The following is a 121896-nucleotide window of genomic DNA, read 5'->3' on the forward strand; positions in this document are numbered from 1 at the left end:
AAAAGCTAACATCTAACTAGCTGACACATTTCAGAAGCTTTCATCCTAAAGGTACCTGGGGATAACCCTGGTGAATTTATTAAGCATGTCAGACACTTAATAAGGAATCCCTGAATATTTAGAGCATTGCATTAGAAAAGTAATACTATTTTCTGCATCAAACTAGAACCAGCTCTTTGCAGAAAAGCACAGGAAGCACTCACAGATTTTAAGACCCAGCAATGAGTCCATTACAGACCCACTGACAAAGGCATTGCTTCATACCATGTGTGACACATCTACTACAAAGAACAAAATTCCTGTCTCAGACCTTACACATCACTGAGTAAACCAAAAAAAAGAAAAGGAAGTCTTCTCCTTTGCCAAGAATGAGAAGAAATGTTAAAGACAGCCATACTACTGACTCTGGCAGAAAATACTCTTTGAAGAAGCGTGGTGACTCCACTCTACTCTAACAACTAATGAAAACATTAGCAAAGGCCACTGAAGGCACAATATCATACTGTTAAATTCTAGGACAAAAATCAATTAAAGCTAAAATCTTCAACACTTGAGAGATGTTATCAGCTCCACAAAAAATCCACTGAAATATTCATGATTATCTGGCGAGGCATAATTCATAAAAGTACTTCAAAATCTTGCAAACTTCAGTGGCAGCCAGGCAATTGGTGTATGCTGCCTTGGTCAGAAACTGTCTCCTGAGTTATTTGCCTTCAAAAGCATTTCACAAAAGTGTCTGATGACAGTACGGAAGAATGCAAGCTACCTGCAAGGATAATTCATAGAAACAATAGCCAAGGGCCTGAAGGAGCCCAGTTTTCTTGCTAAAATGTTTCAGGCAAGCTTTTGCAAAACATCTTTCAGTTTTAGAATATATCTACCATACAGATTCTGTTTTTCAGAGATCCCATTCCTGCATTCCTTGCAAACCCAAAAACACCCGCTGACATCACTGGGCAATGCATTGGCATCAGGAATACAGGACAAAGCCAACAGAGGTTGTGGGTAGCCAAAACTGTGCTGGAAACAGTTCATCCTGGTTTGGTAAAATCAACTTTTGAAATCACAGCTGGTTCAAAAATTCCTGGGGTGACCTTCCTGGGGTCCTAGCAGACCCCGCTCCCTTCCATGCTCAGTGCAGATGACAGCTCTTCTCAGCTCCTCAACCCTCACAAGCTTGGACCCAGAAATCCCTTTACCTACACTTAGGGAAGCAGTTATTCCTGCTTCCTGGCCCAGCCCCATTCCCTTACTCCCTGGCCCCACTCCCGGAACCAATTCATATGCAATGGGCTATGCATCCTGCTGGTGAAGAAGGACTAGGAGGGACTGTCTCAAAAAGATTTAAAATCTTATTAATGAATACAATATGAACTTCAAAGTCCTACTGGGGAGCCCTATTTGTGTAATGGCAAGAAAGAAAAACAAATGTATCCTGAATCCTGACACTACTAAAGGCAGTGGAGAGAAACACCCAGGGAACCAAGATTTCAATCAACAATTGATTTGAGACTTATTCTTGTAGTGGATGGAAGGAATCTGCCTGAGAGAAGCATAGAAAAGAAAACTCTGGATGGAAAGAAAACAGAGATCACAAAGGCAAAGTGCAAGGGTTGAGAAAAAGCCAGAGTGAATTATAACAAAAGCAGCTAAAACAAACTAACAAAACCATGTTAGTTAAAATGGAAAAAATAGCTTTGTTGGTATTAGCTTAATAGGCTTCCTGTAAAGAGTCAATGGACCCTTAATTTTCTGTTATTAGTGCTGTGCTTAAAGAACCTTATTCATCTTTTTACAACCCAGACATAGGACCACCATACAACCCCGGGCATATAAAGAGCAGGGACACGGCAGATTTCGGACTAACTCTGCTCTCAAACTGGCGAACTAGTTTTGGCCACTAGCTTGCAGGGGAGGGAGCAAATCCAGCCCTTGGCATGAAAATGTCTTATTCAGGTAATCAGGGTCAGTTGCTCCCATGCAGCTGTCAGAATCTTTGGGAGGTTAACCACCTCTCTTGTCCTGAGCATGTTATGATCAACTACATTTCTGAAAAAACCCAATTCTTGGATTTAACAGGTCTCATCCAGCTAATTACTGCTGAAGATTGTTGATGTGTGACCTGTGATGAAACCTGAGGAAAACACAGACTCTCAAACACAAAACTCTGTTGAGAAAATCCCTTTAATGCAGGGGGATCACTCTAAAGCAAAAGTCCTTTTCCTTTTGTATATTAGAAAAGAGTTGGCAGATCAGTATTATATTGTAAACTTGATTTCTCCCTACCCTGCACAGCACTGCACCAGTCTGTCAACTATAGCACACTCTTACCCCGTGAAGCAGGAAGATAGAAACATGATTATTATTTTCTTTACTTTTCAGGCAATGATAGTACACAGGGAGAAAGAAGAAGAAGACAGGTCAATGTCAGTATCGCTAAGAGCTTTAAAAAGATCAGTTACAGTTCTGAGTATTTTTTCTGCAAAACCGCCACCGAAATACAAGGACCAATTCTTGGTAATACAAGCTGTTTCCCCAGACAGCGTATCACTGGTACAAACTCTGTCAGACTTCCTGCCAGTCTCCTCAGATTTTGGATGATGTTCAGAGATTGAACCCTCTGGATTACAAATATTCATAGGAAGAAATCCCATTTTGCAGTTTTCCTCCTATTTGCCTTCTCTGCAATTAAATGTCTTCTGCTACTTAGTCTCTTCTCTACCTCCAGCAGAACATTCGTTTTCGTGCTTCAGTAGAACCAGTGTTCAGAGGTTCCAAAGAAAGAAGTTAAGACTCTAAAACCTCTCAAAATTTCTCTATTGTACTGTTTGATGGACAAGGAAAACAAGTTTTGACACTACGGGTGTTTTTCATTATGATGGGAAGAAAAGACCTGAAACTATATTTCCCAACAGGCATGACAAATTGATTTTGATGGTGCAGAAGACTGTCATTAGCTGGCCATGACATTATTGTACTCATGTCATAATAATCATTATTACAAGTGGATCAAAAATAAATCACCTAAAAATTAACTAAATAAAAAAACCTTCACATTTCAAAAGCCAAATCAAAATCAGCAGAGGTAATACCATATTCTAGCAGCCTTGCTTTCTATGAATACATTTTATGCTTAATATTCTATTTCCATATTTATTTTTACTTAGTTGCTATATTCACTTGCAACTGAAGAACAGGAAATAATCCTTCAAGCCTTCTTAAAGTCTAAAACCAATTGTGCAGCTTTGCTTTTAACCATATATTTGGCTTTGGAGAAAGAAAAAAATCAAAATACCAGAGTGTTTTCTTCAATTTTTTCATTAATTTCACAGAATTTCTAAAGAAATGCAAGGCACATACCAAAACTTTAAATAACAAAGTTCCATCTTGGGATCTGGAAGAGTCTGCAGTTAGTATTCACTGCAATTAGAATTCTTCATTGTGCAGTGGAATCTGTGTTCAATGGCTCGGTTAGAAAGCATTTTTTACATGGACTCAGGCAAAATTTTCATTAAGTATTTGATAGTCAGAGGAAAATGTTTTTTGAATTAAGCAATAGATATAAAATTTCACAACCTTCTTTGACAGCAGATGAAATTCACCTTGTGCATCCTTGACCAAATCTGAAGTAAATGGGTTGATACCAATGGAATGAAACTGATGTCAAAACACTTGGGGCAGTCCTACCTCTTTTGAAATTAGTTGCAAAACTCCCAGTGACTTCAGATCCATCCCATACATGTAGCTCACAGGCACAGTGCTGCTCTTGGTTGGCCTACTAACCTTTGTGACTCTACACATGCTACGCTTCCCCTTCCAGTCTCTGAGGAAAACCCTCTGTCTGTTGAAGGTTCCTGGCCTAAGGTATCTTTTTCTTTGTTTACTGTCTGGCTGCATAGATGTCTGGCAGAAATTTCAAAGTACAGTAGCTCAAAAATATGCTCTGTGCATATGTGCATAAAGCCTGTAGTGGATTGCATCACACATCCTGCATCTGAAACTAAAAACCTTTACCTGGTTCTCCCTGCTATTTGTGGTTTACGAAGCAGGTAATAAAATGCAGCTGTATCAGTAACACACCTCAGTAGTTTAACATCATTGATTAAAGCGGATTTATTACAGAATTACCTCAAGTAAATGAGTTCATTATATTTTTCTTCATGTGTGCAAGAAAAAAATCCAAAATACTCTGAGTTCAGCACTGTTCACCTAATCCAGTTTCAATCTGTGCCAACATTCACAGTACATACAAGAAATTCTATACTGTACAGTTACTGAATTACATTTCTTACAGTTTTGCAAAGCTTGGCACAGTCAAATGCTCCAAAAAAATTCAAAAGCACATTAAAAAAGTACCAACTTAGTATCAACAAGTCCCTCAGATCAATAAGAAAACTGTTCTCTGAGCTTCCAAGGAGGTTGCTTAACGTGGATTGCACTGAACTTGCTGAGGTCAAGAATTTAAGCAATACTTATTTTACATAACCTAGTGATACAGAATCAGAATTAAACTGCCCAAATGAATGAAGGCAGCAATGGGAAAACAGCAAGTTAGATTCTAGCCCACCCTTTATATATCCTTTTATATATATGGCATAAATATATAATTTTATATCTATGTCCAGCTTCAGCGAAGCATTGTAATCGCTCCTGCCACTACTGTCCTGAATTCCTGGGACAGAGTTAATTTTCTTCCTGGTAGCTGGTGCAGTGATGTTTAGGTTCAGTATGAGAATTATGCTGGTAACACAGATGGTTTAGCTGTTGCTGATCAGTGGCCACCTGAATTCAAGGACTTTTCAGTTTCTCATGCTCTGCCAGTGAGGAGATGCACAAGAAGCTGGGAAGGGCATGGCCAGGACAGATGAAGCAAACTGGTCAAAGGGACATTCTATAGCATAGAAGGCTATGCCCAGTATATAAAGCAGGAGAGCTGGCCAGGAAGGGCTGGGCACTGGTCAGCAGGTGGTGAGCAACTGTATTGTGCATCACTTGTTTCTTTTGGATTTTATTCCCCCTCCCTCTCGATTTCATCACCATCAACATTATTATTATTATATTATTTTACTCTTTTTTTCAGTTATTAAAGTGTTCTCTCCAATTTCTCCATCCCACCAGAGTGAGGGGGCAAGTAATGAGGGGGAAGGTTATGAGGGAAAAGTCAGGTCCATGATACTTACTTGCCAGCTGGGATTAAACCACAAAACAACCCCAAAAGCCACAACAACCACAAATTTATTTTTCATTAAATATGAAAAAAAACCCTATTCATATTTAATTGTTGATTTTTTACTGCCGTCTACTATTGCTTACCTACCAGCCTTTCTAAAAAGGCTGATGCAGCTATGGCACAACAGCAGTACTGGAGTCACAGCAAATCCTAAATTGTGATAGACTGTTGGTACAGGTGTCTCTTCTCAGACCTTGAACTTCTCACACATCATGGATCTTGTCAATTTAGACACAGGGAGAGGCGAGTTCCAGCCTTTTTATTCCAGGAAAAACAGGACAAACAGAGAAAGTACATGGTCCTGGGAGGATTAACCAACTCCTCCTTTACTCTGGACAGTATGTGCTGGCCCAACAAGAAAAATCCGACCAACAAGACTGAAATCTGGCTTTTACCCACTCCCAGTGAAAGCAAAACTATTATGCAGTCTAAATAGATGAATACATTTCTTTCAAGTCAATTAACATCCTTGATTTTAAAGCATTACCACATCATAAGTTGTTATTACTGTTACTCAAAGAAAAGCAAAAATCTGGTAACTTTTAGAGAATAGCTGGGGTTGGGAGAGACCTCTAGAGATCATCTAGTCCATCCCTGCTGCTAAAGGACCTATGGCAGGTCCAGGCAAATTTTCCATACCTCCAGAGAAGGAGACTCCACAGCTGCTCTGGGCAGCCTATTTCAGTGGCCTGTCACCCACACAGCAAAGAAGCTTTCCTCATATTTAGATGGAACTCCCCTGGTTTCAGTTTTTGCCAGTTGTCTCTTGTCCTGCCACTGGGCATCAGTGAAAAGTCTGGCCCCATCCTCTTGGCATCCACACTTAGATATTTGTATGCACTCAGGTCCCCTCATCTCTTGTCAAGGCTGAACAGGCCCAGCTCCCTCAGCCTTTCCTCAGAGATGCTCCAGAGTCCACTCGTCATCATTATTGCCCTCTGCTGGACCCATGCCAGTAGTTCCTTGTATTTTTTGAATAGAGCCCAGAACTGGGCACAGCATTCCAGATGTGCCTCACCAGGACCGAGCAGAGGGGCAGGATCACCTCACTTGACCTGCTTGCAATGCTCTCCCTAATGCACCCCAGGAGACCATTGGCCTTCTTGGCCCACAGGGCACTGCTGGCTCATGGCCCTTGTGGTCCACCAGGACCCCCAGGTCCTTCCCCTCAGAGCTGCTTTCCAGCTGGACTCTGTGCTGCTGATCACAAAACTCTGAGCTCTGACATGCATTCAGTTCTCAGTCTACCCAACTGCCCACTCATTCAACCCACACTTCCTGATCTTGTCCATGAGGATGTCAGGCAAAACAGTGTTAAAAACTTTGCTGAAGTCAAGGTAGACAACATCCACCACTTTCGTCTCATCTACCCAGCCACGTAGTCCATCCTAGAAGCCTATCAGATTGGTCAAGATTTCCCCTAGGTGAATCCATGCTGACTATACCTGACAACTTTCTTCACTCCCACATGCTTAGAGATGACATTTAGAATGAGTTGTTCCATCCCCCCTCCAGAGATGGAGGTGAGGCTGACTGACCTTTAGTTTCCTGGATCCTCTTTCTTGCCGTTTTTGAAGACTGGAGTGATATTGGCTTTCTTCCAGTCCTCGCATGTTTCTCCTGTGCTCCATGACCTTGGAGAGTGGCCTGATCTCAGGCACCTCTTCTATTCTCCATCACCATGGAGAGTGCCTTAGCAATAACATCTGGCAGCTCCCTCAGCACTGGTGGGTGCATCCCATTGGGGTCCTGGGATTTGCAGGTGTCACTTTGCCTAAATGATCTCTAACCTGATCCTGCTCAACCAAGGGAAAGCTTTCCTTGCTCCAGACTTTTCTCTTGCCTCCATGGTCTGGGATTCCTGAGAGCTGGCCTCAGCAGCAAAGACTGAAGCAAACAAGACATTCAGTAACTCCACATACTCTGTATCCTTCATCAGCACAGCACCCACTCCATTCAGCAGCAGGTCCACATTTTCCCTAGTATTCCTTTTTCTACTGATGCACTTGAAGAACTCCTCCTTGTTGTCCTTGACACCCCTTGCCAAATTTGATTCCAAATGGACCTTTCCATAATCCCTACTACACATCCGAAGTTGGAGAGAAACACAGTACATGTTTGTGAGTGGACATGCATGGATTTCCACAGGTAAAAGGGTTAAGGATGCTATGTTTCCCATATTTCTTGATCAGCTGATCCTAGAGAGGAGCTCTAAAGCCTGCAGTCCAATTCTGGCTTCAAAACATTGCCAGTATGCCCTCACTGCTTGGCAAGATACAGCAAAATTGTGTTAACAGTTTCTTTCAAGAATACATGTTAGTAAGTGCCAAATGACAGTTGTAATGACCCTGATGCATTTCTCTCCTTAGGGCTTTTTTGTTTAGAAGCTGGTTGCCGCCCACGAAGAAAAAGATCATTCTTTGTCATGAACTCTCCCATCACCCAGAGCTTTCTCCACTGCCACCAGCACTATACCTAGTAAAGAGAGTAAAGTAAGAAAACACCCCCTATTTAACAAAGAGCTACTCCCCCCTGGGATTATAAACACCAGAGTATGCATTAAAGACCTGCTAAAATTCAAGGAGTCTTTCCATCAATTTTAACAGGCTCTTGGTCAGGTCTTGAGAGTCTATTTTTATGAAATCACTCATTTCTTCCCTTGTTTATGTAAAGAACCTTTTTTAAAATCCATGTAGAAAGACTCTACTTGGACCTGTATCAGGGCAATGGTTTAATCATAAGTTAAATTAAGAAGTGTCACTGTCTGCAGCCAAAAGAAAGAAGCTAAGTCTGACACGGCACCTGTGCACTGCTTCTCTGGCTCAGCATTGACCTTGGTTGACAGGAACATGTGCCTGAAAAATGCACCCAAGGGGAAACTCATCACAACATGAACAATCACAGTAGAATGATAAACACCCACACTGCACAAGAAAGCTGCCAAACCCTCACAGCAGCCAGGACTCCAAGTGCATCTGGAAGGAGGTGTACCAAAAGAATATGTGTGTAGGCACACATATGTGTTTGCACACAATCTCTTGCCCCACTTTGTGCCTAGAGCACGATGTTTCATTATGTAATAAAATGCAGGCATAAAAATACCTTTCTGCTCCCTTATGACAGAGACAACTAAAATTACCGAGTTCCCCACATGCAATCACAACAGAAGGTTATGATGTCCTGCAGTGATTTAATCATACCGATCCATTCACATACATTTTTCTCCTTAACAAGATAACTGATGTATTTAGCTTTGAGCAGCTTAGCATTCCTTTTAATAATTTATGATTACATGCTCCCACAAGATCATCAAAGCTGTGAGAAAGCCATAAAAACACATTCAGTAAGAAATTAGTCTGTGTTTCCTCTTAACTAATGGAAGAAACAATGGTTTTAAATGTTGCATGGATGATTTTCTTGCACATGTGGTCTTACGCAAGATCCCTGCTGTAAAAGTCTAAGGTTGGCAAGCATCAAGGATGAACTGAAGAGCCAAAAGAGTCTCTATGGGCTCAAATCTGTTCACCCACACAGGTAATTGCACAAGCAGAACTCAATGCATTCATGCAAAGATCACTTAAACCATGAAAGATCAGGTGCATTCAGTGTTCACATTGTCAGAATAAGCCTTTCTTAAAGTGAAATGCAGAAATGACCTGCCATGCCAATGAAGACTGAAAACAATTCTTGCTTTCTTCTATCATCTTTCATCTAAAATATTTGCCATCTCCTGCCACATGCAGCTATCCACAGACCAAGAGTAATGAGGGAAATAAAAGAAGTTGAAGGTGCTTAGTTTTTCAGCATGAGAAGTATATTTGTAGCAACCCAAGCAAGAACACAAGAAATCCATTTCTTCTGATCTGTATGTCAATCACAGGAGATCTGTATCACTCTTGTAAGAAGGAGGATTGGAAAAGAGTTGCACCTCTGGTGAAATGTATGGATATTCAGGGCTAAAGCATAGGTGTAATTGCAATCTGCCTGTAAGAATGTCTGATAAACTTCAATTTGGAATGCCAAATCTGACACCTTTTAGGTAGCTTTCACATTGCAAATGCCAACTCTGCTTAAGATGTGTGAAATCCTTGATGTGGCTAGAAAAAGCTGTAGATCAGCTCAAGCAGCAGATCCTGCAGGGTGCTGAGCCACTAAAGTCCCTTCACAAATCACTGGTGGAGTGCATTCTTCCTGCTCCTGCCCACATGTGTGCATTGCAGCATTTAGTCATGTAAATATGGGGAGAAACAGTGCATGATCTTGTTTTTGTTTCAAAGACTGACTGTGCCTGCAGCCTTGCCAGAGCCAGATGCTGTAACTCTGCATAGTTGCTATTCTGCAAGATGGGCCAGAATCTTCCAGTCGCTGGGTGTGGTGGGTGCGAGGTCGCCTCATTAGCATTGTTTGAAGCTGCGTGGGTAGTTTCCATTGTGGTCTAGCAGCCATGCAGGACACACCCAAAGGAGCTGGGTATACTGCATGCAGGAATTAGCCCACGCTAAATTCCAACTTCCACAGCTGGATTGCTACCCCCACTCCAGCAAGTTAGTTGAAAGCCCAGTAGGTACATCTCCAGAGAGAAGAGATGGGTGAAGTATTGAAACAGGAGGCCCTTCTTTTTGCATCCTGCAGCACTTGAGATAAAGGTGAGTTTAGCAGAAGGAGACAGATCTGTTCAAGAGAATGTCCCTAAGAGAAAAAACATCAAGCTTTCATGGTTTCAGTCACCTAAGCTGGAAATTCTGGAAACCCTGAGCGTAAAAGGGTACAGCGTAAAAGAAGTACTTCCTACTAAGGGTACAGAAAACATGGAAATCCCAGTATTTTCCAGACTTTCTGATTGCTGAACAGTAAGAACAGATTGCCAGCTGGGAGCTTGGAAGCCCTGCAACAGACTTCCAGTCAGCCCACAGAGCAGGGCTGCCAGAGCACCACTGATAGTGTGTACTCTGCAACTACTCTGCAGAGCTGATAGTCAGAGTCACCTGTCAAATGCCATTTTAACTGAGAAACTGCAGGAACCAGAGAGCATATTGATTTCAGAAATAAAGTGTTTGTTCTTTCCAGCAGGAAATTATCACAAAATTTCTGGTTGGCAGAAAAATTTCTTTTCACTTCCCAGATCAATTTTGATTGATCTGGGAAGTGAAAAGAAACCCAAAAACCCAAAATCAATTTTGATTGATCTGGGAAGTGAAAAGAAACCCAAAAACTTCTCCTCCTCCCCCCCTCAAAAAAAAAAAAAAAGAAAACAAGAGTCCCATGAACCAGAATTTCTCTTCTTCTTCTTCAGCCAATTTAAATATTTAAATCAGTAAGAAGTAAAAGGGAGAAAAGGAGAGAGGAGTACTGTTAACCAGTATAAAACTTCTCAAGACCTTTAAATTGCCAGACTTGTTTTCCTGTAGTCAGAGATGTTAATACCAGAAGGAACAACAGCAATTTCTTATCTCCACCTTTACATGAGCTGAAGGCTCTACAAGTTACCACACGCCAGCTGAATCAAGCAGTCTTTGTACATCCTCAGCCCTTAAGTAGCACAAGACAATGTGGTTTAACATAACCATTTTTGTTACTGGCTAAACCAAGTTTCATTGCCTTAAATATACCCAGTCTAAATATATAAACACCTCTATTTTACCTATAGAATATCTCAAGTTAGGGACTGACCTCTCATTAACCTGCAGCAATTAAAAAAAAAAAAAAAAATATATATATATATATATATGAAAAGAAGCATAATTGATTTGCAGCACCATTACTTGGCTGTGGTACTACAGCACCATTAGGAGCACCACATGAGAGCAAGGCTCCCAACACCCTTATTTAAGGTCTCTTCCCAGGCCATTCTGTGATTCTACAATTCCCTTACACAATAAGCAGGAGCAACAGATGTTCTCTATCAGTTACTGATTAACTGAGCTAATTAACTAATAATTAATTAATTACTGGTTCTATTTACCCAACTGTTTCAGATCAAACTTATGTCTGAGTCTTACGAGAAATCTCTCCCAATCACAAAATGTACTACAGATCACTATTTGAGCACATCACTCTTTTTTATATAAGGATGTGCTGTTATGCCCAGTTTATAGATTCAAAGGGGAACCATATCAAGTTCTCTAAAAGCCATGCAGGAAATCTGTGGTGTAGCAAAGCCTCAAATCCAACAGAATTCTACATCCCTTTTACACACTGATATCTCCTCAATGATCTCTCCTTTGAGACTGCAGTCTGTCTCAGTTTACCAAGTTAGTTGTCAGGAGACCTAGCTTATGATCATTGAAAATAATAAGATTGCTCCTATTGCTATCAACTGGAGCTTTGCAACTAATTTTAACAGGAAGAGGCTCGTTGAATTCAGAAATCTAGAACTACCACAATGCTTCCCTTATATTGCAAACAGAGCAGTAGATTTGTTAACAGTTAGAGGGAATATGTATATACATATGTATGTAATAATGGAAATATGTAAATTCAGAATATGTATGCTGTTGTAACAACATCAGACTTAAGTTTTACTTCGTAGCCAGAAACAACCTGCAGACCCATGAAACATCCTGCATCTGACTTTTCCCTTATTTACTTTCTCAAAGGCCTCTGTTAACTTATCTCTCAGTCCATAACATTCCTAGTCTGTAGAGATTTCAAACTGCTACCATTAAAAGGTAACTGCAATGATTTAAAAGGAAAAAATAGCCTACATCTACGGAAATTATTCTATTATTTTACCTTAAAATAGAAATGGGGGGAAAAGGCACATTTCAACACTGAGGTCAATATACAAGAGTCCTAGCTCACCCTCACCATTTGACAGGACTGTCAAATGTAAGGATCAAATATCCCATGGTTTGCTGTGATTAAGGACATGCTCATTTCCCAGCATTTGCTGCAGTTCTGGCAAGTCGTGAGACAGCAGACTTTAAATCTGTAACATGACTGATAGAAGTGTTGTTTTTAAAGGTTGAAAATGTTTTAGCACTAAATATTAAGTCACTCAGAGATTAGAATATGTATGGGATCAATTTTTCACCACATTTCATCAGACTTTTATGCTGTGAAAAATAGTGGGGTTACTCTGGCATAAAACCAATGCAATGGAATGGAGATTCATACCTGTGGTCACTAACATGGCCCAGTTGTATATACAAAAGGATATGGGGGAAAAATATTAAGAGAAGGTGTCAGAGCCCAAACATGTTCTAAAATTACTTTCCAGTGCAACACTAAGTAAAATCAACATTGTTTTTTGATAAACACTTTGGTAGCATTTGTTGGAGAGTCTACAAGTCTCACTTTCCACTCATCATTGGTACTGCAGAATTTGTGTCCCTATCAATTACAGAAAGTTGCCCCATCTTGCCACCAAGATGCAGGTGAGCCTGCAGTAGGACAAACTGTGTAACACAGAGGTCACATGCCATGCAAAGTTACAGATGGAAGTAGATTCCAGCAAAAAGCCTGACAGCATTCTAGCTGTTAGGCTATGCTGTCTCCATTTCAATTCTCTCTCAGACTATTTCTTACTGAATCCAAGACTACCTTTTGAGTTTTGCCCTTGGTTTATGCTCTCATAATAATTACACTCATTTAATGTCAGAGAACATTCATGAAGGCCACGAGAAGATCAGCCAAGCAGTACAGAAGAAATTTCTGCATTAGACAAAGCTGTGAGACACAAATCATGGAAGATGGTAGTCTGGAGAAAAATGGCTTGGCAAGTTGAAATGAAGGCCCTAAAGTCATAGAATTATAGAATCATTTGGGTTGGGACAACCTTAAAGCTCACAGCCTTCAGTTAGAAAATTCATTTAAATCAACCAAAAACGAGAAGGTCCACATTGCTCTTTGCTCCTATGGGTTTGTTTTCTCCAGTTTAGATCAGCTCTGCCTTTGAGCTCTTTCTGCCAAACTCTTGACAAGTTTAATTTTGAAAACTGACAACAACAAGGAAGCTTTTAACCGTTTTTATATTAATCTACTTCAACTCATTTTTATCTAGCTAGAGGCAGGGTTTAATCAATTACAGGTTCTTTCTCTAAAGAAGGCCTCAGCTCAACTTAACCACAGTTTACACTGTGGCCTACATTACTAAATTCCAATGGCATTTAACTTTTCAAGGTCTTTCTTTACAGTGGTAACAGTGAGTTTTACATGATACACAGTCAAGGGTTTAGGAAATGCCAGATGGTTACTCCTGAAAGGATTTACTGATGGACTACGCCACCACTAATGGAAAACTGAAGAGCACACTTAGCCAGAACATTGTCAGACATCAGGATTTCTCACTACTCATCACACACACACAAACAAAAAAAAAACCCTTTCATGCTTACTGGGAAGCTCCTGGAAGAGCCCAGTTCTGCATTCCCTGCAAACCCCCAAATTCCCTTGGATTTCACTAACAATTTTGAGTTGCACAAGCATAATTCCCTCTCCAACAAGTAACTTCTGCCAGAGCCACAAAAGGCATGACTCTACTACAACTGTTAGCCAGAAGATTTAGCCTTCTTGAGCTCAAATTGTCAAGCTATTCTCTAGCTCTGGTAGTTCCAGGTTCAATTCCTGGTAATGATTAGGCCAACAGTTACTTCACAGGGAACCCAGAAACCATCTCTAAGTACTTCAAAAATTCTTAATATAGAGGAACACCTTTAGTTTTATTTTAGTAGGCATAAATGTATACCAACATGCTCTCTCAATATATGATTGGGGGAAAAAAAGCATTGAAAACTGATTTGTAAGAGGAGATGGAGATGAATAATAAATGCTTATATAACACAAAACGGCACATAATATTATAAATCATTAACTGCAATACAAACCAGATGTTGCTGTGTCTGTAACAACCCCACAAATTTCTACTTGTCTGCTACCTCTGGGGTTTTTCTTTTACATATACACGTGCATGTTAAAACTTGCAATTTCCATGGCAAAGACGAATCAAGGAGCTTTTATGTCTGAGCTTATGAGGTTTAATAATTTTCTAAATTTGCCTAGCATAAAACACATAACAGCTTCAAGCAGATGACTCAAAAAATCATATTATATTATCTGTGTATGTATTTACAGTTTATGTTTAGGAGGAAAAACACATTCAGCAAGAGAATGACATCTTTTCAGGGATTTAAACAAAACACACCAAAAAACCAGAGTGGAATTTAGGCTTACAAGCAGGAAGATATACAGCAATAATTGCATAACAGCCTTCCTGATTTTTTGCACTGGCTCAAGGAAGCTCACTGTATAAGCACACACTCTTTGGTACACTGTAGCTAAACACAGAAACTGCTTAAAATCCCAACTCTGGAAAAACTTCTGAAAAAACTTAATTTGAAATTCTGCTGCAGTCAGTGGGACATGCTTATCCATATTTATATGCTTGGCAGCTGAAGACCCAAAAGATCTACAGCAGGTTCCTCTTTCCCCTTGCACATTGAGGTCCTTTCAAACCCCACCAACCATTTACAGAGCTCCAGCTCTCAGCTGAATAAAATGCTTACCATAATCTGGAGAGCACAGTCTAGACAACTCTCATCCTGAGAACATATTTGCTACCATAGGGTACCAAAGTTGTCAAAAAATTGTAAAGAAGTAGAGAATTTCCTTCCCTTTGGAAAGAGTGAAGTCTGCTGCATGTTTTAACTCAGGCTCACCCTAACAATTGCTTTTTCCTTCACAAAATGCATTAAAGGCCTAATATCATACTCCATTCCTATAGTGATCAAATTCTACAGACACATAAATTATCAAATATCAGCATGCAAATTCTTACAATCCTTGTTGTCGGGAGCAGTAAAAGCCTATATGTTTATATGTTTAATCAAGATAAAAATTATTATCCAAAGCAATAGGATGACTTGACTTCTGTCTTCATAGAGAAGAAAATGCAAGTTCCTTTTCTTTTTTGCAGAAAAAATAACATTTACTGATGATATACAAATGTTAAGAAAGAAAAGTATGAACAAACAAAAGCTGTTTCATCAAATTCTCTGACAGACACAAAAAGGAAATGCCAAGATGCTTTACATTTATAAGATCCACTTTATGACAAGTAGTTAACCCTTTTAAAATCACAGAATCATATAATGGGTTAGGTTGAAATAAGCCCTAAAAAATATCCAGTTCCAACCCCCAGCCATGGGCAGGGACACCTACCACTAGACCAGGGTGCTCAGGACCCTATCCAACCTGGCCTTGAACGCTTCCAGGGATGAGGCACCCACAGCTTCCTTGAGCAACCAGTGTGTCACTATCCTCACAGGGAAGAAATTGTTCCCAATATCTAATCTAAACCTGCCCCCTATCAGTTTAAAGCCGTTACCCCTTGTCCTATCACTCCATGCCCTTGTAAAAATACCCTCTTTTCAATCTCTTTAGGTACTGAAGGTATCTAAAAGTACCTCAAGATCTTTCTTTTTTTCAAGGCATGAGTGATGCTGAAAACCATGAGACTGACTTAACTCATTTCCCTGCATAGTACAATTTGCTTATTCTACATGGGAAGTTCCCCTTTTTTTTTTAGTCGACTTCAAAGTTTATTTTAGTGCAAGATTCTCCTCAGATACAGCAATGTGACCACCTGACCTAAGCTGGAGTGTGGTAATACACATCCATACTGCCCTTCCTCCTGCAGCATCTTTTACAATGTGTGCTCTTCACATGCCAAACACTCTTTCACCGATAAATTCTTTATTGGGAAATTAGGTAAACTGACTAACTATGTGTACCAATTAAGGGTAAAACTGATAAAAACTGGCTAGAGGAACACACAAGCAGGGGTTTATAATAAGAGAGAGGAAGCCTGCTGGAGATGAAAGAGCAGGGGTAAAGATAAAAATGGTCTCTGAAAATTAGAGCAATTTAATTTCTGTCTGTATATACCATGTATTTGCACTTCACCATGATAATAACAGGACCCACTAAGAAACAGTATCATTGTATGAGGAGAGATACCAACAGTTTTGTACAGGACTCTGCAGGGAAAACTTGTTCAGGAAAGGTCTTCCCCAAGAATCCTACCAGAACCTGCAAGCAGTTTGTAGCTTGCTCCCTGGCAGAGCTCAGACACTCACAAATTGAGATGACAGCTGGGCATGGTTTTATGGAGCCTAGCAAGGCCCACACAGCGCAGTTGGGTGCCTGCATCCCTCTGCAGACCTATCTGCTAGAATTTTACTCAAGTTTACACAGGCCATCTGTGTAACAGCCCAAGTGACGATGCTGGTGCACCGCCACCCACCGCGCCAGTGACTGAGCAGCAACGCCGTCTCGCTCTCTCCAACCACCTCCTGCCACAGATCTCCCCACTACAGCCACTGACTGGGAAACAAAAATCCATGCAGGGCCATTTCTCATGGAAAGCAGAGTTAAACACCGTGGGCACCAATCTGTAAGGCACTGAGGGTCTGAGAGGCAGATGCCCCAGCAGGGACAGATCTGGTACTGGTTAGAGAGCCATAGCCTGGAGTACATTTTGAACAGCTTACATATTGCACAGTTCCTTAGCTACTCCACACTGTGCTTCTGTACACTGCACTATAAAATCTCCCAGTGCAGTAGGTGGGCTGGCTATTTTTAAAGTGCTTTGGATGAGTTTAGGCTGATTATTATGCCTCTTTGATTCTCCTCCTTTTTGCAAAACAGACTGAGTTTTGACTCAGAAATAAATACGTCTGGCAAAAGAAAACAAAGTCAGGCTTTATGTAAAATTTACACTGAACATAAACCTAAGTCTAAGTACAAGGCAAATCATTTTGATAAGTGGTTAATAAGTTAATAAAGATACTATTCATCAACCTACTGGAGTTGAACATTATAGTGATTTATAATTCTCTGGAATGTTTTTTACTGGTGTATTTATAACTGCTTACACCACATGGTTCTCACATGGCTAACCAGCTCTGCAGGATCTGTTTGTTATTTAAGAAAAGCATATTAATGAAATCTTAACATAAAGTGAGTGACCAGAAAATATAGTGACAGATATTATACTTTATAATCCATACATGAACTAAAAAAATTACCAGATCATTCTTTAAATAACTGTTAACATATTGAGCCAACAACAGTAATTCATACATATTAAATAAACAAGAAAGTAAAGGTTACAATGGAATACTGTTCTATTGCTGTAAAAGTGGAACCTAGTGAGCTCCAAAGCTCACAAGATGCTGCTGAATCCATTCTCAGGTTGAAGAGTTTGAAGCTCAGCCTCAGGAAGTGCTTTAATTCAAATTTAATTTAATAACAAAATGTCTTATTAATTCTTCCTGGCAGGTTAGAGGAGGCTGTTGTATGCACTATCTGTGTCCTTTGCCATGCAGCTGGCAGCAATGCTGGACTTTCCTAGGGCTCTGCAGGAGCACCTCAGGAAGACCTCACCACTTCTCACTACAGCAGGCACTCAGGGATCAGACTGCACTCCCAGTTGCTGCAACAGAAGGGTTATGAACTCTTGCACTTCCACAAGTCCATTCAAACAGACATTCAGTGCCAGTAGTCTTGCACAAAAGCTTGTTTGCAGATTCAGAAAATGAACAGAAAAATAATGCAGTTGCTCTCATGTCAAAATTTAACTGGACTCTAAATATTTTAGGATCCAAGGTCCTAAAATTCACATCCAAATATAGATGTAGACACATAAGGAATAAGGTAATTTCAATACAAAGATAATTCCTAGAACATTGCTTGAGCTTTATTGACTGGTTAGAAAGACAAACTAAACAGCCAGCTTATCCTGGAAAGAATGAGACCTTTTTTCCAAATGACTGTGATCTGTTTATTGGGACACAAGACAGGACCCAGCATATCTAAACTGCATGCACCCTCTGGGTCTGAACTTTGGTTACCTTCCTCCTTGTCTCTATTCTTTTGAGATCTAGCACTAGCTGTATTAATACTTTTCCCTAGTTTCATCTAGGTGGCTTAACTTTGAACTGGAGCAGAGCAGAGGAGACTTGTTTGCACAGCAGCCCCCAACCTTCAACCGTACGGCAACAATTAACAGCAATTTCTGTCACCACCTCTTTGCACTGAATAGATATCTCTGAGCAAACAGACCCTTGCACAGTAGCCCCAGGAGCCTGAGAGGCTGCAGAATCATCAGTAAGAAAACCCACAGTCCAGAGTCTGACATGAGCTGGGTAGACTAACTAAAGTTACATCACAAGCTCAAATGAAGTTGAACAAAGTGCAGCTACAGGCAACACCTCTGTTCTGTTTCCAGATCAAATAATAAGTTGTTTGTGTGTTTGAACACTTCAGTTTGTTTGTTTGCTTGCTTGTTTGTTTTGCATCTCTTTCTGAGACCCTCTTTGTCTGACCTGAGTGTACTCCCAAGAGTTCTATCTGGACCAGTATATTTCTCACTGCAAGTGCTATATCAGCAGCTTAGCACATTGGAGAGCTTCTTTCTAAATTCAAAATTGCCCTTGTACTTGGAGGCGTATAGAATGTACTTGAGAGCATCACAGGCATATCAGTTTTCTCTCCGTGTAGCCAAGGATGACGTTGCAGGGTACCATCTAAACCATCCCACTTGCAATGTAAATAGTCCAGCACTGCTTGCCTTCTATGCACATTGTGGACATCCCTATGACATGCAGTGACTTCAAACCTTTCTGCTGGTAAAGATGAAATGCTCACCCACAATCCTATGGCTATATGGGATCACACCCAGTCAAAACCTGGTGTTTCTGCAGCACAAACAGACCCTGTGTGCTTATAAAGCTTGGAGCATTTTGATATAGTTCTGCATCATTTTGCAAAGTTGTAAAGTCCTCCAGGACCACATAAAGCCTCTGGAGAAATGGGGGAAAAGGCAGGAATGGGAGGTAAAAAAATTAAGAAATTACTAGCAGTAGTCTGTGAACTTCATGAACCTATTACAGAAACCCCAGACACAAAATGCAGTTTAGGGCTAAATTCCAGCACCCATTACTCACCCTACTTTTGAAACATGAGTAAGTCATGTGTGGAATAAGATACTGCTCTGTATGAGACATCCGTGGTTCAGTATAACCTGGACCACACTGCATGAGGGATTCTCTGTCCCAAAAGCAAAGAAGCAAATTGAGTGAAAAAGAAAGTAAAAAATATGACAGTGTGAAAGTTCCAGGTAAACAATATCAGAAGAAAAAAATATGAGTTATATATATATACCCTGAACTCTGATTTCAGAGTAGATACAGATGTTGTTGTCAAGCATTTGCCATGGGGTAGATGATTTTGTTGGACCTTCTGGAGGGAGAAGGGAGAAAGAGTGGTCAGATATTTTTTATCATCTTTAAAATTACTGGAATTTATTTCCAACTTTGTTCCAGCTGCAGCTTATTTTTTTTTCCAAGATTCTAAGCATACCCTACCCGATGTGTGGGCTCGGCAGGCTTTAGAAATGCAAAAGAAACAAATTAGGGAATTGTCTCTTGCTTTTTCATTCTGTCTTTACTTTCTCAATCTTTCACCATTTCACACAGATTCCAAGCTGTATCCCCACTGAGAAATGCAGGGCATGTTAAATAAGGAGTAGTTTGATCACATAACAAACTCTGAACACAGCTGTCTCCACAGTCAGTGGTCTGGTCTCCTCCTCTCCCATCCCATCACCAGTCATTCCACTGCAAGCCCCACATTTCCTATCTTCCTTCTGTGCCCTCCAAACTCTCTCTTCTTCCCTTTTCCTCTTTCACTTGCTTCTCTGCCTCCTGTATACACAAGGACCCACCTCCACACTATCATACTCAGTCTCTCAATTAAAAAGGTGACATTTTGTATAAAAATAAAAAACTCAGAAATTGTGAGCAATGACAAAGGAGGTAAGACTTCAAGAATAATGCACCAAGGAAGCAAAAATGTCTCTATTGGGCCAGTGTAATCTCTCTGTCATGGCCTAATGACAAAAAAAAAAAAAAAAAACAAACTGAAAATGCTGTTTGGAGCCTAACCTGATAAGTTCCCAAAATTCCCAGTTAGTTGTTTGGGAATTTCCTGTGTGGCACCCAAACTACCATGTTTCATATCCATACATAAATTTCCTCAATTAATTTTTCAATGCCCTCTCATTTTGTATTTGAGAGTAATAGTAATTAATTGCTGCTTGAATCTTTTCACAGAACTAATTCACAGTGCTTCCATTAGCACCTTGTATGACTGCTGAAATACCACATCCAATCCATACAACCATAAAGTTTTGTTTCACATCCAGTCAGTACTCACAAGCTGGTATTATCTTCCACAATAAAGCCAAAACAGCTATCATTATATCAGGTCTATTTTCTAGCTTCAAGCAAGTGTATAAGGGCAGCTTTGGAAAATATTCTCAGAGTACCTTTTGCAGTTCATTACTCTGTAGTGCCAATGGTAATGTAGTGCAAATTAACTTGTATGTTTTTGGATGTAAGCCTGACAGTGAATGTCAACCACAGCCCAGACTATACACATTCACAAATCATTGTAATACATATAATAATGCTTTGTTAAGTACAAGTCTTAAAAGAGGGTTAATGTTGCCTTAAGTAGATCAGATGAACAAGGTAGTCACTGTAGCAGTTTTAGCCTACTTCTTAAGAGTTACTAGACAGCATGTGATGTATCTATATGCAGAACAGTGCTTGTATTTGGAAACGTGATTTTCAAGAAATTTCAAGTTTTGTTTTTCTAGAATTTGTGTCATTTCTGCAGCTGCATATCATAGGGTTTTCAAAATGGGTTGACTCAGACACACCCAAGTATTCTTGTAGGGGTCTGTTATTTACAAGCCATTCTGTTAAAATGGCAGTTATGATTTGGCTATACTCATTACTTTGTTTTCATTGTCTTCACATACTTTCATGTGTCTTTGTCTTGATACTGCTAGGCTTCCTAGCAACATGGAGAAACTTAAGATTTGCTCCTTCAAAGAACTCATGGCCCCAACCCAAAGAGTCCCACTGACCACAGTGAATTTTAAGGTTAAACAGACAGAACACCTTCAAGAGCAACAGCAAATTCTAAATCTGAATTAGAGGGATAATAAAGTCTATCCTTGCAATTTTCTGCAACAACAAACCTTCACAGTGGCTGAAATCGTGACCTCACTAACACTGACTAACCGTCTCTGGAAGAATTCACTAATATGGTTCCACTGGTACATGCACCTTACAAGTTAATTCACTTCTGCTTTTATTTGTAATTTGAGAGCCAGATGCCTAGAAAATTACCAGAATGTTTACTCCTTAAAAACAAGTATTAAAGACAGATATGAGGGATGGAGAATCCTGAATATATAAACTCAAAAGCTTAAGCAGTCAATTCCAATTTTTCATATATCTGACACAATTTTCTTAATTGTTGCAGCACAATTTACTAACAAGGCATTTGTCTTCTTCATTTATTTTCTTTCCCTTTTTTTCCTTTAAATTCACAGCTGCAAATCAATGCAAACTCATTCAGCGATTACCCAGGAGAAAACTTCTATTTTGTAAAGTGAACATTGTGCTTTCAGAACCTCTCATTTTTAACAATGTTACACCCTTGGGCCTTTCTGTCTTCCAATTCCTAGCTTGAAAGCTTGCATTCTCACTAGCTGTCCCTTTTTAAGTATGCTTTTGTAAAACTGCACTGAAGTGAAAAAATGTTCATGAAGAACTTTGGTTTATTATTTTAAATAGCAAAACCTGCTATTTAAAATACCTGCCTCAATCCAGGTATCTTATCGATTTTTTTTTTTTTTTTTTTTTTTTTTTTACATTTTGGCCAAAAATATCAATCAAATAAAGTAATTCTCAGTTTCCTATGTTACAGCCAACAAACTGATTATATTATTACTGGATAACATCACCTCTCTGGAATTAGGCTGCTAGCTGAGGTTTTATTATAGTAGTGAATTCACACTGCCATGGTTAGCAATGTCAGCATTTCAATTAAAATAGTCTCTTCCTCCTCCTCCTCCTCCTTTGCCTATCTTTTCTCAAAGGGCTGAAATTTGGACTTAAAAATGAACTTAAGGTAGAAGGACTGACAGCATAATCCATGTCACTAAATCCGTGGCTTATCATTTTAGCACATTTCTGACAAGTAGCTTTAGAGTATTTTTAAGTAAAGGCCCGACTTCATGCCTTCATCCTCTATCCAAAACTTGAGCGTGTACGCAGAGTATGTAACACTCATTACCATTACCTTTGTGGCTTGAGCTTCTTAATAAATGAGCTTTTAATAATCCCCTCATTTCAGGGAGCCACTGCTTTTAAAACTGTGCATCTAGCAGACAGCTTGGACTGAAAGACTTGTGTTTCTACAGCTTCGCTTCAAAATTCTGTTTCAAAACAGGGATGTCATGCACGAAGCATGTTTCTCAAAAGCACTGCTGGTGCTGCGGCACGCAGTGCAAAGGATCTGAAAGCACTCCACCTGAGAGCTCTGAGAAAAGGTGCGAGACCCGCTGCAGGCTCGCCATGAGGACATCCTCCATACGCTTTTGCTGGGACGTGCCAGGAGGGCTCCATGGAAACCGCAGGCAGCTAAAACCCAGCTGCGTGTTTGCCGAACAGGGCAGAGCACAGCGGTGATGACACCGACGCTGCCCGTCACTCGGACTCCGAGTCCCTGTCCCCGTGTGCGCCCCGCGTCCCCTCCCCGCCCCGCGTTAAGGTTCTGTGTTTGCCTTTGTCCGTGTGCGGGCGGGCGGCTGTCCCCTGGGCACACGCCGGGCACACCTCGGGGACAGCGCGGGGCCACGGCCGGGGCTGCGCTCGGGGCCACGGCCGGGGGTCGGCCCGGGCCCGGCCCGCCCGCCCGCACAAGCCCTGGCGCCGAGGGACCGGCCACCCCCTCCCGGCCCCGACGGTCACTTACGGTGGGGGCGGGTGCCGCCGGGAGCGCTGCCGGCCGCGGGGACGGACCCCGGCCCGCCTCCGACAGGGGTGCCGGCCGGGAGGGGGGCGGCCTCCCGTTCGGTGTCGGAAGGGTGAATATTTGCCGGAAACCCGGGCGTTTATTCCACTTGGCAGAAGCGCAGGGGGTCGGGGAGGGGGCAGGGGTGCGGCGGGTGGCACGCGGTGCCTGGGGAAGGGGGCGAAGAGCGGGGCCCGAAGTGCCCGCTCGCCGCTCCACTGTCGGATCCGCTACCCGGCGGCTGCCGCCGTGAGTCACCCCCGGCCGAGGCAGCGTCAGCCTCGCCGCGGCGTTGGCAGCCAGACGAGCCGCGGCGCGGAGCCGCCGCTGTCCTCGGATGAACCCGGCGGGGCTGCCAGCGCCAGCCGAGTGCGCGCAAGGCGAGAGCCGAGGCTGTGCCGGCGCGGCGGCGTGCGACACCCCTGCGGCGGGGATGGCGGAGACGGGGCGGGGGGCGGGAGCGGGGGGGGGCAGCCCCTCGGCGGCCGGGCCGGAAAGGTAAGCGTGGGACAGGGAAGGTGCGGCGGGGGCACGGTCACGCAAAGGGCACGGTGCGGGGGGGAGGCGCTGCCCCCAGGGCCGCGCGTCCCCGAGGATGCGGCTGTGGCGGCCCAGGGCTAGAGGAGGAGGCGGAGGGGGGCGTGGGGGGCGAAAGCCCCTCCGCTCCAGGCACGGGTCAGATGGCTTCCGACAGCGGGGATGCTCGTCGGTGCGAACGGCAAACCGCACACGGGCCCTGTCCTGTTGAAAAAAGAAAAAAACAGCATCCTCTGCCCCGCGGCGCAAAGATCCGGCTCCTCTTGGGCGAAAGGTGCCTCGTTGCCCAACAGCCTTATCTCCCTTCTCCTGGCCGCGGGGAGCGGCAGGAAATCGGGGCAGCTGCCAGCAGCTGCTGGCGATGTCTCGAAAGCCGCAAGCAGGGTCACGGCCGCTGCCGCGCTCCCACCGCCGTGTCCCGAGGTGGCGTAACCCGGGGAGGGGGGTTCATGGGCTTATCCATAGCCTCTTCCTTTGCTCCCACCTGTCATCTTTAGTTTTTCTTCATTTCTTTGCTGTCCGCCCACCCCATCCCCTACAGCTGGAGTGACCGAGTCCCTAAGGACAAGGCAGGTTGCCCACGCGAAAGCACGGAGAGTTTGAACCCCGGGAGGACATCTTCTGCCCTCTGCCCCTGCCCCGGGCGTTCCCAGCGCCGCTTTCCGCGGGGCTTTCGACGAGCCCTGGGCACCGGACTGGGCTCTGCCGGGGGCGGTGAGGCACCGCGTTACCCCCGAGGAGCCGAGCTGGGAGGTAGGATGAGCCGGGGAAAAGCTCGACATCAGGGAGACGAGAGCCGGGAAAAAGGCTTTTAAGGAAATTCTCCCTCGGTGATGTGAGGTCGGGTGGGAGGGACGGAGCCCCCTCTTGGCTCCGGGAGGGAGAGACCTATCCGCACACGCAGATCAGGTCATCGCAGTGCAGCAGGTGCTTCCGAACCCCTTCACTTCTTCCCCCCGCTCCGTCTCTGAGAACAGCGCGGGAGGGAGCCCAGAGACACCACCTTAATAGCCGTCATAATTAAAAACAACAACAACAACAACAACAAAAACCCCCTTCTGCCTGGCCTTAATGATCCTTTACACACATTCCCCAGCCGCTCCCTCCCCCGTCCCCCCAGTGAAGGGCACTGATTATTCGCACTCCTCTGTTTGCCGAGAGCGCAGCCTGATGAAAGGACTTTATCCTCGAGTGACTCCATCGCTTGCTCCTCCTCCTCTCCCCAGCCTCGCTTCCCTCTCAGCCCTAATTGGGCTCTTGCTAATATGATTAAAGCCCAGTTAAATGTTTCTTGATAAATCTTGTCAAGAGAGGATCCCCCTCCGTCCCCTCCCCTCTCTGTCGGTTGTCAGAAGCCCGGTTATAGACAGGACATGCCCGGCTCCTGCTGTTCATACGCTGGTGGGAAGTTGGCATTTCACAATTGTTCCTTTAACAGGGTTGTTTTGGAGCCGGTCCTGGGGATTGTTCCTCTTTAGGCCGGGCTTGCTGATAAGAACCGCCCGTGGCTTTTATGTAACACGTTAGGATTTGGTCCTGGTCCCAAAATCGCACGGTTTCTTTAGCCTTTTATTTCATACCCACCCTCCCCCTCCTGCTCTCGCTGCTCTTAGTAGCCTGTTCCCGGAAAGGCTCTTGCTCGATGTGAGCCGGCCAGGCGCGATCGCCCGTGTAAAAGCCGCGCAGGTCCCAGCGGAGCTGCGCGGGGGCGGAAGGTGCGCACCGGGGCCGCTCCCGCCCCCGCTTCCCGGGAAAAGCCCGTTTTCTTCGGCTCCTCTGTCCGCGCTCGGAGCCCTCGGGCGAGGCTCTCCCTTTGCTGCCCCTCGTTGTGTGGGGCGCCCCGATCCCCCGCAGGTTTTGCGGCAGCACCACGGCAGCGGGCGCGCTCTGCCCTTCACCTGCGTCTGTTTCCTTGTGGTTTCACTACAATTGTACTCGGGGGTTAAACCCTATCCCGCCCCCGTTATCCCTAGGGGAATGTGGTTGAATTCGTAGGAATTAGGAACCAGCAGTCGGCGTTGGAGGGTGAGGGTGGTCCCCTGGGCGCCGGGCCCCCTGCGGCCAGCCGCGGGCTGGCAGCGCTGCGCCTGTGCTGGCGGTGCCGGCCGGCTCCCCCACAGTTCGGGGGGGCTCCTTGGTGGGCCTGTTGGCTCGTTTCCACTTTGGTGTTCGGTTTTCTTTGGGGTTTCAGAGGTCCGGCAGGGTCTTTTCGAGGGTGTTTGGTGGCTGCTTCTTCAGCTTTACTGGGTTTGGAGGCTGCGGGGGCTGTAGCTGTCGAAGGGGGATGGGGACGGGCTGCTTGCTCCCCTGTCGAGCCGTGCAGCCACGGCCTGGAAGCTCTTCGATCCGCGGCTGGAGGTGGCATTTCCCGATGGCTCACCCGGCCCTGGCTCCAGCAGCAGCCCGTGCCCCCCGTGCCGGCAGAGCCGCTGCCTCACCGCGTTTCCACGGGGGGCACACACTGCCTTCACCGGTGGCAAGCAGGGACAGGGGTGGCCGAGGGACACGGACCGCTGCCTCTGTTCCACACCCGGCGAAGTGCTCCCGAATCCCTCCCGCTCGCCACCGTTCCAGCCCCACAGGCTGCTCCTCTTCGTGCCCGAGGCTCTTCCTGGGGACAGGCGGCGGCGCTGCCCCGTCCGCCCTCGGGGCCGCCGCTGCGGGGACGGGCCTGCGGGAGGCAGCGGAGGAGAAAGGTCAAAACCAAAAAACGAAAAATCACCCCCAGCCCTGGGGAGCGCAACTCCAACAAAGGCGCTTGTTCCCTGGGCAGGGGAAAACCCGAGCCAAGGGGCAGAACAGCGATGTCCGTCCCCGCCGAGCCCCGCTGCCTCCTGCGGGCGGCGGAGCCCGGGGCCGCGGGGCCGAGCCCGGCGGGGCGGGCGGGGGGCGCGGGGCCGAACCCGGGCGGGGACCTGCGTCCCGCCGAGGCTTCTCCTCCTTGCTTCGACCCCGCGGAGCGTCGGCCCGCCTCAGGCGAAGTTTCAGCCGCGGTTTGAGGATGGTTCCCTCTCCCTGCTCGTTCCTTCCCTTCTCCCCTGTGTGTTCCCCCACCGGGGGGGTCTGGGCTAGTGCGAGACCACAAGAGCTGCGGCCCCTTTGGCCCGGGACTGTGGATTTACCCGAGAAGAGTCCTAAATAAGCAGCTGTTTGTGCTCTAGCTGGAACGCTGGAGGCTTTCTAAGAATGGCGCTTTTCTTACACGAGGGTTGGGGTTTTTTAATTTAATTTTATTTTTATTGGTACATCGAACCAGCCTACAGCATTGCTGGCATCTTTCCACCAGGTGTCTGGGGCTTAGAGAAAAATTCAAATGAATCTGAAAATTGTGAGACAGTTTCCCTCCCCTTCTCCCAAATAAAATATAAGAATTGGTACAAACTGTCCAGGAAGGGATTCAAGATGGAAAAAGAAAAGCACCTTCACTCCACCAGAGTGGTGAGGACCCAGAAAGGCCTTCCGCAGTCAGGAAGGAATCAAAGCACCTGGAAGATGGAATTTGACTGGTTTGAGAAACAGCTTCTGAGATGTGGTTACCACCCACAGCAAGGAACTTGACCCCATAATCCAAAATATCCCTTTTAATACTCTTCCTAAAAAATAATAATTTGCCTTTCTATACACAAAAAAAAAAAAAATTCAAGTACATTGCACACATAAAACTACTCTGCTCCACAGCATTCTTGTAGGTACGAGTCCCTATTCCCATTCTACAGAGGATTTGCTGGTTTGCTCCAGGGGTCACACTTGGAGCTGGGGGCACTTGCTGGGTCCTGAGACCCCGAGCTCCCACCACCACCCAGCACTGCTCTGCTCACTGAATCCCCCCTGAAACTGATGCTGTTATATCTGCAAATATAGGGGGCTGCTTTGCAAGACCCAGTAAACATCAATTCTGGATGTTGTTTTAAATCAAGTATATGGTATGAGGAAACAGACATGCAACTGGGGGGATTAGGTTTTAAACTCTCCGTGTTTGACTGTTATCATTATTTACTTAAACACCACTTAGTCTTAATAAGTAGTCCTTGTTATTTTTAGAAGAACCTAGCTGAACTGACTGAAAGATTTTCTACTCACCTGACTTACAAAACAACCGTTTTCTGTCTGAATAAACTGAGAGGACTGACTGATGCTCATGCTTTCGATGTAGACAGCAAAAGCTAGACTCAAATCTACTTGCTTTTCTTATGCAAATCTTCTCACTGGATTAGAAGGGAAAGTAAACAGCAGTCCAAACTTAAGATCTTTTTTCTTTTTAGAGGCAGCCTGTTGTATAAATCTGAAATAGAAACTGTTTTCATTTCAAGATCAAATAGAAGCTATCTAGTGAAGCTGACAAACAGGGCAGTATAATCTGTTTGCATTTTTGTGAAAAGGATAGCTCTGGTTTGGTTTCAAGGCAAGGAACTTTTAAATAATATTTAACGAAATAATTGACCTTGATGTTTAAACTACAACTTCCTTCATGTCATTAAGCTCACTGGTTTTTAAAAAAAATGTTCAGTATCTGAACTCTGGCGTTCATTCTGCTAATCTCATAATAACATTTGTTTCTTGTGGAATTTTGTTTGATGAACTCATGGTGAAAGAGAAGAGAAAGAGTTCAGAACAACATGAGCTTTACAGCTCATTTATACTTTTTCTCTCTGAAAAAAATAGCAAAAACACCCTTATGCAGAATGACTTTTCAGGAACAATTTCTCAGATGGATGGATCAAGAAGAAACTTTCTACAGCTGAACCATAAGCCTTGGGACAAACCGTTCTTTTAACATGTATTCTGACTTTTAAAAAGTATTCCAGTCCTTGACTACAAAAAAATGATTTTGTGGAGTTTGTCCTCGTGATAACTAGGCTCTGAGTCTGCTTTTGAAATGTGAGAGAAATGTAACTAACTCCATAAAGTGTGTCTATCACATAAAGCTTTAAGGACAGCCTAATTCACACTATATCCTGCTCTTTGTTCAACTGACAGATTTTCAACTGCAGAAAGAGGCATATATCTGGGGACTGCTATTATCTAAGCTAAATATGTACATTTTGGATCAGTTCTATTTTATTTGAATACTCACAGTTTCTGTTTGGGGATCTTAAGCATGAAAGGATTGCAGTGATGTGCATTTTATTAACTATCCATCATTCTTTGTAGATGCACAAAGGTGCATAAACATACACATTTACTAGTCTCTCTGCTCTGCAAGAGTTCAGAAAATTACATGCAAAATTATTTCGAATAAAAGCAAACAAGGAACCAAACAACATACACATTACCATACAAGAAAACAGGGAAACAAACAAGGTGGGGAGAAATTACAGCAATAAATGAACAGAGTTTAACTTAATTTTTATTTGTTTGTAAATGAAAAATACCACGACAGAAGTGGATTTTTTTTTTTCCAGTCATGTGATCCTTGAATTGCAAAACACTGATATCTACCAAAACACTGTTTTGTACCCTGCACATTGTGTACTCACTCATAGATGAAAGCTCTTCCTTTTTCCCTGTTGGCACACATTTTTTTCTCTCCAATGAGTACCTACTTCCAGAAGAAGTATGACAAATCAGGTTGCTTTACTCCCGACAAAGGACACGTAGTTAACATTTCCACTGATAAACAATATTTGAATTCCCACCCCAGGGTACAAACAGTCAGCTCAATAATGTTTTAAGACCTGGTATCTACAGAGCATGGTGGTGTTACACAACTGGAGATGTGATGTTATCTGGCAATCTGAGCAGGGTCACACTGGTCATGGGACCATACAAATTCTGTGTCAGTCATCGTGTTGATGCAGGTTTTCTCAACTTCACACAAGTGTTATTCAGTACAAGCAAGAGTAAATGGTCAGAGCCATCTCCCATCTCATCACTGTCCTCTATGTCTGCCTCCCCTGTGGCATACTTGGCATAGGACATCCCTCAGAGCATGCCATGGCAGTCCCTCAGGTTCCTGTCCCCAAGTGACTAACTGGTGTGTGGGACACAGGGCAGCACCCACGTCACACCAATGATGCGTTTGCAGGAGGTACAGCCAAGGGGCACTTTCTGTTACCCCCTTAATACAATCCCCCATTGTGACTCAACACTAGCAAGGGAAGGGAGGAGGCACCCCCTGTCCTGTGGGGTTATCATGCTGTTCCCCTCCACAGGTTGCCTCTGTGCCTGCCAAGTTATATTTCTACTTATTTCTACTTATGCAGCTGCTGCTCTTCACTTTTACATAGAATGAGAATGTGGCACCTGGGCATGGCAGTTCTTGACCTGATAGACTCCAGATGCTGCAACAGAGTAGTAGCTGTCATTAAGCTGTAGTTACTTGCAGAAGCTACTGACTCTACTTTTTTTTTTTTTTTTTTAATATTATGAGCTTCAAAGAAAATAGTACAGTAGCTCTTCCCAGTGAATTGGGTGCTGTGCCAGCCACAAGTCACATCAGACCTATAGCCTGTGTGTTTTGGGGTATGCAGTCAGCATCTAAGCTGATACATCTTTTCCCAACAACCAAACTTAGCTTGCAACACACAGGCAGAGACAGAAGATGGCATTTCTGTCATACAGGGCATACATGCTCTTTCCATCTTCTGCTCCTCTGTTGATGATTTGTGAGGAACCAACCTGGCATACTGCCTCAGCCCAGGGAGTGAACTTCCTCTCCTCAGCACAGGCGTTAAGCAGGCAGCTGTGGAAAACCAAACTTCTCTGTGAGACTGAATGCACTGTTCTTCCATATTCTCCTGAGAATGTTTTACCTTGAGATTGTGCTAGACTGTGTGAATTCTCAGCCCAATATTTATATCAACATCCCCCACTCTTGATTAGGAAACCAGAAACAGTGACTGTGTCCTAAATTTCATCAGTCTCTGGTTATTTTGCTTTAGTCTTCTATCCTAAAAATGTTTATCAGGCATGGTTGTTCTTTGTATCCTCTGCTGAACTGGTATAGAACATTTCTGCACACTGCAAAAGAAGCAATGAATATTTCCCCCTGTGCTAAATTCAGTGGTTCTTATGGAAATCATGTCAGTCAACTTGCAAAGAGCTTCAGGGTCTGTAGGTAACATGAGCTTAAACAACACCTGCCTGGATACATCTCCTTACCTTTTCCTCCAGACATACCTGTGGGTCTGTCAGAGAACCCTGGGGAAGCTGTAGCCACGATGAAGGTGCTAAGGGTGTGAATCCAGAGGATTAAGACTGCTAGCCACTGCATCATGTCCCTGCTGCCTGCGCCTTACTAAAGCACTAAAGTCTTGTGACTGGCATGTCCTCCACTTCACTGGGTTACATGACACATGCCAGAAAATGTGTCAACCCACTCCCCATCTCTTCAGCATTATTAGCCTGGGGAGGGAAACACAGCCAAAGAACACGCACACAACTTTGACAGGTTCTGCCTAATCCACCCACATAATGACATTTCTTATGCTAAGTGCCAGAGCGGTGTAGGGAGGCCACTGTCTGTACCAGCTGCTGGCAAGTCAAAGTTAGTTTCATGGTTATGTTTAAGATATAGCCTGATGTTACGTTAAGAAGTCTTTGTCTCCTGTGGTGCAGTGCTCAGAGAATGACATCAAAAGCCTTCCTAATTCACCCCCTGGGTCATCTGATTATAGGCATGGCACAGAGCCATGCTGCCCCAGGAGCCCATGAGTCAGGGTGACATCCATGACTATCCTCTTAGTCCGTGGAAGGAAGTAACGTGCCCTGAGCATGAAACAACCAGGAGTAGATTACATCCTTCCTTGTGTCAGCTTAGCCCTGCTGGCTGTTGGGGCAGGCACTGGGGAGGCAAGAGCAGCCTGTGATTCCCCAGCCTTGCTCCTCCCCACCCTTACCTCAGGGAAGCTGTTTCTCCCGTGCTGGGACACGCCATGCAGGCAAACCACACAAGAGGGTTTTGCTCAGCCAGGCAAGGAAGAGGACGCTCAGACTCTCTTCTCCAGTGTGGTGCAGGGTTACATCACACAGTGAAACATCCATCCCTCCTCCAACAGGCCAGGCATATCTGATCATGAGGGTGTTGTGTGTTCTCCATCCCCTGGCATTTATTCTTGTAATTAGTCTATCTGTTTCTGATTTATTTATTTTCAGGCAGTCTTCTGCACCCTTGCTCCCTCACTTGGGCATATGGGGCAAACCACAGACTTGCCCTTAAACTACACAGAAAAATAAAATCAGAAACAGACTAACCACAAGAATCAATAGCAAGGGACAGAAAGCACATGATTGGATAGTGGAGCTTCCTTCAGAGATCCATCTGCCTTGAAATGTGATGTAACTAGGCTCACATACCACATCTGCAAAAGGGGGTAACAGATTCATCTTCATAACCTGACTGGCAGGGTGAAACCATGCTGGTTCAGAGAAGCCAAGGCATGTTTAAAAATCACTTCTAAGGAAGAAAAAGAAGTCCATTTTGTGTTCACAGAGCTAAAGCAATCACTTTCAAGTCTGACGTGATTCCTGTTAGTGTTATTGTTGCTTCCTAGAATTTAGGCTTGAATTTGGCAGAAGTCGAGAAGCCAAGGCATACACAGAACCCTTTGTGAGAATCAGTGTGTCTGGGTGCATGGGCCAATTCTTTTCTGAATAAACACCAGTCCCTGGGCTGCTGGGTGAAGTGTCGATATAAGATGGCAGTCAGACAGGTAGGCTCATACCCATAAGGTAAGGCTATTTAGGGATGCAAGTCACCTTTTTTCCCTACAAATAAACACAAATAGACAATGAACCACACCTCCCAATGCTAAAAAAATATTTTTGTTACCTTCCATACTGTTCCTTGCTTGTCTCCCAAAAGTAGCATCATTGCCTGGGAGAGGGTATCAAGACATTAATCAAAAATAGATGAGCAGTACAAAAAATGAAGGACAAGCAGACAAGTATAAATATCTTCCTGCATATCCAGAATACAGAAGCTGTCTGAAAACCTTGTGATTAGAGCAAATACACTCAATCCAGCCATACAGATAGTGTGCCCTGCTGTCATTCCTATACTGAGCATCTCATTGGATACCCTGTGATTCTGCAGCCCTCCATCAGGTGAATGATGTGAAGTCATTGTTCATGAGATAGATCAGACAGTACAGAAACCCTCCAGACAGAAACCTCTGCTTGTTTCTAGCTAGGAAGAATAAATCTTTTCTTTTGGGATCCGCAGAAATACAGATGCAAAAGCAGGACGTGGGTAAATGAGAGAAGATAAGGTATTGCTCCTGCAAGCAGAACATCCTGTCTTCAAAATGGGTGAGTACTTCCAAACTTTCCAAATATTTCATTGCCCTCCAAGTAGATCATAGATCTGACACTCTTTCCTTTCTAGATACTTTCCAGCATTCTAAGCCATAATAGAGGCAGGTAGAAAGCTGAATTTTGAAAAAAAAAAAAAAAAAGGGATAAAAAAAATAAATGGGGGGAAAAAAACTTGGGGATGCCCTGATTTCCATAGCCAGCCTTCTGGACACTGCCACAGAATTTTGTACATCTCCATGAAGATGTGGCTGATTCTGGTTGATCATTAGCAGAACTTGAGGCAGCTGTATAAACAGCAGATTTCTACACCTACAGGTCTTCATTCATTTCCTCCAGTGAGGTTTTTAATTTGACTGGCAGCTAGCCTATCTGTGCAGCTGATAAGAGAAGGAAAAAATCACCCTCCAGTGCTTGCATCGCCACTGCCTTTCCTCTGGTTCTCATCACAGAAGTGTACAAAGAATTAAAGAGCTCTCAATACATTTGTAACCAAATATTTACCCTAAGTGAGGTAGATTATATTTGCTTATTGTACCCATTGCCATGCTGGCACGTGTTCAAGACTGCCTAATTCCTTGGAGTGCTATGGAATAGTTTTAAAACCCTTTGTTTATAGCAAACTGTTTGGCAATGAGTGCACATTCAGTGTTGTCCAGGGTATAGTAGCTCCAGAGCTCACACGCCTGGTGTTTGGGCACTTGGCGTTGTCTCACTTCACAAACAGAGCACTGGGGACAGTTCTAGGATGCAGCCAATTTACCTTAGTCTCTTGCAGGGTTATTAAAAGTATTCTGAAATTCTCTCAGGCATTTCATGAAGAGAAAAGATAATTAAACCATGTTCAGATGAAACGTTCTTCAAGGAAATACAACTTCATCTTAATCAGCTTGCTTTTTTGAGAGCATACTCATTTTGACAACATTTTTAATGGAGACAAATTAAAATATTATTTACAGTAAATTATATTTAAATTATTGCTTTCCATAAAGTGAAAACATATAAGTAGTTCCTTGTTTTGTTTAATCTTGTTTTGAACTTTATATAGCATTCATATATTTAACATTCTCCTACTAAATTGAATATTTTAATGTCATTATAACTTTCGGGTTTTCTGGTGTGAGAATGATTTGACACTTACAGAACACTTCCACCATGCCAAATATATTCTCTTGGAATTCTCAGTCCCTGAAAACTTCACCACCTTCACTTTTTCCCCAAGTGTTGGAATTTCCCATAGGATGGAAATTCTGTTTACTGACCAGCTCTGCTAAAATGTCTTTCTCTATCAAAAAAAAAGGGGGGGAGGGTGTCACAAATACACAACCGTAAACTTGTCAGGATGCATTTCTTATTGTTGGCTCATATGTTGCCCTCTTTTGGTAGCTTTTGTATTGTACTGCACATAAAATATTTAACAACTGCTGCAGCAACTCAATATCCAAAGGGGACTGAGAGCTGAATGTTAAAAATAAGCAAATGTATGAAGAGAGCAGCAGGTTGTGAGTTTGGCACATAAAGATCTTATAGAGACATCCTGTTGGGAGAGGCAAAGCACTAAGGTATTAATAAAGCAGTACAGCATGAAACTGGACTGTAAAGGTTAGTGAGAAAGAGGAAAAAGGAGAAAGATATGTAGATACTCACTCATGTGAATAATTTAACCCTATATCCTGACTTCAATCCTCTGATGAGAAACCTGACTTTGAAAAATTTGTTCGATCAAGACTTCTAAAAGGAAGCTCTGCCCTAATCATCACTCATTGGGTCTTTCCCTGTTACTTATTTCATAATCTATGCAAGGGTTTTATTAAATTCTTGTGGCTATTGACTAGTAAAGCCCAGAAAAGTGCCTCCTAATTTTCCAGGACTAAATCCCTACCAAAGTCAACACTTTCTTCACTAATTTATTTCTGAATGATGAAATTAAATCTGCAGTGATTTGCTAATACTAGCTATAAAATCATGTGATAGTTACAGTATTATAAGCCTAGAATCATTATTTAAGCAAAACACTGAAGTGTTAATTTTTTCCAGAAGAGAGTTTTTTCCCCTACTATTTCTGACTAAATTTTATAAAAAGCCCCTTCTCAGTCTGTGCTAATGATTAAGAGTCTAAAGAGATGGGTATTCACCTCCTCTTGACTTTGCAAAAGAGCTGAGTGCTAACACCCCCAAAATACCATTCTTAGAGAACAAACTGCTCTCTACTTCAGATAATTCTCAGTTATAAGCACAATAAATGGTTACACATGAGAGATATTCCCACCGTATCTGTGATTCCAGTTCAGCATTCCACAGCCCTATTCTTTAAAGATTAATTTTCTTTGGTTTGAATACCAGCATCAGGAATTCAGCCTCACAGTAACTGTTTTATGAACAGTCACAGAGATCATTTCAGAGTTCAGAAGGGAACTCTTCCTCCCACCTTGAATTGTGAAGGCTCTGTGGTAACTAGAGGAATTCTTGGGATAGGGAAGAACACTGAGCCTTCCAATGTAAAGACATACATTCTCTAGTGCTTCACTCAAACCTAACCTAAACCCCCAACAATATGAACTCCTCTTGAAAGACCATTTGACAGCCTTCCGATTTTCACCTTAAAAAAATACACACGAAGGGCATGATTTAGGTGCCATCCTCTCTCTCTTGTATAATGTTGGCTGGTTTTAAGATTTCACAGACCTTTGTTCCATATCTTGTGGCAATAAATGACTGCTTGGTGATTTTGATGCAGCCAGTATTCACCTTTTGGTGGCCAAGGGCTCACAGATTTTGATCGTTTCCTCCCAGATCTAACCAAGCTCCTTCCTGCTCCAGGCTGATGAAGTGCTTTAACATGTGCACTGTTTAACCTGATATGTAGTTCCTTTGTTAAAGCCACCAAGCAGGGCTGTAAAGGGAGTTGTAAATCTGCAGCACGGCTCATACACTTTAAGTTAAGTTTATGCTTAATGAGATGTTTGGTTTGAGCCTGAGTCTTTCCCCCAAGTGTTTTTTCCAGCCTTTGAATCGTTGTGGGATTTCTTCCAAGTCCTTCCAGTCAGTCAGTGGCTGGCAATATTGAACACAGAGTTGAATGTAATAGCACAGATCTTTTACACAGGCACTCTTACCTCCCTGCTTCATGGTACATATCTGTATGTGCACAGCTTTTATAACTGTGCAAATACATACCTCTCTCCCATCTGGTCTTCTCCTCACTGTACCTTGAAACTCTGTCAGAAATACTGATGGCCAGGACACGTACATTGCAATAAATAGTGGTGTTTGTTTTCCTCTTTTTTTTTCTTTTAAATTCTGAATTGTTTGGGTGATTTTGTGCTTAGCTTTCTAGTATCTCCCATTCCTTTGATATCATTATCTGCTTTCTTCTGTTTACATTCTTTCCTGGTTTAGTATCATCACCACATTTCACTATTTTGCTGTTTACCTCTACTTTGAGATTATCATACAGTTACTAAATAGAACAATGTCTGTCAAAAGTCCCTGACATGACCTATAGGACATTTCCACAAGCTACAACAATTGATCATTGCTCTTTGTTTACATTCTTTCTCCCATTTCAGTCTACACAGCAGTGTTCTCCGCCAAAACAATTGAAGTTCTTTCTCTCAACACGAATACCTGAAACTGTGTCAAATGACACATTCAGTGCTCCACACAGCACTCAGCCCCATTCCCAGCAGGCTGTGTATCTCTCAGTTCACTCACTGAGCATACTGCCTTGCTTGCTGAGTGCCAACTTGGAGCATCCTGGCCACAGCCTACAGCCTTGGTCCCCAAATCTGTACTATATAGAATTTATATGTTGCATACTAACATGAAAGGCATATTTAATATGTTTTACTTTTTGCAAGACCATACTACTTGCTGTTCCTGATACTATGTGCCTCAGTGTTTCCTTGGGATTAGTTGAACAACTTAGCTGTAAGAAACAAAAAGAAATTGGTCTAAAATATTAAAGTTATTAAATATCTAAAATATTAAAGACATTGTCCTTGATTTATGGCCTTTGAGGTCAGAAATGTCCATTAACTGTCCTGTCTAACATTTTCTGTCACAGACATTACCCAATTCCCTATATATGGAGCCCAAAATTTCTGCTTGGCTGACATGTGTTTTCCAGAAAGGGATTCAATTTTGACATGTACACAATTGCTTTCTTGGGCTGTTTGTTTCAGCAGTTCATCACACTTACTGCTACAAATCCAAGCCTCAACGCTCGCTTAAATTTACTTGGCTTATATTTCCACCCACTGATTCTTGTAATATATTCATCTGATGCAAGACACTTTTTTCTTGTTGTGAAGGTAATTATACACTGTAATCCAGTCATCTCATTTTGGTAAGGGAAACAAAACGTACTTTCCAATCTGCAAGCAGTTCTTGTACTTTTTCTCCCACCCTTTTTCAGATTTCTAGCACCCACTGTGCTGCAACACACCCCAGCCACATAAGTCAACTCATACATCCCTGCTAACTTGTTCAAAGAGGATGTTATTCCTCTTGCACACCATCAGATCGAGCCCTGTGTCCAATTGCTTCCCTGCAGTGATACCATGGACTCTTCAAGCACCACCCTTTGGATATGATTTCTATTGCATCAATACAGACACTATTTGTGCATGATATAAGATTCTTTTCTGCAGAGGGTCCTGCTTACCGAATTTGGGCTGCTCCATCTTCACAATTTATTTATCATTCCACCAATTTTAATTTCCTCCCTAATTTACTAAGCATTGTTTAAATAAGGATGTACTTGTCTCTCAACCATTAAGGGCACTACTGGGGCCCGCCAAGAGTAACACCCATTTCTGCAAAGTGACTCCAGAGCTTTCCTTCAGAGCTGACAGCTGCTTTTTGACACCTATCAGTTAGTCAGTTCTTAATCCCCTCAGCAGTCACTCAATACCTGTTGTACAATACTCATTTGTATTAAATGTTTAGGCAGAGAAGGCAAACAAGTGTATTTGAATGCTGAAAAAATGGACTAAGAACTTAAATCCTGGAAAGTGTTAAAAAGCCTAATCCCGACTGGTGCCTAAACACTTACAAGCACACCCGACTGGTGCCTAAACACTTACAAGCACACAGACTTATGTGACTCATTGTAGGTCCACAGTTATGAAACCTCATGCTTTGTATATTTTTCTGTTGATATTAATTTCTCTTATCTGTGAAAGAAAAACTTAGACTGTTGGATAGATCACACATTGCCTTTTGTAGTCACACACACAGAGCTTCCCTTTTGTTTCTCTGCATCTTCACAGGTAACTATTCTTTTTCAAAAATAATTGGCAATGTCAGTGTAAATCTTTCAGATAGTATTTCTAATATTATTGAGTTCAGATCATGCAGCTTTGGTGACTTTCATCCATATATTCAAGTATTCCCTCATCTGTTTCTATCAATAGGATTTATTTATTTGTGTCACAGTGTTTCTTTCTTGTTAATTGCTTCAAGTTATTTTATGTAATTAAAGACAGATGGTAAAGCAAAGTTCAGTATCTCATCCATTTGTTAATCGGTGGCTTATGCAGCTCTATAAATGTAGCAGGGATGTTATGATTTTGGTGTTTTGTGTGCTGTGCTTTAAATTAAATACTGGGACCAATTCCGAGTTACACTGAAGCCAATGACAAAAGCTGCCATTGACCAGGATCTCACAGTGGGAGACCATGGATGAGGAAAGCTGTGAGCCAGCTCAGTGTGGTGTTTACGCTTTACAGAGGCACACAGCTCACTCCCTCCTACACCCAGGTCTCACCAAGGACCTTTGCATCAACAGCTTCCACAATGTGTCAGGGGCAAAGGGAGCAGCAGGTCAGGACATTGATGAAGAGGTTTATGGAAATCCATCACTGGTTTCAGCATTCTTTCAGTTTATTCTATTTTGGGGAAATTATATTTTTTTCATATGCAAGGGAGCAAAACATCTGTTTTCATTAAGGACATCTTGTTCTTCAGATCAGAGGAAATAACCAGAAAAGGAATAACAAACAAAAGTCTCCAGAGGAAAAGAAGCCTGCCACGTGCTCCCTTGGGCAGCCATCTTGAACTGATCCAGAGCGTTGGCAGCCTGGGAGCAGCCCATCAGATCCCAGATCCCAGCACAGATCCCTCACTCCCACACAGTCCATGCATCACTCACTGCACACCCAACATGTTCATGGGCTTATTTTACCCCAGCTATCTCCTATCTGCAGATCAATCTGGAGAGTACTCTCCTCGCCCTGCAGGCTCTAGCAGACTGTGTTATTTTGATGCCCTTATCCTTCCTCTTTCATAAAGAAAAGGTTCATGGCATTCTTTCTGGCTTGCCTGTCTGTCCTCCATGCTCCCACACTGAGCAAGTACCCTCTGTACAGGCACCAGCAATGGCTTTCTGACCAACTTACTTGCTCCCATCTTTCAGTCCAACAAGCAATTTGGCTTTATCTGTTTTGACTCAGTACAAGCCTGCTCCTATTGTTTCCCACATTCTTGCATTTCCACCACAGTATGTGACTGACAGAAAAGCAATTCCTCAATTAGACTACAAGGGGTGTGCTGGAAATCACAAGTCAGCCTAAGGATTTATGTGCTAGACCAAATTATCGTAACTGACACAACACTTCCAGCAAGTGAGTGTGGAAATACCAGAATCTCCCCCATCCCCTCACCACCACCACCACCCACTCCCCCCCACCCCCACTCCCCCTTTCTTCTTTGGGAAAGGCAAATTAGAGAGAATAAGGATTCCTCATCGCTACTGTGAGTCATGCTCACATTGAGCACATGGCTGGTGAGGTCAGTGGCAAGGGTTATTGGGCTTCAACTACAGAAAAAATGGATTTTTCTAAAAGGCGTCACAGTCAGAGCAACATGAAAGAAGAGGAATACAGAAGCCACCAAGGCCCCTAAATCACAGGTGAAAGGCAATCACAGTTGGACTCACGTTTCTCAAAAGAATGAGCAGAGACAGGTGGCATAGGATACTGTGCCCTTTTATTCACCTAATCTTTTGGCCCTTAACATAGACTTTTATTTCCTCACCATGGATGTTCACCAAAGCAAAAAATTAACCTATTTTACTCAGCCTAAGATAGAATTTTAAAAAATGTTAGCACCACTTATTCTGGGGAACAAGCAGTGAGGCATATTTGAAAATAACTGAGTAATTTCTGCCAAGCAGGTGTCATGCCTAAACCCTATTTAAAATTCAGACATTGAACTTTAAGCACATGCTTAGGTCCTGATAAGAGACAATGCAATTTAAGCAAAGTGGAATTCAGCGTGTGCTTGGCTAAGTGCTTGAGTCAGGTCCCAACCACTGAAGGATTACTGGCACCAGCAGTCCAGCCATGGATTGTAGGGTGGCACTTAAACTGCTGAATCTGCTATAACAAGTGGGTTTTTTTTCCTTTTACTCATTTTTACTTCTTTTTTTGTGTGTGTTCCTGTAAAACAGGTTTCACCCTTCAGGAAACCATCTGTATTTGGCACCTATTTGGCACATTTTTGCCTATTGTAAAAGAATGACAGTTGAAAATTCCAAGCTGCTTTAACTATAGAGAAAAAAATCTTCTAATGTTGATGCTGAAACAGAACTTAAAGTATTATAGGTTGATAGGTTTTTTTTTCTTTCATTTTTTATTGTTAAATGCTAAAGCATCAGGCAAATACACTTTACAGTCTATTGCATCGGGCTCTTTTTCAGTAGGTTGGCTCCTGCCAACAGCAGGTTCAGAACTGCCAGTTCTAATTAAAAACTTTATTTTAAAGATACATTTCACAGTTTATTCATGGCATCCTGAGAAATTTAAATTGCTGGATTGAGCAAATGGATACAGTTTCTTTTCTATTGATTCCCAAGTAATGGCTTTAATTAATAGTTTCAGCAATTCACAATTGATGTACTGTGGCTGTTGAAATCAATTTCTTCTTTTATACGAGTCACCTGGAATGAATTCCCCTAGTTTTGCCTATTTCTTTGCACAGGATTTATCTAAATTTTATTTACTTTTTAATTTTGCATTGCATCAGTCTAAAAATGGCCAAAGATTATTCTGGCCTCAAGAATTTCAGTGACAAATCCTTTTAGTAGTCCCAGGTGTAACAAACAGATAATTGCCATCATGAACTCTGTATAAGCATTGTGTATAGCATTGTGAAATCTCTGATTTATAAGCATATTGCATGGCAAAAGCTATTTTGATAACCCATGCTTTTCCCTGCTATGTCCAGCTCTCTAGTTGCAGAAAAATATGAGTGAAACAGTTTCTGCCTTCTAGATTTGGTGGGAAAATAGCGCCTTCAAGAGCTGAACACCAGATCTAGAAATGCCACACCTATGGGTGGCTAAATTTTACTGTGGCTTATTTCTCTGCCTTAGGTGGCAGAGAAATAACTTGAATAGCATATGATGGAGTTAAAAAGGAGAAAAATATAGCCTAGGCTTTTGATTCACTATGTTTTTATAATTGTTAACCAAATGCACAGCATATATTCTACTTCAATGACTGCCACTTTTAATCTTGTATCCTTTATGAGCTTTTCAGATTAAATACATGGATTGCAATGTTCTATTAGGTGATTAAATAATATATCATACCTTTATTTTATTATTTGGTGATCATTAGCTGCTGTAGAGCATATTACCAGCAGCAAGTCCTCCAAATAACTTGTACTACCAGTATCACATCAGAAAAAATCATTACAATTCACAAGCACCCTGTCTGCATTCTCACAATTATATAAATACACCTCAGTTGCTTAGTGAAGTCAGATGTTTGCATTTACCAACAGGTTTTATCAGGACATAGGCCAGAGATTCCTTAAGAGTTTCAGACTACAGGCAGCATCTTCCTAAGTTTTCTCATTAAGACTCACCCCTGCTTTCTGATCATACAGAAACCTTCTGGTTTTGGTGGCTGAATAACAGCCCTGAGGCAAGCACAACTGTTAGCATTTGAAAGTGCTAGCTAGGAAATATTTAATGCGTTTTTAGCTACTTTTAGCACCATTAAACTGTTGGGGGAAAAAAAACAAATCACAAACAAACAAACAAAAAAAAAACAGTCAATACTATCTGATGAGCCAGCTCTTCTACAGACAGTCCTCAGGTCTTTGGTGGTCTGCAGACCACAGTTTCAAATCCACTGGAGTGTTTGAAATCTCACTCTTAGAGCAGCTGAAAGCTCTTAGCACCTGTGTGTTTCTTTTTGCAGTAAGAGCTGGATCTGGCTTCAAATGCAGGATAAACAAAGACGTATAATTTTGACTTAAGAGACATTTAACTAAACCACCAATATATTCTCTTAATTCAAAGCAGGAATAGGATGAACATCTCCAAATCCAAAGAATGTATTATATCATCAACCCCTTATTTTTAAGTGGTTCCAAATCATCAGAAAGATTGTGTAAGAGCAGCTGATTCCCAATATAGATATCCTTTTCTTGGGCACCAAGTCATGCCAAGACGCTGGCTGAAATTTTACAAGCGTCTCAGATTGTACTTTAAATAATAGTTATTAGTCATAAGGATTGGCTACCTTTCTTTTCTTTGAAAAGAAGCTATAAATGTATCATCATTTATTCATTTCTGAAATCATCATATTGTTCTCCAAAAGAGTTGAGTTAAATTTACAAAATTTAGAAACATATGTTGTGGGACGTGTTTAGGATGTTTCTACTCCTAAACTCAAGTTTAAAACTATGCATCCCATCCCAGTTGTGAATTCTATGAGAAGTATGTTCAGTCAGAAGTACAAACATTTCTGCAAATTTCTGAAGGTGGGATTTCCTCCTTATTTAAGTAAAACATTTTCTTCTTGAATAAAAATAATCTGATAATTACTTTTATTCTTGCATTGGTGTACCAGTTCCAAGGCCCAGTCATTAACTAGGACTCCAAGTTAATAAGTGCTGTATGAACAGGGAGAAAGCAAATTTTCCCTGCCCCAAAGGGTTTGTAATGTAAACTCCTAATTTAAAATTCATTAATTTTACACATCACCTTACATAACAATCACAATGCCATAAAGGAGTGAACACATGCTAGTAATTAAAGCCATGGCAGTCTCATCCCATTGTATGAAAAATAGCTCTATCATAATGGTTCTGAGTTTGTGCCAGACTAGCAGCTAATCATGGGAGAAAGATGATCTAACACTTACAGAACATGAAAATAGAAATGAAACGTTCTGGTTCCAGCCTATTTTCTCTAGACTTGCTGGGTGATCTTGTGCGTGCTACTTGAGCTTTCCGCCCCTCAATTTACCCATGTGCAGAACAGCAATAACAGTATTTATCTGACTCAGAAATGTTTTGTAAGAATAAATTCATAAATCATTAAGTCTCTTACGCACTCTCAACATGCTTTCTACACAGCACCCATTATAGACACTCGAGAAGCACACATGAACTACTGGTTTTAGTTGCAAAATGCCCCTAAAAAGTAGAGTTCAGGGGATGCATGGCAGGAGAATATAGATCCATCATGGTCAAAACCTTTCTACTCCTGTGCTATTTACATTTCACCTGTAATATGCAATAAGGATAAAGTCAATCAAATTCATTTTGTCACTTCTTGATTTACAACATGTTAACAAATATATGTTCAGAAACTCAGATCAAGATTTTCTACATAAAACTTCTGGAGAAACTTCTTTGATTCTTAATCTGTATACTGTTTTCATATCAAACGCTTTAGAAATTGAAAAGGTCACAGTAATACCTTACAAGGAGAAAAATTCTGGTAAATGCTACTTTGGATAACTCTTCATCTTAAAAGAATGCAGGGATATTGCTCAGTAGTCATAGCATCACTGTGCTTGTACCTAGCAGGAAATGCCAATACTAGATCATCAAGGTCAGTAGTCCCATTCATTGACAAAACCATTCATTATATGAGAATGAATGAAGTGTCTTGAAAGTTAGCAGTCTCAGACTCTCTGTGCAGATTTCACAGTTCAGGACAGAGCCACTCTATCAGTGGAATACTTTCAGCATGTAATCGTCTGTAAAGTCACGTCCCAATAGAGATAATGAGGTCCCATTCATTATTTGCCAAAGAAGTGCAGCAATTTAAGCCTGACTCTCTTCTGCTGTAAAATTAAGTGTTTGAAATTTGGACCTGATCCTACCTTCACTGAAGTCAATGATAAGGCACCACCTGATTTCAAGGGAGCAGCAGCAGATTTTTTGTAATGCAGAGATCACATTAAATTCACTCTACCCTTCTCTCACAGAGTGAAAAGCAGGTCATGGGTCTGATGTTTGCAGCAATAATGAGGAGGCTTTAGAAACTAAATGGGATGTAGCTGATTATTTTAGCACAAATTGAACTGAAGTACTAATGACTTACCAAGCATTATTCTTATCTGTTGCACAATCAGCACATGATGATGTCCAGAAATAGTATAATATCATACTTTGTTCAGCAAAAGGCTCAAGGGCTGATTCACTCTCTATGACATAAATCGGGAGGCAACCTCACTAAAGTAATTGAATTACATAAGACTAAAATTAGTGACAGGAGAGTTAGACCTGAAAAGGACCTCTCCAAGCAGTGAAAGAGAAGGTACCACCTGCCCCCAGCACTGTCCATCTGAGCCAAGGACCACCCCAGCCTGCTGTGCTTGTGAAGGGCTGAACCCCAGCAGGGACTGCAGCAGCCCTTCTGCCACAGTCTGTGGTACCTTTGCTTGGGGAAAAAAATTGTTTGAGACCAGAGAAAAAGTGACTTGATGGGGCCACCCCAAAGGAAGCCACAGGGAAGATCAGATACTTGGATTTTACTGTGACACCAACTTGTTTCAGTCAGACCCAGGCCAAAGAACAGGGCTGCTCTGAGCCAGTTTGCCTGGCCAAAGAGCTGGCACACAGATTGCAGTGAATATCCTGGAGATGTGCTCTCTTTTTGACACTTGTCCTAGCTCCCTGACAAGCATAGCTGGCCCCAGCAGAGAGGCATTAGCTGCTTCTGACATTGGCTCCTAATTTCCATATTCAGTGCAAGATATTAATTTTTCTCCAGTTTTAATGCAGTTTACTCACATATGTTATTCAACTCTCAGTGCAAATGCAAATTTCTTGGTCCAAGTATTCAGCTCCACTTCTTCTTAGCCATGTCACATTCTCCACTACAGCACAGTGATGTGCTCTGAGCACTGCCCTGCCATGTCCCCTTTATTGCTCACCAAGATCCTGCCCCCAACTGCAGGGTGCTACCACAAGTACCTGAATTGTCCAGTGGAGATTATAGCCACTCATAACATCCTGCTGTGAGTAGCAGCAGGACACACAGTAAGGCTACAGGTGGCCATACAAGATCCCATTTGCCAGTAAGTCAGAGAGCATTTTTCTAACACCAAGAACCAAAAACCAACCTTTGAGCAGAACTTTGAGGCTGACAGAGCCATGCCCTTCCCTATTGAATGAGTGTTTCTACATTCTGAAGTCAGAGAGACACTGACAGTATCACCAAGCAGCCCCTTCCATCTTTTTACACAAGCCCAGCATCATGTTCTAGCAAGAGAGCCACAGTATTTCCAAAGCAGTAGCATGTTCATCAGGAGACCCTTAACTTATTCTTCCCCTTATGCACAGCAAACATTTGTACTTCTACAGCTATGAGCATCCTCTTTTATGTACAAAAAGCTAAAATTAAGATTAGTAGTTCCTGTGCAGAAAATCAGCATCGATTATAATGAACAATTCTGGCTTGTAAAGTTAAGGGGTCTTTTATATAATGAATAAACTGTTCACCAGCATTATGTCTTTAAACAGTATTTGAGCTATTGTAGAACTATCTGCAAGTCAGCATCTTACATGGCTCAGAGAAATTAACTAAATTGAAGACTTAAACTAAATCAATGCTCAGCAGAACTGTAGCCTTATTTTTGGATGCCAAGCCACACTACAGAAAACTTTGTTAGAAAGCAAAGAGAATGTTACAGAACATGTGTGTGTGTAAAGGAAAACATTATTCACAGCTAAAGTTACCCATGAAATACAAAGGCAGAAGATCAGGAAATCTGAAAATCTTATGTGTGCTTTAGGAACAATAAACTTTCTATAATGCCTTACACTTGAGAAGTTTTAATTAGATCACAATAATTAAGTCTGTCTGATAACATCACTGTGATATACGTCTTCATTTACAAATGGGTAAACTGAGACTGAAAGTGGTCCTTTGTGCCAATTTGTGCCTTACCCAATCAATCAAAGAACAAAACAGCACAGAACTACTGATGTCCTGGCTTCCACTTCACTGGTCAAACTTTTACCAGATCACATCTCATGCCAACAGGACCTCATGCTAACAACCTCTTTGTATTTGAGAGTGGGACCCAGAGTTTTCAACTCCATTATTGCAGTAACACTTCATCACTTGTATTCCTGTCTATTAGTTTAGCATATACAACTGTTTTTACAGCCAAACAAAACAAGTTTACGAATTCACATATTTTTATTTTAATTATTAATTACATTGTTTTCCAAGAACCTCATTTAAAATACCATTGAAAGTCTTTTTCTCATTTGTCAAAAGCCCAGTAAATTTATTCCCCTTTTATGTGGTACTGGATTATTTACTCTTCATTTTCTACATGAAACAAGCCCTGACTAGTTACTAGATGGCAGACATGTCATGTCCAAATCCCAGAAACCTGCTTACTTTACTTCATAGGTCTTTTGAGGGTTTGGCTGTTTTCCTGATCTTGCATATGTGAGCTCCATCTTTCTGAGAATGCATCAGCCAGCCTGCCTGAGCTAGTCACAGGCAGGATTAGTAAAACCAGGCATCTGCAGATCTTAGGCTACCAAAAATGAATACCAGTGTTGTATTCTAGGGGCTTTCATTTGGTGTAGGACTGTGGGCCTTGGCAGGGTGAGTTGGGATACTCCCTCACGATAACTTATCTGCAGGAAGAGGAGTGCCAGGGTTTATAGGATTCAGCAGCAGCGTGGCTAATGAGGACAGAGCAGCCTGACCCGTGGAAGTGTTGAGCAACCACAACTCCCATTTACTTCAGCACTTTTGTAGATCAGATCCCCAAGGTTATTTGCTTTTTGGAATAAGCCACTTGTGGTCTGCATCAGCCTTTTCTCTTGGCAATGGTGGCCCACACCATTTGTTGTTGGCTTTGGTCAGCCGCGACCAGCATGGCTCCTGATCACAGACCATGTGACGCAGTTATTTTTAGCATATCAAATTCGCAAAGAGACTAAATGCCCAGTTTTTGCAAAGTTGTTGAAAAGACAGTTTCGTCTTGTTCAAAGCATTTCTGTCTCCAGGTCCAGCAAACTGCTGCTTTTGACAAACTACAAGTCACCATCTTGCTACTGAGCAGACTGTGCCTGGGAGAAAAGAATCAATTAGATAATAAAAGTGTCAGAGGATTTGCTTATTTTATCACTTCGTTTATCCTTTCAGTGTTATTGTTCTGTCAAGAAACCAAAACATGAAGAACTACATCACAATTACTCTTTGCTTTGACTCACACAGACCAAGAAAGATGGGTCAGTGAGGGCTGTCACGAGCTGCACCCATTACCACTGCTGTCCTTTGGAAGGAGCCTTTGTTCATTTTTCCTCACTTCTGGCTACTCATGAGGAAGGGCCAGTAAGGAGGGAATCTTCTTTAGTGAGCTTCTGCATTGTTTTCTCTTCTGTATTAGTAAGAAAGAAAAGAAACTAAGCAACAATATAGAATTTTGACTTACAGAATGCTATGTGGTTTTTTCCCACAGATTTTACTACCTCCCTCCATCACTGCCATTGATTTATCTGTTTCACTGTGTGAAAAGCTCATCCTCTACTAGGCTGAATAGCTGAGTACTGCACAATTCATACCCTCTCCCAAAGAGCTTATTTTCAGGGTTTTCATAAGGAGAGGAAAATAACCTGACAACCTGACTAACACAGCTGTAAATTGATTGATAAAAAAAAAGAGTTTTCTAAAAAAACTTCCTGAAACATTGCAATGAGTTCAAGCTTTTCTACAACAAACGAGACACAAAGGGGTCTATGCAACCAAATTCAATTGTATTGCAAATTACCTACCTACCTGAGTAGAGATCCCTCCTTTGTCTGATTGAGAATATAGATATAGGCATGGGACTGCCACATGACTACGTTATTGCAGAGTTCATCTGCCTCTTTCCATCCCCCTTTCCCCATTTTCTGCCAATCTGTACTTCCTCCCTACTGTCAAATGCTCCCCTGGTCTACCTCTAAAAATGTAGCCCTTAAAATATCCTAACAAGCTCTATGGACCTGTACAGCAACAAGGAAGATTTGGCTATCAGAGGGCTATTTGTCACACATACTGAACTTAGCTCAGAGCCTCATTAGATACACATATGGAGCTTCAAGGGTATTTGTTTGGGATGGGCTGTGAACTTAACCAAAGGTAACTCCCATTCACTGGCAGATGGAGGAGGTGGTGCCAGTAACATTACTGGGTTCAGAAATACAACACAGCTTGTCATAACATGTTGCTCTGGCAACATCTGTTAACAGCCCACAGAGCTATGTAGCACTTAAGCCAGATATAGCCATAATGTAGTCTTTTGCACTGAGCTGCAGCTATTTGTACCTTTCCCAGACAGCAACATGTATTATTTGCTCCTGGCCTCAGAAAACCCCACCATCTCTTTCAGGGTTTATTTTTATTTTTCTGGGATTAGGCTACAATGCCGTGGCAAGTACATCTCAGTAACAGCCTTTTTGGAGATGTGAAACTCAGAATTACACCAAATTCCTTCAGGCACTCCTGACAACACTCAGCTAGAAGCAGAGTTTGGTCCAGACAGCATTGCTCCTCAATCAATGGAGCTAATTTCTTACAGGAACTCCTCCCAGCTTCACCAGCATCACTCCAGATCCTTTACAACATAACATCCACTCCCATGTACTCTATTCAGCAATGGGGAAGCTAGTCTGGCACCACCAGGAAAGATTACAGAAATAAACATTTTTGCTTTTGAGTTTATATTTATGACCATTTTGATGTGTTAAAGCTGCAAATGGACCAATGTAGTCTCCTACAAGCCATGAGGTCATATCAACACAAATTCTCTATGACAAATGTAGTCTATAAAGAAGGATAGGTGATAGGGAAGGAGACAAGGACTTCTGCTTTCTTGTGCACCATCAGGATTTTATCACAAATCACAATTTTTTTATACTTTTAGAATTTTGCATGTTCAATGCATGAAAAGGATGACAATTTGCAGAGTGATAATTACTTGAGAATATTTCTGTTGTGATAAGGGAGCCCTTCAGGGTGGCTACAGAGACAAAAGTCAAAAGAGGTTAATGCATGCCACAGCTGTGCTATACCCTTCCTCTGGGTCTAGTAAGTCTGGTGGGTTTTTCCACTGAAACAGCAAGGGATTTTCCTATCAGAAGGCAGCTGGTATCAGCAGATCTCCCAGCTTATCTAGATGTCGCATCTCTTCCAATTTAAATGCTACATCAGTGGTTATTAAGCCTGCGTTGCAAAGAAATAAAACTAAGGAAAACATTCTGGAGGGTGCTCTGGATTCCATTAAAGGATTGAATTTCTCACTATGTTACACTTTTTCCATATGGCTGAAACATGGAGCTGAATACATTCATATACTGCTAGTGGTATAATCCCAGATGGTGACAAATGACCTCATTTCAACAGCAACGTATAGATCTTTACGACACCAATGCTCAGCCATGCTCTTGGGATATTCTCTCCAAACAATGAATGACTGGCAGATAGCATAATGTTTAACTTCTGCCTTCACTTTTGCACACACTTTATGGCTAACGCTGCAGAGCTGCTCGTTCATTAAGTACTCAGCCTTGTAACAGCGTTCAGATGACACGAGATATTCCCTGAGCTGCCAGCCAAGGACCTCCTTTGGCCCACGAAGGTCAACTGTGGTGCAGGCAGTGTGTCACTGTGTGTGTGTAAAGATATGCTCTGGCAGGGTAGAAGTGAGCTGATAACGTCTTACCCCTGCTTGGGCCCTTCAGCTGCCTCTTGGGGAAGCGTGAAAGGCTGCCAAGCTCAAGATGTGCTGCATCCTGCAATTTGGCTTTCCAGAGAAGAACAACCCCTCCCCCCAAACTCACCCACGCAGTTCTTTACCCCAAGAAGAGGTCATCACACAAAAAGTAGATAGGAGAGAAAAAGACTGCACACTTGACTGTAACTGCAAAAGAGAGAAGTCTGGAGTCCTCTTGAGATGTTGTGTAAATGGAAAGCAATCTGGGCTGTCTCCATTTTTTACAGAAAGACCTCTGTGCTTTTGTGGACTTCATGGCCTGCCAGATGGAGACGGCTCCAAGTAACACTGAGATCTTATTGCTGCAGAAAACCAAGGAGAGCTATAACCCCAAGTACTGCAGGTGTAGGAGGGAGTACTTGCTCGGATGATGATTCATGTCAGCATCTGAATAAATAAGGTCAGACAGCCAGAGATTATTCCAGTGAAGGGGAGTTGATTTGTTTGGGGGGCAGAAAGGAGGGGCTGTTTGTTTGTTTCATATCATTATACTGTAACCCTGGCCTACTCTGACTAGGTTTTGGTTTTTTTTCCCAAGATTTAGTACTCATTTATTTTAATTAAGACCTCCATTCAGCAGAATATATAACTGGGTGCAGCCTACCTGAACTGGAATAGCTGTATCAAAAGCATAAATCCTAATGTTAGCATCCACTATGTAGTCAGCATAAAGTGGCATTTATAAACATATCTGCAATCTGTTTTAAGGAAGATGTCTCCACTACAGACCATAAAAAATAAAAAATCACTTGCCTCAAAGGGGTGAAAAAGGATTAATTAGTTAGTGCTTGTGTAGCACTGTGGAGATACAAATCATGGGACTGTGTTATTGGTAAGCAAAAGATGCCAACAGGAAGCAGCATTGTTAAAGACACGAGGACTAACAATGGTTTTGTTCTCGCATTTGTAAATGATTCGTCGGCTATTGAAAGGTGTTGGCCTTTCAGCCTAGGAAACTGAAATCCTCTTTCTTCAACCAAAAGAGCCTTCATGGGCTGTGCATAGTTTCTCACACTCCCTCACTAGTGTTCCTCACTCTTAGCTTATAGATGCTAGACAGTAGCCCATTCTCCATAGTCCTTTTATTGCTTGGCCTCTGCCTCAGCTGCCAAGAGGGGTGCCATTTAGACTCATTGTTATGGTAGCTTTTATGATCTAGACATGGTGTCTAGGATCAGAGACTTCCTAGCAATTTTGCATATGCTGCTGCACTGCCGTCAGAAGAGAAGAACTCCTAGTAGCCAAAAATGTGGGCAGAATTCAAAGCAATGACCTACAGATGAAAGGCACCCCATCTGGGCCAGTTAAGCCATCCAGCCCCCGAATGCCAGCTCTTCACTGAATGAAACTGTATTGTGATGTGATGCTCAGAAGGGAAAAAAAAAAAAAAGAAAAAAGAAGCAGTTTTAAAATATCTGTGGATAACGGCTGTCTAGAGCTAGGGCTACAGACATTCAAACCTTGCTTACATAATATTTCTATCACGCACCATCCTCCCACCCAACTCTCCACATCATGCCAAGGTGCTGGAGGGAGGTCTTGTTCTTATTTATGCGGCATGAATACAAAATCAGAGAGGGTGGCAGAAACTTTCCACAGAAAGGTATGGTGCCTTGGCATGCTGAGTAAAATAGTAGAGCAGGAACAGCTTGTAAATGAGGGGGGAGGAGAAGGATTAAAGAAATTGAAATAACGGTATTCAAGTATTTCCTCTAAAAAACAGGATGACTGCAGTCCCTTAAACCCAAAAACTCATGGAGAAAAATACAGAGCAAAGCATCTTTTCTCCCTATATTTGTTAAATTGCTCACTTAGACAAGGAAAATCTTTTTTTATCCCGTTGTCCTCAGCTTCTTTTTCACCCCGTTGTCCTCAGCTCCTTTTTCACCCCGTTGTCCTCAGCTCCTGACACACATATGACCTCTGTCCCCCTTCCTTGCAAACATAGGCCAGATGAGGAAGGTGGTTTTGTCACCTGGAGTTAATTTATTCCAGTCTCTGCTGTGCTGTGCTGCTGTGCTGGGGTGGAACCTTTTCAGATGTCGGGATGACAGGAGAAAGAAAAACGAAGCAGCAGAGTATGTGTGGCGGGTGGCCGAGTCATCCTATCACCACGTATTTGTGTAGTTTCTTTTAGTGCCATCCAATCTTTCCTTCTGTCCCTAAATGGCCTGTGTTGAAAATGTCCCTGCTTACAGTTGCTCAACTGGAATGAGGACAAATTGTTTGCAGTGGCCCCCTTCCAAATGCTTGTGCTGTAACTTTTGTCTTGACTAGTCTCTGGAGATATCTCTAGAGTGAATTTCCTATGACTCGTTTGTGCTACCCCTAAGTCATGTCAGATTTTCTTCCTCTAGTCTTTCAACTTTGCAGCAGAAATCTTATTTAAAACACCCCCTTCACAGAAAAAGCCAGAGCAGGCAGAGGCTTAATGCTGTTATGTCACAAGTTCCCCAGTGAATTAAAAGCAAGGGGGTTGGGTCCCAAGGGTGCCCGAGGTTACAGAGGGGTTCTACAGGGCAAGGAGACCCACAGACACAAAGGAGATGACCACACCAAGCAGCTCTGAGTTATTAAGTCCCAGTGGTGTTAGGGACTGCATTGCCTTCCACACTAAGATATTGGCCACTTTTGTAAGTAGGAATGCCTGGCCCCTTGGCCCTCCAGACCACTTTAGCTCAGCACTGAAGGGGTGGTGAAGGTACTCTTCCCCCTCACACTCACATGTGAATTAGTCCAGGATGACACAGCATCAAAAAAAAGTGGGTTAGCAAAGCCTGAAGAACTAAGCCAAGAAAGGAAGGGTTTATAGTTCCAAAAACCATTTGATGGAGTTTTGCACGTAGACTCATTAATAGATGTTACAGAGTTACAGAAGAAAAAGTTCATTCCTCCCCTGTTAGATGCATGACCTGTTAGACATGTATGTGTATATATCTATAATATTTTCCAAAGATAACTGATTTCAAAGGCTATTGTCTGCTTAAATATTAGTTTTTCATCAAATGTGCAGTCTGCTTTTAGAAAATAAATACAGAATTAATGGTATGAAGTGGTCTCCTTCAACACTACTAGGACAGAAAACCAGGCCGGCATAAGGCATCTTCCCTGTCTCTTTACATGCTTTGCAGAAAATTATCTGAGCATCCTCAGAGTGAGGGAGAGTGAAGCCAGGAGATGACACTGCCATGGTTCCTCACAGAGCCCCTGGGCATACAAGGGCCATGATGGGGAGCAAATTGCAGGACCATCAACCCTTCCTGCCTCTTGGCTGGAAGTAACCAGCCATCACACAGACCCATGGCTGGTTCCCCAGGGGGGCTTTTGCCTGCTTAGATTTCCCAGGGTTCCCAAGTCACCAGACAGCCCCTATCAAAGCACCTCAGCACCTTTTGCTTTGTGTCACAGGAAATAGGAGTGTGGGAAAAAAAAGAACAATGGGGTTTAGTGAAGGCATCCCATGGTTCCAGTCATGGGATTGTTCATGTTGCACATTGGGTGGTGCATCACATTGCAATCACATCTCCTGCTCTTTGACCATTTTCTGGTCTCGTGACTCAGCAGAGAGGTTATCTCTTCTGCAGACATATCCCTGTATCTCTGAGATAATATTACCAGCTAGAAGTGGACAGAGCACAGCCAGCCAAGGCATTCCAGACACTAGAGGTTGCTCAGTGTTATGAGGCTTAGCAAACACAAGGATTTTGTACGACTTTGCCATTATTCTTGGGATTTAAAATCTTTGTCACTAGCTATCTTTTATTCATTTTTTTTCTTTTTCTTTTTTTTTTTTCCTTTTTTCTTTTTTAACACAACCAATGTCATACTGGGCCTCTGCCTCCCAGTTAGCCAGCCAAACGATTGCTTGCATTGCACCAGGATCTCACAAACACTATGACTACTTTGTTTTTCATTAGCACTAAAAAGGAAAAATAAACAAGCTGGGCTCATGGTTTATAATTGCATATGTAATTACCGTTTTAAGACCACTCTTTGCAATACAAATTAGCTCACTGCCCTTTGTATCATCTCTGCAGTGCCTCTCAGAGCAAATGTAAGCCACCCCTGTTTTTGTCCATCATGCAGCCAGATTCCAGTCTTGGATGTGCTGAAAACAGCGTGATGTACCTCTAAAAATTATCTGCTCTGCTTGCAAACACAGTGACCAGTATTTGGAGCTATGCCTTGACATTCGCTATGTAGTTGGAAGAAGAACCTGTCCAGGCCAATCTTTGGGTCCAATCCAGCTGGCAAACATTTTATAGCGCAGCAAATTTTTGTAGAGTTACTCCTGGTTTGCTTTGTTTTCAACATCTCAACAGATCCATGGGAAGAGATCTGCTGATACCACAAAGGCAGTCTCCACTTGGCTTGATTGGTTTCTTCCATATAAGTTGTAGGGAAGATGAGGAGCATATTGTCAATAAAACACAGACATTATTTACAGTTCAACTTCTAAAAGATGCCATAAAGTAGTGAATAGCAATGAATAAGTCCAAAGCCATTCTACTCTGTTTTGGTTACTACTTTATGCTCCCAGAGCTCATATGTTCAAAGGGACAAAGCAGAGACGCCCAGAGGAGAGGAAGTCTCATTCTAAAAAAACATAAAAAGAAATGCATGGCCACAGATCAGGGGATAATTTTATGTCTCACATGTTTTCTGACCCTATAAAGAGCAGCTTTAAATTGTTGCTCTCCTTCTTGATTTTAGAAGAGGCTGAAGCAGACACCGTAGTTTACAAAATAACAGGTGGGCATGAATCCTGAAAAAGTAGATCCATAACAAAATCTTGGTCACTGAGGCCAGAAGGACCCTACCCTTCTGTCTGTGGCAGGATTGATCTAATTATTCTATAACTGTTCCTGCAGATGGGTGTCTGGCCTCGAATAACTCCAACGACAGTGATTGTCCAACGGCTCTTGGCAGCTTGTCCAACTGCCGAACAGTTCTTCTTCAGTTTTGCCTAATATTTAACCTAAAACTTCCCTTCTGCTTCAGCCAATTATTATTTGTCCCATCTTTGTTGACTAATGAGAATAATTGATCCTTGTCCTCTTTATAACATTCCTTTATGTCTCCCGTTATTATGTTCCCCACACTCTACTTTTGCCTTTTGGCTAAAGGTGCCAAGTTATCTTAACCTTTCCTCTTAGATCTGAATGCCAGACTTCTTACCATCTTTCTTCCACTCTAAATTCTTCAATTTGTCCACATTTTTTCATACAGAATTGAATGCAGTTTCTCCAGTTATGCTTTAACCAGTGCCAAGCAGAGCGCAATAATTACTTCAGTAACCTTACTGACCCCATCTAATAACAAAGGCAAAATGCAGCATGTAATTAAAATCTAAAAAAATAACTATTTTTAAAAGCTAATTGCCTTAACAATCAGAACATTCTAAAGCTCAGAGAACACACACTAAAGAATTTAAAGGTTATTGTTCATTCAAAAAACATCTTTTTCAATTATATTCCCAATATTATATTTTGAGCTACATTCAGTTTTACTCCTATTAGGAATGGTCTGCACTGCATCTCCCGCACTCCCTTACCATCTTTTTATTTCCTGCAGATTTAACTCCTAGAAGCTCCATGGTGTCCTGTCTATAGTAGGGGTGTTCACTAAGGATTTCCCACTGTTATTAGACCTTCTCCAGCTCCACCAGTATGGCACAGCAGAGAACTCCCACTCATGCTTTTGATCTTTTAGGCTATTACCATGTCTTCCAGCTTCACTAATGTCAGTGGAGCAGAGCCAACAGTGAGGCATTTTTAGAAAGCTTCCTTTACAAGGACAAAATATTCATCTCCTTTGCCAAGTCCATGGTGCCCTACCTTGAATCCCCTTCTCTCTATGGTCTGGCTGCTGTTCTTTTAAAGGGCCTTCTGTCCTCTTTACATCATCAGCACCATACATGTCCATCACAGTCTGTAACTGCATGTACTCCTGCCTTTCAATGGGCACCTCTTCAGGAACAGAAATCCTTGTTACAACCAACACAAATGATTCAACATTATTATCAGTCTGCTGACAACAGTCATTCTTGGAAAATGGTTATATGAATTTCTAGAATCCCTGAAAATAAACAAATTTGGCTCCATTAACAGGAATGGCAAATTCAGACTGCAAACTCACTTGACTGAGCCAATGCATTTAATTAAATTGTTTTGCTATTATACTGATAAGCAGAGATATGACTGTTGTTAGTAGACGTAATAGTTTCTATTCTTGTTGCCTCATAGCACCTTAATTAAATTACAATTGTTCTGTTGGAAAACATGTCTGTGAACACCTCCAGAGAGACAACATGGGAAAATATTCCTAACAGTATAAAAATCAGGAGTGCAATACTGCATGGTAGATAGGACAAAAAGGGCTGAGATTGCAATAGGGAAGATTCAGATTTGACTTAAGAAAAACCTGACTGTTAATCATTGGAACATATCACCTTGGCATTGGAATAGATCATCTTGATTTTCCTGTCCTGTGTTGTCTTCTAGCACAAGTTAAATGAACAGCTGACAGGAATGACCTAGGCATAATTGGTCCTACATTTTACACACAGATGATTGAGGTTCTTTTGAGGATCTTTTCACCTCTGTTTTTCTATGGTTGTATTTCACTTTAAATTTCTAAAAAATGAAGTAAACTTCTGATCTCATTTACACACATCTGAGCCTCTCATATTCTATAAAATCTGTACATTTACAAATGAGGTCAGAATTTGGCTTCCAATAATAACACATTGTAATATGCCAGCAATTCCTCCGTAACATGGAAAAGAGCAAAGAACCTTGTTGTATAGGTCCCTAAACCAGTACATACAAGGCAAAATAATCACTGCTTTTTATGGCCAGACCTCATCCAAGCACTTGTGTAAGACCCTCTCATATAGCTATGTAAAGTAACACATGCACACATTTCCACCTGGAGAAGAGATAGCTTTGGAGGTCTGAATAAAATCAAACAGAAATACCACCTGCAAATGTATAGTGTACAACCAGGCATTGGTTGGAGTCCAGGCAAACAAGAGCCTAAAAGACTTATGTTTGCAAACTTATGTTTGCATGGTTCTTTGGTATTTAGGTATTTTCTTCCTTCTTTGTTTATAACAGTGTTCTGGATAGAGATTAAATTTAGCAGCTCGGTATTTGGTTTTTTTCCACTTACCTTGAAATAAGATTTGTACACATTTTTGTAGCAAGATTAAAAACTGCCAGGTGGTCTTTTAAACAATCCTCAGTGCTTTCAAAGGAGTTGTTCATGGCCTCTTACACACAAGTACGTCCCTGGACCCACATCAGGAACTGATCCCATCCCATACAAATAAAGCTTTACGCTCTTTGTCCAGCAGAAAAAGCACTCCTTAAAACATGCCAGGACACAAAATCCCCATTGTATTCCACTAGAAAATTCTACAATAAGACTCCATTTAAAGCCTATTTAGGTTGGTTAAAGGCTTGCCATCAACTCAGTGAGGTTTGGGCCAGGCTCTTAGCACAGGGGTCTTAAGGACAGGAAAGCCTCCCTATACACTATAGGTCTTAGGGAAATCACTGAGGTCAGCAGAGGCTGATGGACTTCAGCAGGCCACTGAGGTCAGCAGATGCTCAGTGGCAAAAGAATTTTGTGCTGATCCAAAGCTACCAGAGATATAAGAAGGTGGGAAGACTGAAGAGAGTGAGTCCTCCCTACATGTCATTCACCTGCAGGCTGCTAGGTCTGCAGCGGCTGGAAAAGCCAACCAGAAATGTTCTTTGGAAGTGATTAAAGAAGTCAGCACTCCCACATTGTGTAGAAATGACTGGTTTTTATTTTTTAAATAAATTTAAGATTCCATCCCCTAATTCACACAAAAGCTAACAAAATAAGGTGTTTTTTTAATGATGTACATATCAATATTATAAAAATAAGTAAATATTTTCCTTGGCAAGAAAATATCAAATACCTCATCCTTGTAACATGCTAGTTTTGTATTTACACAGGGTAAAGTGTCCCACATTACCATAATATGTTAGTAGCATGAAAATTTTTTATCTGCCATATCTTAAACAAAGCTTGAGTTACTGTCTGCAGTGCCCTTAAGCTAAATGTCATAGTCTTCACAAGATTGAAGCAAAACACAGAGAGCAGTGAGCAGTAACCACATTAAGGTTTAATGCTTATAAACACAGAAGGTTTAACACTTGGCAAGCCAAAATTCCCCTATGACCTGAAGACATGCAGATCATGACCTGAGAATTAAGTGCTGCGTTAAGCAGTCAAGCTGTCTCCCTAAAGAAAAGACAAAAATAGCCAAAGACTAGCTGAGCCATTGGGTTGGCATATGTCAGGTGAGACCAGGCCCAAATCAGAGCTGACCTGTAGCCATGTGGGCCAAGCCTGACCTAGCCCAGCCTTTCTAGCCAGGGCTTCCTAAGAAGAAGGATTTTCAGAGGTGCTCAACACCCATTGTCCCCACTGACCATAGGGAAGAGGAGCACTTAAACTGTCATGCAACCAGTCTCAACAAAAAAGCTTCTGGTATTAGCTGGAGGGAGAGAGACAAAGTGAAATTACTTTCCCCTGTGTTTTCCTAACCATGAAGATGCCCCCTTGCTTGCTCTGTCTCCCTTCAAGGGCTTCTCCTAAAAGCAAGTGCCACAGTCTTGGAAAGCTTGGGGATAGAGGGGGAAAGAGAAGGAAGCAGGGAAAGTAAAACGTGAAACAAAGGTTTTGAACTTCATGCTTAAAGATACATAGGTCAACCTTTGTTTTAAAAAAAAGAAAAAAGGAAGAAAATGTCTGCAAGGCAGAGAAGTTGATTTAGAAGGATGAAGGTCAGCAGAGCAACAAACATCAGAGATAAAGAGGAGGAATGCAGCAACAATAGGGGAGTGTTAAACAGCTGCCATGGGGGGCTTAAAAGGGATGTTCAGCATGCTCAAAACACTCTAATTTTGCCATAGTAGATCTGCTTGTGCCAAATTCCCACACAGAAAAAAATCAGGGACATAAGACTGACCTTGGTATCATGGTTTTACTTCTCTTACTTTCTTCACCACAAGCTGTGTTTAGCTTGTAAATACATGAGTGTTCTATTCTCAAGTATTTATTGCATTCCTTACAAGATATTTTTGAGGGCTGATCAATATGAAGCTTATCCATGAAGTTACTATATAATTCCTACAGGACTAGAATTGGACATTCTCTGCTTGTTGGTAAATTGCCAAATGCTGTTACAAGTAACACTCAATTGTAATAAACTTTTATTTAGGGTCCTAAGGTGCTCATTACAGAGAGATGCATATATATATGTGTGTGTCTGTGTGTGTCTGTGTGTGTGTGTGTATGTTAAATTAGGCAATAAAAGAATCCCATGCTGCATAAGACCTAATCAAAAGACAGAATTTCCAATCTGGAGGGAATCTTGCTATTTCGACTTTCATTTCCATCCCTAAACAGGTCAAGAAATCAAAACATCAATTAAATTAATTGGTGGAGCACAGATAGTAGAATAATTTAGGTTTGAAAATGTCTGTAGACAAAATGCTGTTTCTTCCAATTGAAAATATAATTGTCCCAGGCTGAAAAGTCCTGGAAAATGATTCTCTTCTCACATGGCTAAAAATCAAGGCTATTCTGCTAGAAATCCACGAAGTTACGTTGGTGGAAACCTTCACATGGGTAATAAAAAATACACAGAATTACAAGCATTTGATAAAGCCAAGTGCTTTGGAAAGCTTTACGCTTTCAAGCTTCAGGGCATAAAGTAACCTAGGAATCAGGAGGAAATTTAATGGCTTATCCCCATGGCTGTGATAGTGGAGGCCAGGCAGTCACACTGCCTCACCAGGACTGTGGGGAGCACGTCTGCTCAGCAGAAATACAGGAGCGTCCATATTCTCTTCTGTTTAGCAAATGCTGGGATTGTGGCACACACTGGACACGGGCTAGTGAATAGGACTTGTGAATGGCAGAGTCCAAACTGTCTGCTGGGCTTCACAGGCAGCTGAGAGACAACAGGAGGAGGCAGCAGCTGGCCTTGCAGTGGGAAATACTGGCTGTCAGAAGCAGCCAGGCAAGATCTGGCAATGCACTCCCAAAGAAAGTGGAGACAAGCTGTCTGCCCAGCTCTCTGAATGCAGAAGTTTTGGACCTGTGAGCAAAGAAACTCTCTTCAGACATTTGACTCCTCTCCAGAGTTCAGGAAATTAGAATTTAGATATATTCATTGTGAGGGATACAAGGTGTCACGCCATTCTGCTCCCAAGTGCTCCTTTTACTGAAGACAGCTCAAAACTACTCTTCTTGTTTGGGCCTTTCCTGTTGTTTATTTTTGGGGGTTTTTTTAATGAGATTCTTTCAAAACACCATAGCCCTCAGGCCGCAAGGTTATCCTTAGCCATCCGCTTAATTTTTTCTGAAAAGCCTGGTACCAACCCTTGTTGAAAAGTGCCCCTTTGGGGGAAAAATACATGGATATTCCCACACAAAGCTCCTTCTGCAGGGGACCAGGAGACAGTTCAAGCTCTGGACAAAGCAGACGTCTTATCTCTATCACCACAGAGTCAATACCAGCAAAATTGCCAGCTTCTGATGTAAAAAGCAGACATTGAAGAAGAGTGCTACTGCCATGTCTTCTAAGAGTGAGGACCAGAGTGTAACATTTGCACCACCAGCTCTGAAGATGGTCCCTGTGTCTGGAGCAGCAAAATTACAGTGATGGGAAGCTGTGATTCCAAGTCTAGCGTACAATAAATATATTAAATGCCATAAAGTTCAGAGCTGAGCATTCAAATTCAGGATGTTCATTTGTCCCAAATCTAGTCACTTGAACATCTGAACATGACTACAGCTGCTTCTTGTAGAGGATTGTTAGAAAAGAGAGAAGAGCCTCTCTTTGATGGAGTACCTCATCTGCAGGCACTCATTGGTTGTTCATCATTTTTTAAAAGTTGAAATCACCATCTGGTTGTGTGTAATATGGTAGTGCTCTAAGGATTATACTACAAGGTAAAAGAAAAGACTTAAGGAAATTAATTTCCCAATTTTAAATTTGAGACTTTTAGAGGCATTCAAAGGAGTTAAAACCCAATTGCAAAAGAAGAAAAATTGGCTTTTTCAGAGAAACTATTATCACAGCCCAAAAAAGAATGCAGAATGCACTGAAGCAAGAGTTTTATACATAACTTCAGAACTAAGCTGAAAAAACAGGTTGATTTGTCCCCAGCTATTTATATTTAGTTGGGGGTAAATCACTTCAAAGACAAATTCAGTTACCACCTGAGTGAGAGAATGCAAAGGAAGGATCAGTCAAAAATCTTTCTGTATAGAGACCTGCATTGTTCATTCCTGACTCCAACCTCGCAACCCTACTCCATTCTACAGTCCTGTCTAGCCTCCACAGTTATTTCGTAAAGTCAACACAATGGAAGTGCAACAAAACCAAAATTCAAGTCATTGAACCCTCACACAAAATATGGACAGATTTTTCCACATAATTTTACCAAAATTTTTCAAATCTCAGGCTGGGGCATTGGCCATCAGATCATTTCTGCTGCCCAGAATAGGAAAGAGCATCCATTTCAGAATTACTGAGAATGCTGGAAAATCTGAAATTTATGAAATAACTTGTGATCAGGGCAAAAAGGAAAAAAAAAGTCTAACTTCAGAAATCAGCTGGATGGATCCAAAACTCAAGGCAAAATTCAAGACAACTTTATTTACTGGAGAAAAAAAGGAAAGCCTGATCTAATCTCTCACCCAAAATCCAACCACAGTGTCTGGACTCAACAGGGTCAGGTTATTTTCCCATAGTATCAAAACCACAACTAGAAATAGTCAAAAGAAGCAACTGTCAAAAGAAGCCACTCGTTTCATTAAGTTTCCAGTACAGCTCTGATCAAAGTGACAGTTACACTTCAACAAAGTCTTTTGATCTTGTTGATGCTCAGATGAATGGAATCATCACGTCTTCAGAGCCGTGCCCAATGAGAACATAAATTCTGACTGCTCATTGCTGAAAAGATGGCTTGCTATTTTTATCCTGGTTGTTTTTTGCTTTAAGAAAAAAGTTGAATTTTCTCTGTCAAAATCAACAGAAGAGTTATTTAAAGGTATGGCAAGGTACACATTCACTTAATGGAGTACATACAAGAGTCTTTACAATAACTTGATGTTCCAGAAGTGGACTCAATACTACACAGCAAAGTCAATCATGCTGGTAGATACATTAAGGTAAAAATGCAAAACTGATTCAGAGGAGGATTTCAAGAAATAAAAAAATCCCACCAAAAACACAAGGGAAGAGAAAATACAAGGTGTGCATGGAGCAAATGGAGATAACATCAGAGAAAGAATGCAACACAAACCAGCTAATGGGTTAGGAAAAATCACAATTAGTCTTGCAGTTTTGCATGCTGAAGTCTCTCAGCCTGCAGTTCCTGAGCCATGATGTACAAACGACCACTGGCCAACACATCTTTGGTGGCAGCCTGCTGTCAACTTAGCATTATCTTTCTTGTCCCAGATGTTACCTCACACTGAAAATGCTGTTAATGTGTGTCAGACGGAACCAAGCCTGTGCTATCATTGCTACAGAGGCATTTACAGAACTGCACATGAGAAATTAATCAGATCAAAGGGCAGAAAGTAAAAATTTATCTCTCCCCTCTCTTCATATGGAGATATAGAGCATTGCATGTTAAAAAATTGAAAGATTCTTGTGTCCGTTCAAAAATTTGCGCCAGAAAGTTTGAGAGATCAGCTGTAGACCAAACAATGGCTAATACATCAGTCAATACAGCATTTAAAAAGAGTTCACAAAGGAAAAAAGTAATTTTGATTCCTGACTTAGAGAAATTCCTGGCAAAGGAAGTAACTATGCTCAACCCCCAAATAACCAAACACCCATCCACTGCATGTGGAAATTATTCTGCCATCATTTTACTACTCCAGCAGAGGTGGTGCATGGCCTTTCAAAGTTTTGGCTCTTTTCAAAGGCTGTTATTTTAAACATTTTAGTACTGGGAACTGCATGGAGATGGCAATTATGGAATTAGAGTGCAGTGTGGAGAATGTCACTTTGAAATCATTAAGCTCAGTTAATTTCCTTTTCAAGCGCAATAGAAAGCAGATGGAGCAGGGAGGGCCAACATGCCACAGAACTCCCCAGGCCTTGGCCAGCACTCTCTTCCTCAGGTCTTACAGAGGGGTCACCAAATCCTCGTGGAGTTATTATTCTTTAGGAGCACCACATGCTAGAACTCTGCCAGGATCCTGGTCTTTGGAGCAAGTTGCCTCAATCCTAGGTTTGTGTTCAGCATCAAATATTAGACCTAAATTGCTAACAAGGTCAACAGGGACACAAGGCTCACACCAGAAGAGCAGTGCAGGGGAGCCAGAGAGAGGCCAGGGGAGCAGAGCAGGAAGATTAAGTGCTATGGAAAAGAGAGGCCTTGCTAGAGGGAAAGAGGCCTCCAAAGAGTTGTCCAATATGAAGGAAAGGCTGTTACCAAAAGAAAGCATTGCCATATGCAGCAAGAGCTGGACAAGAAATTTTAATCTTGACTTGCAGCAAAGATACACTGAGGTCAGGAGAGCAATAATAAATGAAGTGCAAGGTGCAAGGGGAGTGAAGCTTTGAAGCCTCAGTGTGTAATTGATGCTGCATCACTGGAGGTGGCAGGGAGGAGTTAGAGGAATTTCTCTCAGGGACAATCTAGTTAAGTGTGATCTTTCCTCAGAGCAAGGGGATGACTTCCAGGGATACTGTCCTGCACAACATCTCTTGGATAACTTAATAAAGTCTGTTATGGCTTATTCTTTGTGTTTCTTATGCAGAGAAAGAGGGATTCCCCAGAGGAGAATAATGTACAATATGAGAAACAGATTGAAGTGCTGGAGTTGCAGTAGAGTCTAACAGAGACTTAGGAAGTCCAAATCCATTCCCTGTTAATGTAACAGCACAGATATTCCTCTCTCAGAGTCAATAATGCAGAGAGCTCAAGCCTCACTGGTCAGGGTTACTTCCACCAAGCAGAAACCAGAGTGAGCCCCAGCCTCTGAACCACCTCATGCACAGCTCCAGTTTGAGCCACGCACCACACTCATCCCCTGTGCTGGGTGTTCCACAGCACAGCAAGCACATTAAAGGTGGGTTGTGCTCCAAGGTTTCTGGTATCCCTTGTCCTACATGCAGGCAGCAGCAGCATCACCACTGCTTCCCCTTGCTTCACCTCTACCAAACAAGTTGCTTGTGCTCATCCATACAGCTCTTGCTACTATTTCCCACCTATCACAAGATCTGCCTTCTTAAAAACAGTGCATGGTGTCAGTTGGGCAGACTTGGTGAGGTGGACCTCCAAGGCATAGACAAGACTGATGCCAAAGATAAGGGCAGCTACTCCAGAGTGATGGCAGACATGGGACACAGTGATATCCTCTCTTCATGCTCACAGGAGGTGTCCATTCTCCCTGGAAGGGTTTGTGCTGTGCATCTAGAATTACCCTTGAGGGAGGCAACACTTCTATATTCATCAGAACAACTTCCTGCAGTTCTCCTTCTAGAAACCTGTAGTGAAAGAGAAAACTTTTGCAGTTGCCTTAGAGAGTTTTGCCATTCTAAGTTCTCACCAATATTACAAGTCATGGGTGCAATTGTGGTAGAGGTCTGTGAGATTAGCTTGTTGGTCTGCTTGTGCAATGTGTCCACTGAAAATACAGAAGGCTGGTAAAGGTTCTTACCCTATGTGCACTCTCCAGATACCCAAACAAACTAATAAAACTCCTTAGTATCCTCCAGAAATACCTCAGCAAAGAGATTTCCTCTCTTCCCCTTTCTGAGTCTTAAACAGAAGGCTCAGAGATAACTGGCAACTTCACCAGACACCTGCAAAAGAGAAGCTATTTGAAACACTGCTCTGTGCCATGGGAGCTAAGGTTTTCATCCTACTTCAGATATTGGCAAGAGAACACTTTTCAACACCTAGGCAAACTCTACTGACAATCTCCTACAGAGATTCAGGCCCTGTATCAATACAAGTATGGGTCTGGCTGCCTGCGAGCTCCCAGCAGAGCATGTGATCAGCTACTTGACCTCAACATGACAAATCTGGGGCGACAGGCTGGACAGGTCATTGCAGCCTCTTGCATAACCCATTCCAGGCCACCAGTAAGCCACCCATAAGCCAGGTCACCAAGAAATCGTTCTGGCAGTGTCTGTTTTTTGCTCCTCTGTCTTTCCTCCCCACATGCCCTTCAGAGGCAGTGTCCCTTTCCCTGTCCTGTAGCACAGCACGTACAGAGGTTTCTTTCTTCTGTTCCAGCTACCAGGAGCTTCAGTCTCTGTTCAGACCAGAGAGGTAGCCCTAAGGCTACCAAAAACTCATATGTCTCAAGATTCCTAAGCCAACACTATGGCTATTGCTCCCTCATTTCTTTTCTGCCTACTCTCTCCTCCTTTGAAGTGTGTCTCATGTTCTCCCTCTCCTTTTTTAACTGTCACTATAAAGAGACCTGATGACCCACCACTCTGCAGAGAGGTCCAACTCACAGCAGGCTGTGGGTGTCTCTCCAGCTTGAGGCAGTTGCACACCAGCTACATCAAAACCATAGAATCATAGAACTGCTTAGGTTGGAAAAGAGCTTTTAGATCATTGAGTCCCACCATTCATGCAGCACTGCCAAGTCCATGGTTAAACCACGTCCCTGAGTGCTACATCTACATGTCTTCTAAATACCTCCAAATGTGGCGACTCAACCACACCCCTGGGCACCCCCTCCAAATGCCTAACAATGTTTTTGTTGAACAAAGCTTCCTAATATCCATTCTAAATCTCCCCTGGCATAACTTGAGGCCATTTCCTCTCATCCTGTTGCTTACTTAAGACAAAGAGACTGACTGATCTCACCACATCTCCTTTCAGGCAGTTAGCTGTAAAGAGCAATAAGGTCTCTCCAAGCCTCCTTTTCTCCAGGCTAAATACCCCCAGCTCCCTCAAATGTTCCTCACAGGACTTGTGCTCCAGACCCTTCATCAGGTCCCTTGCCTTTCTCTGGACATGCTCCAGCCCCTCAATGTCCTTCTTGAAGTGAGGGGCCCAGAAGTGGACACAGGACACAAGGTGTGGTCTCACCAGTGCCAGTGCAGATGATCACTTACCTGGTCCTGCTGGCCACACTATTCCTGATACAAGCCAGGATGCCTCTGACCTTCTTGGCCACCTGGGCACACTCTGGCTCATGTTCAGCTGGTGTCAACAAGCACCATCAGGTCCTTTATCATTGGGAAGCATGCTGCCTGGAGTGGTGGGGACGCTAGTAACAGCATGGCAGTATCACCATGGTGTCAGTGAGAGCTGTCAGCCTTCCTTCTAGGAGCACACTTCCAGCGCTGTGTCTTCCTTCTCATCTGGCATTAAGAGGTCTCCACCTGCATGTCTCCTTGCCTCAGGCCCACATCTTTACTGGTCTTAGGTATTTTTTCTACAGGCAAAAATCCTGGTGAGAAGTCTCCTTACTTGTGGGCACACACCTGTTTACTTTAAGTCATTGTTAAAAGTTTCAGGGTGGCCAGGGCAGCAACCCTTCCACAGAGGGAAGGTGCCTCATTGCTCTGGGACTGCAGCAGTGCTAACCACAGCCCCAAGATCCCAGACATGCTCCATGCAATGCCAGAGCACAAAACTCTGCAGAAACCTGACCATGGAGTAAGAAGGTTGCCAGGGTGTGACTGGATGGGAATGGCTGGCAGAGGGAGAGAGGGGAAGGTGTCTCCCAGAAAGCTGGGGCTGCAAAGGTATGAGCTGAGGGACAAGACTGCTGGGCAGGGAGTAGATGCATTGGGCTAAAATCATCTCAGTCAAATAAGCTCCTCTCTGTTTGTGATGGTAGCTTATTCCCATCTCTCCTGCCTCTCAAAGGGCTGGAGCACATGGGAGAACATGTACTGTCTCACACATCACTTTGAGCAGCCACTGGGAATAATCTGTGTTGGGTGCAAGAAGACAAACTAGGTATTTCCTTCCTCACTGTGCTTCTGAAGAGGTTTCAAGAGACAATGCTCCTTCTGGATTTTGTTTTAAGGGAATCAGTTCATTCAACAGGGAGTCCAAAAGCAATTTAACTAAAGAACATATGGCTTAAGCTGTCAGTATAGTTTCACCCTCCCTCTACTGCCTCATCAAAATTAACATAACCTTCTTGATGAGGAGGAATGGCTAAATCTTTAAAAAGAGGCAAGAAGGTGCTTGAACTCAAAGGGAAATATTAAAAATCTTTATTCAAGCACATTAATATGTATTAAGATACACGGACAATAATTGCATGGTGTTTACACCAAGTTATTTAAACAGGAACAGAGTGCTTGGCACATTAACATATAGAACAATACTGCTCTGGTAGTTCAAATTATAATAAGACCTAATAGGATTTCCCTATTCCTAATTCTGCTGAATCCAAGTAAGACTGATTTAAAAATTGTAAATGTGCAGGAGGTGGCTTCCAAGACAACAAAAGGCATTTCTGTGCTCTGAAAAACAAGCTTTGAGGATGTGACAACACATGAAAAATTCCTTCACCTGCACCTCTGTCAGGAGAAGCTGGGTGAGCTGAGGCTGCCCTAGCGGCAACTCTGTCACACCTTGCTTCATTTCCATATGCATTGCGCTCCTGTGGCTTTCTTGGCGGCTTGCTCCCGGCTGGTGCCGCAGCCCAGCGCCGCAGCACACCCAGAGCGAGTTCCTGGGCTGAAGAACGGGCGGAGAAGGGGCAGCGCTGCCGGGAGGCGCCGGAGCAGCGTCCCTGCCCGGGCTGCACTCAGCAGGCTGCGGAGCTTGAGGCGGGCATGCGGGCAGGACAGAGGGGAACGGGCACGTGAAAAGGAAGGAAGAAGTAAGGAAATAACTCAGCCAGCACAGACACAGCTCAGCTAAGTCTCCTGAAAGTTCCTCAGAAAATTAGAAAACCGGCAAGATGAGCGCATATGCTGTGCGTGTGTGAAGGGCGCGCACGCACAGGTGCACCTGCGGGGAGGGCTCAAGTGTGTGAGCGCTTGTCTGAACAGCAACAACCTCCTGGTTCCATTTGGCTACCACATCAAAAATAAAAGAGGTGCTGGAATATATACAGGGACCAGCATAACAGAATGGATCTGCACAGGCAGCAGCCACTCTGTGTTTAAAGAAGATGGAGAGGGATGCAAGTTTAGAAACATAACAGACAGCAGCACTGAACAGTTTTCAGTGAAATCCACGCTCATGTAAAATTCCAGCATCTTGGACTAAACACCTTTGTTAGAAGTGATTGAATCCCCAACAGCTGCGGCAAAATGCCTTCATTTGCAAGTGTTACTGGTGGATAAGCAAAATTATCTTGTTATCACTGCTATTTTTAGCAGCACCCATAACACTAGCTGCTTTCCAAACAGATTTCTCTCCAGTGAGCTTGCTACAACTGTTGTGTGCACGTGGAAGTTAAATTATTTTCTTCTGTAGTAAAAGTTGCTCACCGTGGGTTTCAAAGTTCAAAAAGCACCATGGTGGGTAAAACTGAAGTTAAACAACCCAAAGACTATAATTTCATGAGGGATATAAGAGCAATTCTCTCCCTGCAATCACCATTTATCCTCTGGACAATAAGATTTTTAATGTTGAAAAGCATGTTTGATTTTAAATTCATACTTAAATTTGTAAGAAAACACTGTGGTACTCTATGTTTGAACTAACAATTTTATTTTCTTTTATCACTGCTACAATTTTTGTGGACAATATAATCATGAAATACTTCTGTGAATAAAAAGTAATAAGTGAAAGCTTAGAGATTTAGAGAATAATATTTCAGGAATTTTGCCTCAAATAACCAGGTCTTTTTTTTTTTTTAATGCACTTGTATGCATGAGTAAAAACAGTGGTGTTCTGTCAAATAAAAAAACATCTTTCTCATTAGGACTGTGTTTATCACGCTTTCAAATGCTCTGCAAACCAATGCCCCTATTTGTCACTGTAATTCAATATAATAAAAGCTGTCAAAACTGCTCACTTTGCTCGCTAGAGACAAATTTGCTGAAGTTTTGCAGCATGAGCCAAATAACACAGCACCAGATCCTCCAGCTTTTATTTCACTTTGCTCTAGGCACTATTCATACTGGTTTCTGTGCAATTTTTGCTCAAGTAAGGGCTGAAAGTTTCAGGGAACATGAGACTTTTTTAGAAATAAACAGCACAGAAATCCCATTTACAAAGAACATTGAGTGACTGGAATGGTGCTGCTTGTGAGCTTTATCTCTGAAATGGCAAGCTTATTTCCTTCAGATTGTTGCAAAATACAGACTAACTACATCCTTGATGAAATTCTCTCAAGGTCCATGAGGTCACTCTCAGGATTAAACACTGCCTGACCTTTTTTATACAGAGTCCAGAAGTACTGTATTTTGGTGCCTACTAGCCTTCCAGAGATGTTAGTCTGTTCCACTAAAAACAAAGATTATAGATCTCTTCTCTCGTGGGAAGAGGTTTGATGAAGCAACTCTCAGTTATTACCTTGTCCAGAGTCTCAAGGAACCACACTGTGTCCTTCTGGCAATAGACAAAACAGACAAAGTTATCACTCAAGGACAGCCTTGAGTAATGGCTACATTTCCCATGGTTTTAAAAAACATGTTTTGATGCATTAAATAAAGAAAACACATGAAGAGCTATGTGTTGGGAATAGGTAGATTGGCAGGTCATGAGAAAAGTAGCCGGGACAGTGGTTAGGGCAGAAGATTAGAGTCAGCTGCTCTTTTTAGTCCTCACCACATTACTGACTTGTCCTGAGATATGGAGAAGACTTTTATGGTAAAATCTCTATACTAGAGTCCTTCGTCTCACTCTTTTGAACTGCCTTTCTGCATCTGTGCAGACCACAGCAGTTTAACATGTCAAAACACTTTCACAGGCTCAGATAAAAGCTGCGAAATATTAACAGCTGTACTGGCCAGTCAATGCATTTTTATCTCTTTTTGAGCATGTGCCCAAAGACCATTTGATGAAGATGTGTTCTACACCTGTAAAGAAATAGATTTCCACTTAGACACGGGGGGCCTAGTAAGACCAGAGAACATGAAAAGCAAGATGAAATCTACTGATGACTACAGCTCCTCTGACAGAATCCTTTATTGCAGCTGCATGGACAGACCCCTCCCTGAGTTTTTACTCCAGCCATTATTCCTAACTTGGCATCCAGAAGTCAGCCTTGGCTTCCAACCTAAAAAAAAAAAAGGGAGATAGGCTAACACACACTAGCCTCAGTTAAGCATTCAGGGTATTGTGCATGTGATAAAGGATTGGATAAAACAGTGGCAAAAGTCTGCTATCTTCCAAGGCTCAGGAAAATAAACCACAAAGACAATTCAACAAAGTCCTCTTTGTTCCTGAATAGCACCAACAAAATCAAAGGAATCTGGTGGAAGGGAGAAGGCAAGAAAGAGGTCTGCTGCAGGGAGCAAGTACAGACAGAATCGCTCTTTGCCGGCTCCTCTGACAGAGCAAGTGCATGATTATCACATGAGCCTCACAAAGACTGGAATTAAAGGGGCTGACTCAGCTGTCACATCGCTTAAGCTGCACTGAGGTCAAAGGAGTCTGGACTAACCGGGGTCAGCAACACACAGCCTGGGAAGTAGGGGTCTCTTTTTCAAAGCAACAATTGCTTAGGTTGATAAAAATAGATACCTAGAGCCCATGGTGGCTTACAAAGCTGTCCCTTTATATCAGATTCCCACAAAGTGCTGTATATAATCAATAGCGCTCTGAAAAGAACAGAACCACAATGAAGGCAGTCAGGTGGTCACTAGAAACAAGTGTAAAGGGCAATACACACAAGGGAAGTCACCATCTGTGCTAACCCCTTAAAACCAAGGGAAAAAATAATAAGTCTGAACTACTGGCACACAAGTATGATAGAATCCAAATGCAAACAGGTGTCAATGGCGTGACAGTAGGGGAGTCTGTTATTTGCAGGTCGCCACATGTCTTCTGTATATTATTTCATGAATCATGTCCCCAACAGAGACTTCTCTTTGCTGATTTCCAGTGATGCCAGGACTACTGATAAATGTCTCTGTGCTAAAAATAGTATCTATTCTCTCCCATGCCCTCTGTCCCCTTTCAGCCTCCACTTCATATGAATCAGCTCCAAGAGAGGGGCACTGACCTCATCTCACCAGGAATATCAAACATCTCCACAGCTTTGATGAACCTTTTGATGAGAGTGGAAAAAGGAGAAATGTACACATCAGCTGTGTAATCATGTGCTGGATGAGTCTGTATGCATCCTAAGGTTTGTGTTTAAAAGCAAAACCGATACACATCTCCTTTGGTATGCAAGCACAGAAAAGCACCCTTTGTTTTTGTGTGGTTTTGCGGGGGGGTTTTCTGGAGCCTTCAATAGTACTTGGATGGGGTCCACAAAAAAATCTGCTAATTTTGTCATAGACGTAGAATATATCATCTGTGCCATTATCATCACTTTCCAGATAAAATCAAGATCAGGATATTAGTGGGCTTGTTGCTCCACAACATGGATTAAATAATTGTTTCTGCCCAACAAACTCATATTGACCATTGAATCAGGATTTTCTATTGTGACACTATTTGTGGCAACATACCAGATTTTTATTATAATTTTTATAAATACAATCTGTGTCCCCCTCATTCCTCAAGCCATAGGACTGGGGCATGCTGGTAAAAAACTAGATCTGCTGTGACAGTGATAGAGTGAACAGAGACAGGTTTTCAAGCATCATTCTTTCTGGACAGGGAACTTGCAAAAAAAAATCCTGAGGGCAAGACAAAGCAAAGAGGGCAACCTGCATGACTGCTGGGGCATCTTCACATATGTGCTCAGGCTGATTGTGCAGATGAACCTGAGAAACCAAGTCCTTGGGTAAGCTCAGTTATCCTTTACAACCTGACTGTTAATGGCTATGTGTTTACCTGTCCTTGAGGAAAGAGCCTCTATCGTGGCTTATCAAGCACAGAGGAATTCCTGGTGTCCTCAGGAAAGTCTGGGACAAAAGTTAAGCTGATAATTCCAATACACTATTTGTGCCTAATCATTTGACTGAGTTTAAACTGGAAATCCTGTTCTATGTCCAGTGCTGTAACAGCAGAAAACTGCAGGTCTTTTTCATGTCTGTTCTTTTAATCCAATTGTACTGCATATTTTCTGTTCTGTTGCAAAGCTTTAGGCACTGCTGGTGCTGTGCCCCCTAGGTCAGGATCACCTTGCAGAAGGAGATGCCAATGCCTGTTGTTAAGGGGTTTGTGTGTGTGTTGAGGCCAGGTGAAGGACAATTGTCTCCACTGATGCTACCTCAGAGGATCCTGGACAAAACAACACAGAGAGATTCCACAGAAGGAAAGCCAGCACCTACAATGCTTGTGAAGGGAGTGGGTAAAACCATGGAATTTGGGCTTTTTGATACAGATGGAATCCAGATTGATGAGAAGATGAGAAGCAGGCACTCCAATCATGTACAGCCTGGGTGAGGTGAGGGGCTTGTTCTTAGGGACCTGGAAGTGTTTACTCCTGATCTGCTGGACCCTGAGAAGGGTGCAATCCACCAAACAGTAGCACTCTCTGTTGAGCATTCTCCACTGAAAATGTTTTGGTTTTCTCTGTAAGCAAGCTTATTCTTGTATCTCCAAAGTGATGGGAAGTAATGCCAATTTCTCTTTCTGCGTATTGTCACCAGCTCCTCAACTCAGCATGTCTTGCTGGTAACTTATCCTTCCATTGCAATAAAGCAGCCTTGGTCTTTCACACCATGTTAAAGAAAATAACCAGCAGAGTACTTAAACCAGGCTTGGCTTGACTGCAGATTTCAATTGAGTTCAGCAGTAAAAGGAAACCCTATTAGTACTACTTCCCCACAGCTAGCTTTGCTCAATGCCTAGTGTTAAGATAAATTATGTTCTTCAGTGTGTAGGATGAAATAAGAGTTGCTATCACAGCAGGATGAGTTTTTCAAATATTCCTTACATTAGGCAGCAATCTTTTGTTCCTACAGAAGGAAAAATTTTGAAAATAGATAACCAAGCTTATCTGGGAGATCTATCACTTGGGGCCATAATCCATGATCTATGTAGCCTCACTTAGTGCAAAGTATATCATTTTGTCCAACAGCCTTTAACAGGGACTTTGAAAGAACTATTATTTTGTTCTGAATGATATACAAACAAATCCAGTTCTACAATTTAATCTCCAGTCATCTCTCTTCATTGTTCTTTTATTTCAAGTATTCCTTGGCATGGATTAAGAACTACTGAAGTATTTAATAACTGTTTACAAGTAGCAGCTATTACTACTTAGACTAGAGGACATAATAAGAGGACAACTAAGCAGGTCATGACCTTTGCAAGTAAGGTGTGTATGGAAAAGGATTTAAGGGAAATGAAATTATAAATCCAGTTACTTCATTATTCTTTGTCTTTTAAGTGAGAAAGCAAAATGAGTTTGCAACGTTAAGTACAGGGTAAGACTGAGTCTAATACAAATATGAAAGTACTGTTAGAGAGAATTTGCCAGTGGCTTAGCCCTTAGAGAGCCACTTCTGGGACTGCTTAGGTAGGGATTCTTGGCTCTACATCTCAAATGTGTGCTTGTAATTCTTGGTCACTAAAGGGTATGCCAGTTGTGAACAAGAATTTATTTTCCATTTAGATGGAGAAAGTAGGGGGAAAGGTATAAGATGGAGTGTCTCATTTCTCTTGAGATCTATCCAAGGCCTTAAAAAACCAATGGAAATCTTTTCTGTTGAGTTCACCATGCTCTGGATCATATCCTTACAAAACTCATTTTATTGTCAAGTCCATTCTTTCTTCCCCATTCTGTTGCTCAATTTGCTCTCTGCTGTTGGGAACTTAATATTTTTGCAAATATTAATAAATCTGTATAATCTTTGGCCTTTAGCCGAGTCTCGATTCCATGGCACACTGTTGCACTGTGTGCGTGACTGCATGGTTGAGGGTTGCTCTGGAAATTACTCATAAAAATTAATTGTCTGGTAATACCACAATTGTCAATATGTGTAGGTTGCAGCATTCCCCCTGTGGGCTGTTGTAGCAGATCATAAAACTTCATTTCCAGGAAAGTTTCAAAACTTTTATTTTCTAGGGAACATTAATTATCAGAGTCCAGATGACCTGTCCCATTTCTCCATTAACTTCATCTCTTTTTTCTCTCATCAGACATGGTAATTTGAAGGCAACTGGCAACAGATCACATGTCAGCCTCCTGGTTTTATATCAATGTCAGCTAAAGTGTTTAAAAGCAGTCAGACTCATAAGCCTAATCCCCAAACGAATGTTTATATGTGACCATTTCCCCATTGTTAAACTTTTGTGCCAACAGCTGATTTACAAGTCTGACACTTATGCAGACATATGCTTTGGCATTCTGCAGGCTTCCTGAGACTCATGCCCTCCAGCACTGCTTGTTGACCTCCCCTTCAAACTCAGGGCCTTGATGGATCATCACAATGGACAAACCACTCTGGACCTACATGGTCGTAAGAACTCCAGTCATGTTCCTGTTGGAGTTTACAGCGATGCATTCTTTCACAGAGAAATTATATTCCCTTGAGACCAAACCTTTTGCAGGTTTTTACCAGTTCTTATGAAGTTCTTACCTGGGGAAGATTCTCATGCCTAGGATGAAATACATCAAAGAGCAAGAAAACTTCCACCCCTCCTAGATAATCATCCTATGATCAAGACACTGACTGGTGGCACAGGAGTCCAGATTTCAAGTTTCTGTTCGGCAAGATGTCAGAATCCTGTATTCCAGGCAAGCTTCCTGGCCACCAAAATATCAAGCTCTTCTTGTATTCTGTCTCTCCTGTTGGACCTGTTTCATTTTGTATAAATAAATAACCATTAATTGAACAAGGGCTTGAATTCAGGCTGCCCATTGAACTATTGCATTGGTCAGTCCCCAGGTCAGTGAACAGGTAACTGCTTGTGTGAAGTGAGCAAGTTGCAGAGCAACAGAGGTAGCTGAGGTGTCCCAAAAATGCAAGGAAAGCAAAGAAAACCACTTGGTAAAGTCATCTAGTAGAGTATGAATCACCTGTTTTTCAGTCCTTGACCTGAATGAGGAAGAAGAAGGATTTCTAGTTGTTCTAGGAGAGGCTTTGTCCAATCCTCTGAAAGGTCATAATTCCACCACACTTAAAAAAGAACTAATATTTAAAAGTCATATTTTCTTCCTTTCTGGAGTAAAAAAAAGAAAAAAAAAAAACTTCAGTTAAATGATCCTCTAAAAACCTCCTTGCACTAGAGTGAAGGTGCATCACAATACCTTGAGTCTTAAAGGTGCTGGAAACTCTGTCCCAGACATGAAAAAGGACCTCACTGTTCCAGTTCTGAGTGATTTCTTCACGTAACATTCTTCCCAGCTTTGCCGGCATTTTTCAAATGAAGGATTAAGTCTTTACTTACACACTATTTTCACATGATAAATATGAGTTTTAGTCATATTTAGTCATGCAGAAAGATTACTGAAAGCAATAGGGAGAATTCAGTGATTTAGTGTAACATTGCTATAAAATATCATATAAAAGGTAAAACAAGGACTGGAGAGGTTGAGTCCCAATCTTCTTACTTGCTGCTAGATAATATATCGCAATAACTTTAATATTTACATTTGATGGTCAAAAATATTTATTTTCAAGCATCTCTTTCATAAGAACTTGGATTAGTCTTTGATTAGGAATGAAAATCCATGTTTTAGTCAGATTCACCTCTCCATAAGCATATCAACAAATTGGTATTTCTGTAGACATAAGTCTGCTTTTTTTTTTTAATGTTATATAATCTTTCTCATAAGCACTTGCATAAAATCAGTTAAGAGTTAACCAACTAAAATATACAAATATGCGGGAGGTTTTATGAAGAGCTACAACTTCAAAAGGACTTGGTTTAGGGGTCATGACCCCATTTTTTGCAATAACTTATGCATCACGAACTTACGTAATTGGCAGCAGATAACATATCACACTCTCAGTTTTATGTCCTTGGTTTGACAACAGTGTCAATTGAAGTATTTGCTAACTGCAGAACAAATGGAGCCTCATAGATGAAAATGTTTTCATTCCAAAACTGATGTTTGTAACAAAACATTCCCCCCTTTATTGTTCTTCTTTAACATTACAAACTTCATTATCAGAAATGGATAGGGATAGACACATAATTTTGGACATCAAAAAATATTTCTGAATATTACTTATCCTTGCAAAATGGAAAAACCTGAAAAAGCATGTATTTTTCTAAATAAAATATCATCAGTACAAAAGAGCACATATGAAGTGGCCTTGGATCTCTAAATCTTTGTTATCTTTAGAGCATGAATCAGCTTTAAGATAAATTACTGGAAAATAAGTAACCTGGATTTTAAAATATTTTAGTAGGGTAGGTTTAAGTCTACATTTTCCCAGAGACTGCATTAAACAGCAGCCAAGAGGCAAGTCTAGACTGCTTCTCTATGTCAAAACTGGACATTTATACCATCCTCTTGGGACACTGGAATCTTCACAAGCTGTAGCAGAAAATGCATAAAGCAAAAAAATTATTATACAGAAGGGAGGCATTTAAAAGGAACCTTAGTGACTTAAGGTGTTAATATCTATTAAAATTCAATGGTACAGAGGCCAAAATTCATTGAGTCTCTTTTTGAGTGATCTGAGGCTTGGGAGTAGGATTTGTTTGGGGTTTGGCTCTAACATGTGTATTTTGTGGGGTGCAGTCCTCTTTCAAGACACTTCTTTCTCAACAGTGAGCGTATTGACACATACTATATTGACCATAATTCCCAAAACTGTACAATAGAGAAGAAGAGAATGGTGGCAGTTTTATTAATGTGAAGTTTTCTGCTTGACCTAATTACAAATTAACATTGGGAAACAATTATATGCCATCAGTTTAGTGAAACATTTGTGATTATTTCTCATCTGAACCTGAATTTAAACTGACCTAAAGAAAACATGATACATGTTTTGAAATCTAGCTCACAGTAGATTATCACTTCTGATGTATATTATTTGTTAGACAAGATTTTTGAGTCAACTTTGTTTAAAACCTTTGGTGTCTGGGAGAGTAAATTGCCGGCAGTGAGACTCCATGATGTAGCTAAACTAGCACAAGTTATAAGTTATAGACAAGGAAAAAAATTATGGCAGGAAAGATGGACAAAAAATTTTAAAAATGGAAAAAAATTAAACTGATATGCATAAGAAAAAGCGATGCCCATTATACAATCATAGGACTGGTTATGTTGGAAAAGGCCTTAAAACTCATTGGGTCTACCACTAAACCGTGTCCCCAAGTGCCAAATCTACAAGCCTTTTAAACACTCCTAGGGAAGGTGATTTCACCACTTCCCTGGGCAGTCTCTTCCTAGGCTTGGCAACCATCTCCATGAAAAAAATTTCCTAATACCCAGTTTAAACTTTGCCTGGCACAAATTGAGTCCCTTTCCTTTTGTCCTACTGCCTGTTACTTGGGAGAAGAGCCTGGCTCCCATCTCGCTACAACCTTCTTTTGGGTAGTTGTAGAGAACAATAAAGACCCCCCCACAAGCCTCCTTTTCTCCAGGGGAAATTTGGCCTGAAGGGATGCCATAAACTGACCAAAATCCATTTCTGTTTTTCTATGTAGGAACAACTGTATCTTTCTTCTTAGCAAATTATTTTTTATTTATCCTGTTCCTAGAAACATTTCAGCATGGATTTTATTCAACTTCCATAGTGCTTTATTGCCCTTATCATTACAAACATTTCCTGATGTCTGAGTCAAATATCTCTTGTTGGTATATAATGTTGCATTCAGCTCTGAACAGCACACGCTCAAAAATATCTGGATTGTATCTGCCACCAGTATTTTAGTTCATCCTTACATATTACACTCAGATTCACATAACAAAACAAACTCATACTCACAGACTTTTAGGCAAAACTAAATCAGAAAATGCATTCCAGAAGTCCATATAATAATCTCCAAACAGTACATACATGCAGTTTGAGGGACCAGCCCAGAACAACTGCAAAACCTTAAGGCATGCATGACTGTGGATGTTAAGCCATCAGCACCAACTATTTTATTCTATATAGTTTTGTTTCCACCCCACACTCTTACAAGACCACACTACTTACTAAAGTAGATACAGCTGCTGGCAAACACAGAAGAACAGCAATAGCTGTGATGGGATGGAGAAAGCTGTTAATTAGGAAAGAGGAGGCCAAATACAAAAAGGCAGCAAAAGACATTTTACAGGCATTGCTTGCTCTGGCCCTTGTAATATAGAATAATTATGGTCATGCAGCTGTGCAGCCCTTTGCCATGGGGTGATCAGCATCCTGGGTTTGAGGACACAAAGGTAGACTGTAAGAGCCAAGAACTATATTGCCTTTAATAATGTCAGATTTTGATTTGGTATCTTAGAACATAACCAAGGATAAGATGTAAGTAAGATAAGAAAAAAAACAAATACTTAATTTCAGAAAACAATGAACTGGCATGATGTTTCTTAAACAATGGAACAGTCTCCCAGACTCTTCCCAGTAATGGAGCCTATTTGTTTGGTGCTTTTATAGCCAGATTGGCAAATGCTAGGAAACAGCCTGCAGGATATAATCTTGCTTTGGCAAGAGATTGGACTGGATGATCATTTCCATCTAAGTTTCCTCCCAGTTCAGGCTCAAGTTTTGGAAACAGAATCTTACTGTCTTACTTTGTATTTACCATTTGAAACCATATTTCAACTGGAGCTCCTAGATATAACACTTAGTCTCAATAAATTCTGGTTAGAGTTCTTGGGATATGATACAAACCTCCTTAGAGATGACTGGACTGCTTCCACTGCTATGGGGACCCTCAGAACAGGCCTTTGATACTCACAGAAATGGATGCATGTCTGTGAATGTGTGAGAAGTCAGAGTCACTCAACCCTTTAGGCTGGCAAGAAGCAACCCAGCATTAGCAGAAACATTGTGCAGCACTGTGAGCAGGTGACTTTGCCTGAGCTACTATCTCCTGCAAAGCAGTGGAACACTGACAGTGACACAGCTTCTGGATTCAAGCTGACTTGTACCTTGTCAGTCTGCTACGTGCTCAGAGGAAACTTTCACCTGATCTCATAGAAATGTCTTCAACTAATTGTTAATAAGCAAAAGTAAAATCCCAAAATCCGAAAACAGCTTCTCCCTTTTGACTCATAACATAGTGCCTTATCTTTAATGCCTGCCATCAGAATGTCAGCACACTGAGGCATGATGCAGTATTATTTAATGTCTAATAAGAAACAAGCAATCAAGCATCTCGACCCAACAAAAGCAACAGAAACCAAGGGAGGTGCACTGCACTCACAGACAGCAGCTGACAGTGTTACTGGTTCTTTGGGGCCAGCTTGTCCTGTCAAAATTTCTGTAGTGTTGAACATCCTTCTCTAAAAATTTATTTCTTAAAAATATCCCAGTTTAGCCAGCTATAAATGGGTCATCTAAGCCTTACAAGTAAATTTAAAAAACTACAGCCACATTCTTGAATGGAGAGGCCACATTTTTATTTCAGCAATATGGATATAAATTAGAACCCTTCCTTCTCTCTTTCTCAAAATAAAGAACAATGCTATTTACTGGGCTATATATTGTAGCCCTTCAACACAAATACATGCACACTAAGACCAAGACCACCAGTACTAAATGCAGAATAATTTATTGCCATGCGAAAGATAAGTACACACAACACAGCAAACAGAAAAAAAAAATAACCTGAAAACAAGTTTTAAAATTAAGATTACAGAGCAGAAATAACAGGAGAAGAACTTAAACACATTGCTGCCCCAAGAGGATATGAATTTCAATGGAAAATAACTACCAAATGTTTCCAAAGCCAACCACAAAAAATCAAATAAGATTCAACTTAAATGTAATTTATTCTGAAGATTTTGTTGCTATAGAGTCACACATGCATGTTGGATTCATGGTTATTTCTCAAAAATTAAACTCTTCTGGGCTCAGATTTGTGTAACACCAAAAAAGGGTTTTAAAAAGAGAAATCCCTCTATTCTGTGAAACAGTTTCTGGGAACCTTCCTGGAAATCCCAGCAAGACCAGCCAAAGAAAATTATCTATGGGGAATTGTGATTGTTGCAGCAAATGTGAGCTTATACTCTGATTCATTTAATTAAGCTCTTTGAGTGAATACTGGGATGCAAAACAAGGGATATACTGAAGAAGAGTAATCAAGCTATAACAGGATCTCTCCAGTTATTAACTGTAAATTACACAAATGTAAATCTAGATCAGCAAAAAAGCCCTACCACACTCACATATTATGATTTTTTAATAGAAGCTTTAAAGCAGCATTTGTCAATGGTGTTAATTTTAAATTATATGGCTAGTGACAATGCTGTATACCACCCAAGATTTCAGCATGCTGGGAAAATCACATTTCTCTTTTGAAGTTATATTTCAAAAAGACCCAATCATTTTTGAACTATATTAATGGATACAGAGAGAGAGAAGAAAACATACACGGCGAATAAGCTAAAACAAAAAATAGATGTATAAGAGACATATTAAATGTCCATATTCCAAAGCCTGAGTGACTTTTTATTTCTATTTCAATTGAAATGAATAGTAATGTGCAATAATTGTGGTAGGAAAATAGAAACTGCTCTCTCATGAGCAATACTGCTGCTTCCAAACAACAACAGCACTGTTAACACATTCATTTGTATTGTACTATATTAGTAATATTCAAAAATTGTTATGAATTTGTGGTTATTGAGTGAAGTGCATTGGTAGGTCCATGAATTCCTCTTGGACAAGCACATGAGACACTCAGCAACTATGGATCTGTGGCTATTATTAGCATTGTCTTTGAGTAGGTCAGCAGCTACATTAGGGGGAAGACTGGTCTCCAGTGGTCCAGAAGTAGATGTACATCTACCCATGCTTATTGTGGGACAGCTTGGAGAGGAGCCACTTTAGAGAAGTAACACTACATGCTGGGAAGAAAGTGTAACAGCAAGAAATGCAGTACTCAGAGATGGAGACTGAGATGCTGCTAAGTTAGAACTGAGGTTGATAACCTTTTAATGAAGCATAGCAACAGAGATGAAAAGAGGCACAATGCTTTATATTCATCCCTGCAGTTTCTGATGTACCATTCAAAACACCATAACTAAGGCATGCCAGCTTGGACCAGGACTTCCAACTGTTTTTTTTCAAAGTATGTCATGCCTCAGTATGGCCTTGAAATTTTGCCTTAGTCACACCTTGTGTTTCAGATTACTCACAGGTTCCTTTGACATTTTTATGTTCAAGCTGGGAAAGATCAAACTGGCCAGCTGAAAAAACTTAATGCACTTCATTTTTCTTTCTGAAGAAATTTTTTAAAAATTAAAAAAAAAAAAAGGCAAACCAAAACTTCAGCAAACAAAAGAAAAACCTACAAGATATAATTTGAACAGAAGAGTTGTATTTTGGGCATTTATAACTATCCAGTTAAAAATACACCAAATTCTGGAGTGATTTTATATAGCTCAATTACAGCAGAAAAGGAAGGGAAAATTTACACCCCACACTTCAAATGCGTATGGGGAGAGGAATTCTGCATTTGAACAGCTGTCTTATGTGGAAAGGAGTGACTTCATCCCCAACACACAAGATATCTGAGCTGTCAGAAAGCTGCTAACAACCTCTTTAGTACTGCCATCCTCATGTACCTCGGGATACAAAGACCTGGGCTGAACTCCAAAATTACATTGTTTAGCAGCTGAATGACAAAAATCCATCTAGAATTAAAAAATTATACATCAAATTAGCATACAGTAAATAATTAATTTTGTGGTCCTTACTTAATTAAACAATTTCCTCACATCACCTTTCCCAGAAAGTAAAGCCTGAGACATTACAGTGCTAAATTAAATCTCATACAAACATTACTTACGTGTGCAGAAGTACCCTGCTTCAAGTGCTTACTCATTGAATGCCATTCAAACAAATGGCAAGTTATTGGGGGTCAGGGGCAAGCATTGCATGAGGACTTTTCAGCTATTCAGAGCTGTGAATCTAAGGTGATGTATTGTTAAATTGAATATCTATACAAGAGGGCTGTGGTTACAGAGTTTGATGGCAGTGAACACTGTACTGAATTTAAATGTCACCTTATTTATCATCCTGTATTATTTTTAGAATGTTTAGTGCTAGGAAATATACTTATGCAACTTTAATTCTATACTAAAAAACTCTCTATAAGAGAAAAAGGTTGATGCCACAACTTTCTAGAAAAAATATTTTCTGTTTCTACAATTCCCACAGCTGTGAAAATAAGCACCTCTTCACCTATAGTCTATAACCATATTCACCATATCAGGCCATTTTGGGAAACTTCCATGCAGGTGTTTCACAGATTATGGCTTGATGTCCTAATGGAAAAAAAATGCATCAAACACTAAATAAAGTAAATCATTTTTACACACAGAATGGAGAATAAATGTTTTATAAAATCCTTCTCTGATTGATTAGAACCTAGAAATGAGCACAAGTTCCAAACCCCTTTAAAAGTGATCCATTAAATGCTGGAGGCAGCATCACTGCCTCCTATTGCCACATGTTCAAATTTCATCATCTTCTGTCAGACCAACTGGCCAAAGTGATGGTGGCACCCACTAACTAAGCAACTCCTGTCCTGATTACCCAGATGAGCTGATTCTCTCAAAAAACAGGGGTGCTCAGCACAGGACCCCCTCCTGTTTCCCCAGTACACACAATTTTCCTGCTTTGTTCCCCCTAAAAAGGGTTCATATTCATGGAGCCTGCTAGGACTAAATTTGGGTGGTTCTTAGTAATAGACAGATATTAGAACCAAAATACTCCCATTAAATCAGCCAGATCTAGGATCCTGCCCTTCTTGCTTCTTAATTGTCACCATGACAATGTCAACACTTCAATCATCAGTGCTGAACATATGTGAGATGTGGCCCAGCTTGTCTCTTGGAGTCGTTACCTAGACTGCTTTCAGATTTACCACTGCATTCAGTTTATATTGCTGCAGTTTTCTTCACAGTCAGAAAGCTGGAGAAAGGAGATAGGAACCAGACAGCCCTTGTGGCATAGAGAAAATAGCAACATAATGCCCAGCTCTTAGGTTAACAGAACAAAACTGCTTTAAAGGCCAACTTCAACACCACTGTTGGAAGGGACTGATGGCAGGACTGATTGTTGCAATATCTCTTTGGCGTCTGATTCAAAAAGAGGTGTGTGCTTTGTCACAATAGCTGGGGTCATTGTAAGTCATATGAGGAGCAGCTGAGGGAGCTGGGTTGTGTAGCCTGGAGAAAGAGAGGCTCAGGGGAAACCTTATTGCTCTCTACAGCTACTTGAAAGGAGCCAGCTGGGAATCAGCCTCTTCTCATAGCAACCAGTGACAAGAAGAGAAAATGGCCTCAAGCTGCACTAGGGGATGTTCAGGTTGGACATCAGGAATAATTTCTTCTCTGAAGGGGTTGTCAAGCATTGAATAAAAGGGTTGTCAAACATTGAAATGGACTTCCCAGAGAAATGGTGGAGTCATCATCCGTGGAGATGTTCAAGAAACAACTGGACATGGCACTTAGTGTTATGGTTTATTTGACAAGGTGGTAGTCAGTCAAAGGTTGGACTCCATGATCTTGCAGTTCTTTTCCAACATAAATGATTCTGTATATAGGAAAAAGTTGAGGCTGAGTTAAACAAGGGCAAATATTTCTCATAATGGAAATCTAAACCTTTAATATTGTAGTTCCTTTAATATTATGTTACATCCTTAGTGTTAATTTGGTATAAGAGTAAGTGTTTCATAAGCACAGTTTTATTTTTAAGCAAAGCTTTTGGAATTCTTTTAAAAGATGTTTACAGTAGTTAAAGAAAGATCACATTTTAAAGGTACATTTCTAATTACATTCTGGCAGAACCTTAGCTGGGAACACTACCAGCACTATTTTGATAGCAAAAGCTGTGACAGTTACATCAGCTAAGGTTATCTGCTGTCTGCTTATTATCATGATCAAATTAAAATACAAGAATATGGTCAGCAGACCAAATATATGACATAGAACACTGGGGCACAAAGATTGGGAACAACCTTAGGAAATCTGTAAGTGTACAGAACAGGACTGGAGTATGTCACTGGAAGAACTAAACAACTTCAAGAACTGAAGCAGTATGAACAGGATGAAATCCAGAGCTGCCTAGCTCAAATTCATGAAGCTGGCAGCAAAAAATATCACAATAAACTGGGCACTTGCCAGCTGCACGTGGAGGAGAAAACTCTAGATGGTTCAATCAAAGTCAGGGTTAGTATAAGCCCCTAAAGAGAGGCAGCAATGGTAAACAAGTACAATTCAAAAACACATGGGGCATCCAGCAGTGAGGGATGTGCTGGTCATATGTCACTGGAATACTGCGTAGAATTTAGGTCACTCCTTTCAAGGACAGACACAGCTGTGCTCCATATGGGGAAGTTCCACAGCCACAGCCCTGTCACACGGCCCCCGAGCATGTGCCTGGGCTCCCATGTTTGTGCCTGGGAAATCCCATGCCATGAGCAGGAAATCCAGCCTGTGGAAATGTGAACACAGATGGCCAGCGAGCGCACAATCCGCCCAGGCCTCTTTGGTCACACCAGGCTCACCAGGATGGGTTGACTCTGTGGTGTGCTGACTGATACAACAAGAGAGACTTCAGAACAAAATGTACCCAAACTTTTCATTTGTCCTTTGAGTTTCCAGTAGATCCAAGCCATATGCAAAGCAGTGCTCAAATAACACAGCACATGTAGGGTACACCCAGCATGTCCCCAACACGCCACACTCCTTGCCCAGGTGTTCAGCTGTCAAGCTGCATCTGTGTTTGTCTGTGACTTCCAGATGCCAACCTGACTGATGAGAATGATTGTGCTGAACCAGTGACCATATGGTCTGCCAAGCATGCACATGCAAGGAAAAGGAGGAGAGGGTAGAGCCATCTTTTGTTCTCCAATTAATTCCTTCCTATATTGATGCAGCAAAATAGACTTGTCATGAAACAGGTGCAGAAAATTGCTTCTAGAAGGATCAGGGAAATGGAAAATCCATCTCATGAGAATAGACTGTGCTCACATCTGAACAAACAGGTGCAGACCAATGTGAGCCTCAGTTGGCCTCATACTGTCCCAAAATCTACATGGCCTGAATTAAATCATTGCTAATGAAGTCTCCAACAGAACTCACAAGCCCAGGCTTAGCATTCCGCTGCCATAGCCCTACAGGCAGCAGGAGAGGCTCAATTCATATGCCAGCCCACTGAGATCATTAGCAGAGAGCCTGGGTCTGCCTGTCCCCATCAGTGCCAGCACACCGCACAAGAGTTTGGCTTGACAGTCCCAGCGGAGTGGTGCCCCAGGGGGTAGGACTCTCAAGAATTTTAAAGATCTTTTCCAATCTAATGATTCTACGATTCTTTAATTCACAGAGATATGGGAGGCAGGAAAACTGCCTCAGCAAAGAGACAATGTTGGCACACCAATAAGCAGTGTAAATATGCCATAGATAGAGTTAAGCTGAAAATATGAATAATTCTATCCATTATAGCAGCAAGATCCTGGAAGAGCTCTCATAAGTAATGGAGAAAAGCTGTAACAAATTTTAAGGTGATGCTTGATTTTTCTGAACACATCTCTGAGCCACAGAGGTGTCTGAAACACCGCAGATGCCCCATAAGACCCCATCCTGAAAATCTTGTTAGCTGTGAACTGCAAACCAAAATCCAATTGAAATCAGAAATTTAATTAAAAGCAGCACTTCTGAGCCAGCTGCTGGCAGGCACTGTGCTGGTAAAAAGTGACAGCTGCTTCATTGGCAGTGCAATGTCAACAACTGTAGAAGAGGCCAAGGAATAGACATGGGCCACAACTGCTCAAAGATCACCCCACTTTGAAGAAGGTACTTGTAAAAAGGCTTCAGAGGCTTTTGTCTATGATTTCATCAGCTAAGACACTTTACTCCTAGTTTATATTTATATTTTGCTACTTCCTTCCTTATATTTTGCTGTCTTCCTTGTTTGTGTGGGTTTTTTTGGCTCAGTGGGATCACAATGCCAATTAAAATTAGTTAAGAGAGAAAATGTCAAGTTTTCCAAATACAACATAATTGTTCTTAAAAAACTATTCCCTCACTACCTAACAAATCCAGGGTTTGTTTGCAATAAATGTGCACTTCAGAGATCTTTCCCTTTTATACAAGTGGACTTAGATCCCTTTGATCCATTTTATTTGCATATGTAAGCATATGATTCCCATTTTTTAAAAGGAGTTTTTAATACTTTTCTTAAAAGGCAGCATTTTCTTGTTTTAAGAAATACATTCTTGGTTTCAAGTAAGACAGAGTAGCAAGGGAGTGGTAGTGTGGCCATTAAATTAATGGTCCACATGGAAGGGTAGACCATTCCAGGCATGCAGAATAATTCACACATTAAAGACAGTGAATTGGAACCCAAAGTTTCATATCTAAGTTTAAAAGTAACCATTTAGTATTAGGTTGGGGTTTTTTTCCTGCTGGAGCTTCAGGTAGATGTGATGTGCCCTCAGAAATGATGAGCTGTATCACATAGATCAGCTTGTCACAGTTTCTCCCTGTGAAGAGACTATACTGCTTAGTCTAAGAATAACTTTAAAATTCACAGAAAGTGAGAACTGTTGAGCAGTTAAAAATAAAAAGTCATAGGAGGACACACTGTTAGGCATAAACATTAAGACCCTTCAAATCAACTTGAGCTGTTGAGCTAACCTAAACATTTCAGGTCAGATCCTGATCCCAGTGAATTCAAAATGATTGGCAGTGATAACTAATGTTTCTCCTTTTATTTCTGTTTTCCTGCTAATGAGTATCAGATATAACATTGCAAGACTACACTGTAAACAAAGTGCAAAGTTAATCATTTTCAAAGGAACGCTTTATTCACAGTAGGATGTGTAGGGAAGGAATTAAGCATGAGTAAATAAACCATAAAGGTAGATGAGAATATAAAGAGAAATCAAAAAATAAGAAGATGCAAGTTAAAAAATTAGTGGGTATACGGTGAAAGCAAAATATACTGCTTACGAGGAAAATTCAACAACTGAGTAAAATGCTGAGTAATTTCATTTGTGCGTTAAATTATTTGCAATTTCCTGCATAAAAGTAAAAAATAGAACAGAAATTCAGGATTGCCATGCCAAAGATCTTTTCTTCATCCAAGAGCAGAGGAGCTAGAAGGTTTACACAATTTTATGTCAATTAAAATATTCCATATAAACAATGCATACTTCTCCAAACTAACTGACTTCCAATTCTTTCTGGGCAAAGTCTGAGAAAGAAATACTGCATCACAATATAAAATAAGCAAATTTCATCTATTTTGGAACAAGTGAAGAATTACATGTAGTTCAGATACATCAAAATCTTTCTATCTGGCTGCAGATGCCTATTATTAGGATGTGTTAAACCTGTCCAGAAACTTCTTTCTACTATTGATAAACAATCCACACATTAAATTAGAGATTAAGACATGTATTCCTTCCAGTCCTTATGTATGTTTGTCATTAATCCAAAACAACATTGCCAAACCTCAGCCACAGAAATAGTAAAAATAAATACCAAAGGTCTGGGAAGAGAAATCCTGAGGTCACAAAGAGAAGGTAACTTCAAGGGAGTATCCTGGAAATTAAGTCCTATAAATCATCATGGTCTGAAAGAAACAAATTCAGCAATTGCATAATGCCATTTTACATGGCTAAAAATAATAAGAGTCGTGGGGTGAATGCCAGGAAAAAAATCACTGGAAAACTTCACAAACATTTATGTTCAAATAAAAGGCTTGAAGCAAGAAAGTTGTTTGATGAGAGCCTCAGTGCACAGCACTGGTGCCTTCCTGCCTCCTTGCTTCGAAGGAGTCAGTCATGCTTACAGCAATCATTTACACAAAACCAGACCCCATTATGTTCATAATATACATTTTAGTGATGGTGGGGATAAAAGGTCAGCAGAATAATCATCTCCATTCTATATTCAAAGTAGGCTGATACTCCTGTCTTTCTTGGTAAACTCCTCCATTCTTGCTAAAATGTTTGTTCCTCTGCTCTACAGCTTATTCAAAACCATTAAACCACTGCTGGGTAAAACCATTATATTGTAGAAAATGAGGGTCACCCTGAAGAAGATTATCCTATACATGATCCCTAAAGATTTTCCTTGAATAAATGTTTTTTTAAATGCTATTTTTTCCTGCCTTCCCCTCTGAGTCTGTTAGAGATTGAAAATTCAAACGTGTGTATCATTTCAGGCAGGGCACATGCAATCACCTTAAAACCTGAGAATTATTAAACTATATTATATTGAAATTCTTTATATTCTACTGAACTTGCTAAGGAAAGTGAGATGATGAATATTAGACCCTGAGTTTCCAGAGCCCCTTTTTTCTATTATCATACTACATGGCTTGGGCAAAATCGCAATCACAAGGGAAGCACCAGGAGTGTTGCTGCTGATCACTCACAGCTTTCATCACACAAACCCTGGGGCTCTGAGAACCAGCCTGTGACAAAGACTGACGGACAGCAGTGAGAGCCCCCCTTGGCAAAGGATCTCAAAGGAATGGTATGCCCTTTACCCTGACATAATAGTGCTCCCTTTACCCTGACAGAGCAAGTCTTTCAACTCCAAACCATCCCAGTAACATTTTGAGAAAACACTCTTGCTAGGCTGCCTTTTGAAAGATAAAAAACTAATCTGAGTTATCAGCCTGCTGTCCCCATCTCTCTAGTGTTAGCATATTGAATTTTTACATCGTGCACTGAAACGTATCCTGTTGTAAAACACTGCACATGGTGAATTTTGTTACAATCTTCTTAGAAGAGATTTAGATTCAAGCAAATTTCATCTCCTTATCCTCATCTACAGCATACCTGAAACAAAGACAATGGTAGAAGTATTTTCTGTTTTCTGACAAGGACTTCATCTGTATTCACTGTGTATAAAGTCACTGCTTAAGTATAACTCCACAGGGCTCCACTTCTGGACTAGACTGTTGTCTTTGCTGCAGACCAAACCATTCAGATGGTTGTAATTGTACTATACTACCAGGGGGTCCAGCCTGAGGTCTTGAGCCACAAAAGCTTTTGAGCTGTTTGCTTGACGGGTAGCAGGGATGTGCTTGGCACAGGGGGTTCTGGATAATCTGATTTCCTACTGATGGAGGTGTTAGCAGTTAGCAGCTGCTCTTGAAGTTGATATTGCTGGCTTCCCCCAGAAGCCATCTGTGCACCCTATCCAGCTACATTGCCCAGCAGGACCCTGTGACAGCCACTGTCACCTCCTGTACATCTCCTATGCTCTTCCACTACATAAAAGGGTAAGACTATCCACATTTGCAGTGAAACTTGTTTCTACTCTTACACATTCTCACTATGCAATTCCACCAAGGGGTGGATGGATAATATTGCTAAGTCAGTCTGATGGGATGGTCCTGTTAGCCCTGCCTTGGCCACAAGCTGTGGCCATTTCTCTTGTGCTTCCCCAGCACCACAGATGATCATTTCCTTTCATCATTAGCAAGTTTAGGGAACTAACCTGTCAAGAAATAACTCTTTTTTTCTAAAGCCAAGCTCTTCTGCCTCCTTAGTCCCCAAAGCAGATCACTGCAGATAATTTCAGGATCACACAAGACGCAGTGCAAGCAGAAGTGAGGGAGAATTAATGGGATAGAAAGTTGCACCTTTTGTCATTCAAGTTGCACTGAAAGTTATGCCATTAGACACTCTTTTAGGGGTTCTAAAGTAAACCCACTCACTAAAACCATCTGGGTTTAAAACCAGAATTCTCTAATCCAGAACCTTTTAGTTATCTAGTTTCTACCCCAGCCTGACAGGTTGCTGGCACAACAGGGGCACTAGGGAGCAGCCATGGAGAGGCAGGTGCAGAAATCCACTAACACATCAGGGGAACTGTACACTTGGTCACGTGGCAAAGCATTGGTAGATGGCTCACAGGCTCAAGAAAATGTGTCTTTCCACTTACTCAGGGTGAACATTGCGCTTACAGACCTTTGGCTGTAGAATCAGATCTCCCAAATTAAACAACTCTTTACCAGTTCAACACAGAGTAAGCAAAAAGTGAGGGGAAAAAAATTTGAAAGGTTCAGTGCAGGGAACCTCTTTGTCATATATGACATGCTTGTCATGTATTTGAAGGTAAGAGTGACAGGGTGGGTAGGAGATTCAAAGGCAATGGCTCTACTAGTGATTTTATAGACAAATCTGCAGCACAGCACTTTTTTTCTTTCCATACTCAAACCTACTTCAGGCATTGCCTGGGTGCTTGGATTTCTAAGTTTTTTTCTGAGTCATATATATTTTATTAAAAAAAAAAAAAGAAAGAAGGGAGGAAAATAAGAGCAGGTGTCATCTAAAAGTGGTGAAAGATTAAGCGAGAAGCAGCTCCAGAGACAACCAGACCCATGCACAGTCTCCAGCATATGGTAACTTTTCCAGAGGTGTTGCTCCAAGCAAACAACTGCAAATGGAGATTATCCACCACCAATTTCAGTAATATAACATTTACCCACTTCTTACAGATACCAAACAGGTGAGTAATTTACCACTTCATCTCTCTTCAGTCACGTGGTAGCCACTTAGAGGAGTAGAACTTGCCCGGCTCTTATTTCAGGAAAGTCTTTTTCATTTCCTTCACATAGAGTTCTACCACATTAATGACATGGAGCTTAGATGACATGAGAAGTGGAACTCTTCCAAAATACATTTCAGTTCCTGTCAGAAAGTATTGCGTGCCTTTGTGCAGGAAATTATAAAATAGAAAATAAACATGTAAATATACCATTTCAACACATCCTCTACATCAAAGCAGACCTGATGGTTTTAATTTCAGCTTTTTGAGGTTTTGCTTTTATAAGTTGCTGAATTTATTTTGTAGCTCCTGTTTATGAAAAGAGCTTTAAAAGAGTTATAAATTACATTTATCAGATGAAGAAAAACTACAGCCATAAAGTTCCCAGAAAAAAGGAAATAATGTGAACCATGTATGTACACTTGTGCGAGGACACACACACACAAACTTATGTATTTTTAAGTTAGTGACTGCTGAACCACAGACCACATGCAGAAGAGTAGAAACCACCCATAACCAGATGTGCCACTGTAAAACCCATATTTTAGGATATATTCTATGAAATCCTCAGTATACAGGAAGACATAAGTTCCCACACTATTAATATCAGTGATATGGATTCCTAGAAAGACTGACTACCTTCACACACCTAAAAATAATCCAAGTTCCAACTGGGAGGTACAGCCTTGGGGAAGTAGAGAGGGGGTTTAACGGAGTTAAAACACAGGATTTTGAAAACCATCCAGCTTAACACAGACATGAGAACAGCAGCAAGACATCATTTCAAACCTTCTGAGAACCAAGGGGCTGCAGAAGGAATTCCACCCTTTCCCACGGAGTTAATACATGAGCACTGCACCTCAGCTGAGCCCATCAGAGCGTGGCTTGTAGGGCCATGCAGAGCCCTCCTTTGTTCCACCTGAAAACAGTGGCCTCGGGACATGCTTGAATTTTCCTGTGGCAGCAAAGTGTAGCACTGGGCTAGTGAAGCAAAATGCTTCAGTTCTCTGCTCTATCCACAGCTGAATAGGAAACCCCAATTCAAAGATTTCCTTCTAGCTATAAAAACAAAGCAAAGCTGTTTACAGGGAATGGAGAAATAGTCATTTCCAAAGGCCCTATCCAGCTGCAAATAGAGCATATAAGACTAGATAGCATTTTTACCTCAGAATATCTCTCACTGATCTAGTAGAGCAAAGTTTGTTGATATTCAGGGTTGCAAACCCATCTGTTTACTCAGGCTTTTGTCTGTCAGCATAGTTTGAAGAGGTCACTTTGAGAGATCAATTTTTTTTCCTGGGGGTTTCTTCAGAGCTACCACAATTTGTTATTGCATCTCTTTAGAGGCTTTAATTTGTGGTTTTCAAGATTGCATAACTGCACAGAGAGGTGGTGAGAGGCCCACATGAATAGTTCAAAATAAGTTTGACAATATAGTAAATATCTACTCAGTAATTTTCCCTGGACTGAGCACCGTGGAATGCCAAAGAAGTTATTAATCATGCTAGTGGATGAACGTGGCTTTATGAGGGCTGGAGCATACGTTTCCCCTCAGATGTTAAAATGCTGAATTACCAACGAAAGATGACCTACCAGGGCACTACCAAGCAGCCATCTGATTAGATTGCTCTAAACCAGCCTATTCAGAACCAGATAAAGAAAAAAATAAAATGGGATTTTAATTTTGCCTTTTATTTAGGGTTTTTGTAATAAGTTACATAAAAATTAAGCAAGCTGCCTAGCCTCCCATGAGGAGGCTCAGCATTCATTTTTCCATTTCACAGATGATAGATGGAAGGTACAGACATGCAAAGTCACTTTTGGAGCACAAACTGTGCCTGGGGGAATTGCAGGTCCTCAGGGTCTTTGGGAATCTGCAGCCAGAGACCTGGCACTGGCCACAGGCAGAAACAGAGCACTCAGGAGCCACAGGCACATTGGGTTGCATGTCCCAAAGTCAGTGTGACAGGCACCTGGATGAGTGGCAGCTGCAGCAGTAGCTCAGGGTTGCATGAGCCACATTTGCATAGCAGAGGGCAGTGTTCAGCATTTTGGACAAGTAATATCCCTTTCTGAGGAAGCTGGTGGGAAAATGAAGTGCATGCTGCAAGCTGGGAACCCTTCAGCAATGGAGTGGCAAAGTTCTGAGCAGAGACACCAAATTACGTTTAAGCTCTGTACTTCTGGGACAGGTCTCCATCTAGTTCAGCAGGAAGGAATTTGCAGGCTATAAATTCCTTCTGATGGGTGAAGACTGAAGGTGGCCAGTCAGTGTTCAGCCCTGCATAGTGAGCACTTTGTTGCTGATACACAACGATACACAACGACTCGCGTGTCCACTCTGGGGACAGCACACAGGTCTGCCTGGCCATGCCCGTGAGGTGATGCTTCAGTCCTCAGTTTAAGGATTTTGCCAGACCCAGTCCCGTGAGAAGCTTGTGTTTGTCACTTGACAGGTGCAGAGAAGTACTGCCGGCTCCTCCTGGGACGCCGTAAAGGAGCGTCTGCCCTGACTCGCTGCTCTCGGGGATGCAGCAGGACCCCAGAGAGCAGCGGGACATCGCAGACGCAGCGCTCTCCTCCTGTCGCCTCCGCCGTCCCCTCTGCCCACCCATTGTAGTGCTTCCCGCAGCACCGGCCCCGCAGCGGCCGCGATGCAGCCCCGTACTCCCGAGTGCCGTGTGGGGCAGGTGGCGCGGCGCGGGCAGGTGGCGGGGCCGGGACAGGTGGCGGGGCCGGGGCCGGGGCCGGGCGCGGACGCCCCGGCCGGGGCTGAGGGGCCCCGCGCTCCCGCCGCCGCCGCGGCTTCTCGGCCAACAGCTCCCTCTGGCGGCCGCCCGCGCCCCTCCTCCGCCCGGGGCAGCGCCCACCGGCCCGCGCCCACCTGGTGCCCCCCGCGCCGGGGCCGCCGCTGCCGCCGGGGCCCGGCCCGCCCAGCGCGGGCCCGGGGGAAAAGGGGGGCCGGGGCAGCGCCCGCCGCCCGTCCCGCCGCCGCCGCCGCCGGAGGATGTGGCGGCGGGTTCGAGAGCCGGGTGCTCCCGCGGCGCCGGGGCGTGCGGTGGGGCGGAGGCTGCGCTCAGGGGGCGACCGGGCTGCCGGGGCAGGGAGGGGAGAAAGGCGCGGGAAGGGACGCGGCGATGGCCGCCTGTCCCTGTCACCTGCAGGCGCTGCCGGGACGGCCCCGGCCCCCGCTCCCGCCCCGGCCCGAGCCCGCACAGCCCGTGGGGAGCCGGGCCGGGGCGGGCTGTGCCTGTTGCATTGTCCTTGGCGGGGCTGCCCGTGAGCGCCCGCCGCTATCTGAGGCCGGGGACCCCGGCGGTGCCTTGTGTCGGACTCTCTGCCCCGCCTGATAGCGGCTGCACCCTGCTCCGTTGCACGTCCCTTGCGGCTCCCGCTGGGGCTCTCTCCCCTTTTGTCTGTGTATTTTTAGGTCATTAGAGTGGAGGGGTAGGTAATCCCCAGGCTCAAGTTCCAGAGGGGCGGGTTCTGGACGGAGGTGGAGTCACTTTTCATTTAAATCCCTGACTATAAAATGGGCTTAAAGAGAAGCGGGATCTCAGCTGTGCTGCACAGACCCCGGCACGCAGGGTGCGTGGGGGCCCCCCGGCAGCCAGCGCCCTGCAGCACAAGCCGCTGCGATGCTCCACTCCGTCGGCGTTCACACCTTGCAGCTGCTCACCCAGGCGGCCGCCTGCATCCTCCTATTTCCCCGCTTCCTGCTCACCGCCGTGATGCTCTGGCTCCTGGATTTTCTGTGCATTAGGAAGAAGATGCTGACGATGCCCACGGCGGAGGAGGCGGCCAGCGCCAGCGAGGAGCCGCCCCCCGACGACCCCCCGGTCTGCGTGTCCGACTCCAACCGCATGTTCACGCTGGAGTCGCTGAAAGCCGTGTGGCACGGGCAGAAGCTGGACTTCTTCAAGTCGGCGCACGTGGGTTCCTTGGCCCCTAACCCCGAGGTGATCCAGCTGGACGGGCAGAAGAGGCTCCGCATCCTGGACTTCGCCCGCGGCAAGAGACCCCTCATCCTCAACTTCGGCAGCTGCACCTGACCCCCGTTCATGGCCCGCCTGAGGTCCTTCCAGCGCCTGGCCGCGCACTTCGTGGACATTGCCGACTTCCTGCTGGTGTACATTGAAGAAGCACACCCCTCCGACGGCTGGGTCAGCTCGGATGCAGCCTACAACATCCCCAAGCACCAGTGCCTCCAGGACAGGCTGCGGGCAGCTCAGCTGATGAGGGAAGGGGCGCCCGATTGCCCCCTGGCCGTGGACACCATGGACAATGCTTCCAGCGCCGCCTACGGTGCCTACTTCGAGAGGCTCTACATCATCCAGGAGGAGAAGGTGATGTACCAGGGAGGCAGAGGACCAGAGGGCTACAAGATCTCGGAGCTGAGGAGATGGCTAGACCAGTATAAAACGCGGCTCCAGAGCCCCAGCACGGTGGTCATCCAAGTGTAAAAAGGACCTGGCAAGAAGCGCAGGGGTGGAGAGGCGAGGGAGGGCGGGAGGAGAGGTGGGGAGGGAGAAGGCACTGCGTCGCGAATGGCAGGAGCTGTCTTCCCGCGGGGACACTCGAAGGAGGCTGCTGTGCGAGCTTTCGAGCAAAACGTGCCATAGTCCTTTCTCTATTCAAATCATGTTGATTTGCCAGCCACGCTCTGTCAATACTGTATTTCCATGTGCGTTTTGTAAATAACTCTCTTTTTTCCTTTTTTTTTTTTTTTTCCCTAGCGTTTACTATTTTTTAAGGAGGCTCTCTTCCTACGGGATCTGTTCCCGACTGCGTGTGTGCGCGGGTGTGTGTCTGAAAAGTTGTGTACAAGTGCTCCGTGCTGCCTAGCAAGTGCTAACTGGGATTTCTAGTATTTCTTTGTGATGACCGATTTTGAAATGGGTTTCTCTAATGCCAGGAAATCGCGTCTGATGTTGTCAAATACTAGAACTGCCAATAGCCAGAGCTGGACGGAATGTCCTATTTATGTGGGGGGGTTTTGTAAGACGTTCGTTCACCTTCCTTTTTTTTATGAATTTTTTTAAATAATAAAGGTTGAGTAACTACACGTCTAAGGTTGACTGCCTTTCTCTGTCTTCAGACCGCTACGCTCACTTTCCCTTTTGCCTATCTCGCAGCACCCCCCCGCAGCCGAGGAGGGGCAGGCGGAGCGGCAGGCGGGAGAGGATGCGCTGCCGGGGGCTCGGGGGCGGCGAGCTCAGCCTCGGCAGCGGCAGGAGCGCGCACCGCCCGCGACCCGGAGGAAAGGGAGAGTACTGGGTGTCCCCATGGGGAAATCCAAACCTCCGGGGCTCCTGGGGGGGAGACCGGTCAGGAGGACCCCGTGCTCTCTCAGTGACCTCGGCGAGCCGGCCCCGGATTGAGCCCTGAGCCCTGGAGGGCGAAGGTGCAGGTCTGACCGGCGCCGAGCAGTCAAGTGAGTCCTGACCGAAAACAGGCTGGGGAAAGCCGTCCTGGGCGGGAGAGCCGCCCCGCCAAGGACACCTCGTCTCGGGCAGACTGTGCCGGACCGGAGCCCGGCCGGGGCAGCGCGAACCGCACCTGCGGCGAAGCGCGGCTGAGGGGCTCGGGCAGGAGGGCAGCGCCCAGCCCGGCCGTGCGAAGCTCAGCCCCACCCCCGGCAGATACGCTGGAAATGGTGCGGGGTGCCGAACCTTGCTCCCTTGGACCCCGACAGGTGAGACAGGGGGTGGAGAGCATCCCGCAACCTCCGCAGGAGCCATACAAAGCTGCCCAAAGACAGTGGGTCTTTAAGGACCACCCGTGGCGCCTCTGAACGCCTCCACGTCCTTGAGAGCAGCGGGACGAGGCGCTCGAGCTTTTAAGCCCCTAAGTTTTGGAGAGGGGTGCACGGCCCGAAGGCAGGGCGAGCCGCGGACGCCGCTCTCCGCAGCTGGGCACCGAGTCGCGCCCGCAGTGCTGAACCGAACCAGCGGGAAGCTGTTTGTAAGGGCGTTAGAGCCCCTGCCTTGACAACGCTCCTCTGGACCCGCAGTGTTCCAGTCTTTCAACATTCACGGTTTAGACTAGCACGCGTAACTGCTCCCGCCTTTCCCCGCAACAAAAGCAGCACCGAGTGGTCCCTCACAGAGAAATCAGATGCTCCAACCCTGCTCGTCCGTCCCCTTCGCCCCCGCAGCCCCCTTGAAAATAGGGCCGCTCTGCTGAGGTGTCAAAGGATCCGGCTCAGGTGCCCGCTTCGTGCTTCCCGACCCGCCCGGCCACTGCGCCTGCTCTGGCGGGGTCGAAACCCTTTCAGCCCTTCTTCACCTTTCCTGTGCCCCCAAGAGCGGACCCCCCGGCACCGGGCTCAAGGCACCGCTTCCGCCCGGCTCAGGCGCCTCCGGTTGATGCTGGGGCGGCGGGGCGAGAGCCCGCCCTGAGGTGGTCTTGCTTCCCTGGCCGGCCGCCGGGCGCAAGCACAGAGCCCTCTGCGAAGTCCCGGAGCGGAGGGAAGCCTCGGCGGCAGAGCCAGCAGGACAGGCTGCGGCAGGGCATCATCCCGCTCCCCCCGGCATCGCCCCGCTGCCCCCGGTATCGCCCCGCTCCCCCCGGCATCGCCCCGCTGCCCCCGGTATCGCCCCGCTCCCCCCGGCATGGCCCCGCTCCCACCGGCATCGCCCCGCTGCCCCCGGTATCGCCCCGCTGCCCCCGGCATGGCCCCGCTCCCCCCGGCATGGCCCCGCTCCCACCGGCATCGCCCCGCTGCCCCCGGTATCGCCCCGCTGCCCCCGGCACGGGCAGCGCCCGCCGAGGCACGGCAAAGGTGTGTGCATGCCTGAGCCGCGGCCAGCGCCCGTCAGTGCCTCCCGCCTGCATGGGCACATCAGCCTCGGCTCCCTCCCGGCACCCCAGGAGGGAGAATGAGCGCTTCTCCCTGGTACGAGGCTCCCGAGCCCCGCAAAGCTCGCCCTGCCCCGCTGCGGGACAGCAGAGCCCCCGCTCCGCCCTGCTGCCCGCGGATCTCAGCGCGGCACCAGCCCTGGCCCTGCCCTGCTGCGCCTTTCCCAGCCCCACGCACGTCGTGCCGTATAAAACAAAGGCAGAGGAGCAGCGGGTCTCCTCTCTCGGCTACAAGGGCAGACTGTGTACGCGATTGCTTCTTTCTTTTTTTTTTTTCTTTTTTTTCTTTCTTTTTTTTTCTTTTTTTTTTTTTTTACAGCTTAGTTTTCCTGACTTTACAATAAAGCCATTCTTTGCTTTCTCACCTCGTTATCTCTTTCCTTTATCCGCTTTTGGCAAGCTTTAGTTGTAATTCTGAAGTTACGGCAAGAGCCGGGCACATCCCCACCCCGGCCTGGCCCCCAGGACATTTTCCGGTCATAGAGACAGAAATGGTCACTGTGGGCTTTAATAATAACAGAAACAGCCTCATCTTTACTCTCTACTACTAGCAGATCTTGGTCAAAGGCTATATGAGGTCAGGATTTTTTTTCCCTAAATAAGTCAGCTTTCTAAAGCTACATTCCTCCTTTAAAGCGAACACAGAGATCTTATTTATCACTTTCTCTTTAATCAGCAACAGAAGAAAAAATTGCTATGAATTCCTGGAATCCCTGAAAGAGATCACACTTTTCTTTTGCACAAATCAAAGTTATCTGCTTCTATTATATCCTCCACTTAAAATGAATCATAAGCCTCCATCCCACTGAGCTTTCTCGGGGATACTTGTTTAGCACAGACGAGAACAATACGCTGTACATCTAAAGAGCCCCGGGCGGCAGAAGCCTCCCCGACTGATACAAAGGATTGAGAAACGTCCTATCTTTAAAACGCATTTTTAGTGCCTTTCCACCTCCCTAGTGCACTACAAACAGAAGTCAGAGAGTGCAGAGAGATTTATCAGAGAGAATTCTGAGTGGCAATTACATGTTCTGTCAATAATTAATTGAATTATGTCCTCATCATAATTACATACAGTCCTCTAGCCAGGAGGAGAAAGGAAAGAAGGAAGTTGTGGTGTGATCAGAGGGGGATCTCAGGTCATGGTTCCAGTCATTAAAAATGTGATGTAACATTGCAATCTGGTGTATTCTGAGACACAAATGGGGAAACAAACGAAACCAACTACTAAAATCTTATTTGATTTACAGCAGGGAGACAGAAAAAGCACTTGCCTTCATTAGTTGTTTTCATTACTACTTTCTGCTGGGGATTTAAAGGTACTTTGCCATGCAAAGACCAAAGGTCTTGCTCATTTGAACTGTGACCTATATGTTGTAGTCTTTCTGTTGTTCACCACATACTATCTGACTACATTGGGTGTTTCTGACGCTTCAAATAAAAATTTAAATTGGTCCAGAAATCAAAATTAGTCCAGCAAAGCATCCTATACTCAATACAAATGACATATTCAAATAGTCTTGCGAGAAAATTCTTACTCTGACACTTATTTCTCAGTACTTCTTCCAGTCATAAGGGAAATCATCATATCATTATTAATTTATTATTTACTAAGAGCTGTTAAAGTACTCTTTTGGTACACAAATGCAGGAAAACAAAGAGCTTGATTCAGTTCTCACACAAGTTTTGCACTGGTGTAACTTCAATGACACGGGTGTAGTCACTTCAGAACCACCTGGGTGTAATTATGATCAAAATCTGGGCTATTGCACTTCCTTTGCTTTTCTAATGGTTCAAAACCTCTATTTTTCTACAGCATGCTGTGGAAGACAGACAGCTGTTTGCATATAGAGCTCAAAAATCATTCTCAAGTTCCTCCTCACTGCCAGTGCCAGGGTCCTATATCCTGCCACAATTTAGACATGTCAGCACATTTCCTCACCATTCTGCATCCTCCCTACAGCATGAGAGCTGTAAACCCCATCAATATGTGTTTTCTTCCACTTGTTAAGGCAGATCCTCCTGGTGTCTTGAGCTTTAGATCAGGTAGCTTTTCGTTCTAATTGCTTTTAAGACCCAGCTGCCAAAAGGGAATTTGACACCTGCTTCCCTCTTTGCAAATTTCTCTTTTCAGACAAAAGTTTGATGATGCCTCTTGAAAAGGGGTTCATTTATGACCTCCACTTAATTGACTAACTCATGAATTTCTCATCTTCTTGGCCTTCCACCTGCTTCTTCAGAGATTTTGGAAATGGTTTACACTGGTAAATGTACTAACACTTAATGGCCAAAAACATCTTAACTAGAATTACAAACAGTATTCAGTACTTCCTAAGTGAAAATGCATCACAGGACAAGGTTAAAATCCTTCAGCCAGTATGTTTTGCATGAGAATCCTTCTCAGGGCTTGTGCCCTCAAAAGTAAGGCTCCCTCATTCTGGTCCATGGAGTTCCTGTGCCAATCAATCTTATATCAGGTCTGTATGTTGTTTCATCCCTCTTTGGCAAATTAATAGCTCTGTCCTTACTTTGCTTATGGAAGCATTTGCTTCCATTTCCTTCCAAGTAATAAATGTCCTCCATCTTAAAGGACCTTTAGGACATGGCCATATGGGGTAAGGTAGCTCAACCCCCTACACAAACCCCCAGTGGCCAGAATTACCCAACATGAAGGTGATCCCTGAAAGTCTGATAAAGGTATCCAAGAGCTGCATTTCTTACTGGAGTCTCCAAGAATGAACTGGCACACAGTTCCCAGCAGAAGAGCATTCCATTATCCATTATAAAGCAACGGGCACCATGGAAAATTATAAACGGATTTGGATTTTACTGAAACCCCTAGCAATGAGGGTAAGAACCATGACTAAGCTTTCATTCATTTATGCCCATCTTCTCACCATCTTAGGTTTATAAAGCATCTAGTGCTTCAGTGGTCTGCATTTGATGACATTTTCACATTCCGTTCCAAGTCATCCCAGGCTGGAATTTTAGGGTCATATTTCTATTTTTCTTGCATCTTGATTTTCTTGCCTGAAGAGTCAGTCATGATATATATTCAGAATCACAGCATATTCTGAGCTGGAAGGGACCCACAAGGATTATCAAGTTCAACTCTTATACGAATGGCCCACATGGGGATGAAACCCACAACTGTGGCATTATCAGTACCATGCTCTAACCAGCTGAGAGAATCCCTTGCAGTGACAAAAATTCAGTATAGTTATTTAATCACTACAGGTTGTCAGGCACAATTTCTCAAATTATGTACCACCTTACAGAAATCAAATGAGGTGTCATTGCATAGAACCTCACTTCAAGTATCATAAATTTTAAAAACTTTGTGTTGAAACATCTTCCAGAGCTTTATCTAAGTTCATATAACTTCGCAAGCATAATTATACCAAAGATATCATTAGTGCCAAAGACCTGATAGTGAGAATAATTCCTAAGAATAAAAAAAATCAAAACATCTGGATAATTTTTTAATATATGCTTATTAAAAATACATTTTATTAAGTTATAGATAATGTTTTAATGTATATATTATGACTTTTAAGAATTGTTCTAATGGAAGTGACCCTTAAAAATCTATGCAACTGAGTTGAAGAAATTCTGGAAGTTGCACAATTCCATGCAAGAAAAAAAAATATTGTTTATTTGATGATTTTCCATTTGTGATGAAGGACAATCAGGAAAGAATAGGGTGCAAGGCTGCTGTCAACCAGATTTGCAGCACATGGACATAAAGAACATACTGTGCCACCAACACACAGACACATACAATTGCAGAGATCAAAATTAGCCCAAAGTGTATTTGGAACATTGGAAAGGGAGAGGCAGGGAGTTGGGCATTTTATAGAATAAAATAGTTATTTCAAGAAGTGATAAATATACAAAATATTTTTTAAATTACTAAGTTAATTTCTGTGTATTCTCACTCAGAAGTGGAACACATCCATTGCATGGTGAATAATGAACAGCTTTGGGGAAATGGAAGACATTAGACAAAACTCAGTTGTTTAGTTCCCTCTATTTCATTTAATCATTTTTTTTTTCCTTTTAACTTTATATTGCCTTCTCTAGAAGGCATACCACTGGAATTATTATGCTGGGTTCTAGTTTATTTGATGCTCATGCAGATCGGTGTGCATTTCTGTCAGTGTTTAGTTGACTGAAGTATTTTTGATACTAAATAATCTACCATGACATCAAACTGAGTCAATTGTTCTATCTACCTGATAAGAGCAAAAGTATGGTAAGCAAATGCAACAGAAGAATTTGGAACTGTTCCCCAGAACTGACCGTCCAGACCTCTCCTATTCCCATGAGATGTTTTCAGTTGATTCATTCAGCCATAATAAATTCCAGAAGTTATCTATTGGGAGGAACAAAATGGAAGAAAAAAGAGCAGACTGAGGAAGAAATGTCATGGATCTTGCATTTCAGGTTTTTTACTAACTGAGTAAAAGTCTCCTGCTGCCTTTTCATGAACACAAAGACAGGTTTGGAGGAGCTCTATAGTGATTTACCAGTAGAACTGAAACAAATTGGTACATACCTTAGAAGTACATCTGTTTTCTAAAGCTGGGGAGGAAGCTACCCAGAAAGCTGTATATTAGCACTTCCTGCAGCTACTGCTGGGAGCTGGATAGATATTTTTTCTTTTGCCACATATTCTGTGTCACTTTGAAATCACTTTGAAATCACTTTGAAATCTTCTGGTTTGGTAATAAATCTAATCCCAAGAGAAGAGACTTGACAAAAAGGAAAATCAGAGTTTATTCTGTCTTTCCAGTTATCGAGTGTGCCCACTGACTCACAGTTCATCCCTAGATCTGTCAAGCCCCTCTTGCTCAATGCAGCAGGGCACTGGTTCAGGGGCTGGACAATGGGGAAGAAGCCACCGAGGGCTCTGAGAGGGACCACAGCACTGCACTACAAATTCCTGAGATAAGGGCCAAACTGTGGGACAATGAGAAGAGGGAGAAGATTATCCATTCCCATGCACAGCACTGACAGCTGACAGACATGCACAGATAAATACTGTCTCTGAAACCTGGGGCTATTTTTGCTACCAGGTGAGAAATCAGGGTGTTCTTTGCAATTCCCATGTCATTTGTTTTTAGACGATGGATGTGTCATCATTGCAAAATGGAATTTGGGGGTTTTTGGAGAAGAAATCGACACTTAAGTCATACTTTTGAGCAAGTCAAAAGACACCCAAGGGTATGATTGCCTTGTGTGCTGTTCTTCTTAATAAGGCCAAGGAAAAGCATCACTGGATGGGATCATAATCATCTGCTGCTTTAATGCAGACAATGGAAGAATTCTCCTTACTGATGGCTGTAAATTCATCATTATGGATACCACTCAGAGTCATTTGGCATGACATTTTTTATGCATAGAACAGAAAAGTGCAGTATTAGTTCCTGAGTGATTGGATGAGTTGTACATCCATTAATGTGCATAACAGAAAATGTTTCCAAGCTCTGACTTATCTCTCCTACACAAACTAAAAGATGCAGATTGACTTGCGGCTGTTTACTCAAATTTTTGGTGCATTTTTTCATTCTATCCAAAGTCCTGTATATTTGAGAACCTACTATCACCATGCATTGTAGATTTTACTGCTGACTCTGAGATTGTAGCAGTCTGGCTATGTTCACGTATTATGAAATTTACTGTATGACAGGGAATAGTTGCACTAACCCTAAAATGAATAAACATTTCTCAGTTGACTGCTTTGGGAAATGATGGAATTGGTAGACTATAAGCCCAGGAAATTTGGAAAAAAATTAATCAAATTTTTTATCCACCCAATTGTTAGTTCAACCTGGTTAAAATCCATGTGTCATTCATCTGAAAACTGCAATGTAAGTCCACCAAGAATCCATTATAACATAAAAACATTAAAATTAAAATGAAACACCTTATGCTGATTTTCATAATAGACCACCTTTTTCATTTAAGATGTTTCATTTCTAAATGTAGCTAGAATAAATTTTCCAGAAAAAAAATCATTTTCCATTTTGGCCAACTCAAAACTATACATTTTCCAGTTTTTCAAGTGAAATAACATATACATTATTCAAATTCCCTGGTCTGTAGTGTGTCCTCCTGTTCATGAATTGTTCAGGAACTGGTTATAAATTAACTGATCAGTTAATTTATGCAAACACTTCATCAATCAAATTACATTAAGAAATCTCAGCCAAGAATGTATCAACTAATTGTTCACTTAGGATATTTATTTGACTGTGATATAGAACTGTCACTTATATGAATGGTGTCATATTTGCTCCCCTGCTGATTACAAGGCTTTTTTTTTTCAGAGAGGAAATACCAAATATCAAAGTAAATATCAAATATCAAGTAATGGCATTTTTTAGATGTGAATTATCAGACAAATAATCATTAAATGTTTATGAGATATACAAATTTTCTATCTAGACAGCAGCATTATCTATGTTTAAGCCATTGACACATTTTCAGAACTCTGAACCAACATCTTTTATTTAATGATATGCACAAACTAGAGTTTATAGGAGAGACCTAGATTATAAGAATGCTCATAAAAATAATAAATAAAAAGCCTACATTTCAGCATTTAGGCTTCCAATATAAGCAATAAGGAGAACTCAACCCTATCTCAGCTGCCAGATAGTGAAGACACTCACTTAAAGGAGGATATTATGGTACAAGCCCAGCCCATGTCCATGGATCTGAACCTGGAAATTCCATAACCTGGACAATGTCATGGCCTGTGAAATACAGAAACCATTTTCTTGGAACTTTAAGGGAAGAGGTACTGGTCAGCACTTGTGGCAAATGGTTGGAGAAAGACTGTTCATTTTCCTAACAAAGCTGCTTACTGAGGATATAAAACAGCTGTGTTACAGTATTAAGCAAAATATCAGGTACATGCCATAACTGTGAGGCTACTATTTAATTCCAGATGACCAACATTCTTCTTTGTTTTATTCTGACCAGAAAGGCTCTTCTGACTTGAGAAAGCTTCCCAACATTTAACCAATGCATTCCCTCATAAAAGTACTTAACTCACCAGAAATTTACACACACTCCAAACAAAACGAAACAAAACAAAACATAGAAAAAAGGGGGAAAAAAAAGAAAAAAAAAGAAAAGAAAGAAAAAGAAAAGAAAAAAAGAAAAAGAAAAAGAAAAAAAAAAGAAAGGGTTTATCTGAAACTTTAAGGTCAGCTCTAGGATAGACTTTTGGACTCACTTGTAATTGCTTTCATTGTCTGACTGGTCAACACGGTTACTTATCTTCCCCTGCTGTGCATATGACCAAGTGTTGTGTAGGCAGGCGTGCTGGCCAATAAAACCTCAAAAAGCAGTGAAACATTCCCATCAGTGCAAGCAACAGCTCTCAGTATAAGTAATTGTCTTGTCATATCTCCCCAGGCCCATTCTTTTCCTTTCTCTCCCTCTTTCACTTGAATTTCCTCAGAAATGTTCTTTCTCCATCAACATAGCCTCATGTTACTTCTCTGCAGCTCTGCTGCCCTCCATTCTAAAATCTGGCATTACATTGAAACTTCCAAGAATTCCATTCTCTGAAGCATTATGAGTCACACTGTAGTCCTCAGCAATATTTTTAAAACACCAATGTTTTTTTAATCACTCTTGAGACCCACAGAAGAAAGTAAGGATATTATCTTGCTAACTTACAGTCGTGGTTGTTTTTTCTATTGCCACCCACACTCTCTCATCTTTCTCCAGATACTCTGCTCCAGTCTCTCAATAGTGCAGGCATATGGTATTCAAGCATGCCAGAGTCTGACTTCAAGTTTTAGTCATTTTTCTTCCTGTAAAAAGGATGGAGGGACGTTGAGCCTTGACCATTTGAGAGCTTTCTTTATGGGACAGTTTTATTCAGGTTTATACTTCAAAAAATTATATGCTGTACTGCAAAGCTAAAGAAGAAACATCAGGTCTAAGCCATATTTCATCTTATCTGAATCCCAGCAATGCCATGTGTCTGGTATGTCAGAGGCAACACAGAAATCACTGGTCCAACTGTGAACATAGGAAGGGGAGAATTTATGCCTGCTTCTGGCAGTGATTGCAAAAAAAGGCATTTTAACAGAGGAGATGGTTATCTTCATGAGCTGCAGTTGTAAATACTATCCCTGATAAGAAAAACATAAACCTATTTTCTACTGTTTGAAGAACTTTCCATTTTAGTTAGAAAAAAGAATCCAAGTTACTAAGCTATTGTAAAGTTATCTGTTCATTTTCATTGTGTTTCAATGCTTGCTTTTTTTTTTTTTTTGAGCACAAGGATGAGGCAGCTTCTATTATGAAAGAGTTATTTGCATCTTAGGACTGAAGTTCCACAAATTGCTGTTATCTGCTGTGCAGGTGCTCATGTGACATACTGAATAAATATACCTTAAGGTAAGCACATAACACTGGACAATGGGTGTTCAATAAAGAGGATCCCTAAAGACAACAGTTTTCTGAGTTCTCTAGAGATCAGCTTTTGCATGAAGCACTTGAGGATGGCTGGCTGTCCCATGATAGTTTTTAGACAAAGCTGCCAGGAAATAAGAGGATGAAGAGACCTAGATTCTAAATTACCAGCTGATCATGTGAAGAAAGTACATACTTAGGTCTCAAAAGTTACTGAAAAATGGTCAGTGAGCTTGCCTGTGCAAGAGATGGTTGAGAGAACTGTGAAAATAAACACATCATTGAGAAATGGAGGTAGGATGAGTGAGATTTACTTAAGAAAAGGTGAGAACAGTGTTAAACGAGATAGAAAAGAATCCATATTAAATAGTAGCATTAATGCAGTAAGCCAGGAAGCTATGAGTGATCAAGACTCCTCAAGAGTCACAGTTAGACACGTTTACTCATATATTTATTTGTCTACATAAAATAAAACACAATCATACTGAAACTGCTCATTTTACATCCTACTCATACAGGGCTTTTCTGTCTCACTGCCTCATACCAAAAGGTGTGGAAAAGCAATAAAGTTGTTTTTCATTTTGGTCGGATTTTGCTTCTACTCTGTGTGTCTCTAAGAAATCTTGACCAATTTTTTTATTTGATTGTACCAATACTAAAATTTGGAGTAAGTTTTAACTCCTGGGCTGCACCCAAAGCAGTGTGGCCAGCAGGTCAATGGAGGTGGTTCTGTCCCTCTACTCTGCCTTCATGAGACCCCACCTGGAGTTCTACATCCAGCTCTGGGGTCCTCAACACAAGAAAGACATGGACCTGTTAGAGTGAGTCCAGAGGAGGGCCACGAGAGGGATCAGAGTATTGGAGCATCTCTCCTGCAAAGAAAGGCTGAGAGAGTTGGGGCTGTTCAGCCTGGAGAAGAGAAGGCTCCAGGAAGAATTCATTGTGGCCTTCCAGCACCTAAAGGGTGCTTATAAAAAAGAGGGAGTGCAACTTTTACACAAACAGGACCAGGGGGAATGGTTTTAAACTAAAAGAGGAGAGATTAGTTATAAGGAAGATAATCTTTACCCAGAGGGTACTGAAACACAGGAACAGGCTGCCCAGAGAAGTTGTGGATGCCTCATTCCTGGAAGAGTTCAAGACCAGGTTGGATGGCTTTTGGAGCAATGTGGTTTAGTGGAAAGTGGCAAGGGGATTGGAACTTGATGATCTCTAAAGTCCCTTCCAACCCAAACAATTCTATAATTCTGAGATGCTGTAACTACCAGACCAAGACATTTAAAAATTGCTTTACTCACTGTGGGCGTTTTTAAGATAACAAAAGAAAAATTTCTAGGAAATAGGTCAAAATATTAACACATTTCTTAGCCTAATGTTAAACTTTTAAATCCATATTTAGTCTCCCTCATGTCATTCTCAGTGACAGATATCCACAAATCTCAGTGAATGACTACGAGCTACAACTTGGCCAAACATCGCACTATCTAAAAAATTAATGATCATTATAGATTCAGGAGCCTATTTAAATACAGGCATCCAGTTTTGAATGTTTGTCATAAGAGTGTTGCAGTGATGAGCTCAAACATTTGGTAACTGCTGATGTCATTGATGAGCTGCAGAGATTTCAATTTTCCGCAGAAGATGCTGTTACCAATAGAGCACCTCCTTAATCCATTTGTTTCTTTATTTTTATTATTTCTAAGAAAAATAATATCTTCACCATCTCTGAACCCCTATCAGTGTGATTTTGTGCCTTGGGCAGAAGAGACTCTAAGGACAACCTGTGGGCTGGGCAGCACACTTCAGGCTTAGCAAGGAGAACATCATCAGTCAGAGAACAAGAGCCGAGGATAAAGACTCAGAGGTTACTCTGAATCATTCTCCTGAATGATACTTCATACTACCTCTTACTGGCTTTTCAGGAATAATTAGAAACAGGCAGCAGTTACACCATTTCTGTAAATTTAAGGCAAGCTGAAAATCAGAATTGAATTGTGTGCTGCTACGTTTTCAACAGCAGAAAATGTCAAGAGTGCAGGCAATTTCCAACTGAATTTACCAATGCTTTATTCAGTGCTTCACAGGCAGAAATGCCAAGTGACACAATAGGGAAATCCAGCACAAAGTATGAAGTATAAAGGCCTGAAAATGAAGATTGTTGTGAAATTTAGAAATGTGATACTGATGTGAATGTCCATGTCTCTAAAGCAGCCTCTTCTATTACAGATCTCAGATGTGTATATGCCAGACGTAGCTGAGTGAGAGCCAAAGCCTAGATTAATTTTCTTTCTGTAAAAGTTGGATACATATGTATCTGAAAATCAAAACACAGAAAATAAGATCAGAAAGCCCATAAGGACTAATGTTTAATTAGTTACAGGTTAGTAACTAATTAGTAGAGATGCAGGACCTTACCTTAAATGATTTTTTGTTTCATTTTGTTTTATTTGCATAAAATAAACTTCTGGAATTTGGTTTTCATTATAAGCATTCTTTAATGAACTCTCTGGTGCTAATTATTTAGTCAGAAAAATAAGTGGTATTTTTTCACTTTTACCTTCTTTTTCTATGACAAAAACAAAGAAACAAAATAGGGGGAATACTAGGGGGAATCAAAGGGTAAGTATCCAAATAATTTAGAAGATAAAGACTGCATATTTTAACAAGTCTACCCTAGTATGGCAATATGATGGGAGTTACAGCTGTGACAGAGATTTTAACTGGAGAAGAATCAATGCAGATCTGCAGATGGAAGTCATGTCTCAAAAATGTATTAGGCTTGCCCAAAGGAGAATGTGGATAGGGCGATCTGGTAACTGCAGTGCTGCAATTCTATACTTGGATACTCTGCTGCATATGTCATGGATTTCCATGGGGCTTGGGGAAAATTCACAGGCCTTTTAGAGAACAAACTTACCATGGCACAAGAGGAATGGTCCTCTTGAATATTATTAGCTTTTTTCAAGTTAGGAGGGAGAGGAAGGGATGAGCAGCCAGTTGTCAGAAGGGAAGAAGCTGCTCATAGGGTGTTACAAGGTCTCTGCTGGAATCTCTGCTGTTCCCACTCCTGAGTAACCTCAGACATAGAGTAAATAGAAACTTCATATGTTCTGCTGGTGATCCAAAATTACTCAGGACAGTCAAAACCAAAGCTGTGTGAGGCAGAGTACAGAAGCACCTCGCAGTCCCAAATCACTTGATGGTAAAGTGACAGATGAATTTAAATGCCGTTTCTAAGTAGGGAAGAAAAAGTTGTGTAGACATTTTGCACATAATGCTTGCCTGATATAACTCGGAACAACAAAGTCTACAGAGATTTTAATGACTTAATTAAATGAAATATTAATTTATGTCCATGATTCAGGGTATTCCTGTCAGTGCCTTTTAATTTCATTGGTGCCTTTTGGACTACCACAATATTTTTTATAATTCCATTCAGAGATTAATCTTCTCTGTCTTTAAGTGCTTCATAAATATAAACTAATTTTCTATGTAACTATCATCGAATGAAAACTGAGATATTTCAGTTAAAGGAATTACACAAAATGCTAAAAATATGTCAGATAGTCCTCTACCAGAAAACTTTGATTTCCATTGAACCCCTTCTTCAAAGAAATTAAATTAAATGTATGCATTTCTTGAGAAAGTGGAAAAAACTTTTAAAATGTATATATATTTCAATCAGACATTTCTGGAAAAGAAAGGTTCAAATTTTCACAGTATAAAAAATTGCAAGTGTTTAAACTGAATGTCTTTATTTTAACCAAACAGTACATTTCAAATAACCCAAAGTAGTTTTAAATTGCATCTTTCCCCCCCTCCAGGAGGTTTTAAAGAATTTCACTTTCTTGTTTCCACTTGGGATGACTTTATTTTACAAAGTATAAATTTATTTTTTGAAAAACAAACATGTTCATTCACTGACCAAATCAGGATCTGTTTGTTCATTACATGTCTTGAGTAGACAACACCACAAAAGCTGCCTTTGAGAAATTCCTAATATCTTCTGTGTATAAACATTATCTGTCTAGAATTACCTCTTCATAGATTAACTTTCCTGGGTAGAGTATGTCCTTGTTGGTTATTGATCCCTGAAATATCTTTCAAGAGGTTTGTGCACTTGTAGTAGATACTGAAACAAAAAACTGAAGTGTCCTGCCCCAGACAAACCTAGGCTGAAACTAAAACTTTTACTGACAGATGAGGAAAAATACTGAAAAATCGCCACCTAATTTTAATAGAGGATTTTATATTAATCTTCAAGTTTTTGGCAGTAAAGCACTGAACCATGGTCTGAAAAATTGGCTTCACCTGCTCAGTCAATCTGTAATTTTACATACAGCCCAACTAAAGCTCTAGGCATATGAATAGTTTATATTAACTACCTGTTTTTAGATTTCTTCAGCTGCTGTTCTTTACCCTTGCAGGCCCTCTGTTATGTATGAAATTAAAATGTCTTAAAATAACCCCATGCACTAAAAAATGCCCAGAGAAAACTGTATAACCTGGGGAAAAGAAGGTTCCTAGTGTAAATAAACACCTGAAGGTGTGCAGGTTTTCAGTGATGGCCAGTGAATAGGACAAGAGGCAATGGGTATCAACTGGAACCTGGGAGTTTCCATCTGAACATCAGGAAACTGTTTTTGAGGGTCACTGAGCAATGGCACAGATTTGCCAGAGAAGTTGTGGAGTCTCTATTCATGAACATATTCAAAAGTCATTTGGACAGGGACCTGGGCAAGTTTCTCCATTTGGTCCTGCTGGAGAAAGGGGATGGTACCAGATGCCCTCCAGAGGTTCCTTCCAACCCCAACCATTCCGTGATCCGTGATTCTGTGAAATATCACTCACATTGACAAAAGATTAAAGAGGAAAAATGAAAGAATAAAGGAATAATTAAAACAATCATATTAAACAAGAAAACTAAGGAAAATATGCCTGAGCAACTAGAGCAGCAGAATCTTACTGCTACATTTATTTATAATAAGTACTTAATAAACAGCTAGGAAAAAATATAAACTGAAAGGAGGGCATATGCATCCACAGATCACAGAAGAATTACTGAGATAATTTATGAACCACTGACAATTAAACTGGTATGGCAAGAGAAACAGGTACTGAGAAATGAAATAATTCCAAAGAGAGAAATATGGTTAATACTTTTCACAAGGAAGTCCAAGGAATTCCAGTACTTGCTTTCCACTATCTCTTCTCCCTCCAGAAAAGCAATTGGATACATACTATTAGGAAAAAAAATTTATGGACCCAGTGAGAGATCAAGAGCAGACTAGGACCATAAGCAACAGTAGAAAATTAATAGGATCAAAAGATCACAGGATAATTCAGGTTGGCAGGTACCTCTGAAATTTATCCAGTCCAGCCTACAGCTGAAAGCAGGGTCAGCTGTGAGATCTGCCCAACTTATTCATATGCAGCTTGGTCTTGAAAACCTTCAAGGACTGCACAATTTCTCTTAGCAATCTCTTCTGATTCCTGAGATCCTGATCTGTTCTTGACTGACCAAACTGCAAAAAAGCTTTTCCTTAAATCCAGCCTGACCTTTTCTTTTTTTCAACTTCTGCCCATTACCTCTAATCATCCCACCATGCAGCACAGGCTCCATCTTCCAAGACCCCCTGAAAGCCATATCTTCTCCGCATTGAACAAGCCTCAGCTTCTCCTCCTGAGGCAAATCCTTCAATCCCTGACTGTCTTGGTGGCCCTTTGCTAAGCTTGCTCCAGTTTTAAATTGAACTCACAGATCCTGGGCAAGATGTATAGCACTCTCACTTCAGAGATAACCATAATGCAGTGATGAATAGTCTTTCTGGATCAGTTTGGAATTTTTCATCGAAGAGAACTGATAATATATAAAAGACACTATATGAAAAGATCTCCCTATTCAGGAATGAAGATAAAGTATTCCTTAACTTTTAATGAGATTGAAGTCCCACTTACACAATTGCATTTAAGAATCTAGTTGCATTTATTAACAGGGATAGACTTAAGCACATGTTGAAGCACTTTCCTGAATCTGGGCAAGAGATGTAATATGTAAAATACAACCTGTAACTGGACTCTATATCTGATTACAGAGCCTTTCAAAACTTTACCCACAAATTATTCATATTTTCCCAAACCCTTACAAAGCCTTATGAACTGCAAAGTAATTAAAAGACCAAAGCAAAAGGTAATGGAAGAACATATATCAAGTTTGGAAAGAGGTGGTACCAAATGCAACAGCGTTCACTCACTTAACTATTACTTAAGATTTCCATTAGCTATCCATGGTGACAGATAAACAGCACTTATATTTGTAAATTATGTTGTGCCATTACAAATGTTAGTGAAAAGAGTGAAATACTTTGCAAAGGAGTCTGAAAATATCAGAGTATGGAAGCCAACACTGCTTGCCTTGCTGATACAAAATTCCTATTAAACAATAAGGTGTGCAGAATTTGGCTTCTGGAAATAGGAAATAAAGGAACAAATCCAAAGCTCACTGAAGTAAAGAGGAGACATTCTTCTGACCTCAATGGGCTTTGGAAATCACCCAAAATGAGATTCATTCTGGAAAAATGCAAGCTGAAGGAAATAATAATTCAAAAATATCTGGGAGAGAGATGTTTGGAAAACCTGGAAATCAAGGAATACCTAGGAGAGTTTGTGTAATATATGATACGTGACAAAAGCTTATGAACACTGTTACAAGACTTTTCTAAAACCTTATTAGTCTGGAAATGAAGAAAGAATAGATGATAGAAGAAAACCCATTCCATCCAATGAGGGAGCAGAAGTTGGAGGGATATCACATCACAGTGCAGGCAGGTTGTTTTGTATGGAATCTAAAATGTGACAAGCATCAAATCAAAACACATCACCAAAGCTAGTTGTCCCATTTAAGAAAACACTAATTTCTCAGCTGTTTTCCCAGATTAGAGTCTGCCAGTATCTACACAGATCAAATGCACACAGTGTTTGCATACAGGAATCTATGGTCAGCCTTCAAAATGACATAAGTGTCGCATTTATGATATGGTCCTCTTCTCATTTCAGTGATGGAGGTCGACAGAGATTTTTAAGATTTCATTTTTCCCATTATACAAACATCCTGTGCTAATCCAAGGATGACCCCCTTTAGTGGAAGGACGCCCACTTTCAACCTCCTGTACACCTTGCTGCTGTCAGATGGAGAAAAGGTTTCAAGGATATGCATAGACCTCAGTGGAATGAATGTCTGACCTTATTGTCAGGATCGAATAGACTCAACATGCATGTTAGAAATTCTCAGGATTCCTGTCCTCAACAATTATTTCTTACAATTTCATTGATGAGAAGTGGATAAGGATGTCTGCAAGCACGTGCTATATAGCAGAAGGTGATAAAGGTAGTTTCCCCCCAGCTGGTCTGCTGAAAGAAGCACCTCTTCTGTCTCCCCTTATTCAGTGAAAGAACCTAAGAATGGTTTGTATAAAGAGTAAACTGGTTATTTTGAAACACTGGCAGGCTGACTAATGCACCTACTGAAATTCAGAGTGGTTTGATCCTTCCTCTCTGTCTCTACTGTTGCTGTTGAGGAGAGGACTTGATTTCTCACCAAAATAACCAAACAAATCACTCAAACCCAAACTGCAACACAAACCATGTGTAGCTCAACAAGTAAGATTAATGTGGATTGCAACTTATTCCTTCATCGGTCCTATTGGTTCTATATAATTTTTCTTTTAAGACTTAGATAAGTGAAGACAAGCAGAAATTTCTGAATAAATATATTGGAATAAATAATGATAAGATGATTGTGATAATGATTGCAAAGCTCCAGGTTAATCTAGAATGTCGTAAGGGTCATACACTGTAGATTATATGCTATTTAGTACCATCATTTCTGGTTTAAAATCCTTCTATTCTTAGATTTTAAAACAAGAATCTTTTTTTTTTGGAATTATATAGCTGACTCTTCAGAGAAAATGTTGGAAAACATATTATTTTGAAATATTAATCCTTATGCTTCATATATTCTTGGACCACTTCACACTTAAAGCTCAAAGGCTTTTGTTAGAAAATTATGCCTCAACATGACTGCAATTCTATCAGTGGTCTCAATCCTGTGAAATTCTGAGCACTAATTTTGATCAATCCTCATGTTTTCTCTGTATCTAATCTTTTGTGACATCATAAAAAGTTTGATGGAATGAAATCACAGAGAAAGAACTAATTCTCATGGGCAGGAAGAAAAAGGAGCACATGGATTTTAAAACACAAAGATTGTAAAGTTCTACAGTAAAAATGGGAAAAGAGAAATTGTGGATAACATGACATACAAGAGAACCCTTCTGATTAAACTGCTTTGGAAAATCTTTTTATAATTCTTCAGTATGTTTTTTAGAAAGTAGAGTCCTATGCTCTTACTCTAAATCCTCCCTGATTTTATAACATTAATACTGGAAAAAATCAAATCTCTTGCCTGAAAGCTATAGTTTCAATTAACAAGGATGTTAAGCATTTTTTTTCAGATACATGAAAAGAGTGACAGGATTATAGACCACCAAATTGGTGGTATTTTAAGAATCTGACAGGCTCAGCACCATGTGCCATTCTAGCCTCTCTGTGTATCCTTTGTGGTTAAAACTCTTAAGCACTTTAAATTCTTTTGGTCAGTATTTTTTTCCTTTTAGGGGAGACAACTAGAAGCACATTCCAAGTAACTATTTATGGTGTACAGAAAATTATAAGATACTAAAATCACCTCTTTGAAGGTGTTTCCAGGCGTTGTATAGTAAAACAAATATTTTATTTGTACAAAAAAAAAAGTTGTTGTTTTAAATCTAGAATATAATTATCTATGTTCCAAATCAAATGAAAGACAGAAACAGCACAAACACACAGCAAAATAATACATGTCAAATCCTAAAGCCTTTACTTGGACAAATCTCCCATCAAGCTTTGGTGGCAGCTTTGCCTGATGAAATATGGCTGAGCCAGACCTGAAATAAGCAAAAATTTAAGAAACCACATGAGTGGAATAAGTTATGGAACAACAAATGAAATATTTATTTTTGTTGTCTGGGAAATAATGACAATTTAGTGCATTATTAGTATGAAAGTAGAACTGCACTAAACCAGCAGTCCTCAGATACATTTATCCAGATACAACAGAGGACCAAAAAGATGTTGGAAGAAGCAGATGACTTTCCAGAATATTTGATACAGGCTGGAAGAAATATGGGAACAAATTTTTCAAATCATCAAGCTCTGGCAAAAAAAATCCGACTGTAGCTTTGCATAACTTCACTTAAAAATGGTTCCATCCTCTCATGTTTCTTCTTTTCCAATGAACAAGACAAAACTGTGGACTGGTCCTGTGCAGATGACATATCTGCATGTTGGGGTTCGTGGTGGGAAAGAGGCCAAAGCTGCTGTGCTGCAGCCAGGAAACACCCCTGGGAGGAGGTTCCCTGGAGCCTGACACCTGGGCAGGAGCTGGGGGACATGCAGACTGTCCCACTGGGCAGAGCAGCACTCTGGGAGACAGGGATGAGAGGAGCTGCCAAGCACCTGCAGCTGGTATATCAGGTCATGCAGCAGGAGACAGATTCTGGCACTGTGCTAGGAAAGTCTGTAAGACATACCCCTATCTGTGGGGGTGAGTGCATTCTGGAGCCAAATCTATGAGTCTCACACTCGGTGCACAAAAACTTAGCAGCTCAGATGGATGGGTAAAATCTGTATCTGTGTAGAAACTGCATGGCATGAAAGCTTTACAGTTCTGCAGAGGAATCTGGTTCTGCTCTGTACCATCTGTGCACCAATTGTGTGGATTGTTTGTTGAGCTTTGTTTGGTTGGGTTTTTTCATTCGAGAAAGATACATAAGTCAGTAAAAAGAATGCATTTCAGGTCAGTTTAGTTCCTGAGCTACTCTTTTTAGACCTTGCCACTTCTGATTATAGGCTCAAATTTTGTAAAAGAGTTAAAAAATTGATGTGTGCCTAATTAGTGTTTTCTGCAATTTATTTAATTTCAAAGACAACAATTTAATTTCAAACTTTGCTCAAATTAGAGGGAAAAGTAGAAAAAAATCTGGAAATGCAGAAAATGTAAGATTAGAGATCTGATTTTCAATGTTAGATCCTTACAGCTGACAGTATATTTCTATGTGCATGTAATACAGTCTGTTGAAACGCAGTGACATGTGAGAGTAAATATTTGGCAGAGCCAGACCATGAAGTGGATGCTTCCATTAGGTTTGTGCTTATACCAATACTGATATAATGTGTTTGTTTGCATGTATTCTTACAATATGCACACAAATTAGATCGAACCATTCTTAGCAAGGAAATGCAACAAGAAAAAAATTAATAAAAGCTTATACATACATTAAACATTTATATAACAATGCATGTTCTCTGCACATAACAATAAACACATTTCAGTCTAGGAACATGAAGTAAACACATTGCAGATGACAATTTAAAATGAATGTCCTCAGGTACTCCAAACATACTGCGGCACTCTTGGAGTGAAATCCAAAGCTATTAAAACAAATAGGAGACCTTGCTTAATCAGGATTTTGCAGACTGCAGAAGTCCAGAGGAGGATCCAAGGGAATCCTTGAGGAAATTTAAGATCATATGACATGAAGGTGAAAAAAGGCATCACTCCTATCTGCTTCTCCAGAGGCTTCTCTTGACTCGCAGGAAACACAGCACCTTATGCTCTCAATCAACTGAAAGCATGATGGACTAAGACTTGCATAAACACTGGTAAATGTCTTACAGGAATGTTTTTTAAAATCATGATGTTCTTTTCTGGCTTCTGGGGTTTTGGCAGGAACTCCAGTCTCTAGGCCCATTTCTGCATACACAGTTTAATGATGGGCTTGATTAAGAGACAGTAATTCCCAAGAGGTTTTGCTATCTTACTTATTGACATGAACACGAGTACAATGCCAAAATCAAATGGTTACATCACAAACCAATGAAAATTCACAGATGCAAAAGCATGATGGATTCTCTATTTTTCAGGTTTCATGTATTTCTATTGTTTCCTACTGCATATAATCTATAATGCTGCATAATATAGGCAACAACCAATCTGGCCTCACAAGACCTTTTGCCAAACAACAAGTAGCAAAAATGTCAGCCTACATCTGCCCATGAGGGAATTACATTGAGGTCCAGTTATATTTGTCCCAGTAACTCTGTCTGCCAAGTGAGCCAGCTTCCCTCAAATGAGAATTAAAGGAAGAACACAGATGTTGGTTCTGGGATAAGCTAAGACTAGACTGCAAAGGCAAATTCTAGACAGTGAACTCTGTTGCTGGGTAGTTCAGGAGTCAACCTCAAAGGAAAACAAGGCAATGAGTTCATAAAAATGAACTTGTTGACCTCCTACACAGGATTACAAATTTACAGCGAGGTCAGTAGGATTTTTAAGCATATAATATATCTCAAGACAGGACTTAATATCCTTTCAAAACTGGCTTTTCATAACTGAAAGGCAATATAAAGAAAACATCCTTGACATCTCCTGTATTTAACTAATGACACTGAACTTCTGACCAGTTCACCATTTTCTTTTTGCTCTCCCTGGCAGACTCAAGGAGAAGAACCCTCTCCTATGGCTCTACATTCCATAAAAACTCAGTTTCCTGAAGTCTTCTCTCTTGCAGGAGAAAGTGGAGATGATCCACAGCCTGCAACTCTACCATATATTCCTTTGCTGGAATAAGAAATGTTTTTAGATCAACAGCTTAAGAAGCCAATGGAGCATCTGTGTGCCAACATTTAAGTCTCTTTTCAGCTGTGAGAATTCCATGCTTTCTAAAAGTCTTGCCTTCTCATAGGAAGATGGCCAAAATCTCCCAGATAGGAGTTTGTGGCAGAAATCTACAAATTTGGATCACTAATTACTGCTTTTGAATATATATATCAGCATACATGAATACATTATTCTGTACTTCTTGATTTCTCTTTTATTATTTCCTTCAGTTTGACCTCCATCTGAATTCCAGTTTATTATGAAATTTTGAATGTTTTATTTTTCTTTCTTTTTCAGTCTTGTGGTTGTTCTCATTCTGGCATTTAGTGACTTTTCCCTTCACTTGTTCCTTTGTATTTCTTTAAGGCAACGAGCCATTCCTGTGGTGCTGGATGGGGATGGGGAAAGTTGCCAGCAAAATTTTTGGTGCACGTGCAGTAAAAATCCTCTCCCCACAAATTCAGGTTTGTAAAAGGTAAGTCTAGGTGGAGTTTCCACAAACAGTGGCACATTCTTTCAGGAGGTAATTGTAAAGTCATAATTTGTCTCAATTATTCACACATATTATATGCTTATGTATTTATCACTTACTATGATAATTAACAAGTATTTATTAGACATATGAGGCATATTAGACATGTGAATATGAGTGCAAGCATAATATTTTTCAATACTCCAAGTATTCCACAATATTAAATATTCCAAGTAGCACAATGAATTCTCAAACAGCTTAGTGCTGCAAATACCATTTCACTAACAGAACAAAAAGTATCTGTCAACCAACTAAAAACATTCACATACAATAAAACACAAATATGTTCCTTGTATCTTATAACATTTGTAGAAAATTTTTAGACAATTTTATTTCTCACAAAAAATATTTTCATCTAATCTATCTATATGAAATTTTATATTCCATTTGCTGTACTAGAAACTCAACAGTATTATAATCGCCAAGAAAAAAAATAGTGAAATGAACTAGATAGATAAAATCCTTGCTTTCTTTTTCATTATTATGACAAACTGCAAAACTCAAATATTGAATCTGAGAAATATACATTACATTGTAGTTAACATAAGTGTGATGCAAAACTCACTGATATATTTGGAAAACAAATGAGTTTTACAACCCACACAGAAAGTCATCAAACTGAGAATCAAATACAGCAGAGAAAAAAGCTGGAAAGCAATATAAACTGTGTAAAGGTTAGTGATGGTGCAATGACACTTTGACTATTGTGTTCCATGCCACTTCAAGAGATGTTTAGCTGAAAGAGAAAGGTGTCAAAGACAAGTAATGAAAATGTGGTTACAGGCACAATATGACCCTATTATAAGAAGAGACTGAAATGAATAAGTGATAATATGACACAGACATCAGATAATTAAATTTTGGCAGTAAATGCCAAGAGCAGTTATGTCCACAATGTTATTTCACAGGAATTCTCAGCAAAGAACTACATAAAGGAAACTTCATGGTTTTGATCACTACTGTAAATGTAACAAAGAAAGAAAATGGAGGGGCTCAGTCATAACCTTCAACTGCCTGCCAAAGTAAACAAGAAGGCGTTTGGTTTTCAGCCAATAAAGATGAAGTGAAAAATGAAAGTGGGAAAGCTCTGCATAGAGCTTTTTCTGGTAGAGAAAGACAGGCAGATGTGCATGATGCTTTATTTATGGCTTTGGTAGAATACAAATGATTTAAAACGAATCGAAGTCTTTTTTAAAAAAAATATTAAAAATTAGAAAGTATTAGTCCCTCAGATGTCTGCTGAAGATGTTAAACAAGGTACAGAAACTTGGCAAAAGTGGAAAATCAATTGGGAAAGTGCACTTTTCTTTATCATTGTTGTTTCCCATAGAAGTTAAACTCAACTATGGCATTAAGCTTCCAGCTGCATTATCAGGTTATCTAACATACATTTTTCAAGACAAGACTGCCAGAGAACACTGATAGATGATAGATGATAAAGAGTCAGCAAGACAGAGGCACAAATTATTTCCGGAGTTAACACTTTGTACAACAGGACATAAATCAGCAAAGTAATAAATTCTGCAAAACACTTTTTAACACATTTCATGATAACATAATTCATATTTCCACAGATGTTTGACAAAAAGTAATTGAATTTTCCATTTTGGCCATTACACAGCTTCCTCAAATCAGTTTTGAAGTTAGCCCTCACACTGCTTCTGCAGATGGATAAATGATCAGTGTTTCCTCCAATTCAGGAAGTGTTGGCACACCACACCACTGCATGCAAATTAAACTTGTTTTGAAATCGAAACCAGCAATAGTTTGATATTGGAAAGATTTTTTTTCTAAAATAATTCACAATTTAAGGGTCATTCAGAGGCTGAGATCAACAACCCCTAGCCCAATAAGAGTGTACTAGATTGTATAGAATGAGAGACACACTGACCTTTTAGATTCAGCCTGCTGCTATCCATTTGTGCGGCCATCTCTTTCTCGATTTCCTACTTGCTTTTTCCCCTTTAAGTAGATATTTAATGATTTCTTTGATAAAGCTTCCTGGTAGAAAGGTAAGAGATGATTGTTCATTGTTAAAAGTGATAAAGTGCTCATTTCCCATTGTTAAAGAAAAAGAACGTGGTTCATTGGTAATTGTCTTATTAAATACTTGATGTACTCTTTGACACTATGACAGATCATTGACTGCAAATACTCCCAGAAATTCTGTCTTCCAGCCCAGGATGAAACTTAAAACATTACTTTATGTCAAAATTGAAAGGGAGGAAACTGAAAGATGTAGAGTGAATGGTGAACTATTGCAATACTGTCTTACATTCTCTACTGTGTTCAGTATCATGTTGATTAAAATATGCTTATCAAGACATTTTCAATATCTTTCCACTAAGTATACCATTATGTTTTATGACATGACTTAAGAAAGCATGAGATCCTAAATTATAAGGAAAGCAAGCTGAAGGAATTATGGAACAAAAAATACTTCAATAAGCAATATTCACCACTAGAGAATCTAGAGAAAGAAACAGAAATTATGACTATCAGAAGTTCTACCTATTCAGGAGGAAGCATTTTAAAATAATTTTAAAACGTTTTACATTGACATGTAATCTTCTACATGCTGAACACAGTGATAAACAAGTGTAACACAAGGAACAAAGCCAATTTTAAGGAAAAAAAATGTTTGCTATTCAAGCCATGGATCTAGTAACAGATGGAAATTGAACCTTTTCGACTGTTCTTACCATAATGACTACTAGGAGAACTTACTAAGTCCAATTATAGCCACAATTAGCACTTTTTGAGGACATAGATGTATAAAGAACTGAGACAGATCTAACACCAATAAAAAAGTACCCTGCTTTCTGTTATGTTGGCTTATCAGACTCTGCAACTGGAAAAGGATTCATCTTTTTCACCACTTCCCCAGATTTTCCCTCTTCTGGCTTCCAGGGAACAGATTTGTCTTCATGATTTTTAGTGACACCTTCAGTTCTCTAAGAAAAATGCACTACACAGTTTTTTCCCCGTGGTGCAACCCCAGCACAGTGCCCTCTATCCCATTTCTCCACCAATAACGAGTCACTGGGCAGAGCCAGAGGGCACAAAGTGAAGTTTTCCTGTGGTTTTTGGATCATCCCAGTGGGGCCATTGGCAGTCAGCATATGTGGGACAGACCAACTCAGAGCACTCTTCTAATAGCAGAGAACTTAAACAGAACTTTCTTCCCTTTCTCTTAGGCAGCTCCATGGTACCTCCCACTTGCAGCTCAAGGTCCAGCAATGTCTCCTAAGCTATGACAGAACAGACAAACAGAATCCTAGTACTGTTTAACTCTCACTTTCCAACACACTCTGTCTTCCTATAGCTCCTTCTTGTAGAATTTCATCTCATGTCATTTATAGACATATTTTAAACATTATATGGAGAAGAAATATTAACCCACAAAGCAGGCTGAATGCCTCTTAAAAAGAACTTCTGACATCAGGAGGTTGTTGATACACAATTATTGTTTATTTAAAGAGCTTCTGAGAAACTGTGAGAAGGCTCATTGCTATTTATCCCAAAGCATGGATGTTAGCCTGCAGTTGGAATGGAAACAGATTAATGTTTCCAATGAAAAAAACCCCTTCTAGCCAAATTTTAATTGAAGCTAGATAGCAATTGAAACATTTTTTTCGCCTGGGGAATTGAAGACTCTGAAAACAAAATTGTATCAATG

The 121896-nt window shown here is 41.7% G+C and overlaps 1 protein-coding gene and 1 long non-coding RNA gene across 2 annotated transcripts; both read left to right on the plus strand.

The window, feature by feature from the left end:
* The first annotated feature begins 32811 nt into the window (after positions 1 to 32811).
* Positions 32812 to 121666, plus strand: LOC136558461 (uncharacterized). Its single transcript, XR_010783892.1, has 3 exons — positions 32812 to 32887; positions 118052 to 118160; positions 121415 to 121666. It is a non-coding gene; the product is annotated as an uncharacterized lncRNA (long non-coding RNA).
* DIO3 (iodothyronine deiodinase 3) lies at positions 94266 to 95090 on the plus strand. The gene has a single exon (XM_066552484.1). The coding sequence runs from the start codon at positions 94266 to 94268 to the stop codon at positions 95088 to 95090; it is 825 nt and encodes a 274-aa protein (XP_066408581.1).
* Positions 121667 to 121896: the final 230 nt, after the last annotated feature.

This window comes from Molothrus aeneus, chromosome 6, assembly GCF_037042795.1.
Source record: "Molothrus aeneus isolate 106 chromosome 6, BPBGC_Maene_1.0, whole genome shotgun sequence".
Lineage (NCBI taxonomy): Eukaryota > Metazoa > Chordata > Aves > Passeriformes > Icteridae > Molothrus > Molothrus aeneus.